Source organism: Gallinula chloropus, assembly GCF_964237585.1.
Source record: "Gallinula chloropus genome assembly, chromosome: 7".
Classification (NCBI taxonomy): Eukaryota; Metazoa; Chordata; class Aves; order Gruiformes; family Rallidae; genus Gallinula; species Gallinula chloropus.
In genome coordinates this window covers 29,422,378-29,566,556 of record NC_140092.1, presented here as the reverse complement: position 1 = coordinate 29,566,556, position 144,179 = coordinate 29,422,378, and the positions used below count along the sequence as shown (strand labels likewise).

At 45.1% G+C, this 144,179-nt stretch overlaps 2 protein-coding genes across 4 annotated transcripts in view; one reads left to right on the top strand and one right to left on the bottom strand.

The window, feature by feature from the left end:
• Positions 1 to 6,013, top strand: part of MMAA (metabolism of cobalamin associated A) — a 6,758-nt gene extending 745 nt beyond the window's left edge. Inside the window, exons 2-7 of one of the 3 annotated variants that reach the window (XM_084267067.1) lie at positions 365 to 840; positions 1,548 to 1,670; positions 2,995 to 3,165; positions 3,481 to 3,566; positions 4,156 to 4,305; positions 5,674 to 6,013. In XM_084267067.1, coding sequence (XP_084123193.1) covers positions 420 to 840; positions 1,548 to 1,670; positions 2,995 to 3,165; positions 3,481 to 3,566; positions 4,156 to 4,305; positions 5,674 to 5,961 — 1,239 coding nt within the window. In that variant the 5' untranslated portion in view covers positions 365 to 419 and the 3' untranslated portion in view covers positions 5,962 to 6,013. Of the gene's footprint in view, positions 1 to 364; positions 841 to 1,547; positions 1,671 to 2,994; positions 3,166 to 3,480; positions 3,567 to 4,155; positions 4,306 to 5,673 lie in introns of those variants that run through there. The other 2 variants (XM_084267069.1, XM_084267068.1) reach the window with 2 other exon arrangements.
• A 25,619-nt stretch (positions 6,014 to 31,632) lies between these two features.
• ZNF827 (zinc finger protein 827) lies at positions 31,633 to 142,228 on the bottom strand (the record flags this gene model as incomplete). The annotated part of the gene is made up of 14 exons (XM_084266737.1): positions 31,633 to 32,440; positions 35,502 to 35,679; positions 35,888 to 36,079; positions 39,169 to 39,335; positions 40,792 to 40,963; positions 42,825 to 42,962; positions 64,804 to 64,907; positions 69,374 to 69,431; positions 70,079 to 70,327; positions 83,760 to 83,993; positions 95,910 to 96,393; positions 110,244 to 110,416; positions 115,143 to 116,153; positions 142,186 to 142,228. 14 exons carry the CDS (start codon positions 142,226 to 142,228, stop codon positions 31,633 to 31,635), a joined length of 4,011 nt encoding a protein of 1,336 aa, XP_084122863.1.
• Between the last annotated feature and the right edge of the window lie 1,951 nt (positions 142,229 to 144,179).

Sequence of the window (144,179 nt, the reverse complement as noted above, 5' to 3'; positions counted from 1 at the left end):
CACGTGTAAGTGTCAAGAGAAATGGTCTAGAGTTGCAGTGTCTCATTTGTCCATCAAACGTCAGTCTTGCAGTTCTCAGGAGGATCAGATTGCCTTATAAATCTTGCAGGCAGGTCTTTGTCCAAGAGCAACCAATAGGACATGGTCTAGAGGTGAACTAGGCAGGGTTAGGATGTGTTTGGACTTGATCTTAAAGGTCTCTTCCAACTTAAGTGATTCTATGAAGGAACTATTTTTTGTTGTTGTTTGTTTAAAACAGTAGGTATGGATAAAATAAAAGCTGGTGATTGCCTGTGTACATAGGTTTCATCCGAGTCCTTACAAATGCTTTGAAGGAAGTAAATTTTTTTTTCTTTCTCCTTAGGGTGTCTGTAAACAGAAGTGAACTGACATCTCTGGTAGTTTAGCTTACAAGCAAGATGAAGATCCCCTCCTTGCTTCTGAGAGTCCCTCGGTGTTATTTCTCCAGAAGAACTTCCTTCATGAACTTCCACTTCCCTCCCAGAACAGATTTCCAGGGCATGGAACCTCCTGTGTCACTGCACCACCACCACACAAAATGGATATGTTCATCAAATGGTTTGAGGAGGGAGCTGAGTCAACAAGTGGCCCCTGACCAGCAAATAGAGGGACTTTCTGACAGAGAGCAGAGACTCGTAGACAGGCTTTACAGTGGACTAACCCAGGGTCACAGAGCCTGTTTAGCAGAAGCTATTACACTTGTAGAATCAACTCAGAATAGGAAGAAGAAAATAGCCCAGGTGCTCCTACAGAAGGTATTATCCTACCACAGGGAACAAGAAAAGTTAAATCAAGGAAAACCACTTGCCTTTAGAGTGGGTTAGTCCTTTTATGTCTGTCCAGTAGTTGCTTTGGTGAAATTACAGTTCTCAACTTTCATTATTGCTGTTGGGTCTTCAGCATCATGGTCTATAGTCTTGTATCATTGTGGTTTGTAACCAATGTAGATCAGTTCTGCTGTTCAGTAGAATTATGGCTTTTACTGGAAAATGCTTTTGAAAATCTCTAGAAATAATTGTTGCTTTTTGGTGGTGGTGTGTGGTTATTTTGAGATTTTTACATTTGGTGGAGGTTAACAAGCTGATCTTAGTTTGCATGCTTTGGTATTTAAGTAAATCACCTGGTATTGTTGAGTTAACAGCTCTTTAAGCTTTTGCTTTGAGAGTATGTCTTTTTGTAAATAGTAAATCTGAAAAAGACAGGTTTAGGTTGTGGCTTTTTTAAAGTTCTGAAGCATAAATCAGTATAGATTTGGAGGAGGGGAAATAAGGCTGCATAATCCCAACATTAGGATGATGTGGGTAGGGTGGGGGTGGTGAAGGGAGCGCTGCTGGTGGGGTGACCCAGGTTGTGTTGTTCAAGGCAATTACAGCTTTTTAGTTGGATATCTGGGTTGTGGCATGGCTTTCATTTGCCTTTGTTGTGGTATAGTGCTAAAGGCTGAATTGTTACCAAGCTACATGTGGTGTATTGCTTATTTCCTTAACAAAATGTTTTTGGTTTTTCTTCCTACTGTCATTATTTAGGGCTGTCTGGTCCTCCTGGTGCTGGAAAATCCACTTTCATAGAATGCTTTGGGAAAATGCTTACAGAAAGAAAATACAAAGTGTCTGTGTTGGCTGTAGACCCTTCGTCTAGCACAAGTGGTGGTGAGTGTGAATTAAAGTTTCAGTCTTTAATATCTTGTCAACTATAGGAGTATTTCTTTGGGCCAAATGGAGGAAAATTTGGGGGCCTATAAACGTAAATGACTAAAATTAAATGTTGTATTAAAGTTTCTTTTTTTTCCCTGTGTGATGTGAAATTGGAAAGTGTGTACTGGTGTCCTAATTTTGGCAGGTTCCCCCTTTCCCAGCATTTGAGAGTTGCTTTACAACTTCTTTGTCTGAAACTTTGTATACCTGCTGTTTCCTCTAGCTAGTTGTGTTTATTTCTCTGAGAATGAAGGCATAGAAGGTGATTCATTCCTGCTTAAATTTCAACAGTGAAATTGCTGATCACTGGGCAAGAAGCACATGCTAATGTAAAGCTGTTTAGAGGATGCTGTAATCCAAACACATGGATCAGGTTGTGTTTTAGAACATTCATTAGTTCTTCTCAACAGGAGTCTTTGGATTTCTGTTGACTATACTGGTTTCAAGGTTTCCTGATGCAGTATCATTGACTGCTTGTCTGACTTGCAGAATTGTAGGGAAATTACAGCTGGCCATGCTTGTTAATCTCTGACATTAATAATAGAGAACATCAATGTCAATCTTTCCCTAATGGGCAGCTACCAGGGAACATCATTCCTTTGTCCAGCTTCTGCACTGTTCTAGAACACAATGCAATATTTAACTATCTAAAAAGAGAAAAAAAGCCAATGCAAACAGAAAACTTCAGCATTGCAATGAGCTGGAGCTAAGACAGACCGTATTTTTGAATGCATACATTCAAGATGTATGAATAGAATAGCAAAATGTGGTAGGAGGATTGCAGCAGTTAAAGGAATTGAGCATCTCTCATGTTTTGGAATGTGCATCATGCATATAGATCTCACTGAATCTGATTTAAGGCTTGCATGAGTGGAAGGCAGGCAAGGATGCATGTCCGCTTTCTTAAAAACTAAACACCAAAAATCTATCATTAACAAACACCAGAATCACAAGGCAGGGATTTGGATTTGTCCCTTTGGGCAGAAACAGCAAAGATACCATTGTGTGCATAGGTCTCAAAAAGCCATTCAAGAACCGCAGAACTCTTTCTGAGCTGGAACAGGTTCTTCATGTTTGGTAGCAGGAAGGTCTGCTTACCAGGCCTTTCCAGCCCCAGGAACTTCCTAGTCCTCAGCCAAGTCTTGAACAACTTTACTGGGGTATTCTTACTTGACTGGCTTTGCCTGAAAGGTTTGTCTTTTCTCACTGGTTGGGAAGGGCAGAGGGGGAAGTTTGGCTGTCTTGTGCTTTTGGGATGATCCAAGGTTAACTGTTGAAGGTTCTCTGTTGGGCGATAAAACACGGATGACTGAGTTGTCAAGAGACATGAATGCATACATCAGGCCATCTCCAACCAGAGGGACGTTGGGAGGTGTGACCAGAACCACAAATGAAGCCATTCTGCTGTGTGAAGGAGGAGGCTACAATGTTGTTCTTGTGGAAACAGTAGGTGAGTGCTTTGGGTGTTCTTTTAGATACAACAACGGCATGATTAAATAAGGCATGTTACCAATTGCATACTTTCATCCTCGATTTTGCTTATCCTTTCATACAGAGCTACTGGTTGAAATTCCCTGCCCATTCTGTCAGTCTTTCTAGTCCTGTACATTTTGTGAAAACACTGTTTTGTAAAAACTGTCTTGTTTCATGTTGTCTTTGTTAGTGGGATTTGCTCATGGTGCAGTACCGAGGTCTGACGTAATTACTGTCACGAGTGGGACTGGAAGTTTGCAATAAATGGGGAACTCTGGATTTAATTTTTTAGGTGTGGGACAGTCAGAATTTGCTGTGGCTGATATGGTCGATATGTTCATTTTACTGCTACCACCTGCAGGTGGAGATGAATTACAGGTATTTTTCAGTTTCTTTAAGTGTTACTACTGGAAAGAGAAATCTAAGAGGCAGTATCCGTGCAGAAAGTCCGTATCAGTGGTGTTTTGTGAATTACAGTGTTTACTATTGAAGGCTTTTCAATGTCTTAGCCATTTGTGCACAGCTAGCCTGATACTCCCCTTCTCCCTCCACAATTTTAGAAGTATTAGGATGTAAAATCTTTATACTCTGACTGACTTGGGCATATTTACTAGTTATATATGATTTTTGGGAGTGGGTGTGCATTACAGGGAAACAAAAATCAATATAAATAGGTTTGCAAACTTGGTCAGGTTTTGGTTACACTTAATCTCCACACATAAAATAAGTTATCCTGTAAAATCTGATATCTGTATTTATTTTTCTTATGTCAAAGGAGGATAATAACTAGTAAAAGAGGCCATTGGTACAACACATGCATGACTAGCATGTACACGTGCACATACACACCAAAAATAGTCAGCAAGAGCCACCAGAAACTGCCAGAGCATTTTGACCTGTGTTTTGTGATCAATCTGCCTGTCACAGTCCTGGGAACTGATGATTTTTCTCTCCATGTTCCACTCAGGGTATCAAACGGGGTATAATTGAGATGGCAGATCTAGTTGCTATAAATAAAGCTGATGGTGATTTAGTTGTGCCCGCCCGGAGGATACAGGCTGAATACGTCAGCGCTATGAAGCTGCTTCGCAAACGTTCGAAGGTTTGGAGACCGAAGGTTTGTGTAACTCACTGTGGTTTGGAGGGGTCAGGGGGAGTGTTGGGTGGGGGTTTTTTTGCTGTTTGGGGTTTGTTGGTGTGTATTTGAGCTCTTTTATAAAAATTTCAGTTCTCTTACTTAGATTTAAACTGTGCTAGACAGTTGGTTGCTGCTGTTTTGCCTCTGATCTCGAGGTGTGCTGCATGAAACACTGGGCAAAGCCAGTCCTGCTCCCCATGATTTCTGTCCTGAGCACCTCAGCACTAGCATACCTATTACTGACATGAGTGGTGGTACAAACCTGTCTTGCTTTTTGTAAACTATGTGTATCTTAAGATGTCTCATAAGCTATTTCTCCTTCCTTTATAACTTAAACCTTTGCTCATCTTTGCTCTTTCACTTGTTCATGTGTTTACTGCTTTACTTTTGTTTTGTTTTGTTTTTAATTTTTCACATAGTAAGTTCTTGGGCAAGAACTCATCTTTCTTGTGTATGCAATGTCTGGATTATTTGAATTCCCATCCTCTGGGCTTTTAGATTGAGTACCAAGTTTCAATATGTATATGCAAAGTAAGCGCACACGCTCTCACTCCCTTTATTTATATACACTATATATAAGAAGGTTTGCTCTACCCTGGAATTAAAATTGACCCATTGAATTAAGTTTAAGTCAGCTGGACTGCTTGAGGTTGGCCATTATTTTGTAGGTTTTATTTCTAGATCTGGGATAAACATGATCCAAAGGAACTGGTCGAGACAAGTGACTTTAAGTTATGAAAAATGTGTCTCTGTCAGTGATGGCAGTGTCTGACCACCTAAAGAAAATAATGTGTAGAGGCTGTATCCTACACACGAGACTGGGGAAAGAGAGAGTGACCTTTTTTTTTAAAAAAAAAAACAAACCCCAAACACCCCCAACAAACCCATTCTATTTAAAAGGTTAATTTGGATGGCTGAAATATTTTTGTCAAAATGTATCCAGACAAGAAATTCAACCTTTCAGGAATTTTTTTAAGGGCAAAAGGGTGTCTACCAGAGTATATTTACCAGAATACTTAATTAATTCCACACTGAAGTGAAATGGTAACACTACCTTTTAGCTAAAAGTCTCAGTAAAAATGATTCTCACTCTCTATATAAGCAGTTGGACAGGTCCTATTTATCCCAAATACTATAATACTGTGGATCTTGGGATCTTATAGTTGGTAGAACCCCAATTTTGACTTTTTAAAGCAGCACAAAACTGCTTAGAGCTTCATGAAGTGAGAGTATTGATGTTAAATAGCCTTGTATCTTTCTTAACTTCCATGCAGTCTACCTGATGCAGTGATTGAACCCCCAAGCCTGGCAGTTACTTGGCTTTAAAAATCCTTCTGAATCCCACAGGTGATGCGCATCTCTGCCAAGACTGGAGAAGGCATCTCAGATATGTGGGATAAAATGACAGAGTATCGTGACCTCATGCTCACAAGTGGTGAGCTGATTGCCAAGCGGCGGAAGCAGCAGAAAGTGTGGATGTGGAACCTCATCCAAGAGAATATGTTGGAACATTTCCGGAGTCACTTGGCAGTCAAGGATAAGATTCCACTTCTGGAAGAAAAAGTTCTTAGTGGTGTCTTGTCTCCTGGGCTGGCAGCCGACCTGCTGCTGAAAGCATTCAAAGATGGTCTCTAAGCAGTGGATTCTACTCTGTTCTTGTTAAGTGCTGTATGTAAATGTGAACATTAAATGCAGTTTTTATACATGTGGATCCAAAGGTTTTACTACAGCAGCAATGGATAGAAAGCTCACCTGGTACTCTGCAAAAAAGTACTGTAGGATTGCAGCCTTCCAGTCCCTGAAGGGAGCACAGAAACAGGAGGGGAATCAAATTTTTAAAAGGGTAGATAATGGCAGGACAAGGGGGAATGTATTGAAGCTAAAGGAAGGAGGGTTTAAACTGGATATTAGGGGGAAGTTTTTTACAGAGAGAGTGGTGAGGGGCTGGAACGGGCTGCCCAGAGAGGTGGGGGATGCCCCATCCCTGGAGGTGTCCAGGGCCAGGTTGGATGGGGTTCTGGGCAACCTTGTGTAGACCCAGGCCTGGAGGTTGGTGTCCCTGCCTGTGGCAGGGGGGTTGGAACTCTGTGATCCTTGGGGTCCCTTCCAACCCAGACCAGTCTGTGATGCTGTATATGCAAAACTCATGACAAATCCAAGCATTCAGATATTGCTAACAGGCTGTATTGGAAAAAAATACATTTCTGAGTCTTCTATTTGCACACACCAGAGATCTGTTGGTCAGAAATGTATGCCTGTCTCAAAACGTGCCTGGTTTTGGGAGGATGGGACATAAAGGTTTGTTGTGGTGCAGAGTTTTATTCTGATTATGGGACCATCCTGGAGCAGCTGACACTGCAGCTTTCCATTCTAATAGAGCATCAGCTGTTGCCAGCATGGATTGCTTTTTCTTTCCTTGCCTTGAACATTGGACCCCCTGGCAGCACCTGACCACAATCTTAGTTTAAATGAACTGTATGCATAGAAATAGATTACAGTGGTGTTTGGTCCCTGTTTGGAAGCAAGGGTTACTTATTATACACTGAGAGAATGGAATTTTAACTGTCTCTGTTTCTAAATGTCATAAATACAAAAGCAAAATTTAGTGAAGACTTTTTTAAAATGCAGACATCAGATGGAACAAATGTCATCCGTGAAATGTAGTAATGGTTTGAGGTTTCCTGATCTGACCCAAGTTTTTTGGGTTTTTCTCCCTTCTCTTGTAGAAGACACAGCTTTTAAAGAAAGGTCCCTTGAGAACAAATCTGGAGGAAGCATTTTTGTAAACCATGATCTAGAAAGCAGAACTCAGCTGGTACCTACTAAGTACGAAGGGTAAAGTGGAAAAATGCTGATTTTTTTTTTTTAATGAACTTGATAGAAAACCAGTACAATAGCATAAGATTTTGTGGATCTACTGTTGCTTACATGAATTGACTATAAAAATCATCACTTCCAATGTGGCTTTTTTTTAAATAGTCCTGATTTTTCTAGACACACACAAAAGGTAAGGTGTCTTTAGTTTCTATTTTAGCTCAGTTTCACCTGGATGGCTTACTGAGAAGTATGTTTCACAGAGGATTTGAGTTCTGGCAACCCACATATGAAATTCTGAGACAATTTCAGGGTAGCAATGAATTAGTTTACTTGAATCTTCTTTCTTTTTACTTGAAGGGTTTTTTTTTCCCAGGGTGATTTTTTTTCTCTCTCCTCTTTTTCCTTTCTCCTCTTCCACTCATCTCATTTGTTACAGTGTGTTCCAAACTAAGTTTACTTTTTTCTGCTACACCTCTCTGCTTCAGAATTTTGATTCCTGCAACTGACTTGGCAACTATCAGAAAAGTTTTGAAACACTAAGGATTTTGTGTCCTTTGATTTTTCAGTGAGACACAAATCAGGCAGCGCAGGATCTTCCATCCTCAGTACTGGCATTTCAGTTATTTTTCCCATTGTTTGATGATGATACATGTATAATTGTCCCTATATTTTCACTCTAAAAAATATGAAGTGTGACCTGAAACTAAAAGGCAAACTGCAAGGCAAAGAAAGAATACTTTGCAATTAAAAGCAATGACCCCCATGTATATTTGCAGTCAAATATCACTGAAGGGCGCTGTGGTGGTTTGTGGGACACATGGCTGAGGCATTGCTTTGTCAAGAAATTTTACACCAATGTAGCTGTTTTCCACCACATGAATTACAAGAGTTTATTCCTATTTCTTAACCTTTGCATCCCAAGTGAGTCATTTGGGATTGCTGTAACTGGTCATATAGGTGTAGCTGAAGGAATGTTAGGGGGCTGCAGAAGCACAGCGACTTCATTAGGACAACGCTGAGTTGTGAAAAGAACGTGGCACTTGCAGTTTATTTTCTATTTTAAAAGTATTGAGTATGACAAAGTGCCCCAAACCAAAAGCAATGTCTTCTATCCCTGCAGCTTTACAAATTAACTGTAATTTGATGGTACCTAGCAGGAGAAAAGACAGCCAGGCGGAGAATGAATTAATGAGAGCAGCAGCACTTTAACCGGTGAGTTCTCAACTTTTTGATAGTCCATTTGTTTGAGGTGACAGTTTTTAAGGGGACCTCATTTGTGCTTATCTGTTAGATCAAACCCTTGATTACTGCCTTTACTGTCTCTTAGTCAGAGACTGCTGTTTTCCTTGTCTGTTATGAGCTGTCAAGCAAGTAAAATAGAACCTGTGGTGTTTAAAGACAGCAGCTTGCTGTGTTACCAGTTCTGCAGGAGGTTTGCTGGACTCAGATCTATCTGCCTGCTCAAGCCACGGACTATCATAATTTTCTTGTTTTGTTGCTTCTTTTAATTTATTGTTAATTTACTAATGAACTCTTAATGGAAGACAGTACGGAGCTTGAGCAAGTTCTATTTTCATTCAGCTGCGTTTTCTTAAAGTAGAACATTGAATGAGAATTAGATTTGCCTTCTTTCTGTGTTCATTTGTGCTTCATGCTTCAGTAGGCAGAGAAATACCCTTATACTGAGAAGGGTCTCTGGAAATGGCAGAGTAGGTAAGGGTCCCTGCTGTTTTTCAGTGATTCCCCTACCAAATTGAAAAGCTGCATTGCACAAACTATGACCTGAGCCTCACATGTGAGAACCAAATTCTTTGTTTTATAGCATGTAAACTTTTGCTATGACATGTTTTGGAGTCAGCTGCTGTTCAGCTAATTGTGAGGTTTTGTTTATGTCCTCATGGGCTGGGGAAAAGCCTTGTCTTCAGAAGGGCTGCAGAGCTTTAGCTGGTAGGCTACAATTTAATAAATGATTCAGTGTTTCCCAAGATAAGGAAGAAAGAGCATTTCCATCTTATAATTTCTAGCTCTCTGGGATTAAGTGGGGTAAAATGCTTGAAAACATTGTCATTCAAGTGAAGAGGCTTCTGAAAAAAATAGTAAACAAATCTGTTGAGTAGGATGTTGACATACTCTTAGTTGCCAGAGTTGTTAAATTGCTCTCATCATAACATTTAAAACCACAACTACTGCAGAACAGTAGGAGGATGTAATAACAGGATTAAGTTTATAGCTAGAGATATAATAAACTCTCAGACAAATTGATGTGGGAGATAAGGAACAGTTTCAGATACACCAACTATTGAGTCCTACAAAGTCTTGCAGTATGTAAGAGCGAACTTTTTCCCCAGGTCCCTATGTGGTAGAAGTTGCTGGTGTTTCACAGCTGGAAAAATGAGTGTGGTTAGTTCAAGTGATTTACCCAGGACTATGAAACAGGCTGGTTGAGTATACAGGTTGCAGTTCAGTAGTCTTTACTCCGAGCCCCATATATATTTATGGCCACATTACTTAAGGTTGGAAAAAATACTCTTAGCAAGTTCATGCTCTCAGTGTGACTTACTCCTTTCATATCTAATCTCTCTGTTTCAGTGACAGGGCCTAGTGACCCTTTTTTACCACCATTCTGTGGTAATGTCCTGCTTTAAGTTGCAGAAAGCTTTTCCTTGATACCTAATCTGCCCTCCCCTCTCATAAATGCATTACTTCCCTTCAGGCATGCTTGTTCAGTCTGTATATTCTCCTCACATACATGATTTCTTTATTCATGGAATGTGCGGTGTGTTGGCTGGCTGTTTGTGGGTCTTGAGATTTTGGGGGATGGAGATTGAGCTAAAGAACACTAATCAACTTTTTAAATTTTTCTCATAGCCTTATGCAGTCTCCTTCTTAAAGTTTTCTTTCTTAATGTGGCCAGGGTCAATTACTGACCTGCTCTGTAGTGGCGCAAATGCATTTATTTCTCCTTCACTTTCCCTTGCTCAGTGCACTCCAGGGCTCACTCTTTGGATGCATTATCTGCAGGTTAAAATGAGAAACATTTTTGCAGAGCTTAGTTCTTGCATAACTCTTGCTGCTGGATTACTCTAAAGCAGGTATCATCTGAAGAGTGGTTGAACAGAAGTTGATAAAACATGTATTTAAAGCAAAATCAGTGCATAACCCTGGAATTTATGATTTGGACAGTCCATGGTACATAGATTGACTATGGTTCCTCTTCCAAAACCTAGACTACGTGGTCATATTCCTTACTGTTTGTTTAAAAATAACCCACCCACCCTACACTAGAGCATTAACATGATTTATGGATTGAGAATAAAAATTTCAAAATGAAAAATGCATCAGCAGTTCCAGTACTTATCTTGAATGGAAGTCTGATAGACAGTCTGTTCCCTACTGCCATACCAAGGTATGGTTCAGCTGCTGAACAAACCAGGAACAGGAGAGCTGGCATCCATGGTAGTCTATGGAGAGAGCATGTTATGGAGCAGCAAGAAGAATGCTTATTTTCCCATTCTCTTATGGGAGCCTGAGAGTTACCTTAGACAATTCACTGCTATGCACAGGAACAGACACTTGTCCTCTGGAACAAGGAGGGGGGGGTTGTTGGCTATTGTGCTCTATGTGGGGAAGAGCAAGAAGTCCCTGTAGTTTGAGGAAATGATTGATCACTTGTAACAAGGCAAAAGCTTTTACTTTTCAGAATGTGTGATGATATTCCTGTATTTCTCCTTAAAATACCATGGCCAGGGGAGCTCCTGCTGTACGTTAGTTACTATGTCTTCGATTTCTCTTATGTTTAGATCTCTTTCACTAGTAGAGGGATTCAGTTCAGCTCCACACCTTTTAAAACTACTCAAATCTTCACAAAGCTCATCAGGGATTACCAATATTTTTGCTTTGTTTCTTCTATTGAAAGCAACTATTACAACCTAAAGCTTATGACCTGTTGTAACCTCAGCCTCTCAGCTTCAGTGTCTGAGCTGACCTGCAGTACGGCCGCCTGCAATGGCTGGGGATGCGCAGCCTACCTGTAATGAGAAGATACTCCTGCTGACTGCATGGCTTGTGGTGTTACAAAGCCCTGCTGTTAAAGGTTCCTCTCAGCCTTCAGTCTGTGACACAAAGATCCTGTTTGTAGTTTTCTAATTACAACCAGTGGAAGACAAGAGTAATGCTAGTTTTTATGACTTGTTGCTTAGCAGCACTGATCAACAAAAGTACAACCTTTTCTTTTCCTGTAACCTTGGTGAACCCAAGCTTGGACAGAGCTCACCAGCAGAAGACAAAGATTTCTGAAGTCGTGCAAAACTGTTGTTCAGTGTCTGTTAGCAGCACCTGTGGCAAACTGTCTCTTCTTGACCCCTTTGTTACCTTTGCCCTTTAGTCTTTTTTCTGTCTCTCGTCGAGTCTTGGAAGAAAACAGGTACCATCCTAGGCAGGTGTGGAGGATGGGAAGTTTAGAGAGAAGCCAACTGTGCTAAGATGTATCCTGCTGCATATCAGGAAAAGAAGCTGAGCTTGTTACCGAGCTGTGATGTCAGACCCTCCTCTCATGGCCAGAGAAACAGGCTTCAGCCATCAGAGTAAGGATTATTGTTATTTAGAGAGGTTTTCCAAGTGTTTTGGGAGTAGGCAAAATAATCCATAGAGGAATGGGAAATCAGGCTGCTAAGAATTTCCTGGCTTATGTCTTTTAGGAGGGGGTTCACAAACAGAACCAGAAGAAGCTTAGACTAGGAGCTTTTACTGTTATTCACACACTTGTCTTTTATCTCTAGATCTAAATAAAAACCAGCCAAGTATTTGTATAATTTTTCTGCCAAAAATGTCATGATCCTGAGGCATCAGTAAGCTTGTGGGCATTATGTGGAAAATAATGAAATAATGCTTTTTCTGTCTACTGGTTTTCTCCTTTTACCCCTCTCACCTCCACTACTGACTCTCCCCCCTCCATCCATGCTTGAAGAGTCATCACCAGCTGTTAACAGCAGAATGGGTCAACATATTAAAAGGTCAGTGTGTGTTTCACAAGCCTGTTATGCTCTGGTGTCCCTTCTCTTCTGAAGTTCAAAGAGAAACTCTGCTGTTCAGCTATCTTAGTCTCATAAAATTTGTGGAGAGGACTAGTGTTGCTGTAATCACCCAGGGGAGTTCAGATACTCATGCTAGAAAATGCAGCCACACAGGAAAACTTGTTTCTGTCCTGTGTGGCAAGTGAATGGTATCTGGCAGGGCTCAATCAGGTAACGTAAACAGCAAACTGGGATGTGAATTACACTGCAGATATTGCTGTAATTAATTCTTTTAATTACACAAATCTTAGCAAAGAAATCCTGACTGCTATCTGAGACTAAGGGGAATGACTTTCCATGCCCTTGCTTGCTGAACAGAGGAAGTTTGTTCCCCAAAACAGGATTTCTTTTCCTTTTTTTTTTTTTTTTTGTTGGCTGTGAATACAGTTTGTCTGTCCACAGTGAGCAACAGCTGATAATATTTGATACCTGCCAGGATTCCAAACAAGTAGCTGAAGTCACTTTCTTAGAAGGAGGGAACATAGGTCAAAACCAATAAGCTTTTAAGAAACAGTTTCAGTAAAAGTGAGAAACTTTGTTGTTGTTTAAGTGGTGTGCTGCAGAGTACCTGACTGGCTCTCTCTGCCTGCAGTGGCAATAGAACTGGAGTAGATTGGAAAGCTTTGCTTTGCTTTTGGCTGTCTCTTAGAACGTGGCATTCTCCTTACAAGCCAAAAAGTGTCTTGACTGTGAGAGACTTCTGTGCTGTCATTTCCACCTCTGCAGCAACCAGGCAGACGTGCCCACTGCACAGCACTAATGCAGCTAAAAGCCACCCAGATAAATCAGTTACTCTGAATTAATGACGTTCTGAGTAGGGAAGTCCCAGTTTCACATCTTGCAGGATGCACGTGGCTCTCAGTCTAGCTGCAGACACTGCTCCACACACCCACTCCCAGAGCACATAATTCCATGCTGGGCACTTGTTTGTATTCCAACTGCTACTGTTTCTCCTCTCCTTGACATCAGGAAGGGACAACCTAAGAGCAGGTGCCTAAGTGTGACTGAGTAGGGGCCCTAGAATACAGGCCACCTCAGTTTTGTCCCATTAGGTGAGTCAGTTTTCCATTTTTGGGGCAGTAAATTTCATATGAAACGAGACAGGAAATTTCAGAGGGGAAACAGGAATAATTAAAATAATCTTGTTTGGTCCACTGCCAGTTCTTTCATCTTGGAAAACATTGCTGTGGAAACATGCAGGGATGCAGTAAGTGAATCTAGTCTGGGTACCTCTCATCTGACATTTTGAACATGTTTGCCTTAGTGAGCATGTCAAGGGCAAGGACATTACTGTGGGACAGTTTGAATGGGTTTGGTTTCATAATTACTTTATTGGCTGCTGCTTGAGAGTAAGGCTGGACTAAGTGGACCATTAGGTCTGTGTGGCATTTCCTCCTGTAGATTGCATCACAAAATTATGCCCCAAAGAAAACATTTTTACCAACAAGACTTGTATAATTTACAATGAAAAAGAATTTTGCATTGAAGAACTGAAATAACAGATTTAAATATTGCACAAGCTGGATAGAATTAAGGCTACTGTTGGCTTACAGTTTCTAAGTCTAAAAAGCCATCACGTTTTCTCTCCTCCTGTGCTTAACCTAGAGTGTTTGCAGTGAAGCAGCACCTTGCTTGCATCCTGAGAAGCTGCAACGGGGAGAAACAACATGGTGACAACTACCAGAGGTAAATCATCTCCTGAAAATGATTATTCCTCAGCCAACTTCTCAGTAACTACATTTCGCAGGTGATTCTTTACGAAACGTGACAGTGATTCAGAGAGAAACCGAACTGCTCGGGAAGTTTTCTGTCGTGGGCCGGTGCTGGCAGTGGATGTGACCGGGAGCCGTCTGCAGTCCTTCCGCCTGGGTTGCAGTACTCGGAGGGAGCCCTTAGATGGTGCTGGGTAGCAGCGCTCAGCCCTTCGGTGCTGGGTTCAGCATCCCTCCGCGGGTCAAACTACGCTAAGGATGCGTTTGCTCCAGCTGAGGGTGTGCTGTAGTAAGCTGGTAGAAGGCTTCACGAGGAACTGCCTGGTTTTTTCACCCTCTGAACTTGGGCTACTGATGAAATATCAACTTCTTTCCATGAAGTTGTCAGGTAAAAGAAAATTTACTGTAAAACGTTGCAGGAAAGAGCTGTTTTAAGCAGAAGGGACCATCAAGGCCTGTGTATTCCCATCAGCATATTCCATGCAAGTGAAAGCTTGCTGCCCAGGAGAGGAAACACCCACCTTTGTTTCCTAAGGCTTGTCCCCACCACTTGCTAAGTGATGCCTATCCCTGTCCCTTGTTTTCTGTGTATCCATGGGTCCATAGCCCCAGTCTAAAATTTTGCTGTAGTTCAATTGGAAAACATGGATAAGCTGTCTCTGGGTGCTGTTAATTAAGTAAATAGGTCATTAGAGACCTATTAAATATTAAATTCAAACATGGATTTCAATAACTGCTATAATTTAATTCCTATAAAACTTGAACCATATCATGTTTAAACACCTGTGTCAAATATATTGCTGTTTATCTGTCTGTAAAACAAAGTGCTTTTAAATGATAGCTAAAGAATTTCTGAGGGCATCTGAGGACCATGGCTATGGAAGAACAGTGTTCATCCTGGGAACTTCTGCACATAAATATGGGTGTGGTGGTGTGGCTTTCAGGTAAATAAACTCCCTTTATTTCTAAAGAATTAAGAATGCAGATTTATGAGTTTGAGTTCTGCTGTCAGCTACAGAGGAATTGAAGTGGAATTTCCTCCAGCAAGATGGGTCTCAAGCCACAAAGTAAGTTTTATTTGGAAGCTGTTAGTGAGATTACCATAGAACCATAGAATATCCTGAATTGGAAGGGACCCATAAGGATCACTGAGTCCAACTCCTGGCTCCACACATTATGGAAGGGAGTTATTAGACAACTATCAAATACTGTGTCAGTACCTAGCCTTTTGCAGTAAGGCAGGAGAGAAAGGAGATGTTGAATAAAGAATTAATCTCAGCCCCTTGGAGAAGAGTTAAGTGATTGTGTTTTCCTCAGTTGGGAGTCTGGCCTTCTTCCTACAGTTTTACTGTGTGCTTGTGCATGTTCCTGTAATTCATAAATGGATCAGATTGTTTCCCCCTTTTTACCACAGTTTGAGGGGCTTAAGCCTGGGAATATTCCACCAAAGCAAAATAAATTACTGGTGTTTTCAGAATGACTTCATTTAGTTGTGGCTTTTATTTATTTATTTAGAAAGAGAGAGAGAGAGAGAAAGAGCTGGTGTTGTTACAGTCTCTGCTCTGTTTTTTTTTAATCTCTGTAACTTGGGTTATAACCCAACTGTTTTTTCTGACCTCTGTACCAGACTGCATGAGCTGAGCATCCACTGCACGTTCTGCTCGTCCCACTAATTTTCACCCTGTGGTCTCTGCATGCTGGTATTTTAGGAATATCCTTTGCCATTATGTGACTTGTTACTCCACATTCTGCTGGAGTGTAGGTGGGAACAAGTACAGAGCTTTTTGTTTCCTTGTGTGTGTGTTGAGAAACTACAGCTGAACCTGCTGACAAGTTAAATGTTACTGGGTGGTGGCTTGTAGCCTAAAGCTTGTGGCTGTAAGTTCTCACCTGTGAAAAGGGAATCCTGTTGCTCTGTGCAATATATTCTTCCAGCTGCAGCTGAATCTCTGCCCCCTGAAAATCCTTCAGCAGCTGCAGCATATTGCACTGATCTGGCACTTTGGCATCCTCAAAACTCTGCCCAGGTATTTGAACTGAGTGAAGCACTCGGCTGAGCTGAGAGGTAGGCGACTGTCCCTGCAACTTTACAGGAAAAGAAACAGCCCCTGAGAGGTTAAAACAACTTTCCCTCATCACACAGGGAGTCGATGGTGGAGCTGGAATTACAGCTCTGGAGGTTCCTGGCTCACACTTCACTATGCTGTGGAGAAAGGTCGTTTCCCAAAATAGTACAGAAGGTTCCCGTTTGTTATTGATAATGGAGCAACAAAGGGCTCTGGATGTATTAATAGGTCACTGTATAATGTCCTTAATAATATATAATTAGCAGCCTCACAAAGTTGGCTACATTGCACTTTTCTGGGGAAGTATGCCTTCCACAGTTAGTTTTGTCTGCTACATTCCTGATAGGTATTGTTATTTCAGCTCTTCTAACATGACTTCAAAGTAAGTAGGGACACACACAGAGAGGCATAAACAGCCTCCCCATTAGCAGTCACATTAAACTGCATATTCAGCTCATCTTTCTCTACAGCTCCTCTGCTGTGACCAGTGTGTTTTGATGGGCCCACGGGCAGCAGCTGGGGCACTTCCCTCTGCCAGTTTGAAGTCATTGAGCAGAAGCTCTGTCTGCCTGGGGAGACTACAGAGGTGGTACAGGACTTTGGTGGCAACATCTTCCCTGTGTTGTGTGAGACTGAGCCAGTGCTAGCATGCCTGGATAGCATAGGAGCTATCAGATCATGGGAGTCCTCAGAGGTGCCAGATTTGGTGATGGACTTTAGGCCTTCCAGGGAGGAAGGCAAAGCCCATCCTCACCTGGTGGGCAGAGGAGGTGATGCTGAATTATTGTGAAGTGGTTCTCATTGAGATTGGTTCCCAGCCATTCCTCAAATATCCCCGGGGCTGGGGTATCTGGTAGGTGTTGCTGAATCTTGCAGATTTTGTCTTTAGTTTGCCTTTTATAAAATGTTGCTGATCCTCTTTGAACTTAGTGGCTTCAGCAGTGTATTTACAGAAGCTTTCTGTTCCTTTGGTTTTGCCTCTAAATGAATAGTTTCAACTGCTAGGTTACTTAACAAATCCAACATGCTCAATAAGTATGAGGCTCGAGTTTATTTTTTTACTGAGCACCTTGATCTATGCACCTGCAATCGAATGGAGAACAAAATGGTATTTTCTCTTAGCCAAATATGAAAAATAACAGCAAACAGTGGTGGGAAGAACAACACTCACACAACAAACAGTTGCCAAATCAGTCTACCCAGCCCTGTTCTGCTTTGAGTTTGGGTGAAGTGTTTCCACACATGCAAAAAACTTGAAAACAAAATGTGTAGGGGAAAGTTAAGAAACCAGAGCATACAGAAATGGTGAGGGTGCTGTTCTCTTGTCTTTCTACCTGCAGATCTATGTATCTAAATTAACACAGCAGGAGGAGCTTTATGTTCTGCACTTGCTTTTTAATGCTGGTTGGTTGAAGCAGTTGTGTCTGTTGCTGTGGGCACTGGGAATGCCAGCTTGGCTCTTACGGTCACTGACTTGTGAACATGACCTTGCAGAGGTCAGAATGCTGGAGAGCTTGCTCTGTTTAATTCTCAGGGGTACCAGCCATAATAGTTATTGTTTTGGAAAAAACAATGTAGATGTTCCCTGCCTCTATCTGGTTTGCTGCTTGTACTGCAAACCAGTACCCCATGGTGTGGGGTTTTTTTTGGGGGGGTGGGTTGATTTGGAGTTTTGGGGTTTTGGTGTTTTTTTACTAATTAATCTATGTAACTATTTTCAAGTGTATTCATATTTTTGGAGAGGTGGTTTTATTTTTTTTAAACCCCAATTGATTTTTCACAGCTGAAGCTGGTTAAATAACCGACCAGAGATGGATGCTAGTCAGTGTCTTTGAGTGACTGAGTGATGTTTTGGTACTTGATTAGGCATAGTGCTTTCATTCTTCCTGGTGATCGAGTCAGCCAGACGTAGTCAGACAGTCCCACAGGGGAAAAACAGTGTCCTTTCAGCCAGAGAGGAAGAAAAATAATCTCTTTTGACTGATGCCAGAGGATTCATGGTAGATGCTGATCGCTACATAATTTAGGTGTTGAGCACATCTGCCTTTCCTACTGGGGAACTGTGGGGAGACCTGAGTAAAGCATCCTACACTGGAGACGTGATCTCTTTATGGAGCCTCTCCCATCACGCTCCTGGTCTCACCGTTTGGGCCCTTGTGTCAGAGAGGGATGTTTCAAGGTCCCTGTGGTTTGTGTCTTCTGGCATCAGATGGCTTAGTGCTTCCTCTTGAGATGAATCCTTTGCAAGAGCTAGCTGCCAGTCCTCAACTTTCCTCCTCCAAACCTGCCAAAACATACAGTACTTTAACACCAAGCATGACATGAACCAACCCATAGATTTTTCTGATCCAACACCAGACCTGACTTACAGCAAAGCAGTCCTGGCACTGGTGATTAGTTCAGATGTGGATAGCTGTACTTCCTCACACCTTCTTTATCTCTCCCTAAAACCCTACCAAGATAGAGCTACCACACTGCCCCTATCAAAGGTTCAATTTGAGCTGATTTGAATTTTTTTCTCTTTTTTTTTTTGTTTTTAAATCCTGGTGAAAGCTTTCTGGCACCACAAAAACACTCACATTGCCAGCTGAAATCTGCATCTGGTATAGGGCTGTTTGGGATCTGTGGGTAGCCTTACTCTTTCTAGGTAGTTGTGATGTTTTTCTGGAATTAGGGGAGTTGAGAGCTCCTTAAAACAGGACTCCTATTTATTTACAACAGATTTGAGAATTTTATGTCCTGCTAGAGAGCCTTATTTTTTCCCTGCTGCTCTATGGCTTGGTCAGGGCAAGCAGCACGCTGTATATCTGCCTGTAGATGTTTGTAATTGATGCGGTGCACTGTGGTGTAGTCAGATTTACAGCTAAGGTAAAAGGAACAACCACTTGTTACCATCTGTTTTTTCCCCTCCTCAATATGTCAAACTGCTCCCTGCTCCTTCAGAAGCATATTGGACTCCTCAGAACCTGGGAAAATGTGCTAAAGGAAAACCTGAGCAGAGTCCTAAATCAACTGCCTTGGGTCTCGTTTCCTTCTGGGTTCTGTGCTTCTGACTTGTTTTTGAGCAGGGCTTTTTCACTGCTTTATGATGGGCAAGAACTTCTGAGGACACACAATGTTTTGCAGCTGGAGGAGAGAAAGTGGGAAGATCAGGACTCCCAGATGTTGTGGAAATATCTTTTAAGAGGTCCTGGCAGCAAGGGGCATCAGACTGATGCAGCCCTCTACCAGTGGTAGAAGTGAAAAAGGAAAATGTGTTTTTCAGTTGGAGTTAGAAAAGAATCCCTCACCCAAAGTCCTGCCTCTTTCTCTTCTGAGGGACCTGGGGGTGCTGGGGGACAGCAGGGTGACCATGAGCCAGCAATGTGCCCTCATGGCCAAGGTGGCCAATGGCATCCTGGGGTGTATGAGAAGGGCTGTGGTTAGTAGGGCAAGAGAGGTCCTTCTCCCCCTCTGCTCTGCCCTGCTGGGACCACACCTGGAATATCTGGTCCAGTTCTGGGCCCCTCAGTTCAAGAAGGACACAGAACTCCTTGAAAGAGCCCAGTGCAGGGACACCAAGATGATGGAGTGGAACCCCTTCCTCATGAGGAGAGGCTGAGGGAGCTGGGCTTCTTGAGCTTGGAGGAGACTGAGGGGTGACCTTATTCATGTTATAAATATGTAAAGGGTGAGAGTCAGGAGGCTGGAGCCAGGCTCTGCTCAGGGATGGCCAGAGACAGGACAAGGGGCAGCGGGTGCAGCTGGAGCAGAGGAGGTTCCATGTGAATATAAGGAGGAACTTTCTCCCTGTGAGGGTGACAGAGGCCTGCGACAGGCTGCCCAGAGAGGCTGTGGAGTCTCCTTCTCTGGAGACATTCAAACCCTCCTGGATGTGTTCCTGTGGGATTTAGTCTGGGTGATGCTGCTCTGGCAGGGGGGTTGGACTAGATGATCTTTCGAGGTCCCTTCCAACTCCTGACATTCTGTGATCTGAGTGGCTGGTGTCACAGCAGGAAGTCTTTATTTATAGGTGTATATAAATAAAAACAGATCTTCCCCTACAAACTGTCAAATTTTATTTCCCAAAAGCTGAAGAATCTGCGGTCCATTAACTCTGCAGCTAATGAGTGAGCCGGAGTCTCCAGAAACAGCACCTTCTCTTCAGAAAGACTGGTTTGTTTTAATTTGGCTGCTGATGTGGGTTGTCTGGAGTTTCTTCCTGGGGAAGCAAAAAAGGACAAAGAAAATACTGCTTTACAAGTGTTAAAGTCACTGTAGGATTTTGTGTTTGCATTGCTTCACATTCTGAGCAGAAGAAATGCAGAACAGTAGAGGGGACATGAGATACGGTGGCAGCACAGACAAAAGAAGACGTGCAGTCAGTGGATGAGGATGCAGAATTACTCAGATAAGGTGTTCATCTTCTGACATTATTTGTGCAAGGAAGAGGGTAGATCATTGGCAGCAGGTGCCCTGAGCAGCTGCTGTGCCTGGCTGCTGGTCACCTTTCCAGGACGTGGGTTTGAAGGATGCTGTACTGTTTGATCATAAACAGGAAAAAAGAACCCTGTTTTGAACTGGCAGTGCCTCGAGGTTAACCTCCACACCTTATAAATTAAGAAAAACCAGTTGTTTTGCTTCAGGGCCAGCTTGTGAACCATGGTGGATGCACCTCCCCATTGGGCTGCATTATTATGTTTTCTGACACCTCTCATGTCCAGAATAACCTGCAGGCTCTGCTGGGGCACTGCCATATCCAGCTTGCTGGAGAGAAAGCGTTGGTTTTGGGCACAGCTCTCTGACAAAAACCTCAAACTCTTCCCTCTCTGCTCCTGGAGAGTTTTTCAGTGAACCTCAGGCATTACCACCTGAGTCTCAGGTCCTCCCTTTAATGACCCAAAGGCTGGATGGGCTCTGGAACGTGCTTGGGTGTTCATTAGTTAGAGGAACTTACTTATCATCAGGAGCACCTCAAATCATGGAATGACAGACTGTCCTGAGTTAGAAGGGACCGATAGGATCATCGAGTCCAACTCCTGGCTCCACACAGGCCCAGCCAAGTCAGAGTGTGGGACTGAGAGCATCGTCCAGGCGCTTCTTGAGCTCAGCCCAGCTCAGGACTGGGGAGCCTGTGCCAGTGCCCGACCCCCCCTCTCAGTACAGAACCTCTTCCTGACATCCAGCCTAAACCTCCCCTGTCGCAGCTTCTTGCTGTTCCCTCAGGTTCTGTTGCTGGCCAGCAAAGAGAGCAGATTGGCACCTGCCCCTTCGCTCCCCCTCAACAGGAAGCCCCAGGCCACGATGAGGTCTCCCCTCAGCCTCCTCTTCTCCAGGCTGAACAAACCAAGGGACTTCAACCTCTCCTCATAAGACTTCCTCCCCCCAGACCCTTCACCATCCCCATTTCCACAAGATAATATGGCAATGGGCAAATGGATGTTGCTGCAGACAGACTGCTGTCCTCTCTTGGGCAGTCTCTGCCCAGTGTCCCAGACTGCCTGCTGGAGTTGACGTGGGTGATACTTTCTTCCCTGCTGTTACAGAGCACTGAGCAGCTGTCTCTGGCCTTTGCTCACAGGTAGGAGGTTTCTCTGTGTTCTTCCACCTTCACCAGAGATCTTTCAAAGACCTGTGAGGAGGTGGGAGGGGATCTTACCACGAAGGTAGCTTCACTGTCTGTCCTATTTACTGCCAGGAAGGAAAGGGGAAACAAGGCTGCCATCAGGATTTAAGCTGAGTGCTTCCTTGAGATGGTGTAAGATTTCAGATTTCACTTGATTGACAATATCTTTTGTATTATTGGATGTTGCAAGTGCTTTTTCCTTTCACATTAACAGGAAAGAAGTCTTCAGAAATTCTTGAATTACTGTGCCTGTGATGAGAAATTTTGAGGGACTGAACAGTCATACTTTAGAAGCAGGATAATGGATTTGAGTTTGTTATGACACAGCAACTTACTACAAGCAGCAGACCACCCTCTGAAAGAACAGAGCAAGAGGAGATGAGGCACGTGTACTTCTGTGAGTGCTGTTGGGGTGGAATTTCTCTGGCTTTCAGTGTTTGCACAGCAAATGCAATGTCAACATGCGTACAGACAGCAGATCTCAGAGGAGCTGGAAGTAAATAGCCTTTCTTTTTGAGGTTTCTAGAAAGAGCTGCAGAGCTAAGGGATTTATTTGAGTTTTTGGCCTGTCATGAGTTGGCAGATGACTGGGGAGGAGGTAGTCCCTGGTTGTTGGCAGTGCTGAGAGCGAGCTTTGAGCCATGCAAGCTTTTGGTAGCTTGGGAACATTCACACTGAAGATTTCAGGGCCCTGGCCTCTCTTTGTCTGCCAGTGACAGGTTTTGGTCATCTGTTTTATTTCTATTTGGCCATTAAATGTAGAAGTTAGGTGTCTCAGTTCCTCTGTTAGTCTAGCCCAGGAAGCTAAAAAAGCCCCATGGGAAACTACACAGAAACCCACCCCACTCGTTACGTTTTGGCTCCCTAAAGGTGGGGGATTCTTGAAGTCTCTGCCACCAGGTAAGAGCCTGGAACTTGAGAAGCTGCTGACTGCCACTCACGTGACTTGTGCTGCCCAACAGCAAATATAAAAGTCAAGGAACTGTCTCTTGGAATGGCAGAGTCAAAAATCCTGATCAAAAATGCCCAGTTTCTAAAGAATGCTCGGGAAAGCCTCTCTGTGTAAAGGATTTTGGGAACCAGACCAAGGGCAAGCAGTCAGGGCCAGGAGCACTCATCTGCTCCACAGGAAATTCCTGCGTCTCTTAAAACTTGTCTGACAGTGAAATGTTCCACTGGAAGAAACCTCTGAGCAACCCCAGTCTCTGAGTTACTGGGTTTTTAATGCTTCTTTCTTCTGCAGTGTTAGTAGCATGCACCCTGAGAGCGGGATACTGCCTGGAACCCAGGAATGACCAGGCCTGTCTGTTACCAGACGCAGAAGACAACTGCAAGGAGGCTGAGCTCTTCATGGAGGCGGTGAGGGAGGGCCAGGGGAGGGTCTCAGCAGCGATCACAAGTGTGTGGTGGCCTCTGTTCCTGGCCAGAGCCAACCCAGTGGGCCTGTCCAGCCCAAGGGCCTGCAGTGGGCAGCCATAACATGGCTTGGGGAGAGCGAATTGGGAACTGCTTCTTGCTCTGAGTGGGGGGATTTAGTGTATCACCGAGGCAAACAAAGTACTACTTGCTCACATAGTGGGTTTACATGTAGTTGTGGAACAACACAGTGCTGGAAATACACATGGGTTTAAAGAAAAGAGCAGGTTTGATGACAACAGGTCAGTCCTGCCTCCCTGTCTTAAGTCCTTATGTCTCAGGCAGCCATGTTAGGCCTGTGTGGGACGCAATTTACCGTGGCAGCGCCGAAGGGACCTCAGTTAATTAAACAGAGCCTAGAGGAAAGTGTGAATGGATTCTTTTTTTCCTGTTAAGGAACCCATCCCCAGGGGGCTGAGCGCTGCCACACCTGTATGCACCGAGGGGCTCCCTCACTGTCGGAACGCAGAGCGGCTGCACCCAAGTTTGGAAGAGCTGTAGGTGGTAGGTACACCCACTACCTGGGTATAATAACCTTTGCAGTCCACATGGCATTGTCTTCCTGTTAAAATTGGATGTGAATTGCATTTTATTATGCAATTATTAGCTGTAACAGACTGGCCACAGCAAAGTAACTGCGTGTTTATTGCAAAATATGTTTATCCATAAAATGTGATATCCTCGTTTTGGGAAGTGATTAAGTGCATCCTTAATTACATTTTTTCCTGGCTTGTGTGACTGGAGGGGTGTTTTTCCTGGCTCTGTCTGTCAAAGAGAAATCTGTCACTGTAAGAATGAAACTTAACTGGTAAATATGTAATCTTATCACAGCGTCACCGTGTAACTGGTTCTTTCTTAGTTTTAATTGAAATGTCAACTTAAAAGATGCAGCATGTATTTTTAAACCATGTTAGTGTTATATTTAGATCTTTTCATTCAGTTCTAGGTATGCAGTCCCATTACAAATAGGTAGCTAGGTATAAAAATGCAAAGCCTCAGTGCTTGCCTGCTGAACACTGAGAGTGCCAACAGGCACCACTCTGATGACACCCACAAAATGAGCTGTTCTGGTAAACTTTAAAAGTGTCAATGGCATGAGTGACAGACACCAATGCATGCATATTGTTTCAGAATCACACTGATGGGGGGAGAACTCCTAAAACTGTTTATCTTCGTTGATATTCTCCTGCCATTTAAATATTTTTTTTCTCAATCTCAGGGGGGAAAAAGTTATTGCTAAAACAACTACTGTTTCCAATGTCATGGGATGCAGTTTTATGCTGTGTACTGGGAAGTCGAGGTAGCAGGAAAGAGTTCATCCCTGCAATGCCAGAAATACAAGACACATATAGTTATTGTAATTGATTTTGCTGGTTCTAGCAAGAAACGCTGCATTAATGTACCCACACAGCCTCAGAGAGCCCTACAAGGAACACAAATGACTTTTTGCTTTATCCTCAAGCAACATTTGCTCCCAGTACCCAGACAAACTCTGTGTGTGACGCTACGCAGAGCGAGCTGTGCAAGGCTGGCTCTTCGTTTCCAGTCAGCAGTGTCCATTGCACTGGTACTGCTGCTGTTGTGGTGATCAGGCAGAGAGGAGCTGCAAGCAGGTTTGGAGCAGGGGCTGGTGTGGTTATTTGTGGCAAAAAGAGTGAGAAGGCAGCAAGAGGACGCTGAGGAAAACACCCTTATATGAATTCATAGTTACGCGTGAGTAGGCTCTGAAGTCCTACTCAGCTATGCATGAGCAATCCCTTTGACCCTCCCAGCTGGCTGCCTCTTAACTCTGTTAAAAGTAAAGTCTTCAGTCTCATGTGTGAATGAACATTCCAGCCTTAAATAACAGAGAAAGAGTCAAGAAACTATTTGATATTATTTTTTGACCAGCCAAGAAAGTAAGGCCTATTTTTGGGTCTGGCCACATCAGGCTGTGATGTGAATGTTGGCAGGAAGGTCTAGGGGCTCAGCAATAGAGTGTTTTTCCAGGCGTTATTTAAACAGGCACCTTCCCAGAGGAGTAACAATCCAGGGTTTGATCCAAGGTTTGCACTTGCACTGAAAGCTGTCTGAGAAGCACTGGAAAAAAAAAGAGGAGGTATGTGATGGAAAGTAGAGGTTTGAGAAGCAAGGTAGAGCAGAACTGCATGCAGACACAGAGGATACTACAGGAACTCCAAGGCTTTTTCATTAACTAGAGCCTAAATTGGAAAAGCTGTTGTTTCTGTGGTATTTTTTTTGGGGTTTTGTTTCTCACAGTTGTGCCATATGTTGCCTTTTAATTGTGGCTGGGTGGGGGGAGATTTTAAAATTAAAATAAAAAAAGCAAAACCGCCTCCTGGCATGGTATGTCCTCCCACCCCTCTCCCCATCTTAAAGCAGGGAAATGTACCTCAGAGGCTCCACAGGGCTGCAGAGGAGTGCCAGAGTATCACTTTGGGGATGGGTATTTTTGGGGGGTGGGGGAGGGTGGTGTGTTGCTTTTTGTCTCTGTTTCTGATTTTGTGGTTGTTTTTTTTTTAACTCAGTGCAACATTTCCAGTTGGTGTGTCCCACTACCCCTGCAACTGCTCAGTGCCAGCTCCAAATCCAAGCAGTGGGGCCTTTAGGCGAGTCATACATGTACATACAGCCAGGGCCGGGCCAGTCAGAGACAGCTGTTGCGCACATGTGGACGCACAGCAGCTGCCTTTCTGCTGCAGTGCCTGGGCTCCCGCGGCCGGATGCTGTCCCAGCACACAGAGCAGTAATGCTGCCAACAGCTACGCAAGCAGCTCCCCAGCCAAGGTAAATTCTGCTCTTGGGTTCAGATGTGACCTGTTAACTTGGCCTAGATGTGCCAAGACACACGCCATGGCCGAGCCGCCCTGGCCAGCGCGATGCCGGCAGTGCCGCGCTCCAGCAGTGCGCGCTCCCAGTGGCTGCTCCCCGCGCCCTCCCAGCAGGATCTTTAGGCCAAGGCTTTTAAAAGCAGGCAGCAGATTCACTGGGTTGAAGATGAGTCACCCTGGGGGCTCCAGGCTGCCCAAGTCCAAGGTTTGCTGTCACTTAGGGGAACTTTTAGCTGCTTGGCTGGTAATTTCTAAAACTCGTGTACAAAAGACGATGCCTCTTCCCTTGCAGGGAGGAAATGACACACTGCTCACTGCAGCTCCACAGACACTGGAGTGGTTGGCAGACCTCCGGGTAGGAGTGATTGCACTGGTGTTTTATTAGCTCCCAGGAAATATATAGCAGGGAAGAGGCTGTGCAGGCTCCTGCGTGGTCTGCCTGAGCTCTGACCTCGGGGGCAAGAGGCGAGATTGCTTTTACAGCCAGTACTTAACCCTGCTGCCGCGACTTGTCAACAAGGAGGCCAATTAGCACCAGATAGGCTGGTGGATGATATAATGCAGATGTCTGTTTGCTAGGAGCACAACTGATATATTTTTAACCCGACATGTATTTTAAAACATGGCTCTGCATAAATGAGCCATCCCCCCGTGACAGACTCCCTCTCTACAGTCAAGTGTTGGAGGCACACGAGGGTTTAGGGTGGTTGTTTTGTTTCTTCCCAAAGCCTCTCACTTAAGCCTTGTTCCACTGGGCTCCTGATGACTATGGCAGATGCAGGACTGTAAGAAACAATCCACTTTTAAGTCATTTTTTGGGTTGGTTTGGGGTTTTTTAAAAACACCTATGGCCTATTAAGAATATACATAGCTGCAGAATGAAAACAAGGCAGCTCTGGCTGTCCTGAGAGGTTCAGTACACAAATGGAGATATTGTCTATCCCTGCATGGGTATACTGGTGTGTGTGTGTTGGGGAAAAAACAAGATATGGGGAAGTTAATTAAAACTGTGCAGGTTTTCAAGCACTTCCAGACAGCCATGTCCCTCTCCTCTGCCAGCCGAAGTCTCCTTGATTCACTCCCTGCCCCTTCTAACTGAAGGTTTGAACCTGCATCTTACTGCCGTCTCAATTAAGCGAGTGCTTGCAACAGACCTGTAACAATTTATACAGGCAGAGATCTGTCTTAAACCAATCAAGGTATAATCAGGGCTTGGTAGATCCATCTCTGAAATACCTTTACAATCATACCAGAGAATTTGCAGTATTGTCTTTTAATTGTGAGGATAACTGTTTCTGTGGAGTGCCCAAAACCCACATCGGTACCGCTTCATTTTTCTAGTACAGATGTGATCCAAGAGGAAGCCCACCTCTTCTTGAGCATGACTTACTGAGAGGAAGACCACCTACTCTTGAGCATGACTTAGTGTCCCGTTGTCAGTGTGAGCTGCCACCATTCACCTGACCAGTCACCAGCGGGAGGAGGAGCCGTGCACAGGCCACACCACGGACTCAGACAAGGTACCCATAGAGGCTCTGAAAATCACTATCCACCCCCCAGCAGAAATAACCCAGTAGAATAAGGTCAATTAGACCTTAACCATGCCCAAACTGAGGGCAAAGGGCAATCCACATGTATTTAACAATAATTTACCTGAGGATAATTTTAATCTAGTGAATACCCATATTATTTGTTTCCTTGGATAGTGTTTAAATATTCTAACTTCCCCTCAGGATGTTCAGTAACCTTTTCCTGTTCAGCAGAGCCAGCAGTATCTTGGCCTCTTGAAAATTTGTCTGTGTTCAGGGTTTCCTTCTTTAGCCTGCTCTGTGCATTTTAATGATTTCATTAATCTTGCAAGGAAAAAAAACCCAGCTTCTTCCAAAACGCCGACAAAACCTGTACATGGTATTTTTACAATTAAAAAAAGATCTATTTTCCACTTCAGCCTTTTAATGACCAATGTTCCTTTAGTCAGTGTAGCTCCTCCGTAAGGAAAGAGTGCTCCTGATTTCAGTTGAGTCACGTCCACCACACTACTGCTTAAGCATCTGATGCTCATACTGCAGGGCTGAGGGCAGGGCTGCAGGGCTCCCTCATCCTCAGGGCTGAGCAGACTCCTCAGAAGGGGCACTATCCCTCCCAGAACTGACCTGGCAGGTTGGTACGAGTACAGACCCCACACAAAGAGAAGTCCTGTAACCAACCTACAAGTATTTGTTGTATTTCTTCATTGGTACTCATAACCAGAGCCTTCCTCTTCTACTTCAACCATCAATAACACCTTACCTTTTCTCTTCACATCATGTAGAAGAATCCTTCCCCCCCCACTCCCTCTGAATCAAGCCTAAATCTATTTAAGGAGAGTGGAAGGAAAACCAAAGAGAAACAAGAATATAGCCAACCTTTTTAATTCGAGTATATTGTACTTCCAAACTGGATACACTAGAAATTGGCAATGCAACAGAAGATGCAAAGGAATATACCAGTTACTGTCAAAATGACCCTGTACAGCCTTATAATGCAAAAAGCTTTTATACAATACAAAGTTTTATTAATGTACACAAACCTTGACAGAATGATACTTGAACATAATACAACAAGTAAAAAAAAAAACCCAACATACCAAAAACCAAACCAGGAGAAAGGAAAAAAAAGTGCTGAGAACTTTAACTGAATAACTGAACGGAAAACCACGCTAGCTTTCGTTAAAGAATGCATAGTGAAAACCAGTATGAAATTACCTTTATGGTGTGTGTGGGGGGGAGGATTTATCAGAACTGTTGGTCATTAGTCGGTAGGGGAGAGAACATTCCTTTCTTTAGCCTTGAACTGCAAACCAATCACGTTAATATGCATGAGCTCTGATAAATACTGTATTTTTTTCTTCTTAAAAAAATAAAAACCTCCTAACACACTTTTCCTTACAGAGAAAACTCCTAGAACTTGCCAGAAGGAATTAATTTATCCTTTCCAAAGTGCTAAACAAATTTCCCAGGTACGTTAAACGTTACTATGTCAGACACTGGTCCAGTGGAACGCTGCCGAACACGCGGGGTTCGCGTGCTGACAGCTCGTTCTCAGAAGTTCCAGCCCTATTTAAACTGCCATTTGGTTTACATCAAGTGTCCCACCAATATTCCTACTTCGTGCTCCTAGACAGCTGTCCTTTACCTGTTGGTTTGAAAAGTAAGCTTCTGGATTTGGAAGTGTTTGCTCTTCTATGGTGGGGTGAGAGATACCCACGTGGAGTGTATTGTTACAGAACTGGTATAGTTTCTAGATGCAGACTGCATATTTCATGCTGCTGAGATACTACATTTTGTATGCTTGGAGTATTTATAGAGCATTTTCTATTTTGTCTGTACTCTGTGTGGAGGGGGGGCTGGGAGGGGGGAAGCTACCAGGAGTTGTGATGGAGTAAAGCATGGCAAACAGGGCCCTGAGTTAGGTAGGTTGTTTGCAAAGGTTTATCCAGGCTTTGGAACAGATGGCTTTTCTTTACTGCGCAGACAGACAGAACTGCCACATGCTCGCTAGAACCAAAACTGGCTGCTGGAATGTAAACAAAAGGGTGGGACTTGTCTGTCCTTTCATTCAGAATTCCAAGTGATAACCTGCTACTCTTTTGGAAATTTCCCCCTTGACACAGCTTCCAGTATGTTAACAGGAGTGCAGAGATTTGGATGTCCTCCCCAAACAGGAAGAGTTTGGTCGTGACAGTGGAGAATGTTTGGCCATCTCAGTGCAAAACAAAGGTAGGAAAATCCTGCAAATAAGCTGAACGATGCAAGTTTTGCATCCCAGAAGTATTTCTACATGAGCTTCACTCAAGAGCTAATGAGGACTGAGTTATGCTTCTAGTTGTGCATATGGCTGAGAGCCCTGCAGGCCAGAAATACCTTCCTGAACGGGGGTGTTGTTGTCGTGCTGTCACGAACAAGGGCTGGGCCCCAACAAGGGGTGGGCCCTGACTGGCCCATCCGATCCCCTTCCTGCAGTTCCTTCAGAACAGGACGAAGATGGGTGAGTGGGTGGGTGGGTAGGTTGCACATTTGATGTGACTCAGGGCACCTCCTCCAGTGGCTTGGCTAGGGGACAGAGAGGGGACAAAAAAGCTAGGGCAGACATTTCTGATACCAGGTGAAAGACAGCAAGATCCGAATCTGAAAGACACCACGGAAAACAGTCATCCAGTAAAGAAAGCATCCCTGTGAGTCACATGGCAGTTCTGAAAAGTTTCACATTTTATACTTCCAATCTTAATGCTGAACAGTTCTAATCCTGCTCTTTCTTCCTGGAGACAAAGTTGTCTAAGAAACGCAAATCAACTAACAGTCGGTTAGCTTCACTTCAGTTAAGATCACCCTTGGCGTTTTGGGATTAACAGAGGGTGTACAACCAATCCACATTTGCTTCTTCCTGCAATAAAGTGCTACATAGAACATGTCATTTTAATGACCACAAGTAGGAGCGTTAAATAAGTAGAAAGTTAGCTTCCTAAACAAACAAAGGAATCAAGTATGGAGGGGAAGAGGAACAACAGGGCAGGTAGCAACAGGAGCGGAGAATTTGCCAAGTACAATCGAAATACTGAGGGTACAGAAGAGAACTGTATGGTTCAAACAGCATCTCTGATAGCTTTATTTTTTCAAAGCAGCTACTGGTACCTTTCCCAAGAAACAGTCATCTTACCTTCAAGCCCACAGATTTTTTTTTTTTCTATTTTTTTTTTGCAAGTGAGAATCAAACTAGTGCAAGACTAAAGCACTGTGCAAAACTGCCTTTTTTTTTTAGTCTGAGTATTTATACCCAGAATTTATCCATACCCTTTTTTTTTTTTTTTTAATCCCCTTGTTGGATTTTTTTTTTCCACCATAGAATTCTAGTTTTACAAGTTGTTCCTGCAAACTAAAAGGTAACCACTGCATAATACAGTATATATATATATAATATTTATATGCCCTTTTAAAACAAAAGATGTATGCTGTGGCCCAGGTGCAGGTGCTTGTAAGAACTGGGCCTGCTGTGCAGGCACATAGGGCTGCATGCAGGGTGTACATGTGCGTGCACACACACATACCCTTTTCCTTGTCATACTCTTGTCCTGCAGTGCCAAAACCCAATTTTTAGCTTGTCAGCTCTTACCCCGAATCCTCAACCCCTGACGACTGAGTGGAAGGCATCAGACAACCAAAGGAAGCTGCAAACAGCGCCAAAGTCTTAACACCCCGCTCCACCCTGAACCGAGCGTTACTCCTTCCACAACTCTGCAGCTCGAGGGGGAGGTGGAGGGAAGGGAAAGGAAGGGAGGGGGGGCAAGCATGTGAAAAAGGGGAGAAGAATCATAATTAAATAAGCCAATACAAGGGATGTGCAAAAGCAATGTCGTAGCACGCTACAGGCAGACTCTCTTCCACACACCCGCACGCACACAAAGCCCGTGAAATAAAAATGCATCGATATGTCACCTTACAAGTGCTGATTGCCATTAAGGACACTCTCTTCTCTTTTTTTTTTCAGCGTTAACAAGACAAAATAGTTTCTTAGATAAGAGTACTGGGAACATGCCTCTGAAGGTAGAAGTATGCAGTAGGTCACCTCTTGGAGATTTAATAAAGCAGCTTTCATGTCGATGCAGTAAGTATACACACAGAGCCGTTTTCTAACCCTTACTAATGATATAGTACAAGTGTTCGTTACCTCTTCGGGCTATGTTTTGCAGCAATGTTACACCTGCTGGGTTTGTCGGGGTTATTGTGTTTTTGGTACAGAATACAACTGCCCTCAGACAGTTTCTGCCCTTTCTGTCAGTCCAAGGTAGGCAAGGAAGGAGTGTTTAGGTGAAGAGGCACCTCCTGGCGCAGTCTGAGGTCTGGGTGGATGGAATGTGAGATCGTAGTGGTTTTTGGGGAAAAACATTGTTAAAGGAATAAGGTGGGCGAACTCTGAGTTCCAGTATTTATCGAAGCACAGGGAAGCGCCGTTGATGGCCAAAGCTTTCACGGCCAAGTTTGGCTCTGCCCCGCTGCCGTGCGCAGCCGACATGGCCACTGTTTGCAGAGCCTGCGAGGCAGACATAACTGAGAGGGGTGACAGGAGGTTTCTGGAGCTGTTCACTGGTAGGAGCGGACTGGCCTCCTTGGAGGTTGAATACTGGCCCTTCTTTTCCTCTTCGGAGCAGTCCCCGTTCTGGTGCTTCTTCACGTGGCGGCTGAAGACAAAAGGATGGGTAGTCTTGAACAGGCACTCGTCGCAGCTGAAGGTCTGGCGTGGAGCATGCTTCAGTTTCTTGTGCAAGTTGAGATTGTCTTTGCGTTTGCAGCTGTAGCTGCACTGGTCACAGTGAAAAGGGCGCTCACCAGTGTGGACACGCACGTGTTCAATGAGCTTGTTGGCGGTCTTGGACAGGTAGCCACACTGGTCACACTTGTAATGGTTGCCAAGGCGGTGCTCTCGGATGTGCATCTCCAGCTCCAGCTGATTCGCTTTCACTGTCTGGCAGATCCGACACTTGTACTCCATCTTGTAGTGAGTCTTCAGGTGGCACTCCATCGCTGCGGGGCGGTTAGTGGAGTAGATGCAGAATGGGCACCTGGCAACACAGCAAGGGAAGGTGGAGAGAGAGAAAAGAGAGGTCACTCAGCTGGAAGACCTCCACTCCTGGCTTAACCCTGCCACTCAGCCCCTCTCTGGCCTAGCTGTCCCTGTAAAGCCTCTTTTGAACACTGGGTTCACCTTGACACACCTCTACTGAGAGGAGGTTTGCCCATGCAATGGCAGTAGAGCTCCCACATTCCTAGGACAACACTGACTGACTGGGATGAAGCATCCCTTTAATCTTCCGGCTTACCTTGACGGGGCAGGTTCTGCAAAGCAGGCCGGGTGGAGCAGGGTGGGTGACTGATTCACAGGTACCTTGTGTAACGACATTCCTAGTGTTTGCACGAAGTCGCTTGGGCCAGTTTGTCCATTAAGAAGTGGTTTAAAGTGAGTGTTTACAGATGAGTATGAAAGCAGCTGTTTAAGTAAAGATGGAATAAACTTGTAATACCACACGTACAGCAAGAGCTTAGGAAATTCCCTTCACGTGACCTTGAACAGTAAGCTTGCTGGGTATCCTGCTAGCAGCAGCTGAAAGCCAGGCTGATGGGATGATCTGTAGGGATTCCCGTTTCTGGGCAATGAGCTAGCTGCCCTCAAAGGGGAGGTGTGCCTGACTACAGCCGCCTCTGCCACGGCAGGACCCGTTCCTGTGTGGGAACAGGATGTGGGCTCCGCTTACTCACAGCAGCAAGTGTCCAGAGCGGGGTGGATGTGGCAAAGGGCCTCATCCCAGGTTCCTGGACCTGGAAGGGCCCAGAAGGCTGGAGGCAGCAATCCTGAAAGCTTGGAGGGAAGCCTGAGCTGAGCAAGTCTGGACACTGACAGACCCAAAACACACCCGGCTTTTGCTTCATGTAGCTGTGAGGAAGTTGGTGAGGACAACTACCTCCTGTCCTAAACAAAGCATGCTTCCTTCCACACCTAACCAGTGAGCTACAAGAGCAGCTCCAGGTAAAAAGATACACCTAAGGCTCCCAGCACAACATGCTGGATGCCCACAGCTGATCTGTTTTGCCAGTCTGCCAACTGTCTTCTAGCCTTCAAGGTCATTCCTAAGCAGAGATCCTCTCCCCCCCTCTGTTTTCCCTTGCTACGAATGGTTGCATGTGCAGGTTTAATATTGATCTACCCCTCTTAATTAAAGAGGCTCTTCAGCACAGTGAGTAATGCAGGAGGGCAAATGGGTACTAAACCATCCGGACACCTTTCCTGATGCGTGTCAAGTACTCTGATCCAGAGAGGGAGCCTGGCACTGAGGCTACTAATGTGATTAGCTCTACTGCAACAGAGGACTCGGCTGGCTACGCACACATACCTCTTCTGGGCCGGGTGCTCTCTGGATCAGAATCTCAGGTTTTGAGCTGGAGGAATCATGTTTTTTTCTCTTCCCCCACAGCAAACAGGAGACAGAAAAATACAGTTTATTAGATCTCTTCAGGCTCTTCCAGATGCCTTGAAAAAAATATAAATCAGAACTTTTTCCTAGGAGCAGCTTTCAAGGTACCTATACTGTTACTTGAGTTGGGCAGGAACAACTTACACAGCCTGAGAAGCCCATTCTGTCAGGAAGGTCTGAGTCACAGGTCATGGGTTTTCCTTGGTAAATAGAACAGATTCTGCGCAGCACAAACTCAAAGCCCATTAGAAAACTGGTCTGCACGTCCAAGACAGACACCCGCCCCATCGTTCTGGCACACCACTTGTTTCTCATTCTGGTCTTCTTCCCAGATTCAGTCATCACATCTCAAGTGACCACAGATCCCAGTTCGTGGAACTACTGAGCTGGAGACCAGTCGCTGCCTGGCAAACAGCACCAGTTTTCAGAAACTGCAGCTGCTGGTGGTAAGGCTAATGGTGGTGTGCCCCCCATGAGAGTAACCGTGGTGGGCCCCCCACAAGAGTAACCGTGGTGTGGCCCCACGAGAGTAACCGTGGTGTGGCCCCCACGAGAGTAACCGTGGTGTGCCCTCCACGAGAGTAACCGTGGTGGGCCCCCCACGAGAGTAACCGTGGTGTGGCCCCCACGAGAGTAACCGTGGTGTGCCCTCCACGAGAGTAACCGTGGTGGGCCCCCCACGAGAGTAACCGTGGTGTGCCTACTACAAGAGCCCTACAGTAACACTAACTGTGGTGTGCCCCCCACGAGAGCCCTATGGTAACACTAACCGTGGTGTGCCCCCCACGAGAGCCCTACAGGGCACTGAGAACACTGCCTTGCTTAGCGAGAGCAACGGGCGTGGGGAGGGCCGTGCGGAACCCTACCTGGGCTCAAAAGTGGTTCCAGCCTCTTTTCCTGCAGCAGCTGGAACAGAGGCCGGGGACATGCATCCTGCACAGCATCGCGCTGCCCACCCACCGAGCGCAAGCGCGTGTCCCCAGCAGTCATCTGTCCCTCAGGGGTCCAGCTTTGACGTAAGGGCATCCCTAGAAACACTGTGCCAACACCACTTCAGCCCAACCCAAAGGCCTTTCTTCTTAACACAGCATACTACTCGTTATGTGTTAATTAATACAACAGTGAGCATCCCAGGGCATGCACAGCAAAGCAGAAAGCTTCAGAAGTTCTTAATTCTTGGTGAGGACTGACTCTGCACTGGAGCCTCCAAAGGTTATGACCTTTAAGACTACCACTTCACACCTAGCTGCAGGAGCTGTACAGGGTTCAGTTCCTTTGAGCAAGGTGCAGAATGGAGCCTGTGCCTTATGTTCTCCTTTGCTCGGGGGCCTTAAGCGAACCCCTCTTAGTCTGCCAACACCTCTGTGTAGCACTGCCTCATCCTCTGTAGGACCATCACGTACTGTCTCCTATTTGGCTGGAAAAGGGACCATACCTTAGTTCCTTAAGCTCTGAGCCCAGTGGATACCACACCTGCCACTAGGTTATTGTGATGCCCTAAAGGACTGGGTTTGGGTCACCTAAATTAAAGGAAGCCCCAAATCTGGATTATCAGACATTTAACTAAACCTTTCTCATCAACTTGCTTTTGTCCTGTCCCCACAGGATTAGAGGTGCTTAACACAGGAAAAGTTTGTGTACTTGCTTTCCTTACTTGAGCCCACCGGTGGGGACAGTGTGGCATTTCTTGTGCTCCAGTAATTGTTCTGGTGTCTTCATGAACTTGTGGCACACATCACACTCGAACATCCGTGTGATCAGGTGGATTTGCAGGTGGCGCTCAAACATGTTCTTTGTTTTGCAGACAAAGTTACAGAAAACACATTCAAAGCCTGGAAAACAGGAATCACAGAATCACAGAATGGCATGGGCTGCAAGGGACCCCCAAGGATCACAGAGCTCCAACCCCCCTGCCACAGGCAGGACCACCAACCTCAGGCCTGGAGCTACACAAGGTTGCCCAGGGCCCCATCCAACCTTACACCACACCCAGAGCGACTGCACAGGGACAGCTTGGTGCTGGTTTCAGAGTGTTTTTACCTTTCTCTGACTTCTCATCGGTGTTCACCGAGGTCTGGCTACCAGGCACTACAGAAATGACCAGCAGGTTGTTGGAACCCTTGGGTTTAGGGGTTATGTCAGCATCTTCCTTGCTGTTGGCGGAGTCACTCAGCGCTGACAGCGAAGATGAAGATGGACTGTTGGATTCACTGGGTGTCTTCCTCTCTTCAGCTGAGAAGAGGAATAAAGAGTGAGAACAGCAGATTAGGTGGGATCTTGATCCTGGTTTAAATTTCAGGAAAAAAGTTAATTTAAACATGCTTATACACAAGTCTGAAATTACTGATCTGTTAGGAAATAGCCACACTTCCCTTTCATCAGCATTTCCAACACTTATCTCTCAGTTTATCCTAGAATTGAGTCTGTAATGGAAACACGCAGCTCTACCTCATTACTGGCCTGAAAATATCCCAGGAAAACACTTTGATTTGCTCAGAGTTCAAAACCAATGAAGAACTTGTCACTCAGATGTGAAACAGACCTTCTGTAGGCTTGTGGTGCAGAAACCTAAAGTGTTTACTGGTCCAAGCTGAACTTCCCCCACTTTTCCACCTCGGTGAGTCCAATGGGTAAATATGGGAGGAAGGGCAAAGAAGAGTAAGCTGCTTGTACTGAGGAGCATCCTCATAATGGCTGAGACAGCAGTGTGGGCTCAAGATTTAGCTGGGTTTATTAGGATCACAGAATGATGGGGGTTGGAAGGTTCCCCAAGGATCATGGAGTTCCAACCCCCCTGCCACAGGCAGGGACACCAACTTCTGGGCATCCACCACCTCTCTGGGCAGCCTGTTCCAGCACCTCACCACTCTCTGTGTAAAGAACTTCCCTCTAATATCTAATCTTTCCCTCCTTCAGCTTCAATCCACTCACCCTTCTCCTGCCATTGTCTACCCTTTTAAAGGATCTCTTATTGAAGATAATTAAGTAAGAAAAAAGTTATTTAACTGGACCTACAGCTGAAGCCCATCACAGTGTCCTTGTGTGTGTGATACCTGTATGAAGTTCAACCCCTAAAGCCTATCACAGACCAGGAATCAACCAGAAGTGTGAGTTACATGAGAGCTGCTGTGAGACAGGGAGGTAGGGTGGGCTAATTAGCACCTCCTGGCTAGGTCTTGGTTTAATCACAGCTGTGTTAGGAAGAGACTTCGCCAAAACTTCATCCTCTCTGTGTGCTAAAGCCCACTGCAAACACCAGTACCCACGTGCCTTAGCTTTAAAGTGAGGAGTGGCACCTTTTAAGTCTTAAGATAAAAATGCAGGAATGTGCTAATGCAAGCTGATGGCCTGAGCTGTCAATGAGGAGGATGACTGGGGTATCATGTAGAGACATGCAGGGACCTTGGGGACCACAGTAATAGAAACTGAATGAAATTTAATCCTACAGAGTACAAGGTTGTGACCTGAAGGGCCAGTAACCAGAACTTTTGCTACAAATGAGTCCCGAAGTTGGAAACAGTCAAGGAAAACAACAGAAGGATTTGAGCAGAACATGAGGGATGAATATGAGTGACCAGTATGGGGGAGTCTTCCAGGAAGGTAAGTATGATCACAGAATGTTGCTGTGTGAGCTGGTCCCTGTTGCTGCTGCTGCTTTACGCCGCTGCCACGGCTTATTTCATTCCACCACGTACAGCTGTGGTTGTGTATGTCAGGAGCAGGGTTCTGGCAACAAGAGAGGGACTGGTACAGTGAGGAGTCTTGTGTTCTGTACAGGAAAAGGCTCAGTGTATGTTCAGAGGGGAGAGGGCTGTTCTCTGTAAAGACACTAAGGGAATAAATTCTGTGGAAGAAAGGAAGAAAGGTGGGGGGAGCAAGGGGTGGGCTGCTGTTCCAGATGAAGGACAGCTCTGGCACAAGAACAATGTATGAGTATTCTGATTATCAGTAAGACACACGCTGCAAATTTTACAAAGGTCCCTAATCCGTAACACAGGAAAACCTGCCTGTCTGTGGAAGCAGTTGGTTTAAAACTCTGGTACTTGTTCAAAGGCACACACCAACACCCTTCCAAACAGGCCTCTGCTGACTTGGTAACACCATGGGAGAAGGGACCAGAGTCCAGCGACCCAGAAGACCCATTCTGTTCTTCACTCCTGGCATTTGCTGTACGTGTGAGCGTTTGGCTGAATCACCAGCTGAATGGCTTGGCTTGACAGGGAGAGGGGAGGCAAGGCAGGTTTTGTCTGTCTTTAAAGACAAGCAGCCCCTACAGGAAGATACAGTAGGGCACAGCTCAGTTTGGAGCTCCAATGCAAGCTTTTCATGTAGCTACAGTGATGTTCCACATCTGCCCTGACTTCCTGTGTATGACGTGGAGTTAGATGCAAACCCCGTGGATAGTGGGGAGCAGTGCCCAGAGCTGTGCTGGCATAAAACCCCTCAAGAGTTTGGATATCTGTAGCTACAGTTAACTGATGTATCTGTGATATTCTGCTGTCCCTTCTGCTCCATCTCTCCCTGTTTTCCCAAATTTATTCCTGGTTGGATAGGAAAAGCAATTCAGCAAGGGAGGAACTGTGCTGGATGCAATGCAGGTTCAGTATTGTCAACACAACTGTTGGTAGTTTGTGACAGCAAAATGCTTCTGCCTGGTGTTAGAAGAGAAATTAATTAAAAGGCTTCTAATTTTCTTTTTTAATTATGCCAGACTTCATTAGTTGGACGAAGCATATGGAGCTTGTTTGAACGCTGCTATTGCTCTTATCTTCAGCTATTAAACGGACAGGGCTGGGGAGAGGACACAGGACTTGTTCTGTTACTCAACATGAAGTTACATTTATGGTACCGCCGAATCACAGCCTCAGCTGAACATCAGTGTGAAATCCCAGCCTGGCAAGACAGGAGGCAAACACCCTGTGGAGCAAAGCTCGACCTTACTGCAAACTTACAGCCAGGTACGCTCAAATCAGCACCCAAAGTCACCTTATCATCGCCCAAGTCAAGCCAGGGTTCTGATGGAAGAGTAAAGCAGTCAGAAAAGCAAAGGAAGCGTGCTGACATCACCAGGGGAGGGGATCTGGGGGGGTGAGGAATAGGGAGAAGGAGGGCCAAGGAGCCCTTCATTTAGTTCACTAAGCTCGAAAATTGATCTGCGCTACCAGATTATTTGCCTGGCTGGAGTCCAATGAGCTTTGAGAGATCAGGGCTTAATTAGCAAGCATTTCAGTGAAAGCAGAGTGTTAATGGGAAGTGTGAAGGTTGCACCTAGAAAGCAAGGAAGAGAGAGATCACTACAGCTGGGAGACAGGGATCATCACCTGCGTGCTTGCTGTTGACATGAGCCTTCATGTCTGCCTCTTCCATGGTGACAAAATCGCACGCTGTGCAGCAAATGGAGAACATCCACTGCTCCTTATCCACGTGGAGGGACATGTGACTGACAAACTGGACATTCATCTCCGTCTCAAACCCACACACGTGACAGCTGCAGGCAGAAGGGAATTCCAGAGTAAGAAACATTAAAACCAAACCCCAAACCCCGAGCAGAAGCGCCAACGCCTTTCCCTGAACGTGCAAGGCAAAACTCCCTGCGTGGACTTCTCCTCTTCCTCCCTGCTGAATGTCCACAGCAGAATTCTTTTTGTCTGCTCAACTGCCATGGCACTGATGGCCATGCCAGCCTGATTAAGGGCAGGCACAATGCAACAATCCTGTACATGCTATAATGACGCTAAGTAATCATAAAGTTAATTAAAAACTACAGATTCCAGATGCTGCACATCACCTGGCCCATCCCTCTGGGCAGTAAGAGGCACTGCAGCTTTGCCAAGATGTTTAGTGCGGCCGATACACTGACAAACGGAGAGCTTGCTGCACACTCCAGGAGTTATTTGCAAGCCCTGGAATGGTTCCCATGCCAAACTGGGAATCTTGTGCATAACTGCCTGGCAGTTTCAGTGTAAGCAAGTAAAAATGGGTTCAAACGTTTCTTATGCTTGACTGGAAAACAGCAGTCATCAGCTATGCAAATAATTAGCGGGGATACAGATTTCACAGCCAGCACATAAACAGAGCGATACTGTGAGGTGATGGAAAGGACCCTCTAATTTAACTTTCTCTGCAGAGTCCTCCTCTTGCTTTGATGAGGCCATTAACATTTAAAACAAGCCAAAACCATTAAAAAAGGTGGATTCTCTAGGGCACTATATTGCTTTCCCAAGGGGACGGACTAGATAATCTAATCCAGCAGGTCTCATTTATTTCTTACTTCTATGATTTTGTAATTAAATCTGCTCTTGGCGCTTTGACTAAAAGTAAGAGTGATTTGGTAATCTGCTTGGCTGCTGGAGCGCTCATCGCGGTCTGCAGAGTGCACATCAGCGCATACTACAAGGAGAATGCCCAAATATCCACTTTATCTGGGCAATTCCTTTTAATTCTTCAGGCAAAGTCTCCTAAAGGTTTTCTTTCTTTCATCACTGAACGTGATGACCTCTGGCAAAGGGAGGAAACACGTGTGTGGATGTAACGCTTCTTATTACGCTTTGGATTTGGCTGGAAACAAAGGGAGCTGTCAGAGGCAGCACAGTGCTTTAGATCTGCTGTGACTCTGCACACAACGGGCTGTTTTCAAACTCCAAACTTAACAACAAACACTGCACAAAAAATGAAGGAGGCTTCTGAGAACCCATCTGCCCCACAAAGGTGTTTAAAAGCCACCCAACCCCAAGGTCTTTCCCGGTGGCTAGCCAAGCTGGACAGCAGGAGGCAGCCCGCCGGCTTTGGCTGCTCAGCCCCAGTCAGACACAGGCAAGACAGACGCTTTTCCGCGTAGTTCCACTGGTCAGCACCAGAAGGGTGGCCCTGGAACACGCCCTCAGCAGGGAGAGAAGCCATTCAGATGCCAGCATCAGGAGCACAGCCCTGGTCTGGGTGCTCACCTGTAGTAATAAGGGTGCTTCTTTCCATCGCTGCCCTCGGAGGTGACCGCGCTGACGATGTCCTCCGTGTCGGTACTCACCAGCTTCACCGAGTGGACGGTGAGGTGCTGGTTCAGGTTAGCGCGGCACTTAGCAGCATAGGGGCACAAGTGGCACTTGTATTTTCTCTCCTCTGTAAGAGACACAGAGACCTTTAAGCACACACTTCATCCTGACAGAAGCAGCGTGTGTGTCCCTTCGGGATTCTCCAAGCAGCCTTCGGAACGAGGAACTTTGGAAGCTCGACATTTTGGAAACTTAAAGGAGTTCACAGCAGTGGCCTGAACAAAACCTACCCTACTTTGGAGGTAGTTTAGGGATAGGTTCTTTAACTTCCTCCACCATTTGCAGTCAGATAATATAAAACTTTATAAAGTGGAAAACTGGGGCAACTGCTGCTCCAGGAGCTGCGGCAGAGCTGGCATGGAAACAGGTCAGTAACCTACAACTACTTCCTTCCCCCAGAACCTTCTATTTGGTTTTTGGGTCCAGTTATTCTTGAGTTTGCCCAAGCAACCCCTTGCAGAGAACTGATGGCTGATGAGTTTGCTTTAAACCCCGAGGCTAGGGGGAGGAAAGGGAATGCTGTATCACTAGGCCAGCCCTCAACACAAACTAACAGCCCCCCACACCAACCCACTCAAAAGAACAATTGAAGAAATTAAAACAAATTCCTTGCAAGCTTCTTAATGCTTCACAACTTCATTAAAATAAAAATGATTTCGTCTTGAATGAAGCATCTCTCTATCCTGGCAGCATGGGGGCTTTGTACAGGCCAGGCTTCATTTTGCAGGGAGCTGATTAAAATAACCCAACATTACATCAGCTTTTACAACCTTTCCCTCTGAGGAGCTGCTGCTCTAGATGTGAAATGCAATGCCACAAGTGTTAGGGGAAGGGAATTCAGAAGAGCAGCACAGGACCCAGAACACCCCACAGAGCCACAGAACAGGGCGCCTGCACCTTTTCAGCATGGCACAGCTACACGGTACAACATACACTGGACAACATTACACCAACAGTATTTTAAGAAAGCTGGCATGGGGTAAACAGCCCCCCCACCCCCCCTCAGGTTCCTCTCACAAGAACTGGATGTTGAGACCAAAGGTGAATGGCAGATATTAAATCCTCACAGTTTTCCCAGATCTAAACCACCAAGGCCAAATCTTCTGTTGTTCAGTGACATCTGAAAAGCTCATCAGGTGACTGTCCCATGGTACAAGAGGGGCCCAGAAATACTGGAGAGTGTCGAGAGGAGGGCAACAAGGGTGTTGAAGGGTCTTGGGGGGGGGAAGTCTTATGAGGAGAGGCTGAAGTCCCTGCGTTTGTTCAGCCTGGAGGAGGCTGAGGGAAGACCTCATTGCAGTCTGGGGCTTCCTGATGAGGGGGAGCAAAGGGGCAGGTGCTGATCTCCTGTCTTTGGGGATCAGTGATAGAGCCAAGGGAACAGCATGAAGCTGTGACAGGGGAGGTTTAGGCTGGGTGTCAGGAAGAGGTTCTGTACTGAGAGGGGGGTCGGGCACTGGCACAGGCTCCCCAGGGAAGTGGTCACAGCCCCGAGCTGGGCTGAGCTCAAGAAGTGTCTGGACGATGCGCTCAGTCCCATCTCTGACTTGGCTGGGCCTGTGTGGAGCCAGGAGTTGGACTTGATGGTCATTAGGGGTCATTCTGTGACAATAAAAGGCTGCAGCCTCTCCTCAGAGCTCCACTAACAGCCTTGGTTACCCAGTTGGTATCTACAACTGGTCTGCTGGAGCCTGGACAGACTCAAACTTTGCGTAAAGACAAGTTACAAGTAGGCTGTAAAGAAACCAAGTGTTCCTTAACTCCCTGAACACCACCCTGATATTCTGTCGTGTTTCTGTACGTGGCCTCAGGTGTGAGGAGCTGAGGATGGCTCACAGACCCTTCTCACCTTCTTCCCCTCCACTTAAACCGTGACCCACACGGAGCTCCTCCGCGCTGCAGGGAGCGGGCGCAGAGCGCTGCCTTACCTGTGTGCAGCGAGAGGTGCCGGGACAGAGTCTGCTGCCGACCAAACACTTTTCCACACACGTCACAGGGAAAGAGCTGGTCATTAAATTTCCAAGATGGCAATCCATTTCCCACCTCCAGCCCCAGCTTTTCTGTTTCTGTGCCAAAAAACACACAAGCAGAACGTCACCTTTGCAGAGCTCTGAAGACTGGCAGGTTTCATCCAGCAGAGCCCTGGACGTGTCATATGAAGCACAGCACCTGGGTGCACGCTGTGTCATCTGGCACACAAGTCCACATGGGAAAAGGGAACTCCCAGTGATGGGAAGGAAATAAATCTTTCCTACAGAACCTTTCAGATGCACTCAAAGCAGGACGCTTGGTCAGAGTGTTCTACACACAGACACAGTTAAACCAGGTTATGTCAAGAGAAAGTCAAGAGCGAGCAGGGCAAAGCGCTGACCTCAGGTTCTGCTTTCATGGACACACCACTCCTTTGGGTTTTTTGGTCACCCACATGTGACAGCCTGGTCTGAGACAGTGGTCTGTTCTACACTGGATTGTTATTCATGGCTGAAGGAACATTACCCAGTTTCCAAGCCTTTTCTACCAACACAGGAATTTTTGCTATGTGAGCAGCCTTGCATTGAAGAAGAGCAAAGACTGCTCAGACAAACATCAAACCAAGAGTGCACACCAGTGAGTGGGTGGCATCTGGAGTAAGCTCTACATCCAGCACCTGCTGTCCTCAGGCTTCAAAATCCCCAGTGCCTGGAGAGCCATCCATTGAAAAATGGAGACCCAGAGCGAGCCTCTGGGTTTGAGGTGAGTTTAGGTGTTTTGGGAACAGAGTCTGCCATACAAAAAAGACACTAGAGAGCATAGAATGGAGATGTGAAGGCACTCCATAAGGAGAGGGCACTCTGTAAGGAGAAGGCACTCCGTAAGGAGAAGGCACTCTGTAAGGAGGTAGAGAGAAAAGGACTGGGAATGAGGAAGAGAAAAGGTACACAGTGCTTTGAGAAGTGAAAACCATGGCTAGCTGATGGAGTCAGAACAACGCTCATACTACGTAGTTCAGTAAGAGACACAGTATCAGGAAGCCTCCTGTAAACAAATACAAGGGTGTTTATTAATAAATGGAAGGGTCCTGCTGGCTGAGGAGAAGGGACCACAGCTGTGAGAGGTGCACAAAGCTGTGAGGGTACTCAGCACCTTTCCAAATACAACAGCCAGTGGCGAGGGGGGTTGGTTTCAGATTTGCTTCTGGTAAAACACCTTCTCCTTCCCCTGGAATGAAAGATGCCATGTGCAGAGTGCCTTTCTCTAAGCCCACAGCCCTGTGGGACTGCTGCCCAGAATGAGCTCCACCAAGGCACGTGATGGAGGCAAACCATCTGGCTGGGATTTTCAGGTGACCAGAAGGAGAGGAGCTGAGGACAGGAGTACTGAAACATCTCACTGAGCTTCTATCACAGAGGCTGGCACAAAGCAGAAAAACCTTCATCCCTTGAAGCACTGAGAAATCAACCCCCTCCTTGTGCAGGCAGCCCCTCACCGACAGAGCCACCTACCGCCGCAGACAGGGCTGCCCCGTCTGAAAGACTCTCTCCTTCATAGATGGGTGTCTGGAGGCTCCATTGTCAAAGACTGTAGGTGCTAATTTAAGCAGTAATAAAAGCAATGCCTCATTTGGGGCAGCTTCCACACAGCAATCTCACCAAGTGTAAGGATGGGCATACTTGCCAGTCCCTTTTCAGCTGCTGTTATGTTCCCCTGTGACCCTGTAATGCGTACAGCAGAGGAGTTATGAGACACCTCTGAGTGCTACCAACCAGCAACACATTTTTCTCAAAAGAATTTCTAGTTAGAGAAGAACTATTTGAAATAGTGATTCTGTGGAAGACACCCCCTCCATCCCCTATGGGCCAACAGTGACCTGTAACCTCCAAGAACTTCAATAAAGACTCTTTTTGTCACTCTTCTTGAGTTCAAAACAATGGGAACATCTGACTCTGTACTAGTGCTGCAGATATTTTAGCAGAGCTCCTGGCGTCCGTAATCAAAGCAGTGCTTGAAACGAGGAATATGGTAATGATGATAAGAGAAGGTCACAAGGGTGTAGGTTGCTTCAACATGGTCACAACAAAAAAGAATTAATTGGGACACATACCAAACAAGCAGGCCCAATTAAGTAAATAAGTCTCTTCACAATTCACTTCAGCATTAGTCATCAGCCCTCTTTTATCTCTTAAGAAGAAGAAATATTATATCCTTTTCCTGTTGGTGGGTTTACAGCTTCAGTTCCGGGAAGCTCGTAGAATCACAGAGCTGTAGGGCTTGGAAGGGACCTACAGAGCTCATCAGGTCCAACCCCCTGCCAAAGCAGGGTCCCTAGGACAGGTCCAGATGGGGCTGGAATCTCTCCAGAGAAGGAGACTCCACATCCCCTGGGCAGCCTGTCCCAGGGCTCCCTCACCCTCACTGGGAAGAAGTTCTTCCCCAGATTGGTGCAGAACTCCCTGTGCTCCAACTTGAGGCCATCGCCCCCTGTCCTGTCCCCACAGACACTGAGCAGAGGCTGCCCATATCCCCCTGTGCCCCACCTTCAGCTATTGATACCCATTGATCAGATCCCCTCTCATGGGAAGCGAGAAAAACATCAGCTCTCTGACTATCTCCAGGTGGTGAAAGCCAGTCCCCTGCAAAGCCCCCATGGATTCTTCACTAGTGCAGAAGAAGGATGCTGAATTAGTATTTACTGTTTGTATTTACTGCCAAGATTCACCCCCAGAATCCTTACTACAGTGCTTCTTTCAGCTGAACCCTCTCTCTGCAGCACAGTGCTTGTTCTATTCAGCAAGCTGCCTGGTTTGTTCCCGGGAAGCCAGTGTCAGTCTCTGGTGCACCAGGAGCCTCAGCACTTCGTGGGAGATTTCTCATCTCTGAGGGAAACCACCCACCTTCCCCACTGGGCAGTTTGGTCTGTGGCCTGGAAACTGGAGCTCTGTGTCCATACAGTGGTCCAGAAATCTTCCCAGAACATACCCAAGGCAGTGACCCGAAGAATCGGGTGAGTCAACGTCCCCATTCAGTCCTTGGGCTCTGTCTCTAGTTAATGCTGGGGAATGGTGTTTTCTGTGGAGTACAAGTCCAGTGACTCTGAGACAACCAAACTGGTTTGTACACAGCAATCTCTGTTTATCCCAAGATGGTCAGCATTGTTATCCCTTAAGAATACCTTACAGCATTGTTATCCCTTAAGAATACCTTACACAGTGGCCAGGAGGAAGGGGGACTGACACCAAACAATGTTAAATAATAAATCATTGTTGTCAGAGATGTCCCACAGAAATCCACCTTTCAACACAGCATCCCTATACTAAAACAAAGGGGGAAAAAAGGACAACAAAGAGGACTTGATATAAGATTTCTGCTTTAAAGGAACACTCCAGAGCAGATTCACAAGCTTCTATGTTGGAAAAGCCTACACAACTAAATACACTGAAATTTTAAAGCAAGTAATAGATGGTGTATCTGTATGGGGTTGGGAGTTTAAAACAAAATCCTCTCAGTAGAATGGAAGGCCTCCAAGCTCTCCAGTACATGATTAAAAAGCAACAGAAAGATTAAGACTCGGTATATCACAAGAAAGTCATGAAATTATTTTAAAATAATTTTGTGTAGAAGTCTTAAGAGCTCAAATTTTATGTAAAGGTAAAGCTTAATTCTCAGTAAATTCAGTGAAATGCATCTTTATGGACACCTTTCCTGCCCTTCTGTGAATCACAGGTATCACAGGTATCATAGAATTGTTTGGATTGGAAAAGACCTTTAAGATCATCAAGTCCAGCCATTAACCCAACACTGCCAAGTCCACCACTAAACCATGTCCCCAAGGGCCACATCTACCCATCTTTTAAATGCCTCTGGGGATGGTGACTCAACTGCTTCCCTGGGCAGCCTGTTCCAGTGACTGACAAGGCTTTTGGTGAGGAAATATTTCCTAAAAATCATTTCCCTACTAACCCCAAGTCCACTTCCCAACAAGTAGCTGTGCAAAGCTCATCAGCCAAGACAGGGTTAGAACCTGCTGGGACTGTCACCATCTGAGTTTTCCCTGAGGTGAGGTGAACATCAACAGCAGAAAAACTGCTCTGTCCCTCCTTTTCCCTCTCCAAATGGGTTCATTTCTGGCAGATGAAGCCCAGCAGCTTGCAGGACTCACTATTCACCCCTTTCCTAAGCTGCTGGGCACAATCCCAAACACGTTGGTGTTTTCAGTTTTCACATTCAGTGATTGATTTTTTCCCTCTTGTGCTCAAACTGGCAGTATCAACATGGGGAGAGCAAAGCAGCCCTGGGACTGGCTCGTTCCCAGGGACTGGCTTTGGGCTCTCACAGGTGGGACTCTGACTACTTCCTTTTCCTTAGCCTATGGATTTTTCCATCACAGCTTCACAGTGGTTTATGTGACATTATGTTTTAACCCACTGTCCAGTGCCATGCCTGCCTTCATAACCAAAAAGGACAGAGCTAAGACGACAAAAAGCATGCTGAAGATGAACTCATATTTATAACCTTTGCTGGTTTAGTGTCTGCTCTCCCATCCTATAACTCAAACACCTGCTTCTCTGTTTCACCTCCACACTTCCCCAGACCTTGGCAGCAATAAAACCCACATGGGCAGGTCCTGCTGGTCACACAGAATCCTACAGATGTAAATCAAACAGCTTGACCTTTGCACTTGGAATTCCTTACAGGGGTGGAAGCGAGAGGTGCTGCTGTGTCTTCACATGGATCATTTCTCCATCCTTCTGGCCGTGTGTGTCATATTTGTACTTCAGGACATTCAGACAGTTTGACACCACACAGATGGTCAAGGTAAGAGAAAGGTAAGAGAAACCACATTAGTAATTCCAAAAATGAAGAGAGATCTCATGCTAGGAGAAGACAGAGGGAGGTGGGTAGGCTGTTTTCAGCCCATCCTGCCTGCAAGCCAAATGTGATTAAGAAAACCTGCTCAGTGTCTAGAGGATCCAGTGACAGAATTAACTACCCAGGGTGAGAGGGAGCTAAGAGGGGGAGATGGCCCAGCTGGGAACAGGCACCTCACCTTGCTCTCCAAGACTTAAGGACATTAAAGAGCCATGAGACAAGTTCTGGTTACCACCAGCCTGAAGTGGATTGCTGCCAGCCTGTCCTTGGCATCTTTGAAGTTCCCCACATTTACCCAGGAGGTAAATACACCACGTGCAGCTCCGACTGAGTGTCAGAGCAGCTTTTCCCTTCTGTAAGGTTACTGTTATTTTCTTATGCCTAGAAGACAAAGTTCAAGGAATTATTTATTCAGAAACAAGGTATTCAGGTCAGGCAATCACACAAACACTGCTTTAAATACATTTATATTCAGTCAAAGAAATTGTCTGTCTTTCTTTGGTCTGCGTTTCATGTGTGTTATTATAATGCCTTCCTGCTTTCTGCAGTGCCCCCATCGTTTAGAGATGCATTTCACTGCTTTGGAGCCTTCCACACACATGGCCAGCTATCACCTCTGTATTTAAAAACTGAGAACCCCTTTTGTGAAATACAAATTAATTAAGGCTCTGCTGCAAGCTTGCTTGCTGAAAGCCTGCAAAAGGCTTTGCAAGCTCAAAACTACACTGACCATATGAAACTGCAGACCTCCAAACACTACCTGTCTTACTCTCTCTCCCAACTTACTTCCACAAAAGCTTTATTCCTAGCACTGGAATTCTTATTTCTAGCAGGTCAGTTAAAATAAATGGCAGAATCCTTCCAGATCCTGTGGTCCCCAATTAAAGTATGTCTTATGACTTAATCTGAGGTACCTGCACTCCTGAGTGGTCCTGCACTCTTCACTTGTCACCACCAGCCCCACAGCAACCTGTCTGGTTTTATTTGAGGATGTACCTTTTACTGCAAGCAAACCCATCCACTCTTAGGCAGAGAGAAGAACTGAGACTAGCCAGAGATAAGCAACTGCTTTTTTTTTTTGGCATAAACTTTTTCTATAATCCCCACAAAAATAAAAAGAAGAAATTTGATTTAAAAACAAGCCCTGAAGCTTCAGCTGAATTCCCAAACCAGTTTGCCTGACCACTCTGTGGTGGGGTTTTTAGTGCCTTTTTGTAGCTGTTAGAATCAGTCAGTGCTGTCCCCTCTGACAGCAATTTGGGGGCATCTGTTCAGAGAACCCCAAAGCCCCATTGTGTGGGGTGGGCTGGCCAGGGCTTCACCCACCCCACCTCGCCCCAGCAGCTCAGCCCTGCGCCCCAGCCAGTGTGCTCGAAGCTGTGGGAACAGAAGAAGGGTCTATGCAGCCACGCTCTCAGTCACACCCTGCATCAGATATGAGAAGCTCTTTGGAGGGGGTTAATAATCCTCTCAGAATAAAAGATAAAACAGAATTATTGCTCAATGAAAAGAACTGTAACTCCACTTGTGATGGGGACATGTACTTCTTGTTTCATCAGTCCTGAAAAAACGGCACATTTCCCCCTCTGCTCTGCCCTGGTCAGGCCCCACCTGGAATGTTGTGTCCAGCTCTGGGCTCCCTGGGACAAAACAGCCAGGGATCTCCTGGACAGAGTCCAGAGGAGGGCTACAGGGATGATTAGGGGCCTGGAGCATCTCCCCTGCAAGGAAAGGCTGAAAGAACTGGGGCTGTTCAGCCTGGAGAGAAGAAGCCTGAGAGGGGATCTGATCAATGTTTAAAATCCTTGGTATGGAAGAAAACAGAACTCAAATGATTTTACACAAGGGTAGCATGGTGCTGAAGTTGTTCTTTCTCAAAACATCAACCAGGAAACACTGGGAATATTTCAGTGAAGAGCTTGCCTGTGCCACAGAAAGAAACATTAGTATTGTGCACGGGAGTGTTCCAGATGTGCAGTCACAGGCAACACCACTTGAAAAGGTCACTGAGACCTGATAAAGATGTCAGGGTCTGTGAAAAGAATGGAAACAAATAAAAGAGGAACATTAAAGATGCCTCCATTGAGGAAGATGGGAAAACAGTGAAATTCACTTCCCTGCTAAGGCTGAACCTCTTGCTTAGAAGGGGACAGGGTAAAAATACCCCGAGCCGAAGTCGGGGCAAAGACAAGGTAGGGATGCCCTGTCTTAAAGACACAAGGCCTCCCCACCTTCTACCTCTGCATCAAAACTAACCCTCATTTTAACCTCACTTACAGAACCAAAGACTTTTGAGTAAACAGTGAGGTTTATGAAAACCTCCCCCTGCATTACAAAGCTCTGAGATTTGCTTTTATGGCCTGTGGTGAGCTGAAAACAGCCAAGAGGAGAGAAAATCCCCAGTTCAAAACTCCAATCAGCCAACCTAAATTCTGTGGGAGGTGAGTGGAGCTGCAGGTCTTTAGGGAACACTAGAGCTGCAATAATTTTGCAGTTGTTTCTTGAAAACCATGGTGTTGAGTTGAGGGTAACTACAGCCCACTTGTATTACCCAGTGTACTGCGTTAGCATAAACAGGATTGTCTGGGTGGTAATGTCATCCCTGACACAGCACAAAAGGACAATGTAAAATTCATGGCACAGGCAAAGTAAAGCCCTGAGATGTGAATTTACTGGCCAGAAAGTGATCATGGAGGAGTCCCCAGGGCTCACTGAACAGGATCCTGGAGTTCCTCAACCATTCAGAGTTGTCCCAGCGAAGGCTGGTTTGTTTTCATGACCCTGACACAGTAACACAGCACGGTCCAAATGGAAACTCATCTGGTTTTCCCACTGAGGGAGCTGAGACCCTGCAAGAACAGGATAGGAACCACCAAACAAATCCACTCCCCCAAAACGGTTTTAAAAGTTTACCTGATCACTGCTGGCCAAGAGAACCATCAGTAGGCAAGACCTCCATCACCATAACTCTGCTTTTCTTTGTTTAGAAGTAATTGCTACTGCAAATAAATTCTGCATCTGGTGTTAGAGAAGAACCTGGTAACGTGCTCCCTGTTACCCTCTCACAACATATTCTGATGCAATCTAGAATAGCCTCCTGAACATATCTTGACAATGTCTTCAATAGGTGCCATGAAGAATGTACATAATCTGCCTCCAATCCACTCCTGGGCAGGTGGCCCTCACATTTAGCTCAACCATTTACACTGTACACATTTAGTTTGGGTGCTGCAACACTGAGTTCATCTGACCTTACAAAAGCGTAATTAGCTCCTATTATTATTTTTAAACAACAATCCCCTAATTTCCATGACACCAGCAGGTTTCCAGCCTTTTCATTTCTTCCCTACAGTTCCACTTAAGCCAGGCTTCCCAAGGAACCCTTGTGAAGACCACCAAGACATCTCTGTACTTTCAGGACCCTTGTGGCATATGGGCAGATGCTGCTTTTTCTCTGTAGGTTTCGTTCCTGTGCCCATTTCTACTTGCAACAGGAGCTTTTCTCTCCTAGAGAGAGGGTAGTAACACCTGGGGCACTTCACAGAGGCCAGTGCTCATCCTCCCCACCCAGAACTCAGATACAAATCAGGACAAACAGGCCTTTAGGCTTCTTTTAAGCTGCCTGCATCCTTCTGAGTGCAGCCAGAGCTGCTGTACTTGAGAAACTGTAAGCTGGTGACCAGAAACCTCAGTGGGGGAATGCAAAATAAAACCCCAAATGCAGACATGAGACTTCCAGAGCTGACTGAATTAACACAAATGACTCAAAACCAGATGGGTTTTCAGAACCATTTGGCCAGGTCGGCTTTTCCATGTTTCAGGAAGCTGCCAGGGAAAGGCACCATCCGCTTGCTGCTTTTACTGCAGATTCCCCAAGTGATGGACAGTGATTCTGCCATCTCCTTGAAGCCCTGCACTCACTCTTCACAGAGATGTAGTACCCCTCTCCTTGCTCCCTCTCGTTGCACACAGAGGTATGCACCTGCAAACCACCCTCTCCCCCTTCCTCTTGCACCACCCACTCGCCTGCCTTCTCCCTGGGTTGGGTCTGCACCATGACTGCCCCAAACTCAACTACAACACCCAGCAACCAGTAAGCAAAAGTTGTTCCCTGACCAAAATCAGGCTGTAGAAGGGAAAACACCCAACCCAACTTCTCCTCGGCTTTGCTTAGATTATTTTTAAACAACGATCTTCCTTTTTTCCTTTTTAATACCCAGCTGTCCCAACAGCCTGATGAATTTTGCATTTCATTTACTCTCAGGCAGACAGATATTACAGGAGACAACCTTGTACAAGATAAGATAGGTGAGGGCTGGAGAGTCCCAAGGTAACTCGAAAAGAAACGTCAGGAATGATGTGTTCCAACTCCTTTTGCAGAGCCAGAAAAGTCATTTTAAAACCTGTCTCTCTGTTTCACGTTGAGTTTGCATTTGGAAAAGCTTCATATTCAAGAGTCTGGCTCAGTGCTGGTGTTCTCCTTCACAAAAGGCTCTGATATTAAGGCAGACAAAAGAGGATATGAAACCACAGATGGGTTTGAACGCGGAGTTGAAAACACAGCGCGCCGAGTGCTTATAAACCAAAAGGCTCATCTCTCAAGTCTCTTTCAAGAAGTTATTTCATGGCCATTATAGCTTTGCTACTGAATTTATATCACAGAATTAGGGCTGGGAGGGACCCCAGGAGGCCAGCTCGTCTCTCCCTCGCCCGGAGGCACACACCACACACCAGACAGACCCATCGGTCCCGACAGGCGCTTGTCGGACTTGGTTTTGTAAAGCCCTCTGGTGACAGAGGCTCCACAGCCTCCTGTGACAGTTGTGCTGGTGCAAAACCATCCCACTGCTGGAAAGTTTTACTTGGTGTTCAACTTAAATCTCCTCTGCTGTCGGTTAAGCCACTGATACTCCTTATTCTGCTCACAGGAGCACAGGGAAGGTGCACCCTTTCCCTCATGTCTCCGTGACCTTTTCTTCTCCACACTAAATAAACCCAAAGTTCTTCAACCTTTATGCACAGCTCATGATTTCTAAACCTCTGACCGCTGCTGTCCTCCACATCATTCCTGGATTAGGGAGCCCAAAGTTGAACTCAGGGCTCCAGCTGCAGAGCAGGTTCCCAGAGGTGGTGACAGACAACATTCCCCCTGTCTCAGCCAGCCACCTGCCCTTGCTGCAACACATACCATGCTGACTTCACATACAGGCTCTGACCAAGACTAACCCAGATCCCTCCCCCTTAAGCCTTCATCCCTCCCCTTCCTGACACTCCCAATGCCCTCAGGCTGGGAATTTTCCCCTCACTGCACTGGCTACTATTTCCCAGACTGTTATTTCAATTCCTTGTGACTGAACTCTAACCCTGGCCTCTGAAGTGTTTATGCACCCTCTGTATGGTGTCAACAGGACATTTAATAAACACACTTTCTCTTCCATCACCCATGACATTAATACAAGGACTGGCTAATACCAAAGCAAGTGAGGACCCCTGCAGAACAGCACATGGTCCCTGGGGATTGACAACTACACTTAATTACAGTTGCACCTACTCTTGGCTTCCCTGCTTACTACGAGCAGGTTGTGGGAAGCAACTCCAGAAGCCTCACTTGAGGTCAACTTTCTTTAAGGACCTGGCAATAACTGCCGTTAGGCTTCTTCCCACACAAATCCCCAGGTTGGCTATAGAATCACAGAATCACAGACTGTTCTGGGTTGGAATGGAGCCCAGGGATCAGATAGCTCCAACCCCCCTGCCACAGGCAGGGACACCAACCTCCAGGCCTGGAGCTACACAAGGTTGCCCAGGGCCCCATCCAACCTGGCCTTGAACACCCCCAGGGATGGGGCATCCACCACCTCTCTGGGCAGCCTGCTATAGCTGTCCTTTCTGCAGTCAACTGCTGTTATTTTGCTGTTTTCCCTTCTTTTTTTCCCCAAACCCACATCCTAACACCTCATGGTCCTCCTTGACGACGTTGCCTTCTGCCACCTGCACCAAAACAGGCCCCGAGAACTCTCCGGGCAGCCTTGTGTTGTCCTGAATTCACCTGCCAGCAGAAGACAAGGTAGCAAAATCCTACATTCCTCATTCTGTACTTCAGATGAGTTGAGCAGATCAGAAGGCTTCAAATCTGACCTCCACTTGTGTTACATATTTATTTAAAAGCATCGCCAGTGCCTATTATTTTACTTTATAAAGTCCCACTTGCTGCTGAGTAACTATTAGACGCTCAGCAAACCTATAAAAATTGGTGATACATGCCCAAACCTGCCTTGTTTGAGAGTGAAAAAGCCAATTGCTAAGTTTCCCTTTTCCATGTGGGATGAAACAGTTACCTTTGCCCAGTTTCCTTTGGACACGACATTGGTGATGCTGGGATTTCTTACCAGCTTCCAGTTTGCTGGGTTTAATGAATGGGGTCTACGTGTGGGGTTACTCTGAATGAACCCAGAAGGTGCTTGTTGTGAGCATAATTACTTTGTTCTTCTGTCCTTTGCCATGAGGTTGATCCTGCTTTAGGAGGAACAGACACAAAGGGGAAGTCAAATAGAAATAAATATTTTTGCCTGCTGAGAAGATGGTATTGGGGAGGGGGAATGTTACCCTGGATGAAGGCAGCCCATAATAAAACAAGGATCACAAATTTTCAGATAGATGTCAAGTGCCTCTCAAGGCAGCCATTTAACATGGACCTGAATGTGTATCTTTCTGTTTGCCTATTTTAATTAACACCTTTCATCTTGAAGGTCCTGTAAATAATTGGCAAAATAATTACTGCAGTGCCTTCACGAGGAAACACAGTGAACTCTGTACTCCCAGAACAATTCATGGGAAGTCCTGCTATTTGTAGGATGTGTTGTAGAGAGAGAGGGCTTGGCCAATTCACCAGGAGTTTCATGTGCTCCTCAGAAGGATCTGATCACACTCTCCCCTTAGTCGCTGTGGGAGTGGCCAATGAACACTGATTGTTGAGAAAAACTAAAATGTGTGTAACTGTGCACATGCTGCACACCTCACAGGCTGGTGGGGGTTGGAAGGGACCTCCAGAGGTCATGGAGCCCAAGTCCCTGCTAGAGCAGGATCACCTAGAGCAGGTTGCACAGGTTAGCATCCAGATGAGTCTTGGATGTTTCCAGAGAAGGAGACTGCACAACCTCTCCACAACCTGTCCCAGGGCTCTGTCACTCTCACAGTGAAGAAGTTTTTTTCTCATTGGAGATGGAACTTCCTGTGTTCCAGTTTGTGCCCACCACCCCTTGTTCTGTCACTGGGCACCACTGAGAAGAGTCTGTCCCCTTCCTCTAGACACCCAATCTTCAGGTATTTACAAGTGTTGATGAGATCCCCTCTCTGTGTTCTCTAAGCTAAAAAAGACCCAGCTCTCTCAGCCTTTCCTTACATAGACATTCAAGTCCTCTCATCATCCTGGTAGCCCTCCCCTGGACTCTCTCCAGTAGTTCCCTGTCTTTCTTGAACTGGGGAGCCACAGAACTCCAGATGTGGCCTCACCAGGGCAGAGTAGAGGGGGAAGAGAACCTCCCTCAATTTGCTGGCCACGCTCCTTTTAATGCACCCCAGGACCCCGTTAGCCTTCTTGGCTACGAGAGCACATTTCACTTGTCCTATTTCAGCCAAAGAAAGCACCACACATGTTTGAGCAAGAGGTGATCTGCTGATGTGAAGTGTTCTGTTCTGCATAATTATCTTCTCAGTTTTAAAGGGACGTTGTTAGCCATGGAGACTGTGTGGCTGCTCAGGACAGAGTCGCTATTACCGTACCCCAGATCTGCCTCACACGTGTACTAGATGCAGACCTGTTTGGCAGCAAACCCAGAAGAAGCTGCAAAGGGAATGTAATGCTGTGATGGGTTGCAGCCACGTTGGTTGGGATACCATGAGAAGAACCAGGAATTTGGAACCCTCTGCTCAATGCCTGCAGAGCAAAGTGGTTGTCAAGGCAGCTGGGTGCATAGCGAAAGGCAGACGACCACGGGAATCTGAAGACAGGATGTGAGAGATAAGAAACATGCTGGAGCCAGAACCACTGTCACACAGTTTAGCACTGAATTATGTTGAACAAATCCTGCAAAATCTGTCTTGCTTTGGAGAACTGTGCCAAGCACAGCCCACTTCTATTGCAGCCCAACTGTCTCACCTTCCTAGAATCACTTTCCACAACTTGCCAGCTATCTGTCTCTTGCTACCAGCCTTCAGAGAGCAACCATGATGCCTGACAGTCCCTAGCCTTCTAAAGGGTGCAAAGACAAGAGGATGCCAGTCAATGTGTGCCCAAAAGACAGTTTTTTTTGTGTGAAAAATGAAAGTGAAATGCATGTTGGAGATAAGGAACTAAAACCAGTTACTCAAATCAATCTGCCACTCTGTCACAACAATTTTCCTACCATCTATGAAGCTGTCATACAGGTTGCATGTGTCAGAGGGACCTCTCCAGTATTGTTTTTCATGCATCCTCATGGATTTGGACACAAGCATACACTGTACACACATACACTAAGAGTATCTGGTTCTATCTTACCCCTGACAGGTACTGGGAGAGGAGTAAAATCCAGTGGGTGCTTCTGAGGACTGGGAGAACCAGACTCTGCAAAGCTCAGCGAGCACCTACCAGTGTGTCCTGCAGGAGGGATAACAGCAGCACAGCACCTGCCTCCAGCACTGCTTTCAACAGGCAAGCTCCACGGACACGGAGGGAGGAGGGAACCCGCGGAGCAAGCGCCTGACGGAGCGCGCCTTGCGCTCTGAGGTAAGAGCCACTCCGCACTTCCACTCTGCCAGGAAGCCAACAGGGGTCAGGCACTATCACCACCCAAAAACTCAAGGGGATAGCCAATGTCCTGGGTGGGCAGAGCTCGTAAGTCAGACTGAAAGTGAGTAAAACACTCATAAACACTAATAATGGGATGAAGCAGGGGAAAAACATCCTTTGAGTCAACTCACGTGCACGTGTGCTCCCTCTGCAGCTACCTTGGCAATAAAAACTGCTGCTCCATCACAGGGACAAGGAACCACTGCCAGGGTCTGGAAATATTGTTAGACTTTCAAAGAAGTCTGAAATCCAACAAATGTGATTAAAGGACTGGAGCATCTGTCACACAAGGAGAGCCTGAGACAGCTAGGACTGTTCAGCCCGGAGCAGCGAGGGCTTGGTGGGATCTTTCCAATCAGTATAAATACCTGATGGGGGAGTAACAAGATGAACCCAGGCTCCTCTCAGTGATGTCCAGTGGAAAGGAGGCAAAGGCACAAATTAAAAGACAACAAATTTCATTGGAATGTAAGAAAACACTTTAGGTTTGTGGTGGTGTTTTTTTTTACTGTGAGCATGGTAAACGCTGGCACAGGTTGCCCAGAGATTGCCCTGAGTCTCCATCCCTGGAGATACCCAAAACCTGACTGGACACTGCCTTGCCAGCATTTAATCTCTGATCACTTCAGCAGAAATCATCAGGACTTATGCCTTTCGCAGCCCCCTAAGGCCTAAGGCCATCTTCCAGGGTGACACAAGTGCCAGCAGCCCCCTACACAGAGGTGAAACACTCAAGGTGTCCCTTTGCTTACGCAGTGCAGTTCCAGGGGGTCTCAGGGACAATTTAAGGTGGAAGTCTGGCTGCAGGCTAACAGGGACCAAGGAGAAAAGTGTCACTGGCAACTTATGAAGGAATGGAAACTGGAGATTCTCTCTAACCTGATATTCAATTTACTGCAGTCTTGACTTTCTTAACTAGCCTAGTGATGACCCAAAATTCTGGTTGCTGCTGATGGTGCAGAAGTTTAGCTTGCTGCAGAGCAGAGGAGCCCAGAACCAAGCACGAGTACTGCCAGAGAACAGTATATTTCAATGAGCATGTCTGCACGTCGGACCAAAACAGCTCTTGCTATCTACTTTCTAGATGCTTGAAGCCACACAAAATTAAACATCAAGAAGTATATTGACTTTAAAGTGTCTTTAAGGGGACTAGGAAGGAAGACACATGCAAAATACTTCATATTAAAGAATGTGGTATCCGTGCAACATGAACAGCTTGATTATTTACCACGGTCACAGCCCAAAGTAAACAAGATTAAGTGTGGTCACAGCTACGTCCATCTCCTACAACTGCTGCAGTTTCACATGGCTGAAACACACGGCCTCACCTTCACCCTGCTCACAGCCCAACATTCCCACAAACTGCCAGGAAAAGGGAAAGGAAAAAAGAAAAGAAAAGAAAAAAAGGAGATTAGTTTGCTGCTTCCCCCAATCTGGTTGGTTTACAGTGTGGCCACACAAACGTGAGGACTGCTGGGCTGGAGAACGTGGTAAGAGGAACAGGCAGATGTTCCCCTTTAGGTGTATTAAAGTTACAGTGGAATTACTTCTTTAGGGAGAGGATGGAGGAGGAGGATGTTGTATGAACAGGAGTAACAGGAGAACCATGTATGTCTCCTGAATAGTCCTGTAGTTCCAAACATAACAGGAATCTTCCTGACACATCAATAAACATAAACACAGGGCAATACTGCTAATTACATCATTAATAAAAATACATCTGACATGACAGATGTTTTGACACTGTATTTCTAATATTCTACTGAACTAAATATCATGCTACTGATTCAGTATTGGCTTCTGGACATTTCTGAAGGGCAAGCATGGCCTATCTGTCATCTCACAAGTCAGTAAGGAGCGTGGAGACAAGATGCTGTGATGCATTTGCAAAAAGGTACTTGGGTGCAGAAGCGTTACTGGCTTTACTTCACTGAAGTAACTAACACTGGTTAGTTTAGCTCTGTCACCCAAGGCCAAAATTAAAAAAGGCAGGGCTGTTGATGGGCTGCCACTCCCCAAAACCTACACTCCCCAGTTCTCAAAGTCTGGTTTAGCCATGTCAAACTCACCACTATCAAAATTACAGGGTTTTTTTTCACAGAACACCGGATTTAGTGTATGTTTTTTAATTTAATCCTCTACAGATGAGATTATTTCAGTATTTGGCACAGTCGATGTAAATGAAGGAGAATACCAAATCCCTGGTGAATGGGAGGGAGAATAATGACTATTATTATACTACACACAGATAAATGTTGAGAAGAAACCCTCCCCAAAGCCCATGGCTCAAGACTTCACTAATATTAATGAACTGACCGGAAAAGGAACAGTGAGTATCACTCATCTGGTTTTCATGAAGACAGGTTTGATTTACAGAATGAGTCAGTGAGATAGTGGCAAACCATTAAAACACATTAAAGATTGGCTAAGGGTCAGGAACCCCAGTGTAAGATCAAGTTTTTAATTTATCTAGCGATCAGGAGTGAACTATATAGTCTGACATAAAACTAAACTCCATCCTGTCAAAAGAAGAGTCTTCTAAAACAGAAGATAAAAATGCCCTTTAAAGCAGCTGTTTGAAATGAGTATTTTAATTTCTTCTCTCTACCTTCTTCTAGGCCAAAAAAGGTCATTTTGCTGCTTTTACAGGGAAAATATGAAGTTATTGATTTGTTTTGGATATGACTTTGATATCGTGGCAATTTTTTTGTGTGTTTGATTGATCAACACTATTTTATTTTATTTCCATGTCTGAGTAAAAATGAGCTTATTTGGACAGTAATAGTGATACAGAGAAGAGTAATGCAACTACACAGAATCACAAGGTTGGAAAAGACCTTAAGATCATCGAGTTCAACTGTTCCTGTCCTGTGCTAAACCAGATCCCTGAGCACCTCATCTACCCTTTTTTGAACAAATCCAGGGATGATGACTCAACCCCCTCCCTGGGCAGCCTGTTCCACATCCTGGCAACCCTTTCAGTGAAGAACTTTTCCTTAACATCTGAGCTGACCCTGCCCTGGTGCAGCTTGAGGCCATTTCCCCTTGTCCCATCTCCTGTCCCCTGGCTGAAGAGACCATCACCCACCTCTCTACACCCTCCCTTCAGGTAGTTGTAGGTGGTGAGAAGGTCTCCCCTCAGCCTCCTCTTCTCCAGGCTGAGCTCCCTCAGCTGCTCCTCATAGGATTTGCCCTCCAGCCCCTTCCCCAGCCTGGTTGCCCTTCTCTGGACTCGCTCCAGGACCTCAATGTCCTTTTTATGGTGAGGAGCCCAGAACTGGACCCAGCACTTGAGCTGCAGCCTCACCAATGCCGAGTACAGGGGCAGAATCACGTCCCCAGACCTACTGGCCACACTTTTTCTCATACAAGCCAGGATGCTATTGGCTTTCCTGGCCACCTGGGCACACTGCTGGCTCATATTCAGTCTGCAGTCACCCAGTACCCTCAGGTCCTCTGCCTGACAGCTGTCTAGCCAGCCCCAAGCCTGTGATGCTGCATGGGGTTGCTGTGTCCCAAACTTTGCATATATAGAAATACACCTTCAAATATATTTGCATATATAGAAAATACCTTCAAAAAGAAGGGAATTAGTTCCCCAAATCTATCCAATACTTTTGAGCTACATACTGTAGGAAAGTACTTTCTTCCCTTCCTAGAATATTAATAAGTCACCACAGATTATTAGAGTTACTGTGACTTCTGCGGGGCTGCCGAGTCCCCTTCTGACAGCTCCTGGGAGAAGTTACTGTCATTTCCTTGGGTATTGGACTTAAAAGCTGCTACAAAAGAATCACTTCTCCTGTCGATCAGGATCACTTCACCTTTACTTCAGGCCAAATCCATTACTATGCTTTTACTTCACAGAATCACAGAATTGTAGGGGTTGGGAGGAACCTCAAGAGATCATCAGGTCCAACCCCCTGCCAAAGCAGCTCCCTAGGACAGGTCACACAGGGAGGTGTCCAGATGGGTCTTGAATATCTTCAGAGAAGGAGACTCCACACCCCCTGGGCAGCCTGTCCCAGGGCTCTGTCGCCCTCACTGGGAAGTTCTTCCACATACTGGTGAGGAACATCCTGTGCTCCATCTTGAGGCCATTGCCCCTTGTCCTGTCCCCACAGACCACTGAAAAGAAGCTGGCCATTTCCCCTTGTGACTGAACTTTGGACAAGTTGTACTTAAAATCCTCTTTAATAGCTTCAACAGACAGCCTCACCCTCCCACCTCCCAGCATTGCATTAATGAAAGTAACAGCATCCATAGGTGGAAACTTCAGAATATTAAAGAAATCTTGTGAAGTAGAGTAACAAGGGCAGTAACAAGGGCAACAATTCAAATTACAAGGTCACACGCCTAGAAGTAGGAACAAGAGCTTTTGTTGCAAGCTGAAATCATCAGCTGAAATTGTAAAGGAAAAGAAAACCATGTTAGTATTTGATCAGCAAATGAACAGAGAGACATCAGCATACTGTAGCTACAAAGACACTGATGAATCAGGAGAGGCATTTCCAATATACATACATGAGATTGCACGTCACTGAGGATGTCATTGGTAAGTCCTTGGGTACAACAGCATATATAGTTCTGACTACTGATATTTGCAGCAAATAATTTCCCTGAACAAGGAGAGAAAAAAGGCTATGATGTGGGCCAGGAAATGGAAACCCCATCATGCTAAAAGAGACTAAAAGACATTGCTGGTTTACTTTTCCAAAATGAAGACAGGGTGCAGGATGCAAGATGGCACATCAGATGGGGAACATCACTAAGAAGAGTCATAGATGTTGAAGGACAGCATTGGTGAAACAGCAAAAGGAGACCTTGCTGTGAATAAATTCAGGGTGAAGAGAGTGGTCCCAGCCCTTTCAAGGGGTGAGCTTCTCAAACAGCATCCTCACACCGAGAGGTTTAAGATGGATCTTGGTAACGAAGGGGATTACATAATGTTGTTACCTATTACAGAAAAGCATTCAGTGTGACACATGAGCTATCCTGCTGTCCTATGTTCCTGTCACTTTTCCCAATTCCTGCAGCTAGGGTGCCAAGAAGTCTGCAGACAGAAAGTTGGCAGGAGCCTGGGGATACAACCACGCGCACCGGCGCTCTCTTGGAAAGCGGCGCTCCGTACAGAGGGTTCCGCCAAGGCCACCCAGAGCAGCCGGCAGGGAAGGCTTCCCCGCGCCACTCCGCCTGCCTGACTCAAGCCTGGTGGCGGGGAGCCGGCAGGGACAGCGGCTCACACCCCACGCCTGCTCGTCAGGCTCTGCCAGCGGTGCTGACAGTGGCATGGAGTCACATTTTGGGATGTGGGCACTGCTCAATGGGCACTTTGGGTCATTAGCAGTTAATCTGCTTGGATTTTAGTTGATGACTTGCAGATGACCCTGGAACGAGAATTTCCTGTCATTTTCTTATGCTGTGATCTTCAACCTCTTACTATCCTGTTTTCAGGCATGAAGTAACCCAAAATAAATCCCAAGTGAAGGCACACATGCCATTTACCCACGGGACCACACAGCATTTTCTCTTACATCCTGTTGGCTTCCCATAGTTTGTTACTGCTCCTTTATGCTACTCTCTGCAGGGCTGAAGTTTCTTCACTACACAGACCATTTCTTCTGGCAAGGCAAAACTTGCAGGAAATCTACCTATGGGTATTCTGCTGTTCTTTTACATGAGTATCACATTTGTAATTGATTAAAGATTTAAATCACATTCCTAGTGCTACTGTGAAGTTGCACTTCAGGTCCAAGAATTTAGCATGAAGCTTAGAAAAACCAGCACATTTGGAACGACTGGGTTGTTCCAAAAATAAAAATGAAGAAGAAACTGGCATTTTTCATTTTCACTATACATGCTGCTATTACATATCAGAGTCTTACAATCACAGAGCAATGCATATTATAATACACAGACCTATCAAAGTGACACTTATATTCCACAACTCAGAATGTGGGGCAGCATAAACAGACAAAACCCAGCTCCGCAGAAGCCATCCTACCGCTCCAGGTTGTCCTGAGAACTAGAGACTCAACATCTTCTAAGCAGAAGGTGAAACATGTCACCAAAAACCATCTGCAGTTTTAGTGGCCTCACTTAAAATCAAGTCTTGCAGAGAATTAAAACTCTGATACATTCATCTTGGTATGATGTAAGAGTATTGCTGCTAGAGGCCATGTCCTCTGAGGTATCGAGCACTGCCGGAGGAGGCTGAGAGTTCTCGTCTTTCATCCCAGGGTATGAATATTCCATGTTATGCCAAGGTCAAAAGCCAGGATTGAAGTGCTAACCTGGTTTACATTTTAATACTTAAGAGCACCACACCTGATCTGGTTCTCCTCACCCCGAGTTACAAAGCCCCACTGCTTCCTTGCACAAGCGCGGCTGAGCCCGGCCTGAAGACCTGACGCTACCTTATGTCCTTAAGTGACAAAATTTCTTCTTCTCCCTGCTATGCATATTTACCCTTAGACAACATCAAGCTCTTAACCTCATCTGCCACTTCACAAGCTGTCAAATATCTATTCAAGCATTAAAGAAAAATGAAGGGTCTGTTAAGTTGTAAATGAAATGACAGCCTATAGCTGAAAATTACCAGTAACGTGCCCGAAACTTTATTGATTGCTAAGAAAAGGTGAATAACCCCCCCTATGGCTGGCTCTGTAATTAGTGACCTTTAGAACCTAGAAGCTATTAATTTAACAACAGAGAGCAGGGAACTAGCAGAAGAGTTCTTTTGCAACAGGCATGTATCAAGTTTTTGCATGTGCTCAGTGCCACCTCCAATAGCATTGTTACGTGCCTCTATGTTCCACTGTAGTGGGGAATATAACACAAGCTCTGTCTGGACAAAACATGCCTGTCAGCTACTTGAAAACACTGGTGGCAATGTATCCACTAATACTGAGGCTGTTAAGAACTCCATGTCCTTTCAAAAACATGTTAAGAACTCCACGTCCATTTCTAAAGCACTGTGAAGGGCAAGAAAACTGCATTGCCAGGCTCAGCCACCCTGATACACAGACTGTGAACGCTGCATCTGTACTCCCAGAGGTGGAAACAGCCAGCAACACAAGAATAGCAGACAGTAATCCCATATCACAGAATCACTAAGGTTGGAAAAGATCTCAAAGATCATCTAGTCCAACTGTCCCCCCAACACCTGTATTACTTACTAAACCATGTCCCTGAGTACCTCATCCAACCTTTCCCTGAACACCCCAAGGGACAGTGACTCCACCACCTCCCTGGGCAACCCGTTCCAATGCCCAACAACACTGAAAAGAAATCTCTCCTCATTTCTCACCTGAACCTCCCCTGGCACAACTTGCAGCCATCCCCTCTTATCCCATCAAGAGTTATCTGCGAGAAGAGGCTGAGCCCCAGCTCCCCAACATCTCCTGTCAGGTAGCTGTAGAGAGTGACAAGGTCTCCCCTGAGCCGCCTCTTCTCCAGACTGAACAGTCCCAGTTCCCTCAGCTGCTCCTCCTGTAGCACTGCCTGGCATTGTTACAACCGAAGTGCAGAACCCAACACTTTGCCATGTTGAACTTCATCCCACTGTCCTCTGCCCATTGATTCAACCTGTCCAGGTCCCTCTGGAGGGCCTTCCTACCCTCCAGCTGATTGAGACTTCCTGCCAACTTGGTGTCATCTGCAGACCTACTGAGGGTGCACTCAATTCCCTTATCCAAATCATCAATAAAGACATTAAAGAGGATGGGCCCCAGTACCAACCCCCGGGGAACACCAGTGTGACCGATCACCAGTTGGATTGAACTCCATTCACCACCGCTCCTGGGATGGGCCATCCAGCCAGTTCTTAGCTCAGCACAGAGTGTACCTGTCTAAGCCATGGGCTGTCAGCTTCCTCAGGAGAATATCATGGGAGACTGTGTCAAAGGCTTTGCTGAAGTCAGTAAAGTTCCCTTACTTACGGGAGACAGACACGCACGCACAAGCCCCACCTCCGTCAGTACCTCTGAGCTTTACCTGTTACAGACCCTGCTGCAATTCACAGAAACAGTAGTTTAAAGCCTCTTAATACAAAGTCCTTCAGCAATATTTACCTTTTTTTCTTCTTAATAATAAGCACTTACTGTGATGGAGAGGTAGCTGCCTTTCGACAAAGCAAACAGCATTTTAAAGAGCACTGGTCAGGTGGTGGAGTTTGCAGCAGGAAAAATTTAAAAACATGCATTAAGTAATGAAAGGAAAAGGTATCTGACCTGGTGCAGATGTCCTTCCATGGAGAGCAGTTTCATTAGGCAGAAGGTCTTTTGAGTTGGAAGTGAATGGTGATTGTCTAAACGTGTCTTCAGAAAAGAAAGGGCTACACAATAGAAAAAAAGACATCTTTTTGTAAACAAAACAGCATTTAATAGAAGAAGGAAGTATGATTTTCGACCCTAACATCTTAATATTGTAACAAATACCATCTTGTTAAAAGCCCTGTTTCATTCACAGAATTCACACTAAAAGATGTGCAGATCACGAGGGCAAAGTGTGAGAAGAGGCACACTTTGGTAAAGCTGCATCTCAGAGGGAAAGCTGAAGTCCTCCCAAAAGGCTTTTAACTGCATTTCAACACCACAGATTTGCTGTGTCACAATACAATATGGACCATTAAAAATACTGTGTCCAAAAATCACATTCTGTTGTCCAAAAATGTGTGGTTTGCTGTCATATCTGGAGAGAGCAATCAGAAAAGGTAGGAAATAATATTATTTAATAATCTGATTTATATAGTAATTATTTTTAAAACAAAATTTTCTGAATCTTAGGTTAAGATGCAGAATAGTTCTCTTTTTGACACAGCATTCCATGAGTGAAAGAACTCCACGAGTCTGATTTTTAAAGCAGGAAACAATTGATCTAAGCTAGTGCAATGGTTACTTCCCAAGGAATATTAACTGCAGAATGCATCAGCTGCTTGACTCCAGAAAGCATAGCATGCTTTGGTTTTAATTAACAGGCAGGAAAAAGTCAATTTTAATAGTGAATTGGCATTTCTGAAAAATATTTTGGTTTTGCTCAATTATTAAGCCCATAACAGAAACAAGGATTCCTTGGCTACTGTACAGACAGACATCAGTAAGAGGTACATAAAATATCCGAAATAGAAAAGGACTGTCTTTCTTGGAAAGCTGTTTTCTAAGGCAATGTATTCCATCTGCATGCAAGCTATGGGTTTCTTCTAAGCAAAATGAGAGTTAAATTAAATCTGGTCTCATTTTGAGAATCCTTACAGCCTGGTGTACAGTAGGTGTTTTAAAGGTGCAGGACAGGAGGCCAGCTCATTCTTGCAGCCTGTTCTCATTCAGTAACAAAATCCAAGAAGTTTCTCAGGATAAGAAATGCAGTGTAAGGTCTTAGCAAGCACTGCACAGCGGGTAGTCCAGAGCCAGAAACTACATGCCAGCAGTACAATCAGCCCTACCAGTGGGGATACCCAAGGTGTAAATCCCAATAAGGCACTCTGCATTAAGCTTTCCCTCACACAGTTCTTCTGCAGAGAGCGAACAAGGTGCTTTCCCCTGAGTCACTTGTATTCTTAGATCTCTTCTGCCTTGGAGAAGCTTGTTGGTAGTTAACTTGACCACGTAACTCTGTTGGCAATCACGCTTCTCATTCAGTTTTCTGGCCATTATTTGTCTTGTTCTTCCATATGTAGACGATTAATGGGACAGTTTGTTGGTCCTTCTACAAAAGTTTGAACATAACCCTAAACAGTGAACATCAGGTTGTGCTGAAGGGTAAAGCACGAAGCTGCCTGAAACCTGAACAGTTCAGTGTATGCAGGCAGCTGAACAATTGAGAATACTCAAGAAAACAAGTGATCAGGATAAAGCCAAACAGCTCCAGCCCACATGTGCACAACTTCACTTTTTCCAAGACTCACACTCCCACTCAGGGGTGACATAATATAAACCAGACTGATGCTGTACAAAAACATGGCATCATTTATTGCAACATTCCTCTCACTGCTTTAATAATGATTTGAAAGAAAAACACCAATAAAAAAAAGTTTTATTGCTGTTGTAACTCTTCAAAACCTTGTAACCTGCTCAGGTTTCCATGTTGGCCTGCCTGTGCCTTACATTCAGTCACCAGCACACTGCTGGCTCTAAGCAAAAGGGATGATGCAGAGCTCATCTATTTCAGGCTAGGCCATGTATCATCAGCAAGCTGCTGTTGAAGACTGCATTGTGTTGTGTCCCAAGGATTTCCCTCTCCATCAGCCGCCAGTGAATTACAGAACTGTCCTTGGATATCTCTTTTTTGCCTGCCTTCAGCTGAGTCTCTTCAGTGTTGTCCCTATTATTTTTATTTCAGCAGGTATGTCCTCCTATTCCCAGTGCAAAGCACGGAGGGAGGAGCTCCTGCTTCCCAGGAAGAAACCACAGAAATTGTTCTCAATCACTGCACAAAGTCCCTTCTGATGAAGATTAAGCTTTAGAGCATTTTTTTTGTTTCCAGTTTTATGGCCACACAGTTCTCTAGATGAAAGAAACTTGTCCTGGCATCTTACACTGGCGTGCTCACTTCAGATCATTTGCTTCTCCACTTTCTGTCTTCGTAGCACAGATGGCAGGCTCTACCATCTCACTCAGCCACTGAACTGTGAGGAATCCTTGCCAGGTTCGGCTGCTTAAGCAAAGTCATATGGAAGTACATGCTCCCAAAGCCCGGGAATACTCACAGGAGGAACAGCAACAGATAGGCAACAGTTAGAAATCTTCATGTGGAATAAGACAGCAAGAAGTGCTTGCACACCCCATCCTGCTGGGCTCTGCTGATTTAGTATTCTCACCAGTGACAAAGCTCAGTCTCTGCTCCCCAACCACTCACAGGTGGACAACACTGACCTCACCTTGGCTCTCTGCAGCTGTCAGCAAACTTCTCATAACAATTGTGACTCGAATGCCTTTCTGTCATTACTCCAGACTAGGTCAGGGAGCCAAACTGCACCACCACACGTTTTCTTAATGCCATCTGAGTGCCTCTATCCTCCATGGGCTTCTCCATCACATTTTATTCTCTGAAAAGGCGTCATAACCTTACCAGTAAAGACTTCCAGCTGTCTGTTGGGTTTTGGGTGGGGTTTATTTGGGAAGGTCTTTCAATTCAATCTGTTTGAACTCGAAGGATTTAGTAGACTGACTCACTTCCCCTTAAGTGAAGGTCTTCTGTTGATAGATAGGTAAGAAAAAGCACCCCAAAGAACTGAATCAGGCACTCAGCATTTCATACCCTGATGGGTAGCAGCCATTACAAGGGCTTCTCAGTAAAGCTCAGTGCAAGCAGGACAACTCAGAGCAAGCCAACTGTGCTACCCCCTCTTAAAAGCTGGCAGTCAGAAGAAGGGGAAGTTATCTTTGAACTGTCCTCTACCTTTCCAGTTTGAATTACCTTTGATAGATCCAAAAGTAGCCCTGGATTCTCACACCAGTCCTGCTGGTAACATCATGAGACATGGAAATCTATTTTCAACTGTTTGTCAGCACCTCCCTGCAATGCACACTGGATGGTTAACGAGTGGCTGGGACAATACGTGTGTGTATCTTCACGTGTACCTCACAGGCTTATGCTTTTTAAGGAGCCACAGGAAGGCTGTGCAGGCTGCACATCCCACAAATTCCCAAACTTGTAAATATGGGAAACAAGCATTCACAGTACCCAGAAGTTAAAAGCTCGGTTTAATTATCTTTCAACTTAGAACATCAAAAAGTCCCTAATGTCCATTTACTGAGCTGGGTGGTTTATTAAAACCAAATTATTTATATAGCACAGTTACCATGAATGAATAGGACAGGGCTAGGAATTGAAGAACAAAGTATCTTAGGGATCTTCTGCAGCTGAAATGCTTTTCAATTCCTGTCTGGACAAAGTTGTCTTGCTTAGCAGGCACTGAACACGCTGGGAACTTCTGTACAAGAGGCTGCAGAGCCACAGGTCTCACTCTGTCTTTGAAGGACTGTCTTTCTTCCTCACTTCAGTGTGCCCAGTCTCCAGCCCAGCCACACTGATTAGGGAACTTTCAGGCAGGAAATAAATGTACCTTTGCCAATTCCTGCCTCCTCCTCACCACGGGCTCCTAAGTTTTCACCAATTCTAGCTACCACCTATTTCATAAGAGCTTTGAATTCTCCCACAGGAACACCTCGCTTTGCTGCTCACATGTATGTAAGCAACTCATGGGCTTGTTCCCAGCCATGATACCATAAAGTGTGTGTTTCTTTAACACATGCTATAATTAGATGATGGTTTTAATTCCTCTATCATTTTATTTATAGTATTAATGTGACTGTAATCTTCAATGAAGGTTTCATTAGTATTGTTGCACAGCCTGACCTTTAAAAATTAATCTCTAGATGATAGAAATATGAAAGAAATACAAGTTTGACAGCAGACTGAATCAAAATCAGCTCTCCTTTCATCAGTCCATGTCTTAAAATCCAGTGTCAGCCTGTTCTTCCCTCCAGCACTGCATGTACCATGCAGTTCAAGTTTAAGTTGCTATAGAAAAAAAAATTGCAAAAAAAATTTCTTAAAATGACGTGTGAATACCTGAGCAGAGGAGAGGAGTCATTGTGGCCCAAAGGCCTTTTGTCTCATGACAAAGCAATCAAATCTACAGGTGTAATTTTTCAGATACAGGTTACATTGCTCATGGAAGATACCTTACACTTGTAATATCAGGTCACATTTGAGTTCACAAGGTGAAATGAAGCAATGCCATTCACATTCCAGCCTTGCAGGTAACACCTCACTGTACTCACCCCTCACTGTACTCACCTGGCTGTGGTTCTGATGGCATTATCTTTATTGTGGTTGTGTTCTTTGCTCACTTTTTCTGCAGAGGAACACACAAGGGGTTTTTGTGATTAGCATATATCCTATTTTCCCCTCTCAGGTTTTCTTCAGCAGAACTCTTCACATGCTTTCTGCTAAGAGCATAATCCAGGGTAATTTTGGGGGAATGGTTACAGCATGACTAGAGAACAGGCATGGCCTTATTTACACTAACACCCCACAGACCTTTTCAGCTTCACGTTTCAATGTTAGCACTCCATGCAGTACAACCACTCATTAAACACGGTGCTGGTGTCGCTGCCTTGATGGAACAGCTGAAGTTCACCTCCTTTGCCAAGAGAAACAAACCTGCAGCCCCAGAACACCGTGTGATGCTGCAGCCACTGGCTGCTACCGCTTCCAGCTTCCCCTACGCTCCGAGTTGTCACCAATTAATTAATTATCTTTCGCAAATACAGGAGCTGAACTCCGGCTTTTCCAATGCAGTTCAAACATTGTGAACCTGACCTGACTGCCAGAGTGCTCCAAAGCGTGTGCTAACTAAGGGGGACATCTGGCAAGGCTTTTGTCCTCCAAATGTGAGGGTAGGAGAGCTCCAACTCCTATTATTTTGCAGCACCTTAACGGTCACACGCAATCTCTTTTTGTTCTTTAACTCCAGCTACTGACTATTTCCACTACTTTTACCTGATAACTGGAAGAGCAGCTCAGATGCCATCTTCACTGATATATCTTGGCTGAAGAGGTTTCTTTCTGGGAGCACACGACCTTCTGGTGCCTTCTGTATGTGTTCACCGATGTCTCGCCCTAATAAAGTGCTGTAGCCAACATTTTGGCTGGGTTGGCTGGGTGACACCGAAGGCTGCGAATCGTGGATGTCAACTTCCATAGGTTCTTCCTTTATCTTCACCATCTGGGTCTCCTTGTAACTCTCAGCTGCAAACACATAGTTAAGAAAAAGATAAAGAACCACCCACAAGTATTTAATTAGGCTGCATTCTCACAGAGTACTCAAAGCAGGATTCACAATGGCAAAAGGTGTAACTTCATACCACATCACTGCAAATGGGAAGGGAAGCAAGCAGCTGAGGGCTACAGTATTCTTCCAGGGGTTACAAACAGAAGCAATCTCTTGATATAATTCTTCAAACTAGTGAGCAGAAAACAGTTGTGTATTTGTAAACATGAGTTCTATCACTTTCTATGAATACCAGGAGATCACACGCCAGTCAGTGAAGCTTTGGATTGATTTAGTCAATGAAGTTCTCCAAGGTGGGCACTGAAGACCTCTTACAAACTCTAAGTTACTGTCTATGAGCAGAAGTATCAGCACAGGGACTCAGAGGTATTAGTATGGGGACAGAGGTGGAGGAGGAAACCTCATCTGCTTCTGTTCTGCTCTCTTATGGAAAAACCCAGGTAACTATGTGAAGAGCCAGTTTGTTACATCTGCATATGCTTTCAAGGTGAGAGAGTGTTCTTGGATCCCATGCTCTCCTACGGTCTGATTCTGTGACAGGCACAGGTATTCCCTCACAGAGGGCAACATCCAAACCCCTTAACAACTACCTTCCATAAGCCCATATCCTTCCCTCCTTGCCTTCCTCTCTGGTGTCCTAGGTCTAGCAAACAAACCCATAGTCTACAATTTGTAGCTCGCTTTCCACACTTGAGGTTCCCTGGGTGTTGCTGACCTCTCTGGTCTGGCTGCAAGGCCAGCCATCATTTCTTCTTCAGAAAAGCAGTTCTCAATTCCCCAAATCAAGGCTCTGAGGTAATACAATCAGCAGACCCCAAATGACTCTGTATCTTTTGCTTCACACACTTGCTGCTGTGACAAGAGAAGTTGAAGACCTGGAGAATTTATTCCCAGTTTAGTGTCAGAGAAAGATGATGAGTTTTAAAGATTATTTTCATTCTGAGTGAATGGACACTGGTACCATGGCAGAACTGCCTGGCTAGGTGCTGCCTCTGGATGCTGACCAGACACTGCAGGAACAGGCAGCCTAAGCCAGGCAATATAAGGAAACACACTTAAATACCAGTAAGGAATCATCCAAACAACAACAACAACAAATGTACATGGGATTTACTAATGTTGCCTCAACCTGTACAGGTATTTTTGGTACTAGCCAAGACACTGCAAACCTTGAGGGAAATCTGCTTCTGTTCACTCACCATTAGCACGTGCCCCAAATTGTTGCCAGTGTAGCCCCTGCAGCTGGTGTAGAGGGAAAGTGTGAGTCTGAACTGCTCCGAATTCATGAGCCAGAGGAGGAAAAGGCAACTGTAGCACCCAGCTGGAGGCCGTGCTGGAGGGCAGGGACAGGCACACTGCAGCACACAGAGCAGGAGAAGCAGGGAGCTTAGATGTTGAGTGCATGAGGACCTGAGAGCGCAGTCTGGCCCCTGTCCAGGCTGGAGGGACGTGATCAGATCTATAACCAGCACATAACTGGTACAGGCAGGGTTTGGCCATCCTGACAGCATCAGGATTGCTTGTCACCTGTCTAATTTTACTACTTAGAAAGCTTTGATATTAAAAATAATAAATAAGTGAATACCAGCTCATAAGAAAAAGCCCAAACATAAACACAATTTTTTATTAACTTTGTGTCAGAGAGAAGAAAAGGGGGTGATGGTGGATCCACTAACTTCACTTGATCAACTAAACAGATCAGCAACAGATCACCATTTCCCCCCCTCTCTAACACACATACCATCCTGGCAGCCTCACAGATTCTATACCAAGTGTGAACATCTCAAACATCACCAGGATGTTTGTTTTCAATTACCCAACAGTACAGTGAATCTCAGAGCAACCAAAACACGGTGTGGTCATCCCTGATAGCATCCTCAAGCTAGTCAACTGGTTGATGTCACCTTGTAGCCTCTAGCAAAAGATGAACACAATCCCTTTAGCTTGAAGGCACGTGCCTTCCATCTAAAATTAAACTGATATGTGTCACTAAGTTCTTTCTCACTCCCCTGATTTCTCCCTCTCCCCACATCCCTGTTGTACTTAAGTGGGGGGAAAAAAGTGGCTTTGCTGCCTACAGCTCTTAAAAATAAATAAATAAATTGAAGCTAGGAGGTTAAAGCCACTTGGGTATGTTCCAGGAATGATTTACATGAAGTGCTTTCAATCTTTTCTTGTGACATTTCTTGACCTTTCAAAGAAACACATAAAACATTGGTAAAAATCTTTACTGTCTACAACCCACCAGATACATTTCAGATTTTGGAAATTTTCACAGTGGATTCTCAGCTGAGGACAGGTTGGAAGTACCACATAATGCCTTTTTTGTCTTGTTAAGCAGGTTTTTCTTTTTCCCCCCCCCTCCCTAATTTATTTAAAGCTTCCATTAGCTCTTCTTATAAAGCCACAGAACGTTGCATCTGTGCTGAAAAGTGTAAAAATAGCACGCTCTGCATTCAGGGTGAACACAGAGCAGCAGAGGAACGCATCAGGTAACACTGCCAATCAAGAGCTCAGGTAACCCCACAAACAAATGAGTTCTTCAGATGTCTGACAGCCCGAGTGTCCTGCACCCGGCTGCCAAATTTAGGTGCAGAGGCAAGCTGACCTTTGCTGCTCTCTGTGCTTTGAAAATATTCCTTCTATTTCTGCTCCTGCTCCGCACACAGTAACTCCCTGTCCTGCAAACGCTGCTGAATGGAACTGATACGACCCCAACGAAGGCAAGAGCCAAGCAACCCCGCTGACCTTCCCTCCCTCCCAACCAGCCGGCGCTCCCTAACTACATTTACATATTTGATCACTTCCTTTGCCCTTTACCTTCCCAGCTGCACCCTTCTGATCTGATGGAACGTCCTGGCCAAATGTGCTGTCACACCCTGGCTCCCAAAAGCGAGCGCAGGGAGAAGGCTGAGGGGTCTCTACAATGAGCTAACAGGAGCTAAGGAGAGAGGAGCAGTCAGCCTGTCCCATGAGCAGCAGTCACGGGCGTACAACCCAACTTGTGCTGGTGAGAGACCCTAACCTGGGTTACACCCCTGCCCATCTCATCACACAGGCAGCCAGGCTGTGACTTTTTGCAGACTGTTTTCCTTTCTGTGCCACGAGCAGCTCATTTGCTGCAGTAAGGCGATAGCCCTGATTCCCTTACACAGGTATCCCACAGAGCGCAGCTCTGTTTGTTTCACGTCAAGGACAGGTACACTGAAAGGTCTCTTGGTTCAAATTATTAAAACCACCCTAGAGCTTTGGCTTCTTTCCACTTGTGCATTTCTCCCAGAGTAGAAGGGCCAGGTTAAACAAACTGCAATGTATCAGAATGCAAAGTTATTGTACAAGAGGTGCTTTCTGCATGCCAGGTTTTTGTGGCAGTGCAGACCTCTAATTCCTAGCAAAAATCAGCAGGGGATAAAGACACAATTAACTTTATAGTGTCCAGACCGTGAGCTCCTAAACATGGGCTGCTATTCATTCAAAACTAACCTGGATGAGGCTCAGAACAGCAGCACAGCACTGAACATTGCTCATCTGGCAGAAGATGAACTAGAACACCTAAGACACCTTTTCTGCTGTTAATTTTTTGATATGGAAACAGCGTAACAGAATGAGAAAAAATTATTACATACATGGATGTACTATCACAAAGCCACAGAGCTGCTGTTTCTTACAGAACAGTGTGCCTTTCTGCCCTGTGCTGGCTGCTTGGGGGGGTTAACTCTGGCCTGGCCAGAACCAGTACACTTTTCATCAGCCAGTCTATAAAAGCCTCACTGAACTTCATCTTATTCACACTGGGTGAGACACTTTTCCACATCAGGTATAAGAAATGCAGTATTGGACAGGCTCGTTCCAGGAGGAAGTAATTTCTTCCACAGCTTTCAGGTTCTCTGGCATCCACAAGCACAAGGAATTGCAAAGTAGTAGCACTTGCTAAATATACCCACCCAAACGCAACAGAAACATGGACTGATACTTGTGCTACCTAAAAGCCCAGGGTACAGCATCCACCCTTGGAAGCCTGGCAGCGTCACTTCAAGACAGTGTAGCAGTAAGAGTGCCTCTTAAATTTAGTCTTGGACAATGCCTCTTCACAGCCTAGGACAGAGATTGCCCCAAACAAGGGACAGCTACAGCATCTTTGGGTAACACTCGTTCTAGTGCTTCACTAGAAATATTTCTTCATGCCCACTCTGAACCTCCTTCTACCACCTGTCACCACACAGAAAAGCTGGACTCCACTGCTTCTCTCAGCTTCCTCTGAGCAGTCACAGAGTGCAGTTAGATCTGCCTTTAGCCCCCCTCTGCCTGAGTGACCAGGTCCAGTTCCCTCAATGCTTCCTGAGCATGGGTCATGAGCATGGGTCTCCCTCCAGACCATCTACTACTTCTCAACAGCCCCTTTGAACCATGGAGCCCAAGCCTGGGGCAGTGCTGCACATACAGGCAGTAGAAAGTAGAAAGGTTAAGGAGCGTCCAGCAATCTAAGCAAGAGAGAAACAGATCTTCCTCTTAGGGAAGTCCAGTGCCTTCCTGGGGCCTGGGTTAAGGACATCACTTGGAAACCTCCTATCCTGGTACAGCCCTCAGACTGTTACTCATGACTGCTCTTCCACGTGGGTGGTGATAAAGCCACAACACATAGTCCAAGTGCAATCAAAAGAGACTTCAGGGCCTTGGGATGGTTGGGAAGGGAATCTGGAGCACAGGTAATTTTTTTCCACTATGCTTCCAGTTATGGACAGTGACACTGGGAAAAACAACAAAGGGAACCTTGTGGTTGATGTCTGCTACAGGCTGGCTGATCAAGGGGAGCCTACTGACAAAGCCTTCTTTCTCTAGATTCAAGAGGCATCACACTCACAGGCTCTTGTCCTGCTCAGAGGTTTCAACCACCTGAACATCTGCTGGAAAAGTTGCTGTAGGCATTCCAGAAGACTCCAGGAATGCACTAAGGATAACTTCTTAAGCCACATAATAGTCCTACCAGAGGGGATGGGATACTGGACATGATGGCCACCACTGCAGATGAGCTAACTGGTGATGTCAAGACTGGAAGGCAGCCTGGGCTGCAGTGATTGCATACTGGAGGTGTTTGAAGTCCTGAGGGATAAGGGACAGATGAAGAGTAAAGTCAGGACCCTGAATTTTAGGACAGGGGCTCTGAGCAGTCTGATCTAGGGGAAGATGTCCCTACCTATGGCAGGGGGGCTGGACTAGATGACCTTTAAAGGTCCCTTCCAACCCAAACCATTCTATGCAGCACTGCCCTGCTCTAGAGGGGACGCACTGAACATGCTCTTCTAATGCAGCACAGTCTTGGAGATGAAAGTGAAAATCAAGTGCACAGATTTAACAAACCCCACAAGTTGTGCAGTAAATACTGCTTTTACCAAGACAAAAGCTGTCCAATGACATTCCATTGCTGGAATCAAATGAATCTTTGTTAAGTCATTCATGCTTCTTCCCATCATTTTATTTAAAACTTCATCCTGCAACTGAAATTCTATGTTCTCCTATTTGCTGGAATGCCCACCAGCTTTACATATCAACTTTATGAATCAAGTTAGGAAAGAAGCATTTCCCACATGTCTCATAAATTGGACACATGCAGTAGTTTTCACAATCAAGCAGACAGGAGTAACTAGTGGGTCAACTTGTACCAACCGTAGAAGCTTTCAGTATGGAGAATTAGGCATTTTGTTATGATAATTGTTCTGATTTGCTCTAAATAAACATGCCCTAAACCAGCTTAAATAAAACCTCAGAGGTAGAGAACAGTTGGTGAGCCCTGAAGGTTCCACTACAGAGACACAACAAGCAACATCTGACGTTCCCCAGGGCACTGTGCTTGATGTTTTATTTTGCTAGGGATTTTTTTCAAACTGCTGTTTTATATAAGACAACATCAACGGGCCCTGAATCAATGAACAGGAGCCTACATTAAAAAAAAAAAAACCCTCATAAAATGGCTCATGTTTGTTAGAGCAGAACCTCTGAACTCCCCCAACGCAGAATTTTGTAACTACAGGCTTAGTTTTGGAGACAGGCAAGCCAACAAGAAAAAGTAGGGGAGGGGAGCAAATGAATCATAGAATCATACAATAGTGTGGGTTGGAAGGGACCCCAAGGATCACAGAATTCCACTTCCCCTGCCACAGGCAGGGACACCAACCTCCAGGCCTGGAGCTACACAAGGTTGCCCAGGGCCCCATCCAACCTGGCCTTGAACACCCCCAGGGATGGGGCATCCGCCACCTCTCTGGGCAGCCTGTTCCAGCACCTCACCACTCTCTGTAAAAAGCTTCCCCCTAATATCTAATTTAACTCTTCCCTCATTCAGCTTCAATCCATTTCCCATTGTCCTGCCAGACAAATGAAAACAATAGACTGATTTGGATTGTGATACACATCTGCTGCTCCTTCCATTTCAACAGCAGGAATATGGCTCTTACCTGGAAGAGCCTACTTGCAGAACCCAGCCAAGCCCTCCAAGATAGGTCAAGAAGAATTCAATAAAAAGCCTATGTGTGCAGTGAATTGTTATTTTACAACCCATTCCAACCTATGCAAGCCTCCCAGTTCAGGAAAATTGTGGTCTTAGCTTCTATGCAGAGAGCCCTACCTTTGCAGAGAGCCTGGCTCTGGTGCCTGTCTTGACCAGCTGACTCTCCAAAGGCAAAGGGGGCTTCAGGAGGCCCTGCTGCACATATTGAGCATCTACAATCCCCTGACACTCAATGGATGAAAAGAGGAACATCAACATGCCCACTTTAATAGCTCTGTGGGCGCTCCCACCGGGCTGAACATCGTCAAGGGAGAGTGGCCAAGTGAAAGATCAGGGGGCTGTTTAAAGCCTTCAGCCACAATTTCAAAATAAATCAAATCCACAACACCAAGAGCAGCATATTTGAACCACAGACATTATGATCTCTTATTATTCCAAATTATGTAATTTTTTAAAATTAATATGGTCTTCACTAAAAGTCAAGATTACCTTGACATGGAAAAAAGGAAGGAGATGGATTGCAGTAACTTGAAGATGTATTACAGCATCTACTGAACTAAAAGCTAAGCTCTGTTGTAAGCTAATTTTTCTCTCTGATTTCAGTTGTTTTGGGGGGGTGTGGGTTAAGATCTATAGGGAAAGAGACTTTTCAGACTTTCATACTTCCTACCCTATATTTCTCCTGCGAACAGGCAATAATTTTTTAATGTTTTCCTGCTTTTGGGTTTTGACATAACTGTTGTCATGGAACGTGGCAAAGCCCATCAACAGTTAAGAGTCCATTACAACTCGAGTTCTTTTCAGATTATGTTATTATGTGGGTGTCATAGAAAAGCTTATTAACAGGAATGAACATACCATGGCCTGCTGAGAACTCCATGAGGTATGGCATTGGCAGGAGAGTCTCAGAATCTTGGGAATAAAAATGGTTGGAACCTAACACATTTCAAAAATGGATCCAGCTATCTCAAAACTTGTACCTTTTCCTACACTGTAATTAAAGTGCAGCTTCACTCTAACCATTCCCAATCCATTTCACATTTCTCTTGGTTAAAAAACCCAAACAACAAAACACAGAACATACTGGGCTAGTAGTGGGGTCTAATCTGGTCATGTGACTTGTCATGGCGTTACATTGCTCTAGTTCCCATCAAAAGAAAGTCGTATTTTGGGCCCTACATGTCCCTGCTTACTTTTCTGTGCTTCTACAGAAGCACCTGCAGCTGCCCAGAGTTTTCCAATGAGCTATACAGAGACCAAGAAACAAAAGGATTCCCTGTATTTTCCCTCCTCTGCCCATTATCAAGGCTCTCTAAGCAGGGATGAAAACACTCCTGACAGGTCCCCTGCCATCAAGGCACAGGGCCTTTGATGAGGTCCTGACAACAGCTATCTCCAAAGGCCTACGGAGCAGCCTAGCTCCATACGAGCACCTCCCAGAAGAGCACACAAAGTTATGATAAAGTAATACATAGGAAGGTTACTTTCTCCATCCCCCACGTCACCCAAAGAATGGAGTAATGTACTACTTCACCCCAGTAACAATAAACCAAGAGACTGCCAACACAGCCAACCAGGCCTGGAAAAGATCTTGGGACTGCTAAGGACAATAGCTTACTAGCCACAGACCTGGTTTTGTCAGCAATTCACACGCCAGCCGCGCACAGAGCCCTGCGTGAGGCCAGCGTGACAGCCGCTGGGCAGCCACACGTGCAGAGCCGGCACCCCGAGCCAGCACGCCTTCCCCACTGATGCTGTTCAGGTCCTCTGTGGGGGACCAAAACCTGTCCTGCTGTGGTGACTGGACAGAATCACACAACTGTAGGGGTTGGAAGGGGCCGCCAGAGATCATCGAGTCCAACCCCCCTGGCTAAGCAGGGTCCCTAGGACAGGGCACACAGGTTGGTGTCCAGATGGGTCTTGAATCTCTCCAGAGAAGGAGACTCCACACCCCCTGGGCAGCCTGTCCCAGGGCTCCCTCACCCTCACTGGGAAGAAGTTCTTCCTCATATTGGTGCAGAACTCTCTGCTCCAACTTGAGGCCACTGCCCCTTGTCCTGTCCCCACAGACCACTGAGCAGAGGCTGCCCATGTCCCCCTGTGTCCCACACTCGAGGTATGAGTTCATTTAAAGCTCTCTCAGATCGCCCTTCACCCCGCCGTGCCCTAACGCACAGCAGCAGTGAGGTGTTCTGGCCTGCACCTCGTGCTAGAATTGTACTGTCATTCTCTCTTCTTTTTGTCCCTCTTTTTCAGTAGAAGTACTAAACCATGTGGTTTCCATCAAACATAAGATATCCCATCAAAAAAATTAACCACAAGGCATAAAATAGGAAATCAGCACAAACATCTTCAAGTAGATGAAAGCTGAATCAAAAAAGGGAAAAGAAAAAAACCCACCACCAAACCCTCACAACAACCAGTTGTGCTGAATTGTCATGTAATTAGGGTGATAATAAATGGAGTTGATCACGAATGCTTTTGGAATTAATTGTATGCAACATTTTACTCCGTGACCTTGGCACAAAAAGTAAGTGTGTGCTAACTGCATCTGCTGATAACCCCAAATTATGATGCATTGTTGGTGCTGGGGAATTGGTGTATTACCAGATGTACTGTGTGACCTGAGGACTGAAGCATTAAAAAAATCCAAAGGAACTGAATAGTGCAAGGGTCATGCATTGACTAGTGATAACAAGGATATGGGCAATACATGGGGAACTGATCCACTGGAAAGGGAAAAAAAAAAAAAGGAAAAAGAGAGGAAGAAAAGAACCTGGGTTACTACTGAAATGCAAAACAACTGCATTTCACAAATAAGATCTAGCTGAAATGAAGGCAAATGTGATTCAAACAACATTTCTAGGAAAGACAGGGACATACTAATGTCATAGTTCAAGGCACCAGGGTAAAATATTACTTATAAAATGCTAGTACCTGGAACAGATTTTATATACCTCCAGCTATGCAATCATTTCTGGACAAGAAGGAAAACCACTGTAGGCTTCTGAAAGATAATATGTGCCCAGAACATGCTAACAGCATGACTATTTCAAAGGAAAATGAGTTTTTAGACTCAAACAATAGCATGTAAATGCAAAGGTTTCTTTTAAATTTCAGTCTCCTTTCAATTTCTAAGACTGAGTTCATCAAACTGACCATGGATCGCTGGGTGCACCACGTAATTAAACATCTGGAGAAATAAATTAGCTTTTCCATGAAAAAGAACTGGTATAAATGTGGAAAACTGCTTTCAGGTGCATTTGAAAGGCATTATTTCCATTTCTTCTAAGTTTTTTATGCAATATTTAATCAGAATTGAAAATTTTGCTGGGATGACACCCTCCCAAACAGAGCTGAGAGAGATTCACCCCACTCCACTATCTCCTCAGATCTGCTTGCTTACCACTAGGTCTCAATCAAGACTTAATAATGGACAGGATTCACAGCTCACCTTTGTGCATTCTGATAAACCATGGTAGTCATTCCATGTTCTTCTGAAGATGAAGGTTCACAGGGTCACAGACTGTTAGGAGTCAAAAGGTACCTCGAAAGATCATCTAGTCCAACCCCCCTGCCAGAGCAGCATCACCCAGCCTAAATTACACAGGAACACATCCAGGAGGGTTTGAATGTCTCCAGAGAGGTTGAAAGGTTCAAAGCCTGCACTGAGGCTCCAGCTTTGCCTGTAATTCCCAGAGACCATTTCTTCCAAATGGTTACTTCATTTGCTTTTCAATGGCAGAGCAGTTGGTAGGAAGTTTTGTTTTCATTATCTGGGTGGAAATGGGTTCTGCCTAGATATGCCCAAGAGACATTATTACCCTTCTCAGCTTGAATAATCCTTTGGATAAAGTGCAATTAGGTATCAAGTGACTGAGTATCAAGTCTGTGAACTGGGTGGTAGATCTGAATCCAAGTGGAACAGGGTGGAGAAAAAAATGGTGCAAAAGGGCACCACATCCCCAGGTCAGGTCCAACTCCAAAGTCATATGCAGGGTAAGGCCTGATCTTAAAACTGGTGGGTGTGACAAGTGTCCTGACAGCTTTTTGGCTTAATGACCAGAGCTTTGTGTAGCAGAACTAAAATAGACATCTGCATGTGATTTTTGTTTTGTTTCTGTACATCTACCTCTACAACAACTAGTAAGTGTTCTGTTACTGCTCTACTACAGTAAAATATGTTTATTCTTCTAACTTGCCTTAGCTTGAGGGTAGCTCCTGAGTGGCCAGGAGCTCCAGCTCCATTGTAAGGGCTGGTGATTCACGGCCATTGTCTCTTACAGTACACACCAGCCCAAAGTAGGCTCCAGCCAGAGCTGGAACAGCCTTCCACTACACTGCCCAAGCTCAGCTGAGAGCTAGTAACACAGCACCTGTCATGGAAAGGAGATTTCCCAGTGAAGAACATATACCAGCACATCATTCATGTGAAAGGAGATGGCAAGGGCTATGCCTGAGTACCAAGAGGCTCCCAGGAGGATGGAACCATTGGCACTCTTATTGCTTGGGGGACATCAGAAGCGTGGATGTCAGCAATGCAGAAAGCAACACACTATTATGTTGGAAATCCCTTTATCAATTTGTATGCAGAGCAGGTTTTGCTAATTAGTATTACACAAAAGAAAGTGAAAGTAACAGAGCAAGGATGTAATCCATTCAGTCTTTACCAAGAATATTATATTCCACAGAAGGACCTGACTTAAACCCAATTATAAAATATATCAAACCTTAGCAGGGCACTTGACAGATTTCCCACAGACAGCAGTACATCCACACTCATTCCTTTCCTTTTTCTTTTTACCTTTTCCTTCCAGTACCAGGAAAAAGTTTGGATTTGTTTTCACTTTTTTCTGAAGAAGTGGCTTAATTGTTTAACTTCTAAATTGCCAAAACCAGAGTGCAGAATTGCTTAAAATAAGCTGGAAAGTTGGTAACGATCTCAGAGCATCCTACCAGATAAAGGAAACATTAAAAAAACCCACTAAAGAGGCTGTTGATCTTTGACACTCCTCTTACATCTGCCCTACATTAAACTGTATCTTAGTGCATTCCTCCCTTAGTTTCAGCTTTAGATGGCAGTTCAGGAGCGTGTGAGCTGAAACCCGTGTGTGTGATCACTCAGTGTAACCCCACCCACTGGCTGACTCGGGAATACCAACTGCAGCAATTCCAACGGAGGAAATCCTAGAGGAATTCCTTACCTCCTCATCTACGGATTAACCAAAACAGACCACTAGCAGCAAAAACTACTCAGTCACCAAGAGATCGTAAGAGAAACAGTAAACTAGTGTGTATCTTACTACAGCCTTTAAAAACTGGGAGTTCCCAACAACAGCGATTGAAGACTTGACCAAGATTTAACTCGTGCCTGATTTCAGTCCTATAAACAGATAATTAAAGCACAGACATTTTAATATAATAGTCTCTAATAAAACTACTTAACCACAGCCTGCTAGTGCTGAGTTCTGGAATCACAATCAAGAACCCTACTGTCTCTGAAGTCCTGGAGAGATCATTAACTTACAGAGCTCTTGCTTTATGAAAAGAGTAATATAAATTTATAGGCACCGAGAAAAAGAAAGTCACAGGTTAATATCCATGATGCTGCAGGGTTCTGTCACCAAAACACCATTCCCTAACCAGTTACAGCAGGAACAAGAACCAAGTGTTTAGTATTTGGGGCTGGGGGGGGGCGTGTCAGTTAAAAAATGGGAAACTTCTGCTCTGATCAACTGTTGTTCCTGGGAAGTACTTTTTGCACCACTAGCATGGAAGGCTTACAAATCAATGATTCAAATTCTTCTGGAAATTTCAGTGTGGAGGTATGACCAGAAGGGAATTAATTACATGTTGGAATTTATGGGGGGAATCCGAGTCAGTTAAAGCCTTTCAGGTATAAATCTCAGCTCAATTTCAACACTGACACTATCCAGTCAAGCCAAATAAACTCAGATAGATTGTCCAGCGATCTCAGAAGTTACAAAACTTGTAAGCAATTCCGTTGGCACCTCCTGCATGACTTAGCAGAATTTAAAAATGTAAGTCTTGCCCAGTTTTGGAGAAGACTTAAAAACTCACTGGTCCAGTTTAGGTGCAGAAGTACAAAAACCAGCATTCCAGACTGACTTTCATGTTTTGGTTGTAAAAATGGAAGTCTCTTAGTAGTTGAAAGCCTTTTCATCATTGACTTAACTGTTCCCAGCAGGGAGAACTCAACCCCTTCACTTTCCCTTAAAGTTAAGCCTCAATTCTGACAGTTAGACAGCATAATTAGCAGAACACACATTTTTATTTGACTCCCTCCAGCTGTAAGGGTACACATGTCTACACACATGGATACTGGCTGCTTCTGTGGCAGAAGGATGTATCTTAAAGCAGAGTAGGCAAGTTCAAGTGGTCTCCCTAACAGCAGAAAGCCGACTCAGTTTACATTATGGTTTCTAACAGTGTATCTTATAATTCTGAGTATGAGATATTGTCAGAAATAATAAAAGCCTTTAAAAGTCATCATTTATACAGCTACATCAGGTGTAGTTCAGGGCAAATATGCATTTTTATGATGTTACTGAAACAACACATATGAATAAATTGGATTATCCTGCTTTGGTACCTTTTAAAAATGACATCTAAAAGCTTTAAGGTTTCATTCTTTGGGCTTACCCCATAGTCATTAATTTGCAAACAAGAGCATAGGTAGTGAGATACCACAGTGACACACCAAATGGAGGTATTTTATGTATATAAACCAATGCAGACAGACCTCTTCAACTGTTCCTTTCCTTGCTACTAAAACTAAACATTCTCCATCAAGGTAACCCTGCTAGCACACATGAAAAAAACAACTTAAAAGGTTGAATATTATTATTAAATTATCTGTCTACCTGAGAGTTTCATGAGGAGCTCAGATGCTGCCTTGACCGACATGTCCTGCCTCATCACGTTCGTCTGCGCTTCCTGGGGCTTGAGTTTCTCCTCAGGGACATTTGGAGCTGAGGCTTCAGATTCCTGGCTGAAGACATAGCTGGACTGAGACAAGACTGCACTTGCAACTTCTTCATCCTTAGGTTCCTCTTTCACTTGAAATGTAGGAGTCAAGGGCTCTTTTTGATTTGCAGCTGTCAAGAGAAGGAAAGAAGTGAGACTTAACGAGGTATCTAATATGTAACTACAGAGCAGCTAGTAACAGGAAGAAACCATGACCTGAGAAATACTAGAGCTGGTACTGGAAGGAAAGCATGAATTTAAAGATGGTTCAAGAGGTAGACAAACTTGTGCAACTTTTGAACAAAGGGACAGTTTTGAAACTCAAAACCTGCATGAACCAGAGCTGAAGAAACCATCCTTCTCCTCTTACTCTTTTTGCTTCGACTTCCCCTAAAAGCATTCCCCTGGTCACTGGTTTGTGGGTCATCTATAGGCTTGATGGAAGGTTAAACTTCATTTTACATAAGGGTGAATTTGGCAAAGCCCATGGGTACTACATATTGAGTTCATAGAGCATGGGGAAGAGGCAAGAGGTGAAGAGTAGAAAGATAGAAAACCTAAGCAGGAAGTAAAAGGGAAAAGAGCAGCAAATTCTTAAGACCCAAAAGTTGGCATCTCTTAAGAAAAAGGAACAGGGATTTCAGTAGACAGCTCTGCACTGGAAAATGCTCTCAGAGCAGTTCCAGGTTCTACAATCAATACTAAAAAAAAAGGCAAGTTTTACAGAATTACAAGGTTTAAAATAATCCTTTCGAATACCCCATGTAAGCAGCTGCACAGCCTCAGAGACCTTGGGGCTGCTTAAAATCTACACACCAAACAATGCTGTTCTTTAGCAGTCTTTCTGATACCCCTGACAGCAGCAGATCCTTCCCACTGGGTTTGGAGAACACCAACACCAGCTCTTGAACAATCCTTCCAAATCCAAGCAATACAACTTCACAGGCAGACTTCATGACAAACAGGAGGCAAAAGAAGTTACACTGTTTTTCAGCAGCTGTGCTCATAATCCTTTATGCTGGACCATTAGGAAATACTTCCTGTGCCCCTACAAACCAGAAGACCAAACTCATCCTGGGCTGCATCACAAGGAGTGTGGCCAGCAGATTGACAGAGGGGATTCTGCCCCTCTGCTCTGCTCTGGTGAGACCTCACCTGCAGTGCTGTGTCCAGCTTTGGAGCCCTCAGCACAAGAAGGGACATGGACCTGTTGGAGTGGGGCCAGAGGAGGCCACAGAAATGATCAGAGGGCTGAAGCACTTGTCCTGTGAAGCCAGGCTGAGAGAGTTGGGCTTGTTCAGCCTGGAGAAGAGAAGGTTCTGGGAGACATTATAGCGGCCTGACAGTACCTGAAAGGTGCCTGTAGGAAAGCTGGGGAAGGACTGTTCCCAAGGGCATGGAGCACTAGGATGAGGGGTGATGGTTTAAACTAGAATAGGGGAGATTTAGGTTGGATATTAGAGAAAAGTCCTTCACTATGAGGTGGTGGATCACTGGCACAGGTTGCCCAGAGAGGTGTTGGAGGTCCCATCCCTGGAGACATTCAAGGTCAGGCTTGATGGGGCTCTGAGCGACCTGATCTAGTGAAGATGTCCCTGCTCACTGCAGTGGTTTGGACTAGAAATCCTCCAAAGGTCCCTTCCAACCTTACACATTCTATGACTCTATGATTATAACTACACTAAAGCTATGTTGACCACAAATCTACCAGCACATCAGCGATACTCTGAATAAGCTCTTCATGAGATCTGGATACTCAGTTTGTCCCTGGGTATTTACAGGACATCACCTATGAGAAATTTAAAACATGGTCAGGGGACCCACAATCCAGAGGACATCCTGAAGATGTGCAGCTGGCAGAGTTACATGAAAGGGAAAAGAATCCAAGACTACTGTTCTTACTTACACTCTTGGTGCTGCCTATTCTAGCTGCTTGCCTTTGGGCAGAAAAGAGAATTAATAAATAAGGAAAGAAGGGTGGCTTCATTTCCTTAATTAACTCACAGCACATTCCTTGAACTGACCACACTTTCCAAAAATCAAACGTTTTAATTGTAGACAAATTGCAAAAACTGAACAGTTATTTACCTCATTTTTCTTCCCCAGGAAACAAAAACTCTTAAAATCAGACAACTACTGGATCAGTTTCAACTTAATTATTTCAATTAATGATTTTTTGCTTCAATTAATGGGCCTTTTTCTCCTTCTTGAAATGTACCAAAGTGGATTCAAATGTAAGTAAAGCCTAAATAGAAGGGCAAATAAAAAAAGAGGGGGGGGGGATATTGTCCAGTCTGTCAGATTCAGACATTGAAACTAGAGGGGGGAAAAAAACCCCACATCCTAAACAAAAAAACAACCTAACTAAAATCTCTACCACTCTTGCCTCTGTCCCATCTTGGATCCACAACTGTGGGCAAGATTGCTAACACATGGGAAACAGCAACTATGATGCAGCCACTAGACATATTAGGGAGAACAATGATGAGATGTAAGTAAAAGCATTGCAAATAAGGGGAATAAAAGTTGTCTGAGACCAGGTTTTTTTTAAACAAAATAAAGATTGAGGAATGTTTTAAAAATTAGAACTAGACAAGGATTAAAAAGATGATGCTGAAGTCTATTAAAGTATATTTGAACTACAAAATTATTACTACCCAGAAGGAATAACATCTTCTTTCTACATACAAAAATAGATACACATTCATATACTTAATTTGTATTTAATTTACATTCATTCCCAACTGCAATGAGAACAGACTGAAGGATGTGTTGCCTACAGACTGAATCCAAAACCCCAGCAATTTAATTCTGAAAGACACAGTGAGTGAAGAAAAAAAAAAAAGCCCAACCAATCACCCAGCAAACACAAGCAACAGGCAGCAGCCTCTCAAGCAGGGTCGATAATTCTCCATTTGTTCCACTCCACATCCAGGGGAAAAAAAACCAAAACCAACAAAAAAACCCACCACAAAAGAGATCAAAGAAGATTCCAGACTGTTGGTTTTTATCTTCCTGGCATCTGGAATCATTTGATCTATTTGGCAAAAGTAGAGGATGAAAGTTACGCCACTTTCCTCAAACTGCCAAATGCCATGAGAAAAGCTTTGGGCATCTGTCACTAGTCTGCAGCACTCAGAGAAGCTGCTAACGGCATCGGTTCACTTACAAGGATTTCTAAATGCTCAGAATGTTTATAATTGAAATGTGGAAAAATGGGCTGATTACTTCCAAGCTAAGCTCAATGTTACAAGTCACAGTGAGCAAGGAGTTGGTCACCCTGCCATCTGTCGGAGTGAAGAACATGGGAAAAATGAATCCACGACAAAAATGCTGCCACAAAACAGGCCAGGAGAAAAAGCATCTCCGGAGTGTGGGCCGTAAGAAATCACAGAATCCCAGACTGGTCTGGGTTGGAAGGGACCCCAAGGATCACAGAGCTCCAACCCGCTGCCACAGGCAGGGCCACCAACCTCCAGGCCTGGAGCTACACAAGGTTGCCCAGGGCCCCATCCAACCTGGCCTTGGACACCCCCAGGGATGGGGCATCCACCCCCTCTCTGGGCAGCCTGTTCCAGCCCCTCACCACTCTCTTTTGTAAAAAACTTCCCCCTAATATCTAATTTAAACCTTCCCTCCTTTAGCTTCAATCCATTCCCCCTTGTCCTTCCATTATCTACCCTTTTAAAAAGCTGATTCCGCTCCTGAAATGCTGGTGAAAGCACCACAATACATCACTGCACTGTGAAATTATTTTACAAGTGATGCCTGGCTACAGAGATGGGAGAGAACACACCAGTCATGGCTGAAGACAAAGGGGAAAGCAAGGACACATCCCAAAAGGCACTGCAAATCAAACTGGTCTCCATGAGATGTTGTAGGAAAACCTCCCTTTGATTCTCCTCAGAGACCCACGGCAAGAGAACCATGGCATTACTTCTACCCATGGAAGAAAAGGTCCTACTGGAGCTAGAGCATCTGAAGGAAGGGAAGACGTCCATTCCAGGGCTAAGTTGTGAGCTGCAGCAGTTAAAAAACCAAACAAGGACCTCTGACAGATCAGTTCCACAGTATTTGTACATCCCATTTCCCCAACACTGGACATCACTGTTCTGAAGGCAGCTGTGATCAATAAAGGGTACAACTGGAGTCTTCTACTATTTTCTCTCCAGCAATTGCAATGTGCAGGTTGGTGCTGACATTCTGCATGGAAAATACAGCTTTTATTTGGTAACTTTGAAGAACTGAGTAAGGGGGTACAAACACTGCAGAAGAAGCCTCTGGTGAGCTAACTGCTTTGCAAGAAAAATCTATGCAATTGGAACCTCTTGGAGAATCTCCAGACTAAAATCCAATTTGGCTTATAAATTATTTTCCAACTTATTAAATGCAGAGGCTGTCTACACTGCAAGTGGCCCAAAAGGAGAAATACTGTTCTTCTGGCAGGAGAGTCTAGCTGGTCTCTTTTTAATGCCTTCTGCCCTGGAGTATTGATCTGTCCCACAGCACCTCACGTTACCTAAACGCCCCTGGGAGTACAAACTCAATTACATCTCATTTTTAAAGTCCCCCTACTTTGCCACGAGCCAAATAAACTAACCCACAGGGCTCCAAGCAAGAGGATGGGGACTATCAATGAAAAAGCTGCTTCCGACTCAGCATTAAATCATTTCATTTTATGAAAGCAATGGAACAGCAGAGTAGACAATCATGAGGAGTATGATGATGACAAGGCTTGTCACTCCTGGGCATCCAGAGACCATTTAAACTATGAGGTCTTCCAAAGCATCTTGCTTAAGTATGTTAAAAAGTGTGTAAGCAGAGGTTAAGAAAAGGCCAACTAACCATCCTGATCTTCTCTAAAGCTGCTTTGCATGTAAGGAGCTGTAATCAAGCAGAATGAGACACAACACTGAAGAATGACTAATCCTGCTACTGTCCCCTCAAAATTTCACAATATTCTAGTCCAAATTGAACCGAGGAATTGGGCAACTTAAGGCACTGGTGGGACCACACATCTCCCCACACCCCAAGATGTCTTTTATACAGATGTTGTGGCTTTGTGTGGCTGGGTTCTGGTGGGGAAGGGGGACTGCAGGGGTGGCTTCTGCAAGAAGCAGCCAGAAGCTCTCTGCAGGCCCCAGAGAGCAAACACCAGCCAGCTCAAGGCCGGAGTCGTTGCTGACCAAGGCCAAGGCCAAGCCCATCAGCAATGGTCACAGTGCCTCTGGGAATCACATTTAGGAGAAAAAACCTTCAGGCAGCTAAATTTGGCACCGGAGAAGGGAGTGAGAAGATGGAAGGAACTGTGCAGGCACCAAGGCCAGGGAAGGGGAAGGAGGAAGCACCCCGAGTGCCAGAGAGAAAGATGCCCTTACAGCCCGTGGAGAAACCCATGGTGGAGCGGGTTTCCCCCACAGTCCATGGAAGATGATGGGGAACTGAGACCCCACCTGAGCCCATGGGGAGAGGGAGAGAGAGGGGGTAGAGGCCCACACCAGAGCAGGTTTGCTGGGGGAGCTTGTGACTCCACGGAGGACCAGGCTGAAGCAGTCTGGGCCTGAGAGACATTCTGATTTATGACTGCACCCCATAGCAGTGACCCACACTGGGGCAGCTGGGGAAGAGCTGAAGCCCTGTGGGAAAGGACTCACAGAGAAGTCTGTGGAGGACTGTCTCCCATGGGTGGGACCCTACGGTGCAGCAGGGGAAGGGAGTAAGGAATGAATCCCACACACTGCTGCTCCCCCTGGCCAAGAAGGAAAACAACTCATGAGGAACTGACAAAGTGAAAGGAGTCAAGGAGTATTTGTTGTTTGAATCGCTTGCAGTAAGGAAATTTCTTCTCTCTACAAAGGAACAGAAACAGAGAAGGAAACACCACCAGACCAACCTTCGTATTTAAGAAAACAAAACCCAGAACAAACAATCAGAGATGATTGAACTAACAGTGTCTTCAATTCCCATTTTGGATGGATGTGACAGAAAGGCCCACGAGCGAGGACTTCTGCCCAGAGAAATGGTGTAGCCAGGGAAGCAAAGAGCCCTCAGTCCAGCTTAGTGTTATACTCCAAGTATAAGAGTCTGCATAGATATTTAAACTAAATTGTAAGCACAGAGTAGGTCCAGCATCATATTCATGTCCTCTTTTAAGTTGTATTGGGCTGAGTACCCAAAAAAGCAGTTTGTCATCCTGTATTTTAAATGACTGAATTAGATCACAGTCTGCACAGCTTTACCTTGTTAAATGCTCCATATTCCTTCAAGGTGCAAACCAAGATGGGTATGATTCTAAAGGATGTTGGGAAATTGTGGATGTAAGACTAGCACTTGCTGAAAAGAGATTATAAGGGTGGTGATGTATCAGTGGCAAAGATTAGTACAAGCTTTTCTTTGCCCAAGTTTTAATTAGCCATGCTATTGCCCTGTTTTGGTTTTATTTTAAATTAAAGGTCTATATGGAATGTATGAAAACGTGAATTTGGAAAGACACTTCAAAGAGAGAACTTGATGATATCAGGGGTATTTACAGTGACAGCAGCATTCCAGAATTCACAGTATTTTTAAATTAAGACTATGGCTCAGTAATTGCCAGCCCTGTGCACTTATGTACTCTGAAATTTTACATTCTGGCATAAACTGTGAATCTTAAATATAGACAGTATGGTCTTTTCTTTGGAACCTGCTACACAAATACATCAATTACGACGACTTAATTGGACATGCTTTTATTTTATTAAAAATAGCTGTTCAAAGAGTTTGAGCCAGTCAGTTCAGTACTGTCAATGGCAAATGCTAAAGATTTTGGAAATTACTTGTGTTACCTTTAAAGAACGCAGTAATTTCCAACAGTCAAACAGAAGAAATCATTTAAGTGATTACTTAGCTTATCTACTAATATTTTGTATGTAGCTGTCTGCTGATTTACTATTTCATTATTACATTATTGGAATCAGCTAATAAAAACATGAACACAAACTCTAAGTACTGTGGACATGAATAGTGGCAGCAGATGTATCTTAAACTGGGAGAAAAGCAGAGTTTAAGAGGGCCAGCCCCAAACCCTCAGCACATTATCTCTCCTTTCTCCTCTCTGTTTTAAAGTTTTTCCATGCAAGTAACTTGGGGAACATAAAAAGAGCTGCAGAAGCAGGGTACAAGTGCTAATATAGACTGTCACAAGATGAAGAGACACGCTTCCTAGAGTAATGCACTCGGTGAAGAGAGAAGGGTGTGGGAGAGAGGCCAGCAATGAAGTATGCTTTACAATTACTGCTTCCACACAGAATTCCTTTGAGATCAATAGTGCAAGAATCCCATTCATTTTGATGGGATTCATTTATTTTCCAACGTTATGAAAAGTAACTGCAGCACAGAACGCAGGCACCGCAGTAACTTCACCAGCGCACATCAGCCGTCGGGGCGTGGATCACTGTGAATGCTGGGGGGTTATTACAAATGGAAACAAGCCTTACAAGAGGGTGGAAGGACAGCAGTGTTTCAAGAGATGTGTTGTACAACGACTGCCATTGAAATGGGGAAAGTACACACTCTGCAAATTAAGATATGAACTCAGTTACAGAGTTCCAGTGCGGAATTCACGGGCTGGGGGAAGAAAACATTCTGGCAAAGCACTGATCCAGCAAAGTACTGGGACAACTTAAAGCATACAAGCAGTCCTACTGGTGTATGAGGGGGAAGATTTGAAGGGAAAACATGCCTATGCTTAAATAGTCTTCTCCTTGTATGTTAAGAATCATCTAATTGCAGCCTTTCAGTCCCTGAAGGGAGCAGAGAAACAGGAGGGGAATCAACTTTTTTAAAGGGCAGACAATGGCAGGACAAGGGGGATGGATTAAAGCTAAAGGAGGGAAGGATTAGATTAGATATTAGGAGGAAACTCTTTACAGAATGAGTGGTGAGGGGGTGGAACAGGATGCCCAGAGAGGTGGTGGATGCCCCATCCCTAGAGGTTGGATGGGGCCCTGGGCAACCTTGTGTAGATCCAGGCTTGGAGGTTGGTGGCCCTGCCTGTGGCAGGGGGTTTGGAACTCTGTGATCACTGGGGTCCCTTCCAACCCAGACCAGTTTGTGATTCTATGATTCCAATTGCCTTTACACAATAGCCCTTTCCAAATTTAAATACAATTTCAGAGAACCCTTTTAAATTTCTTGTGAATTTAAAAGCATCTTCTACCTTAAACTAGAATGGAATCTGGAAAAAATTCAAGATTTGTTCTTATTTTTAGATTCACATTTGGTGATCTGTGTTATGCCTTATTTCATAAAACAAATAACTAAAAAGCTTTCTGGCAAGCAAGTCTAGGTGATCCTTCTCTGGCAGGGGGGGTTGGAATAGATGATCTTTCGCGGTCCCTTCCAACCCCTAATGCTCTGTGATTCCGTGAATGGCACAGAATTAGAGCTGAAGGGATCTCCAAAGGTCACCCACACCAATATTTCTCAACATCTTTAAATCCAAAGATCCCATAAGCCTTCCTGAAAAAAAAATATCAGGGGCCATTTTTTGCAGTGTCATCACAATCCAATTCTGGCCCACGCAAAAATTAGGTCTAAATTTGAACATCTGTAAATCTTTTCTCCATTCTGTTTCTCTACAGCTTGCTGCTTGGTTTTGTTCAGCTGAAATTTCTTGCAACTGCTTCTGATGTCCCGTGGTTCACTGACTGAGATACGCAGATCTAGTTTGTTCGCCTGCCTAATATGTGGTCCACCCTATGTGACAGATAGAAAATAGACAGACAGATAAATAACTAAACTCTCCAGTGGCAGAGATGCCACAATCTCTCCAGCCAAACTTTCACAGAGGCTTAACTACCTCAAACCTTTGGAAATATTTTCTTAATTCCAAGTTCAGCCCTATAGCAATATAAACCTGTTATTTATTGTCCTAATTATGATGAATCACCAACAGATTTATTTCCTTCTCCCTGCAACAAACTTTTTAATGCATTAAAGGCCTATTAAGGACTCTGCTTACTCTTCTCCACAGGCTTCACAACCTCTCTTCCTTTTATCCATCCTCACTGGACACGTTTTCTAAACTGCCAGTCATTTCTGCTTCTCTCCTTTGAAGTTTTTCCAACTGTCCACACTCTTCATAAGCCCTCGTGCCAAAACCACGGACTTTAGGAAGACTGAGGAGGCCTGTTTCCTCCTTCTCTGAGCTGTTTCTCTCTGTACACATCCCCATACAATGGCTGCCTTTTTAGCACCAATATGACATCGTTAACCCTGGTTTCTCTCCCACAGAACTGATACCCACCTAGCTGCTCCTACACCTTTTCACTGTGACTCTTCTCTTCTGACTGTGAACAAACTACTTCCAATGTCCTGTTTTCCAACCATCCAACACCCACCTCACCTAGGCTAGAAAGGTACTGCATTGCACAATCAAAACAATACTGCCAGTCAGGATCATATACACGCTTGTTATGATTCAATTTTAAAATCCCTAATAGTTAATAAACACCGATTTTATACCATCTTTCACCCTAGATGCAACAGTTAAACTTCTGGGAAGCGTAACTCATAGGTCTGAAGGGAGACAAGCCCTCCTCTGAGTCACATCCTTGGAAAAAGAAGATGCTGAAACCGCACAGAAATTAAAACCAAGCAGCTCTGAGGTCTCTCTCAGGGAACTGGAGGCATACAAACTGACACCGACCAAGAAGAAGAGGAGCAATAAACATTGGCAAGCAAAAATAAATGTTCATTTAAACCATCAATATTAAAGAAGAATAAAAGCCAAATTCTGCAAGTCTATATATCTATCTACTGCTCCTTTCTTAGCCACAAGGCCTGTCAGAGAAGGAAATTAGATTATTTTGACATCATTTGGTCTCAACAAATCTGTGCTGGCTGTTACAATTGGCATATACAATTTGAGACGTCAAAAGATTTATATCACTGAAAAGGTAGGGCCAGTAATTGAAGTTCTGATGGGCCTAACAAGAGAGTGTCATAATAAAGAAATTACTCAAAGGAACTTGCTTCAGCACAGCAAGCAGTCAAAAAAAAAATGCAGCTAATACTTAGTCAACTTGCAAAGAGAGAATTACTTCTATTCTAAATTTATGAACACTGTACAGAGAAAAGCATGAGCTAAATGTATGTAACACAATGGAAATCTCAGGAGAAAAGGAATTCCTTTCCTTTTAACATTGCTCTTCTTGTGTAGTAAACTTGGTGACTGGCAGTGCATTTTCATCCAAATATGCACACATACAAAATTACAGATACATCTCACTCCCCCAGTGACTTTATAACATGTTGCTAGGTAACAGTGCATACAAGTCAGGTTTCAAGACCTTTAGTAAGTCACCATAAAATAACTGCATAGGCCTTTTGCATGAATAATGTACATTTGGATCCTTTTTTCTGATGCCAACAGATCAGACACTGAAAACATGACCGTGTGCCAAACTGTAAACAGCTCCCCATCAACTGCTACATGAAAAACAACACACCCAATGTTGTATGTTGTCTCAGCTTTCAAGCTTCCCCCCCCCACCCCCCATTCTGCTTTCAGCTCTCAGCCTTGCTACATGCAGCTATCAGGAGCACCACCATCAATAGGTCAGTACTGCTGCTGCGAAGAGCCACTTAGTGCACAGCAACCCAAATTCAAGGCAGACATCAGAATGCCAACGTATATGGGACAGCTGTCAGGCAGCATAAGAAGTGATTCTCATATAGAGTCCAAATTCGGTACTCAATTAGAAAAATGTAGAGGTTAAAAAAATATACAAGCAAAACCAGACTCATCCTTGTTCATTATAACAAAAAATTATCATCAACAGACATATTATTTTTAAAGGAGCTTCTTCCAACCCACACAGCAAACCACTTCTGCCAGCCCATTTCACCTCCTGCTTGTTCTCAGCTCCTTTCCACTCTTCCTCCATGAAGCCTCAGGCTTGATTTCTTGTGTTTACCCATTCTACTCACAGAATTGTGATCCCAGAGGTATAAAGGTCTGGGCAGATGAGGACAGTGAGCTTTTCCAAAACAAATGGCTGTGGTTTCACTGAGGCAATAGCATTAGGATAGAACTAATTCTTTAGTTTGCCTGAAAAAATTTGCTAAAATGTAAATTTAACATTCCATTTAAAGGAAAAAGGTGACCAGTTATTCCCTATTGAAAAGGTTATCTTATATCACCAAAAACTTGCCACAGAGGCTACCATCTCCTTGTGAAACAAGTTTCTTCAGTTACATTTTTCCTGATTTCTTTCTCTTTAAGAATTAAAGGGCAAATTTGAAAATATTTAGCATAGACCATTCCTCCAGCATGTCCACAATTCTGAAGTGTTTGGTCAAATCAATAAAAGAGCAAGTCAAATAATAGATTTACCCTAAACACTTCCTCCACTCCAGCCTCACACATGAGTTCCATTCTTACAGCAATAATCTGACAGTGAGAGAAAACACCATAAACACAACTTGCATAGATCTGGATTTCAATTAAAACAGTGAAAAGAAAAAAAATAAATCAAAGCTCTCTAGGGTGAGCTTTTTTTAAGTGTTAATAACCATGAAATGCAGTAACTTTGAGCCTTCACACACATTAACTAGTTAGATCTCAAATATTACTCTGAGAGGAAGGTGACCAGTACTTTATTGGTCCTATTGAACACATGGGTAATGGCAGAAAGTTTAAAAGCTGAGTTTTCTAACATGCTAGGTGCTTGAGACCCTCCCTGACTTCCAACCAGAACTGCAGGAATTCAGTGTGCTGGAAAACCACACCAGATGAGATTTGCCAAGGTAACTGTCAGCAAACACAGAAGTCTGGATAAAAAGTTCTCACTCCCAATCCCAGCAATTAAACAGCAAAATCCCTCTCCTCTCTCACTGCTTCCCCTCTTCCTTCCATCAGGCACCTCTCCTCAAAAGGAGTAAGCAATTTTAAGTTAATAAGTTGCAATGTTTTCCTCCCTGCAATTCCATGACTTAGCAAACCCCAGACAGTGTTTGTTAGCCCAGAAAGGAGCAGCTGGTGCTGCTGCTGGCTGCTCAATTACCTGACAGCTTCATAAGAAAATCTGATGCCATCTTGACAGAGATGTCTTGGCTGAACAGTGCTGATGCTGTATTAGCCCCAAAGTCAGAGGAGTCTTTCAGCTTTGTGTTGTTGGGGGCTCTGTCAACAGTGCTAAGAGCAAAAGGTGCAGCTGAGATGCCATTGTCATCTTTGGGCTCTTCTTTCACTAGCAAAGGTGGAATGCCTCCACTAGGTTGCCCAGCCACATCAGGTGTTTTAGATACAGATGCTGATCCCGTAAGGTCAGGTCCACCTCCTTCCCTCTGTGGTCCCGGGCAGGAGTCACTGTTTAGCTGTGGTGACCCCTTCACCTCAGTTTCTGTCATTTCCTCCTTCACTTTGGATTCTGTCCTGAGGAAATGTTGATGGCAACGCATATGGAGCTTCAGGCTGAAGTGGCGCGAGGAGGTAAAAGGGCATAGCTGGCATTGGAAGGTCTCACCCCTGTCTTGGTGCTGATGAACCTGGTTCAAGAGGTGAAAGACAAAAAAGCATGTATTAAGGAAGTTACTAGTGTTACAGAAATCTCAACTCTACACTTCTCATTGTATTAAAAAAAAAAGGAGAAGAGTTAACTAATGGGTGAACTCTTCATTCTGAGCACTTGGAAGGAGGTCCTGCACTAAGAACAGTAGGATTCTCTCACACCTCGGTCGAAGAACATGAACATCAGACTCAACTGAAAAAAGAAATCAGGAACATGTTTCTGCAGCATGGAAACAGCAAATTCTGCTTGGGATCAAACAGTCCTTATAACTGCATCCTGATGACATGTCAGTGCATTAAAAGACTTCCAAGCTATAACTAGTAGCTTTCTTGATTCAAAAACAAACACCCCCCCCACTGCATGTTCTGCTAAGCATGATCATTCTGTGCAACCTCATGAATAAAAATTGTCCAGAGGAACCCAGCAAAACATCAACCTGCACAGCAACATCCACCCTTGATTCATGTGTCAGCAGAAGCACAGCACCTGGCAATACCAAGGCACTACTGAAACAGTTTGCTGCAAATTAATCCTACCAGAAAACAAACAGCTCTCCTAAGATAAAATACAACCATAAGAGATGGTGTTTGCCATTTATTCTATTTTATCAGTCAATTAATGATCACAGTTAATCTTACTGTCCTCATATTTTGACTGCAGGCTCTTTCTCACAGAGACTGTGTGCTCCAGTGCAACTACAGTGTCTGGCATCCTCAGGCCCAGTCCTGATTGCCTGTTAAAGAGACCTCACTCCATCCATCCATCACTCCATCCATCCATCCATCCATCCATCCTAGTTTATATATTATGTGAACAGACACACTCATTAATATAAACTACATACATATAATTATACAGTTTCTTGTTTAATACAGCACTGACAGAAGGAAAAATAGAGCCCAGCATAACAGTGGCAGGTATATTGTAAAGGATTTTCCCCTATAGCTTCCCAAATGAATTTTAAATCCTGGCAGTAGCACTCTGGGCTACTCCCCACAGAAAGCCTGGCAAATACATACATTTTTTTCCTTTACTAATTGATGAACATGTGATCAGGGTAAACTGGCACCAGACTGAGCTCCACACATTCGTTTTCACTTGTGACTCGAGTTGGTTGGAAACATTTCAGTGAGACAGATTTTTTGTTGGAAAAATGGCAAATTGTTGTACGCAAAATATTTCACCTGAAACATGGAGAGGTTTGATAACTCTTGGCAAATGAGGCATCATTCCCCTACCCTACTGAGTGGCACTCTACCCCCTGCTCCTGGAGCTTGGCTCAGAAGCAGCCAGCTGTGCCAGGGATCCAAGGCTTGCTGCTGTAGCCTGGGAGTACAAAAGCCCTGAGAGCTCCAGCTGTAATCAAAGCTCAGCTCTACACCAGGGAGCCTGGAAAACCCAGCTTTAGCTAAGACTTTAGCTAAGGCTTTCAGCACTTTCCAGTCTCCTGCAGAGCTGAGAACTAGATCCCCAGAGTCCCAGTGCAGATGCTGCCTGCTCCTGAGGTAACAGTAGCATTCCCCAAACACAGCTCTCTCAAAATTCAGGTTGGAGATTCTCGTGGTTGTATATCTGGCCTGACTCATTTTCTATATAGTAAGAGTAATTCTCACATTCAGCATTCCCAGCTCACAGGACCTGCAATCAGGTCTACCAAAACATGAAGCTGGGACATGTGTGACTTCTCACTCACTGGTTCTTCAAGGGCTCCACAGATGAGGTCCTAAACAAACAGTGAGAGAGAATTTCTCTTGGCCAGACGCTTTACAGAATGACATTTTCAGTGTCATATAAACCTGACATTTACAAAATGATTCTGGAATCTTCAAATTGCATCTGACAACAAAAGAATTAGAAGACCGTTAACCTAAGACAGTCTGAAAGCCAACAACCTTGTGTAAGCGCAATAAAGTCCATATATCAACAGTTCACAAGAGAAACACCAACCAGTTTGCCTGTCTACACTACTGGAAACAGGATGGTCTGTGAGCACAGCAGTATGTAAGCACTCTTCTTCAGGAAGAGCACCAAGATGTACTAATGGTAGCAAGCACTCTCACCATGGCAACTTTATCTCTTACACCCACTGGGATTCTGTGTGCCAGGGTTCCTCTCCAGGATCCCCTTCAATCAGCATTTCTCTGCCTACGTGTTGAACCACTTCTTCCAGAGGCCCCTTTATCACAGCCATCAATATGATGCCATCTGAAGGCTGTCACTGCAGCAGCTGGGTTGCACAGAGTGTGGGAGCCCACCTTCTCGTCCCGGGCGCGCGGCATGCCACCCCTGCAAGACGCGTCGGGAACGGGTGAGAACAGGGGTGACTGATTCATCCCACTTGGATTTTTCCTCGTGCCCAAAGACAGCAGCAGCAGCCCCAGTGGATTTCTCATAAAACGAAGCAGGTTTATAACTTGCAGCCAAGGAATGACAGAATTCAAATATAAATATTTAGAGTTTTGAAAGGAATTTTCAGGTCTCCAAAGTAAAACCCGTATTGAACTGCATCAAGACACATATTTAGCTCCCGATGTCCTGGGTCCAGTCCCACCATTAAGACTCAAAAATAAATAAAAGTATTCATTTTAAAATTTGAAAACTGTTAGAAATAGAAGCTAAGAATTCATGTCCCTTGAAAGGAAAAATCACAGAATCTTAGGGGTTGGAAGGGACCTCAAGAGATCATCGGGTCCAACCCCCCTGCCAAAGCAGGCTCGCTATCTCATATTACACAGATAGGCATCCAGACGAGACTTGAATATCTCCAGAGAAGGAGACTCCACCACCTCCCTGGGCAGCCTATTCCACTGCTCCGTCACCCTCACTGTGAAAAAGTTCTTCCGCATGTTGGTGCGGAACTTCCTATGCTCCAGCTGACAGCCACTGCCCCTAGTCCTGTCCCCACAGACCACTGAAAAGGGGCTGGCCAAATCCCCCTGCGTCCCAAGTCTAAGATATTTATAAACACTAATTAGGTCTCCCCTAAGCCTTCTTTTCTCCAGGCTGAACAGACCCAGCTTACTCAGCCTTTCCTCATATGGGAGATGTTCCAGGCCCCTAATCATCTTCGTTGCCCTTCTCTGGACTCTCTCCAGGAGATCCCTGTCTTTTTTATACCATGGAGCCCAGAACTGGACACAGTACTCCAGGTGGGGCCTGACCAACGCAGAGTAGAGGGGGAGGATCACTTCCTTCGACCTGCTGGACATACTCTTCCTGATGCATCCCAGGATCCCATTGGCTCTCTTCGCCACCAGTGCGCACTGCTGGCTCATAGCCAACCTGTCATCAACCAGGACCCCCAGGTCCTTCTCCACAGAGCTCCTTTCCAGCAGGTCATCCCCCAGCCTGTACTGATACAGTCGGTTGTTCCTCCCCAGGTGCAAGACTTTACACTTGCTCTTGTTGAACCTCATCTGGTTTCTCCCAGCCCAGCTCTCCAGCCTGTCCAGGTCTTGCTGGATGGCAGCGCAGTGTTCCTGCGTGTCAGCCACTCCTCCCAGCTTTGTATCATCGGCGTACTTGCTGAGGGTGGATGCTATACCCTCATCAAGATCGTCAATGAAGATATTAAACAGGACTGGACCCAACACCGAGCCCTGGGGAACACCACTAGTCACAGGCCTCCATTCAGATTCTACTCCACTGATCACGACCCTCTGAGCCCGGTCCGACAGCCAGTTCTCGACCCACCTCACTGTCCACTCATCTAACCCTTGTTCCCTCAGCTTCTCTATCAGGATGTCGTGGGAGACAGTATCGAAAGCTTTGCTAAAGTCAAGGTAGACGACATCCACTGCTCTCCCTCCGTCCACCCAGTTGGTGATGACATCATAGAAGGCTATGAGATTGGTCGAGCACGATTTCCCCTTGGTGAATCCATGCTGACTACTCCTCATAACCTTCTTCTCTTCCAGTTGTTTGGAGATGGCATCCAAAACAAACTGTTCCATCACCTTTCCAGGGACAGAAGTGAGGCTGACTGGCCTGTAGTTGCTGGGATCCTCCTTCTTGCCTTTTTTAAAGACTGGAGTCACATTGGCTATTCTCCAATCTTCAGGCACTTAAAACTACCCCTTATTTTCTCATTCGACAGCAGTTAAAGGAACCAAGAATTGCCATTCTGTGCTATTCGGAGGGAAAAGTCAAGGCAGCAACTACCTGCTGGAAGGCAAGAAACAAGAAACCCCTTAGAGCTACACACAAAGTCATGGGGAAGATTGAGTTCACAGAATATTACAATCCAGAAAGTTGCCTTCTCCCAGCTCACACACTATAGTAATGCTACCCACACCATCAGATGTCCCCTTCCATCTCAACTAGGCTGCTGATGCAAGAACCACAGACAGGAGGAGACAGGAGAGCAGCTGACAAAGTTTCCTCCAAAGCCCCCTTTGGAGCTCAGCTATTGCCAGATTTGGATCCCTCCAAATTACACTGCAATAACCCACAGTGCACAACCTGCTCATAGGGAATGGTGCCTTCAAAATCCCATAAACCTACTCTTTGACTTCTGCCAGAGACACCTAAGGACTTCTACCTCCTGAGTTTATTTCATTTGATCATGGATATTCTCCTTGACTGGGCAAAAAGTAATGGGTTATCATCTTTGTTTGAGCCCTACAGTCTTCCCAAGCTCAAATGAGAGTTTGTGGTTCCACATTTTTTTTCAGTGTACACAATTTTCAGCAGAACTACACATTCCTCAAAGTTTTGGTCCAGTTTGAGGACTTGGCTACAAACTACCAATTTTTAAAAATTGTATTTATTTCTTTCAGTTTCTCTTGCTCCCTCCTCATTTTCATAGGACAGGAATGGTTGGATTTGATGATCTTGAAGGTCTTTTCCAACCTTGCGATTCTGTAACTCCTGTCACAAGAAAGAAGAAAAGCCACTCTTTGATTTATCTTCTTGATCAGGTGCATTATTTTGATAGTATCTCCTTTCTAGACCTGCCAGTCAGCTTCTTCCTCCAAAGGGAGCCCTTGCCATCCCACTAAGTGTTTCCATTGCCAGTTTTTAGACTTTCTTCTACTACTGACACACCTTTCTGATGCAGTGGCCAAAACTGAGTATCATATATCATACATTAAAAACAACACTGTAGTATTTTCAGTGTTATTTGTTTTATTCTACAGATATTCAAATCTGTATCTACTGTACTTTTTAACCACTGCTGTGAATGCCAAGAAAAGGGTTTTCACCAAACTGCTGACAATCATACTCAGGTGTTACATCATTATGTCAGATCAGCCAGGTGCATGACCAGACTCTTGTTTCCGTGGTGCAGCAGCTTATATCTGCACTTATGTAACTTCATTTGGCTCCTTGTTTGTCAGCCAGCTTCTTTTTATTCTATTTCAAGCTTTGCCTATTCCAGTCTCGATTCACGCCCATAAGGTTGAGTCTACAATCCTCTTTCACAGAACATTAGGAACATCAGGAGTTGGAAGGGGCCTCGAAAGATTATCTAGTCCAACCCCCTGCCAGAGCAGGATCGCTCCGACTAAATCCCACAGGAACACATCCAGGAGGGTTTGAATGTCTCCAGAGAAGGAGACTCCACAGCCTCTCTGGGCAGCCTGTCCCAGGGCTCTGTCACCCTCACAGGGAGAAAGTTCCTCCTTATATTCCCATGGAACTTCCTCTGCTCCAGCTGCACCCGCTGCCCCTTGTCCTGTCTCTGGTCATCCCTGAGCAGAGCCTGGCTCCATCCTCCTGAGTCTCACCCTTTACATATTTATAACATGAATAAGGTCACCCCTCAGTCTCCTCTTCTCCAAGCTCAAGAGGCCCAGCTCCTTCAGCCTCTCCTCCTAAGGAAGGTGTTCCATTCCCTTCATCATCTTGGTGACCCTGTGCCAGGCTCTTTCAGGGAGTTCTCTGTCCTTCTGGAACTGAGGGGCCCAGAACTGGACACAATGTTCCAGGTGTAACACAATATTCCCAGTCATTGTTTTGAGCAGATCACATTTGCTAACAACTCCACAATTCTACTCTTAGCAATGGAACACCCCTCTGTAGGCCTTTTGTCATGCTTCAAATTGCTAATCCCTCCCAGCCTTTGTTTTACTGTCTATTGGTGAATTGCTAATTTGCCATACCCATTGCTTAATTTATTTGGCAGCTTCTCAGTGAGAAGCTTTGCCAAAGACTTTTTTAATGACCAAATGAATTTCAACTCATTCTTTAAGTCCATGATTTTCCTGACATGCTCAAAACATCTTAAGCTGAACACCACATGATTCTCTTTTACAGAAACCACATGTTCCTATCACACCGCATCATTCATGTCAGGGGGTTTTCTGTTACGTGTGTTGTTGATGTTCTAACATTCCTGATATCATCAGCAGTTCCTTAAATCAGCTTTTCACACTTAAAAGCAACACCCTTGTTGATTTACCAGACAGTGTGGTGCTGGCCCACGCTGATGGACCACAGTGTAGTAGTGGGTTAGCCCTGGCCAGCAGCCGAACACCACTGCTCACCTACTCCTCCCCCCCCAGGGGGATGGGGAGGAGAGCTGGAAGGGGAAATTTGTGGGTTGGGATAAGGATGGTTAACTGGGACAGCAAATAACAACAACAGTACTTGGAACATACATAACCCATCATCCCCGGAGCAGCGGCTCCTCCTCCCCAGCCAGTCCCCTCCACATACAAGCCTGATGCCATAAGGTATGCGGTACCCCTTCGGCTAGTCTGGGTCCTGCCTGTGCCCCCTCTCAGTTTCTGGTGAAAATTACCCCTACCCCACCTGAAAACCAGGATGCAGAGTTACAAACACACATGATCCAACCTAACAGGGCACAACAGGTAGTAAGGCTGAGAGAAACTGTGACACAGACATGTCCTGCACATCTGTAGTGCTGATGTGGTAGATCTTCCCTTCCTTAAAGTTGGGGTAGGGTGCTGCACAGACTCTCCCTGAGAAGGAAGAAGCAGGGAAGGATTGGCATTCACCTTTCCTTTGTGACACTTAACAGGGGAGGTTGTTCTTATTTTTTAAATCCCCAGAATAAGAGGAAACGTTTTTTTACTGAGAACCTTCATCCCTAAGCAAAACCCTAAGGGGTGTGGGATGCTGAATCCATTCACTGCTGTACTTGTTACTGGGGTGTCAGTCTCTACTTGCTTTCTGTGACCTAATTTATCACTTTTTAATTTGCCTACTATAGTTTTTATTTTCCTCACCAATTTACAAGTGGATTAACATTTCCATGACGGAGGGGCATCTACTTCAGGAAGGACTCCTATCACCAGCTACTACAAGCCAGTCATTTAGCCAAGCCTGCCTACCCACTGATTTTTTTCAGTTTGGGTTTGTTGGGTTTTTTTTTCAAGTCTCCTTTAGAAAGATGCCTTCTTCTGCAGCTGCATTTGGATACACTTGAGAATTCTCCATTTTGCATCTCTCATGTGCCCTCTGCTTTTTCACTTCACGCTCTTGTCTGACAAGTTCCCTCCTTTTTAAAAGGCTGCACTTTCAAAAGTTTAGTGCTACAGTGCTAGTTTTGATATGATCCTTCCCCTCAGGACACATACATTATTTATATAGTATTTTCTTTTTGAAACTATTTCCTTGCTTTGCTTGAAAGCAAAGGGGGGGGGGGGGAAAGACTCTCTGCAGGGCTGGACTGGACTAGGTGTTCCAAAAATAATATTTCTTAATTTTTTTTTTCTTTAACATTTAAAGTATCAATGCATTTCCTGTCTCAGCCTTGTCTCCTATGCAAAAAGTGACAAGATTAAAAGGCAGGTATTTGAAATCACTTGTGGCACCTGTCTGAGTCTCAGGGCACGGGTTCTGCTTGTTGAAAAGCCGTGTGAGTTTGCATTCCTCCCCTCGGATGAGGGGAGGTAATGGAATCACAGGCACCTTCCCAGGCTCTGCAACGTTAGCTTCAACCAAACCAAAAACCCTCCCATGAAACACAGTCAAACTCCTTCTCCCCATATGGTGAAGATGCTTTAAAATAACCTGTCCTCCGCTTCACCAAGATGGATGAGGAGTGTTCATCCAGTTGTCTGACCCCAGCTGGGAAAGAAAGACGGAAAAGCAGATTGCCAAGGGGTAGGGAGCATCTGGCTACATTCTTCTGGGCCATCCCTTATTCCCACTATCGTCTAATTAATAGCTTCTCCCTAATCAGGAGGCTGATTATAGCCCTCTTCATATCACACAGTAATATTAATCTGAGATCTCACTACCCAGTGCCTCTCCACAAGCCACAGAAGCAGGAAGGCAGCGTGGCTGAGCTCCCCGTGCCTTGCCTGCCATTGCAGCTAACCTCCTCAGTAAGCTTCACCTTCCCTTTCCTCATCTGCTGTCATCCCATCATGCTTCTGTACCTGTGCACAATGCCAACCTCCTTCTCCACCACTAGAAGAACTGGCTCACCCATTTCTGCCTTATGTCTATATAGCAGCAACGAGGAACATTTATAGATATTATTGTTGGCCATATGCTCCTCTTCCTCATTCCCCCTTCCAAGTGCTCAGGCTAATATCCTGTTGCTTTCTTGGAACCTATCTGTATGATCTCACAGCCTATCCATCCACAAATTGCTGAGGGAGATCTGTGCATGATCCAAAGACACCAATTGGCCAAAGTCTGACTGATGCCTGTGGTATTGCTCTAAGGTAAATTTAATCCCTATTTCCCTACCAGGAAATACAGAAAAGCCAGCATACATCTTGCTGAACTACACCCTCCCTTTCCACTGCTTTCTGCAGAAGTAACAGCGGATACTCTCAAGAAGAAAGTAACATATTCCAACGAAACAGAGAAGAAATCAAGCACTACCCTTGTTGCCTGCTTGGACAAGAGACCTCAGTTACCCATGCATTTTGTCCAGCTTCATATTCAGTACTCTCAGCACCCCTGGAATCCACACCATGGTACCAGAATCAAGTCCTGTGATGCTACTCGTCGACCATTTGGCCAACAGCAAGGACACCACGAGCCAGCAGCGAGCCCAGGCAGCCAGGAGGGCCAACCACATCCTGGGGTGCATCAAGCATGGCATGGCCAGCTGGGCCAGGGAAGGGACTGTTCCGCTCTGCATTGTGCTGGTGCAGCCTCACCTCAAGTACTGGGTGCAGGTTTGGGCACCATAGTACAAGAGGGACACTAAAATATTGGAGAGTGTCCAGAGGAGGGCATTGAGGGTCTGGAGGGGAAGTCTTACTAGGAGAGGCTGAAGTCCCCTGGGTTTGTGCTGAGGGGAGACCTCATCATGGTCTGTGGCTTCCTGATGAGGGAAAGGGAAGGGGCGGGCACCGATCTCTCTTTGTTGGCCAGCAATAGAACCCGAGGGAACAGCATGAAGCTGTGCCAGGGGAGGTTTAGGCTGGATGTCAGGAAGAGGTTCTGTACTGAGAGGGGGGTCGGGCACTGGCACAGGCTCCCCAGGGAAGTGGTCACAGCCCCGAGCTGGGCTGAGCTCAAGAAGCGTCTGGACGATGCGCTCAGTCCCACGCTCTGACTTGGCTGGGCCTGTGTGGAGCCAGGAGTGGGACTCGACGGTCCTTGGGGGTCCCTCCCAGCTCAGGAGATTCTATCATTCTGTGATACCCCCAAGATTCCCAGGAATGAGGGCCAAAAATTGTTCTTAATGCAGGTACTATAATCTGTCTCCAAAAGAGACTAAAAAAAAAACTCAGTACTGTGACTACTTCAGGGTTTTTCTAAGGTGCCCCCCACTGTGGAATCTAAATGCCATATAACAGTCACAGATAACACCACGTGCCTTCAAAGGCTGATTGCTCAGCTCCCCTTGTTCATTGTGTGTCTGTGTGGAAACTTTCCCTCTGCTTCCCTTCTTGCCTTTCACTTCCTTGCCTCCAGTTGTGAGTTGGTCCTGGCCAAGTGCCGTTACTGGAAGAACGCTTCAGCAGCACATGATGGGGGTAGCAAATGGAGATCTGAGTATGCTGAGGGCTGGGATCAATCCAGGTCTCTGTTAAGAGTTTCTCTAGCAAGGGACAAGACACTAAAAATGCTGGCAATGTTGTATTCTGGGCCAATCAGCTTGACATGTTATAATTACCATAAAATTACACAGTATTTATATCATATAGTTATTATTCATTAACCTAAAGATACACACAATAAGGCAGGCCCATATGGAGACAAACACAAATTGCTCATGGAAATTAAATCTCTAAATGACCAGTTTCAATGGAAAATGCCTATAAGAACCTAGGAAAAAGAGGGGATGCTTCAGATAGGGGCTATGCTGCCTAGGAGGCAACAAAGAGAGCACTATTAGATTTTGAGAACTGCAGCTGGACAGAACACCTAAATAGGTTTTGCCCATCATTTTTATCAACAGAATATGACACATGATAACCAAAGTGAAATGTAAAGAAAATAAGCTTAGCTTGTGATAGGAGTAAAGTGGCTTATAATGAATGACCAACACCAGCCTAGTACCCTGATCTTGAGTAGTCTTTTTGGTTTTGAAAATGCCTTCACCTACAGCCACAACTGACCCATGGAAAGGGAGGGATGGAGAGGTAGAGTCAGCTCTACCTTCGTGGGCTGCTCACCAGGAAAGAGGTTAAGGCCAGTGCCCTGGATAGAGTTAATCTTCTTCCTAGCAGCTGGCATCATGCTGTTAATTTGGATTTAGGATGAAAATCATATTAATAATATGCTGATGTTTATAGCTGTGGCCAAGCAGTCAAGGACTTTTCAGCTTCTCACACAACCCAAGCCACCAAAGGGATATTCCACACCATATGATGTCAAGCTCTGTATGTAACTGGGGAAGTCAGGCATGAGGCAGTGTGGCTCAAGAACTAGCTGAGCATTGGCTAGAGGTGGTGAGCAACTGTGCTATGCATCACTTGCTTTGTATATTCTTTTATCATCATCACCATCGTTGCTACTAATAATGCTACAATTACTAGTACTATTATTATCTCCCTTACCTATTTTATTAATCTGTCTTTATCTCAACCCACAACTTCCACCCTTTCTTTTGATTCTCTGCCCCCATCCCACTGTGGTGAGGCAGGGGGAAGAAGTGAGCTAACAGCTCTCTGGGGTTGATTTAGATGCTGGCTGGATTAAACCATGACAGCTAGGTATCTCCCAAAGGATCCTAGGACAACAGAGAGACCTGAAATATCTGTCTGGCATAACCAGACCACTATGTCCTAGGTAGCTCCCAGCTGTGCTGGACCATTTCTGATGAGCATTCATTCAGTTCTGAGCATTGCTGGCTCGTGTATGTGTCAGTTATTACAACCTGACACTTACTTACATACAGATTTAAAAGCAGCACTCCTTTATGATGAGAAACTGGATGGTTTTGGGGATTTTTAATCTTGTTATCAATTCATACTTTTACCAAAGGGAATTCAAATGATTTCTGACACATGACCAACATGCCCCTACCTCCTGCTTGCCTTCTGATGTGACAGGAAATATTTTTACAAATGGCCTACTCAGTTGAGAAAAATGTATGAAACCCACTGAAATCAAGGTAAAACATTAAATTCCAGATGGGATTCTTTACACCTATACAGAGCAGTTTTACCAGCTAAGACCACTGGGTCTGTAACAACCTGCATAACTGAACCACAGTGACTGAAAAGAATTCAGATCTTCTCTCCACAGTAAGGCCAAAGGGGGCTATAATCTCTTACACTGTGTCAGGCAGCACTGGGCCTGAGTGACCTCAGTGATACCTAACTGATCATTACTTGGTAATAATTACTATATTACAAAATAATTTACACTGCATGCTACGTGTTTGTACAAGGGGTTTGCTTGAAGATGACAGTTAATGAAGGGGTTTTATGTTAGGTGGGGGGCAGAAAACAACACAAAGGCTACAGATAGCCATCAATTTGACAGCATGGAGACAGTGAAAAAGTCCTTAGTTTTCTCCACCACGCTACCTGTAGTCACTTATGGAAATCAACATGCCCAAAGGGAAGGGATAGGCCCTCAACCTGGGAACAGTAATTCCAAACCCACAAGAAAAGCAGAGAACAAGGATTTCTGCAGGGAATAATAAGCATGTCCTTTATAAAGCATGGGACAACAAGGGGTCTTTGCCAGGGAAAAGCAAGCTTTTACATGATGCATATATCTGTGCATGTGCTGTATTCACCAGGGAAAACCTTTTCTTGTCATCCTATGTGCCCTTTCTTTCTACTCAGCCACCTGAGTCCTCTAGTCAACCTGGACCAGCGAGTCCTGAAAGAAAGAGCCATGAACACCAAACCTACTTGTACCTGATAAGGATTAGCATGATACACCATGGATGCCCGGGAGCAGTGAATGGATCTGCTGTGGAAGAGCTAAGGGATGAACCTTCATACTTTAGAGGGGTGATTTCAGACCTAGCAAGGACCTGAAATACTGCAAAATCTGCTGTTGTCATCAGTGGAATCATCTCAAATCTACATTGGAATGAACAGTCACTTGGGTGTAAGTGAGGTTAGTCTCCTGTCTAGTGATCTCAGATTCTCCAGTAGAAACAGGCACCTCTGATCCTCTGCACACCAGCCCAGTACTCTGCTACACACATTTGTCTAAAACAGACAAAATGTGCACTACAGTAAAACATTTCACTGTTGTTACAGAACTCAGCTGTATCAACAAGGGAAACTTCTGTATTTCAGCTTCTCCATCCATGAGACAGATACCATTATTACTTCACCAAGCAGGTTCTGCAGCTTGCAAGACCAGACACTTTGTACACTGCAACCAGGTGGAACTTCAGCTAAGCAGACAGAGCTCCTCTACATTTTTGTACTTCTCTGTATCAACAGAGATATTCCTTCACAGGATCACAGAATGTCAGGAGTTGGAAGGGACCTCAAAAGATCATCTAGTCCAACCCCCCCTGCCAGAGCAGCATCACCCAGACTAAATCCCACAGGAACACATCCAGGAGGGTTTGAATGTCTCCAGAGGAGGAGACTCCACAGCCTCTCTGGGCAGCCTGTCCCAGGGCTCTGTCACCCTCACAGGGAGAAAGTTTCTCGCTATATTCCCATGGAACTTCCTCTGCTCCAGCTTCCACTCACTGCCCCTTATCCTATCGCTGCCATCACTGAGAAGAACCTGGCTCCATCCTCCTGACTCTCACCCTTTCCATATTTATAGACATTAATAAGATGATCCCTCAGTCTCCTCTTCTCCAAGCTGACGAGGCCCAGCTCCCTCAGCCTCTCCTCAGAAGGAAGGTGTTCCACTCCCTTCATCATCTTGGTGGCCCTGCGCTTCAAAAAGTCATCTTCAGTTTGAGCAAAAAACCCCTCAGAGTTATAAGCACACTTTAAACTTAATGGAAGCATTTGAAAACAAACCATTACAGTATAATCATTCATTTTGTTTCAGACCCTTCGCTCCAGAAATGCCTGCAGAAAAAAGTGAGACCTGCAGGCCTGTCTGTGGGAAGCAGTAAGGAGGTCCCATGCTAGTGCTGGCCAAGTCAGCATGTCCAGTCAGTGTGATGCAATGGCACACAGAGATACTAGGTGACATCCTGCTGTGTTTGGATGGTGTCACATCCCAGCTAACATCCCTGCTTCTGGTGGGTCCAGGTCCAGAACTACATCAGTCACAGACAGCTTGTGCTGAATCAAGCTGACACAACTCAATACAGTTTCCACACTGCATAAAATGGAAAGGCAAGCAAAGAAAAATGCATCATTTCTTTCTCTTTTAATTTAAATAAGGCCATTTTAAGTGTCTTTTAATTTAAAGTAGTACAGCTAGGGAAAATTTGTTCTTGCAAACACAAATGGAACAGGTTTATCTGAGTATCAGAGTGTTTTGATTGTCAGTAAACACTTGCCTTACCTTCATGTGTGATTTGAGATTGTCCTTGCGTGCACAGCGAAACGGACAGAGTGGACACTGATGACTTTTCAAACCTGTATGAATCACCATGTGCCTTTTCCAGTAACTCTTCCTCTTGATAACCAAACCACAGATCGGACACTGGAAAGGTTTTCCTCCTTCTTCTTCTGAGGCTTAGCAGAAGGGGGAAGAAAAAGAAAGGATCCTTTACAGCTACTCGTGGAATACTTTCCCCTTGTTAACATACTCAGACATCATTTTTTCAATGCTAGAATTTCATCTGCAAAGAGACACATCAGTTAAACAACAACAGGTACTGGGAGTTTCAGTTCCTCCTCCCCGCACATGCCTTCCCCTTAATCTAGTGATTCTCCCCCTAAGGAAGGTCACTGTAATTTATAGAGGCTAATGTCCCAACCATCCTTTGGCTAATCAGTAGGGGATGCTACTCTACCTCACCTGGCCCTAATGTTCCTTCCAATTTAACCGAACTAGATGGATGTCTCTCATAATCATCACTTTGCAGCTTCATTTCCTATCAAAGGCTGGTTGCAGTAGGGTACAGAAAATATGCTTAACTGTTAAAAAATGATCCATTTCCATATCTGATGGTCAGCCAGCAGGGAAGCAGGATATAAAGCACAGAACAATCCATAACTTAACTGAAAAGCATGCTGGTATTTCACATCAGATACATTTAACTCCAGAAGTGAATGACTTCAGAATCCCTGCTGTTGGGCTTGTTTAGTTACAGCTCGAGCAGATGCTGCTGCAACTTCAGCCATCAGGAGTCTTCGAGTCTTGGTTTTCCTTTTGCTCCTCTAGTTGCCAGTGTTCTGAATCTACTGCCTCACTAAATGTTTGCTCTCTGCTTTACTGCCCAATTCACCTCAGATAAGAGAGGGATTTGGTGGCATTTATCAAGCAAATACAGTTAGTCTACTGAGTGTGGAACCACTGCAAGTTTGAAGGGAAGAGAAATTCCTTGCTGCTGATTCTACACAACTAACTATCCATCCATGCCCTCACTACAATTTCCTCTGCTTATTATAAAGAAAGGCCTAATGTTACCATGGAATTGGAAACCTCTTTCCTCGCAGTGAAAGACAGACAAGACTATTTTCAAATATCCAGAGCTCAGCAACGTGCATCCTGCTATTTAGAAATTCTCTCAGAATATTTAACCTCATTATTATCAGCTATTTCCTCCTGATAAGGACACAGCAAACATCAAATGCCCTTGATGAGGAACCAAGCGATAAAAACTTCCAGAAGATTTGTCATATCCTAAAATATAATTCTTGCTATTAGGTAGGAAACAAAACCACCATCATTCAACTGATTAGGCAGTCATTATGCAAGTACAAAAAAGGACACACTGTCAAAGCATAGACTTGTGCAAGTTCAGAGATTCTCCTCGTGAACTACTCTATCACACCTAACAGGTTACCAACTTGTTCCCCTCTCTGCACCTCTAAAGAGTAAGGTGAAACTAATGCTAGAATTGTTTGTCTTTCAGTTTTTACACATCTTTGCATCTTCACAAAAAGTAGGAGAAAGTAAAACCACAGAAAAATACATTGGAAATGTTTTTTGCCTATCATTTCTTTACTTTCTACCATATTTTCTCTCCATCCTCTGGTTATCATCACAAAGGATCCAGGGGGAAAAAAAAAATGTCTAACAAGGTACTACCTGGTTTCCACTCCATTAAAAATAAATCTGCAAACAAGATGGATCAATAGTAATTTAGCACATCAGAAAATATGCAAAGAACTGAACCAAATGCACGTGACCTCACCAATAACAATGCTAAACAGGAATTATGTCAATGTTCTCCAAAGCTGAACCATGTTACCCCTCCATACTCCATAAACCCCAGCATAAGGAAGTAATGGGCTTCAGCTTTCCTTCATTTACATCAACGTCTATTTTACATCACACAGCATCAATCAGTTGGAAAGAGTGACTTCAGTGAGGAGAGAATCAGCCAGTGCTTCCCAAAGAAGCTCCAGGAAGGAAACTACAAGCATCACAGGCAAAAAGTTCCACTGAACAAGCGTTCAGTCAGGAAGAGAAAGGGTCTGACACCCATGCTCTTGCAAAAACGACACCACAACTTCAACAGAGACTCCCAGCTCCCTTTTCAATCTCATCCTAAACAGGGGAGCTGTTACAGAACTGGCAGTATGAGCAGACTGACAGGGAAGTTCATCCTCTCGGTGCCGCTTTACCTACGCGAGTAGCAATGAGAATCTCCACACCTGCCAGGCAGCTGCAGAGGTGACTGTGCTCCGATCAGCCATGGCAACATTGCTCCTAATAATGCTGAGCAAATAGCTCAACATGGGGGACAAAAGAGCAGCAGGCACGCTCCAGGTATTAACATATTCCTCTCTGAATAGCTTCCCTCTTTGCTGCTCTTTACTTGACGACGTCTAATTAATCTCACTGAGTATTGATCTCATAACCAAAGCTAGGTGTTGCTGGTGGGTAAATGAATCATGTTCGTAACAACAAAGCAGATTCACCAGTGCCTTCAACATTCAAAGCATGAGGGGAGGAGTGGAGGTGGTAAAAACCACCTCTCAAGCTATGCCTACTGGGAAGAGGTGTCCCAGGAACAAGACAACCACCCCACGTCTCAAGGAGCAACCAGACACACACAAAAAGATAGAACATTATAAAATGAAATACTTTTTTTTTTTTTGCTTTTAGTGCCATAAGGTTGTAGGTGTAAAAGGAATCAGGGACATCTATTTTCATGGCAAATATACCCACTCAGCTGCCCTACTCAGCTTTGAGAGAAGTTCTCAATCCAAGGTCACTAAACAGCAACCTCTTTTTGCAAGCTGCATTTCTCCAGAGCTGAAGGAATCAAGGAGCATCCAGATACACTAACCAACAGCCTGCTTTTTATTTTCAGTCACCTAATTATTTAGAAAGGAAAAACTTAACAGTATATCAGCAAATGGACTTGAAGAAATTCTCTTATGAACACTGAGCTATAAAGTTTGCTCAGATGCCAACTGGCATTGGCCCAGTGCGTATGAACTGCAAGGAAACACCCTTCCTCTTGGGATAGTATTCCCATGTATTACAAAAAATGAGTAGCTGTTCCTTGGTTACCAAGGACCTGAGGCAGTCATCCCCCATTGTTATCTTTAGCTCGGGTCTTCAGTGAATTGTTGCCAGGAACTTGCCACATCAGAACTAGTTTATGAAGTGCTGGTCCTACCAGCACGTGGGTACAGAAGGGTCCCCTGCTACAGGCTGCACACACAAATCCCAGTTTGTTGGTCACAGAGCCTGGGTTTTACTATGACCATTTACTTTTCCCCAGGAAACACTTAGACGTGAACAGCTTTTTCTCCAGTAGGAAATAAACTAATGACTTCAAATACATTTTAACCTTACTCCTTCTCTGTACGTTGCTGCCTTTCTTACCCAGAGGCCAGTCTTCACCAGGGCAGTGATGTTAAATTAATGCCCACAGTCACACTGGTGTAGCCAGTGTGGGTACTCCAACTGCCACACGAAAGGACCTCTCCTTGGTTTAGCTTATGTTACTCCAAAAAGACTTCATCTAAATTAATGAAAACCTTATGCCAGACCCATGCCAAGAACAGTCTGCCACTGAAGCTGCCTTGGCAAAACCCACCAGCAAAGCATTTGTAGAATGCATGTACAACAAGGAAACTGGTACAAGCTGCACACCTCATCACATCCCTCCCACTCCTCTTCCAAGGGAGGACCAAGCACTGTTGTCCATCCAGTGGCTACTACACCATGAGTTTTTACCAAGACCTGCCCAGGGTGAGATCAGAGCTTTTAATATCCCCAAGCAGAAAGGCCAGGTCAGAAAGACAGCAGTGTGATTACACGATGCCCGTGTCAGGCTCCACGTCTGTAGGCTGGCTTGCTACACCTGTACAGCCAAGCCTGCATTCCTAGGAAAACTCAGCCTGGTGAAGCTCTAATGCACTTTGTGCATCCTGTGAAGATATCTGGCATGCTCCCCCCCCCTCTGCAGCAGAACACCACTCCAGGGACAGCACTGCTGACATCTGAAGCTCGCTCTCTCTGTTCTACCAGAAATACAAATCCACAATATGAACTTTTTACAGGAAGAGATGAAAGAAACCTTATTTTTCCTTATTTTGTAGATGGATCATTTAAGTTTCCCTGCGTGGCTGGCCAGTCCTTGAAAGCTTTTGTTACCAAGACTGCTTCTTCTGATTTCCTATGTGCCTGGTTCCTTGGCTGCCAACAGCTGGAACTGGTGCAGTCAGGAGTGTAAAATGGTTCTTGTGGAGCAAATTAGAGAAATGCAGTTTGCTTTTATTTTTTTTTTTTTTTTTTTAATGACAAAGGATTGTAAAATACTGAACTGCTGCAAAAAAAATTTTAATGAAAAGTGGCAACATAATAATATACTCTGGTAAATTAGGACAGGGGAGTAAGCGATTATACAAAAGTCCATTTGTGACAGAGACAGCAGGAGGGAGAATTCTCCCTTGTCCAGTATTTCAAAAGCACTAGTTTTGTACATGCTCACTGATACCATGAGCTCCCTAACAGGGATTCTTTGATCTTCTCTGTTAAATATTTTTGTGCACTTACTCTGAACTCGGTAAGAGGAGGAAATAGCATTATATAGAGTGGAAAAAAAAAAAAGTACTGAACTGTGCACTCGTATCTTTCAAATATGGAAACATGTGTGACAGTTTGGTCTTCAAGTGGTATTTTAAAAAGCTCTTCTACTGTTTACCTAAAGTACCTATTTCTTATTCTCATAATACACAGAATCAAACCAAATCCCGACCCACTGAAGAGACGCTATGTAAGCCCCTTGCAAAACAGATACATCCTACTTAGTGGCTCAAACTGTGTCCATACCTGTACTAGTGGGTTTGGATGCTCTTCCCTTAGGGACTGGCAGTAGCAGTAATTCCAAAGACTGTGGTGGAGTTGCTTTCTCTTGCTTCATCTCTGAAAGCTGCAGGGGATCCTCAGCAACCAGTGATTTCTTCTTCTCAGCCAAGAGGGTGCCTGCAGCCCTTGCAGCAACCTCCTTGAGAAGGGCAGCTGAAGAGGTCATGGAAGCCAGAGAAAGGAAAGAACTAGCTGGAGGCGGGTGCTCCTGCCCAGGAGTCATGCTTCTTTCACTCACTTTCTTAGATAAAGCTGCTAACGTGGAGCTGGCAGACTGAGAACTAAAAGGTGAGGAAAAGGATTCGAATCTTATAGGGTCTTCAGTCCTTGAAAGAGATTTGTCCTGCAGAACGGCATTTGCTGCTGCTTTCAGTTTCAGGATAGCTGAATCAGGAGACAAACCACAGGTAGTGGTTGAGTTTGGCAACCACTTACCTTGATTCCATATAAAGTGACTACCTGCATTGTACTGGTCACTTTGTTCCTGTTTCTCAGCAAGCTTTCTGGCAAGAACACTTAGCTGCTGGGCATGATGAGCAGGAGGAGAGAAGGAGAGGTTTGAGCCAAGGTTTACAGGGGACTCGACTCTGCCATTGACTGTGACAGCAGCATCCAGCTTGAGGGAGCCAGCCTCCAGTAGCCGCCTCAGGTTGCTACTCAGTGGCTTATTTGGACCAGCAGGTTCCTCTTCACACAGAGGTGACACATCAGGAGAAAGGTGCTCTTTACTCTGTAACGTGTCTCTTAGTGCCTCATTTTCAGTGGATCCCAGCTCCGCTGTGTTGCTGCTAGGAGTTGCACTTCCCAAAGAAGTATCCGGGGAAGTGGACTGCTCTTGGATTCTGTCCTCAAGAGACAACTTAAAGTTCTCCTGGACTTCTCCATATGATGCTTCTGAAGGAGTTTCTGAAGAATTTCCAAACCAGCGTTCTTCTTCACTGAGTTCACCTTCCACCTCTTCCTGTCTGGTACCATCTGTGTACAACCGAGAACAACAGTATTACTCCCAAATCTGTGTAAAATAACTTCTCAGCATGAGGCATGCCTGGCCTCTGCATGACACACCCAAACAGTCACCCAACATCCCCCCCCTGAAGAGCACAGACTTGGCATCAGCCTGGATTGAGCGACCAAGAAAAGGTTTTTTGACACTAAGTCAGTCTCTCTGAAGACAAAATCATGCCAAACCTGTTATCTTACAGTCAGCACATCTAGAACAGCTACAATTACACCACCACAAATACACACTATATCTATTCATATATAGCAGATATTTCATTACTGGTATAGTCTGTATGTCCTGCAAAACGTTCAGAACTCCCTGGTATGAAGCAGGGATTTAACAGGCACAGAAATTACTGGCTACTCGTGTCTCTGTACAGCAAGCACAGACAGGCCTCCAAAAGCAGATCGCGTGTGTAGCTACTCAAAGTAGTTTCTTCCAGTGACAAAGCTCAGCCCAAGCCTGCAGTGACCCCTATCTAGAATGAAATAAAATTTGTACAGATAATACACAATTCATTCCTGGATAGCTGAAATGACTAATAGGTGAACGCAGGCTAAAGCTCTCAACTCTTCAACCGTTTGGGAAAGGAGTATTAGACACAAAACTGATCCATGGGGGTTTTTTTTCTTCTTACATGGACACTACTTGCTTGTCATTTGCTTGTCACCTTTCACTAATGTTGAAGTTTTAAAGACCATCTTAAACTGAACTTAGTTTTGCTGGAAAAAAAAATATAAAGGAAGAAAAAAAAGTGTTGGTCTCAACACAGTTACATTTTCTCCTCTCCAGGAACACACCGAGTCTCTCCTGAGACCTAAAGGGCAGCTTTTAAAGCACTATGACCTGGATTGCTCTTCTTCCTGACAGGTATTCAAAGTCATACCGACTTGACCAAGACTTTTTTTCCCCTGCAGATGCTGCTGGCCAACCAGAACATAGCTAAGAACAAGAGTAATGGGAGAATGAAATTCATGTTATTGCCTCTTGCCAGATACCTCTCACGTTTCTTGCTTTTAGACTCAACGTCCCAAACTACAAAAGGATCTTTGTAATCATACTACAGCAAAACTAAAGGATTTAATAGAACCCTCCACTGACATGCTAGAACTCAACCTTTATGATATTTACTGTATCTATGATCATGCATTATTCCCAGATTCCCTACTTAATTCCAGCAAATTACAAAACTTGGAGAGAACTTGAGGAATAAAAACTTTGATTTATACTATTTAAGGGGGAAAACCCCAGCCAAACATATCATGAGCACAGAAATACCAACATACACTCTCAAAGCAAAAATTAATTTTTTTAATGTTATACAGAACATGAGGAATAGTCTCTCACCACAACTTGTACTTAAAAACCTTTGGAAAAAAATTCACCTACGTTCTAAGAGCCCACAATAAAACCACTCAGTTACCTTAGATTAGTAATTCAAGCAGAAGAGGGTTAGCATCTTTCCTATTCAAAACAAACAAAGGCCAAGCAACCCTCAAAGCACTTACCTAAAATTATTTTGATATCATCCAAGTTAACATCACAGGCATGGCAAGATTAACAATACCGTAGGCATAAAGGCCAATACCATGCACATTCAAATAAAGAAGATAGATGCTGATCCAGTTGAACCAGCACTTAAGCAGGTTAAAGGAGAATTGGATGTATTCCCCTTCCACCCTGTAAACATTCAAAAGTAACTTGAGGTATCTCTGTACAGCTGGGTGCACTCAGATGAGAGTGACACCTACTCATCCCAGATGCAAGCCAGTTCTGGATTGGAAGCAAAAAAAGCATCTTACTGGGATTTTGCCTGAGCCAATACACCAAGAGCATGGCACATCTTCTGGGACACAGACTATAGTTGATGCCACTGGCTTCTGAGCCAGAGCTAGCCTGCATATGCCTGCTTACATCAGTCCATGTTCAAACAGTCCCTCCTATCCCTGCAAACCCCCCCTCTATGTCTCTCTGCTCCCCATCCATAAACAGGGAGGGAGAACTGCATTTCTACTCAGTCATCCAAAAATTACAGTTTGAGAGATAAAGTGTAAACAGTTACAAGAGGAAACAGGTTTCAATTTTAGAGAAATATCTAGCTTACTAAACCTCCAACCTTCTCTGTTCTTTGCCATGTACCTCAATTTCTTAGTTTCCCAGTCACAATCAGCCTTGAAGGTACCAGTTAATAGCACTGTTTTACAAATTTCCCCATCCTGTTCACCCTGCTTCCACTGGAAACAAATTATTCCTTCTCACCTGCACCAGTTTTTTACTCTAACCATAAAACCACTGTCCCACATGTATTTCCACTACCTCTCTCTCCTCTGATAAAGCCGACATCTCAAGGAACTCTCCCAGTAGCTGAGGAACAGGACATCAGTATTTGAAGTCAAAGGTGTAAAGATGGGGGGAAAAGAGCTACATCTGCTATAGTAGAGCTGCAATACAGCTATCTTTGACAGTAATGCAACTATATGATGCCTGGAACAACAAAAAAAATATGGTAGGAAAATCAGGATCAGGACACTCATTGCCTTGCTTTACATTCCCCTTGCTTCTATGAAGAGCAGCCATCAGCACTGACAGGGAGCAGCAGGAGTGCAGTGCTCTTCATTTAAAGGCTTGCTACCAAGCCCAGATTTCCCTTCTCTTTGTGAATCTACCTGTTAATCTTCCTGCTGCTAATCTACCTGGAACCACTGAAGCACTCTCACAGATCTCCAAGCGGTCTCCATTACAAAGGGCACTCTTCCTCTGAAGCATCTCTATTCCAAAAGCCAGTTGGAATTTTTTTTTTCCCCTAACAGTCCAGTCTCTTTCTGTACCCAGAAACCAGCCCTCTACCTGCTGACACAGTTCTCATTTTCCTCTTCTCAGTAATTCCCTCAGCTGCTGCGGTACCGAGTCCACTGTATTTTAAGGCTGTAAGGTTAATGTTGAAAAAGCCAGCATCGGGGACTTACCAGGAGCTCAGCCAAACCTCATTTGAAACAGGAGCAAATTGGTACAGAAGGGTAACAGTGAAGCTTGGCAACTTCACCTCTAAGCAAAGTTGCCATACAGGGCCTTCAGGGCAGGATTTTAATTCACGCTGACTTATGAGCCTGTAGGCTCAAACAAGCTTGAGAACTCCAGGAGAAATCAGCCCAATGCACCAACTTTCCTATGATTTCAAATCAAATAAAAACTTCTCTCAGAACTCTGAGGGTTGGTGGGACACCTAGACCAGGAGTCAACCTCTGTGTGCCTGTCAAGAAACTCCAGCTGCTTTTCAGGCCTGTGGCTGAAGATCTGTGTGACATGTTTTTCCTTTCTCCTGCAACACAGCTGAAGAGCTCCAGTGAGAAGCCTCTGAAAAGCAGGAATAGAAATGTAGTATCGTATTTAAATTTCTTCTCTCCACCATGAACATGGCATAGTTTGCTATTACAGAATTATGTATGGACATTAAACTGCTGGCATTTCATTTCTATTGCTGCCTGAAGTACTGAACATGGGTAAGAAACTACATGGAGGTGGCAAAGCAGGACAAGGTAACTTCGGAGTTAGGGACAAATTCTCACCAACTTCATTTGGAACAAGACCTGGCTAGGAATCCCACCAAGTTTTACCCAGTAACCGCTCATTTGACTGCCTTTTCCTTACATGATTAGAGAGTCAAGACTTGTCAGTGCTTCTCTTTCCTGATTTCCACAGCAGTTCTAGAAGGAGAACCATTTCCCACTGGCACTGGCAGAGTCCAGTGGGAGTGAGAGGTGTGCCACACACTTCTGGACTACCCCATCTCACAGCATCCCAGGAGCCTCACACACAAGCACGTCCCACTCCTGTCAGCGATGACAAAAGGCGACTGCTGCCAGTGATGCTGCCTGGTATCTAACAATCTCTGGCAAAGCCACCCTTGTGTGCAGCAGCACTGCTTGAAGAAGTGCCAGTTTCCCCTGCTCACCCACTCATCTGCTTGCTTTCAAACAGGGGAGAAGTTCTGTTTCCCCTTCGAGGCATCGGTTCGACAGACAGAACTTATTGATCCCAGAAGTTTGTGACTGCACTTGGTGAGCATCTGCTCTTTTACTTAGAGTGGTGATTAAAGTTTGACCCTGATATCAATAGAAATGTAAATATTAACTTGCTCCAAGTACTTACATCTGAAAACTGAAAAAGACAAACATGTTTGTTGATTTATAGACTGAACCACCCAATTCAAAGGCTGGAAACTGTAACTGCACCCACTGTAAGGTACACAGGCCATTCCTGAAAGAGGCAAGCGTGAGATGACCCAGTTCCACGCTGTGGGGCTTGGAGAAGTATGGGTGCAGCAGATGAAATCTAGAAACAGGCTGTGTCCCCAAGTTGGAAAAGTCCCCAGGTTGTGGCACTGAGCAACAGACATGGACAAGGGAAAAAATAATCAGAAGGATGCCATTTGGACCATCTGAGAAAGGGTTACAGTTAGGGAACACACCCCAAAGAGACTGAATTTTCATGCTAGGAGGGACAAAATTCCACTTTAATCATTCAGTGCAACGAGTAAATTAAAGAACTTCAGTACAGAATAAACATTGCAAATCCATATGCTACAGTAATATGAAACATATGGAAATTGTAATTATGGGATTACAGAATGAAAATTAAAACAAATATAAAAAGTAGATAGAAATCATATCATTTCAAAGAAATGCAGACAGGAAAATTGCTGATGAGATAAATTAGGTAAGATTGCCCTATCTTCAGCAGTCACACTTCAAGAAAAATCTGGGAATCTACAGGACCAGGATTTAAAGAGACAGGAGAACCAAACCTCATTTTTATTATCTTGATATTGAACTATCTTCATCTATATAAGGATTTCAGATATGATCATTCACGTTTCTGTCAATCTAAATGAAGCTACAATTGCATTTGTTGGCTATTTGGCACCCAGGACATCTTCATCATTTGCTGCCCCAACAGCTTATCTTATTCCATCTCTAAGGCCTACCACAACCCATTCTTACACTAAACCATCTCATACTAAACACTGTACCTAGGCCTACTGAAAGAGCTAGGATTAGGTGATAGGTTTACACTAGGGAACTGAGGAGCTCTGCAAAGATACCTGAAGAATTTAAAAGGATGCATTACACTTAAATGAAGCAGTAAGCCACCCATAAGGTGTTCTGAGGAAATACAGACTGACTCGGATGAGCAATCAGTTTAAGGCCAAGTAAAGAGGCAGATGCATCAAAAACAGGGAAGAGACAACAGCTGAGGAACCTAGAACCTACCCTTGTGGGACTTTTATCAAGAATAGCAGGGGGAGTGAAAGAAGAGAAGTGAACAGCGAAGACAACACGGGCAACTGTAGAGGCATCCAACTAGTGACGGGTAAAGAAGAGGTGAGACAGATGTGCTTGTGTTTGGCCTCCAGAATGGCTTCCCATTTCTACTCCCTCCTGTCTGCTTTCTTAGAACCCTCAGAGAAGGTTCAGTGACCAGGCCCCAGGGCAAAACATGCCTTTCTGGTTGTCCGTTTCGAATAGGGATGCTGTAACCCAGGCTCCATCATGACTCTGACTGTCATACCCAAGTAAGTTTTCCATCACATGGTGGCTGCATGTTCCAGAAGAGAATACAGGACCTACAATGTGTCCATCCCAGCTCTGCAACAGTCAGCCAACTTAGATCCTTTACAACCAGAATACAGAAGGATGCTCACTCCCTTCAGGCAAACCCAGTAAGTACCACTGGCACAAAGCCTGGAAATTTGCCTGAGCCTGGTTGCTAGTCACCCTGGGCACAACAGGAACAAGGAAAGCAGAAGCCATCCTGGAGAACCTCCAGCATGAAAAAGAAGAGAGAAACTTGAACTCCGAACTGCAAATGGCACATTCAGTGAGAAGAATCAGCCACACAAATGTCACAATTTAGTGCAGACCAGGCAATACAGAGGAAAAAAGGAGAAGCTAAGAGCTGAGTATAGCAGATGCCTTTAGGTAAATGATGTACACTGTGTAAGCACATCATTTTAGGAATGCTAAAAAATAATTCCAGGAGATCACTTGCTAGTATCACATCACTTGCTAATTCTCTGGGTGTCAGCTTCATACAAACCCTCACAGATTTCACCACCAGGTACAAGAGAAAGCAGCATGCCCAGCCCTAAAAATGGCAGTCATATCTGGGAAGTCTGTTCTGTTGTATCCTATATAGATTGCTCAGTCTAGCTGCCTACAAACTGCCCTTTTTGTATTCAGGTGGGATTTGTGCAATTCAAATTTAAAAAACAAAAGAGTGAGTGTCATTTCTTTGGGCTGAGCAGCCTTTGTGGGTGCTGCAGGACTACCTCAGAGCAGCTGGGCACAGCATGCAGAGACAGGCCCCACCTCTAGAAAGCACTTACAGCCACCTCTGATTAGACTATATATCCAGAGCAGCAGCTACGCTGATTTTCCCGTTGGGATGCTTGGAAGAAAATCATGATTTTAATAAAGGCACAAAGGCCTGCCTTAACTCCTTTTATTGCATCAACACCAGCAAATAAAACTTAGAAGTCACGGTTACATAAACAGTCATGTGCTCAAGTGCCCAAGTCCCCCGTTTTCCCTTCCTGATCCCTGTGACCTGTAATAGGTAAGCAGCACAAGAAAGTCACTGTTGCCTTTGAATGGAATTTCTGGCTCGCTCGCTTATCAACGGGATGATTATTCAACTCTTGACCTCATCACAAAATGTTTTAGCAGTGTTGCTGGTGCTCGAACCAAATTTCTCTACTGCAGGCTGACCTAGAGAGAGCAGCACAGCTGCAAGAAGGAACTGCCAAAAAGCCACAGCTCTTCTGTTCTGTCCTTCTCCCCTGTGTTTAAGATGTGTGAATATACTCACACAATTAGACAGGGAAAGAAGCCCTAGGTAGGGCTTTCTATTTCATCTCCACATCTTCTAAAATAATGATTTTCCTAACTGGAGGGAAGGAGGAGAGGGGGAAAGAAAGGTACAGCTTTTAAAGACAAGCTATATATCCTCCACTTTTATCCCTAACTTCAAGCGACTTTGAAAGAAAACCCCAGAATATTCACCTAGCAATGTCTCTGGTACCACTTTTTAAAGAAAGGGCTCTGAGATGAAGATGATTAGAGACAATTAATTCCCTTGCTGTCACTGCAACTCTTCATGGCGCTTTGCCCGTGTGTACAAACAACCACCAACGCGCCGCAGTCCCGTGTGCTCAGGTTTGCCAGCTCAGGTTTGCCAGCTACCAACAACCATGGAGAAGCCAAAATGCAGGTACAGCACCTCAGTTTCGTCTCAAAGGCAGAATCCAGGTGCGATGGACTCTTCTGAGGAAGAAGGGAAGCAGGATGGACTACTGAAAAAGCTTGTCCCTGCCTCTATTTCCTTCCCCTCAAATGAAAAGAATTCTGCGGTAGATGGGAAACAGAGACAACGGCCTTTTATTTGCAGCCACAAGCCCCAGAATAAATGTGTTATGTGGGTTTCATTACCTGCCAAAACCATCTAGAAATACATGGTTTCTCTTGAGGTGAGCTGTCACTGCTTGATGAAGGTTCTCAGTGCAGTTGGCTGACCACAAGATAGGACTTCAGTTGCACGAAGTCCGGTCTCCCACAAAACAAGTTCTACCAAAGGTAACTCCTAGGATGATGGATGTTTGACATCCTGCCTCCAAGAGAGATTAACTATTCTGCTGCTGTAGGCAAGAGGCTGTTGCTAGCAGCTGTGGGATTGGTGTTTGAGGAGCGCTGCTTCCACTGGGATTCTGAGTTTTAAGCACCAAATGAACAGGCAGTGCCTTAGAGTGCAGTTAGAAGACACTATTAAGCTCATGACCAACAGAAGTGGAGGTCCTGTGCCCCCTCTTACACTTGCTCTGTCGTTCGTGTGACTGCTTGGGTAAACAGTTTCAGCTCAGTAATGCAGCAGCAAACTACTCACTCTGTTCAAGAAATCAGAAGAAAACTGATGTAAAGGTGGCAGGAATGGGGAAGGAGTAAACAATCTGAGCCACCTATTTCCTCAGGTCTTTTGGGGTGCAAAGAAAATGAAATGCCAATGAAAAAAAGCCAGAAGATTCTCCCTCTCATCCTAAACCTCAACAGTTGAACTACACCTCTCAGGGCAGAGCTGGCCTGTGCAATTAGGATAGCCACAGCAGTCAGTATCATGCAGGCTGCTTTACAGTCCTTATCTGGGACATGTGCAGCTGGGTTGGCCACCACAGACTCTTCTGATAGTAATAAAAAACCCCTCTACTCTAGAATTAGTTGTCGACATCTTCCTGGGAGAAGAAAAGTCCTAAAGACCCAGTAAGGTCAAATAATCAGCAACCCTGAAACTTAGTTGGGCAGAACAGTGTAATATTTATGTATAACAAGGATACATATTCCTGTGTAGTAACATATGTATCATATGTGTCTCACTATAGTTCAGAATGACTTTGTTCTAGCTGAATTTTACCACTGCCTGAGGCTCTGTGAGCTGAAGTACACGAGGTGTGTGCATGAAACCAAACAGAACACACACGGCCTTAGAGGGGGATATTTTTGAAGACCATTTCTCAAGTGGTGTGCCACAAAAGAGCATCCTACACAAAAAGCTTTCGTCAGCGGACTTGACCAATACCTAAAACTCCTGGAGAGAAGGTTAGACAGAGACAGTTGAGTTTTACAATTGAGCTTTTCAGAAGGAACAAGTATTTCTGGAGTCAGCTTGCACTGCAAAGGCTGGCTGGTAGCCCCAAGACAGACTCATAAAGCCCATAAAGCGTCAGTATAACAATAGAAAATAATTTTCCTTACAAAACGTGCTTTATGGCACCAATGTTCTTCTTGTAACGCTTTTATAGAGACTGAGAAAAGTACCACAGCCAGCTTTACTGAAAGTTTCTTCCACAGGTCTTTGTGAACATCTCGTAATCACAGAATTGCAAGGTTGGAAAAGACCTTTAAGATCATCAAGTCCAACCATTCCTGTCCTATGCTAAACCATATCCCTAAGTATTTCTCTACCCTTGTTTTAAACACATCCAGGGATGGTGACTCAACCCCCTCCCTGGGCAGCCTGTTCCAGGCCCCAGCGACTCAGTAAAAAAATTGTTCCTAACATCTGACCTGACCCTGCCCTGGCACAGCTTGAGGCCATTTCCCCTTGTTCTATCACCTGTCACCTGACTGAAGAGACCATCTCTCCCCTCTCCACAACCTCCCTTCAGGTAGTTGTAGGCACTGGTAAGGTCAAATAATAACCCAATAGTTGAGTTTGGGCACACCTTTCATAAAGCAGGAGACAGCGATCAGACTAATTTATGCACTAATGGAACAGAGACAACCAAAAACCTGAAGCCTGTACATTATCCTATCAAAGGAATACACCCCTTTTGCATGATGAAAACCCATTTGCTATAAAACCAAACACTTTTTTAGGCAGCAACTTCTGAGCCAGATTCAAGTCCCTTATCAGGAATTTCAGGCTTCCCTTCAGCTTCCTTTCAAACCAACTATGATATCAGATTAATACTCTGATAGAGTATTATAAATCTGAGAAAAACTAAATATGCAGGAGATCAACTCTTATTCCCACAGGTCTACTTGAAATGGGAATCAGCTTTAGCAATCTTTGATGGTTCAAGTGGTCCACATGCAAGTCCACCTAGAGAGATTCCCTGTGCCTGGAGTGGCAGTGTATCATTTACATCGCTGCACACTCACCACTGTGGGCTCACTTTAGAATTTCTCATCACTTTACTGAATATAAAGTCACTTTTCCTTGTTATAAGGAAGTGCAAAAGCTCCTTAAAATTATTCCTAGTGAGCAAAAAATTCACTTTGCTTGTTCATCTGTTTTGCACTAGATGGCAACAGGCTGTTGCAGTGAGAAAACAGCAGATACCAAAAGTCAATGGGGATGGTGGCACCGCCAAAGTAAGAGAAGCTAAACATTTTTCTCAAAACTTCTATAATTCTTAGCATATAGAATCAAGACCTGTCATCTCAGCCTACTTCATAAAGGAGGGGCAATCACAAAAATCACAGAGCCATTTAAGTTGGAAAAGACCTTTTAAAGACATCAAGCCCAACCATTAAGCCAGCACTGCCAAGTCCACCGCTAAACCATGGCCCTAAGTGCCACATCTACAGGTCTTTTAATATCTCTTAGCTCAACAACTTCCCTGTTCTAATGCCTGGCAGCCCTTTCAGTGAAGAAATTTTTTCTAATACCCAATGTAAATCTCCCCTGGGACACCTTGAGGCCATTTCCCTCTTATCCTATCGCTTGGTATGTGGAAGGAGAGACCAACACCCACTACAATCTCCTTTCAGGTAGTTGTGGAGAGCAATACATTATCATCCCTCATTATTATCCCCTGAGCCTCTTCTTCTGCAGGCTAAACAACTCCAGTTCCCTCAGCCACCCTTCATAAGACTCGTGCTCCAGACCCTTCACTGACTTCATTGTCCTTCTTTGGACACACCCCAGCCCATCAACATCTGGCCTGTAGTAAGGGGCCCAAAAGTGAACACAGTACTTGAGGTGCTGCCTCACCAGTGCCAAGCACAGGGGTTCAATCACTGCCCTGGGCCTGCTGGCCATACTATTTCTGATGCAGGCCAGGATGCTGTTGGCTTTCTTGGCCACCTGAGCACACTGCTGGCTCATACTCACTGGTTGACCATGTCCTTTTCCATCAGGCAGCATCAGCCACTCTTGCCTAAGCCCACAGCGTTGCACAGAAGGTTGTTGTGACCCAAGGGCAGGACCCAGCACTGAGCCTTGTTGAATTTCATTCAGTTGGGCTTGGCCCATGGATCCAGCCTGTCCAGATCCCTCTGTTGAGCCTTCCTACCCTCAGGCAGATCGACGCTCCTGCACAACTTGGTGTTGTCTGTGAACTTAGTGAGGGGGCACTAGATCCCCTTGTCCAGATTATTGATAATGACATTGAAGAGAACTGGCCCAAATACTGACCCCTGTGGAACACCACTTGTGACCAGGAATATTTTAAGATTTCCCACCATGGGCCTTCATTAGAAATGAAACACTAAACAATTCTAGCAAACAATTTGGAAAAGCTGGCAGCAACCAGAAGATCTCTAAGTGACAGAACTTAGTTTCCACTCTAGATCAAATTATGATGGGAGATAATGACATGAGTGCCATATGGTTAATACAGGAATCCATAATATTTTAAAGCCATCTCTGAATGACAATTAAGTCCATGAATGAGATTTTATTCCTCTGGCAGGTCCTTAATGAAATCATCTTTGAAAAGTTGTTTGTGGAACACAGAACTAGTGTCTCTATTAGGAAATTCTAAGCAGAAACACAAACCTGCCTTATCTTAAACACAGTCTACCCGCAAACCAGAGGCTCAGTTACTCATTTCCAAATGACTGCTTGCTTTGTAATAGCTCAATTCTGGGTCACAGTCTTTTACTGTATATTTGAGGTAGAAGACACCAAAATAGAGAATTATTTTTTCTTCCTGATGAGATCTTAGGCTGCAATTATCCCTGACTTACAAAAGAAATCGAAGGAAGAAAACCCATGGTCAGGCTAGACAATCACTATGAGCTGAAGAAATGAAGTAACTCAGCACTCAATCTATCATCATACAGCTCTGTTTAGGTGTTATGGAAGACAAGATCCGTTCACTTGGACAATTCTGCTTGAGAAAATGGAGAAATCATGCTATGTTATCTAGAAGAAGAAAGCAGAATAAGCACCTCAGTTCTTTATCACCTTCATCCCTTAAAAGGCAACGGATTTCAAGAAAGGAGGTGGGCACATGGGAATGATCATAGAAACAACATAAACTTGACCTATGACCTGAAATAAAAGTCTCAAGAAAAAAGGAAAATGTATCCATTTTCAGAGAGGTAAGCCTCTGCTTTAAACAGCTCAAGTCAGATGAGCAGAGTTTTTTCTGCAAGCCCTACAATGTTTTTTGGAGCTATGATGATCAGTCTCCAAGACAAAGACTAAGCCTAAGACATGGTTTAGAGATCTATCTGCTGACTAGATGGCTTGACACATAAGTGATTATATTCTTCTTGGCTGTCACTGGTATCCACAAAGCTTTGGCAAACACCAGAAGAAAATTTGGGAGAAGCACCCTTAACAGTAGCACTTCTATGCAGGGAGCACCTCCCAAGAGAAGGTCTCCATGATAAAACTGAAAGAAGGCATTAAGCACCAACAGCACAGTTTCTTAGATCACTTTCTGTGAGATCTAGGTGCCAAGAGAGGCAGGAGACCTTTGCTTTCTAATCTTCGTTTAACTCGGTGACAAATAACATTGGTAGTCCCATTCTGTTTCGCATGCCTATGTCCTCTGGTTTAGAGCTACATCTACAAACTCCCTTCTCTCACTCCCTGCCTTCATCTGCTAACAATTCATCTTAATTAAGGGTGGCACCTGACCTGCCACTTCCCCAGAACTAGCTGCAGTGATAGCTGTCTCAACTCTTTACTGCCACAAAATGCATCTTCATCGCCTGAAACGCAGGGCAAGCCCCAGCACAGCCACAACCCCCACAGAAGAAGCAGGCACAAGCATCCTCAGGTTCCCTGCAATTCACAGTAGCCAAGAATGAAGCCATCTGTTTATGCTATAGATTACCCTAACACTGATTTCCCCTCACTACACATGATGCCTTTCAGTGGGGCTACCCATTTAAAACCAACGGGGTCACCACAGCAACGTGATTTCAGTCACCCTCGCAGTTGGAAAGGAAGCAGGTGAGAAGTCACAAGCGTCAGTTCTGCTGGCAAAAGGGGCTGACTGAAGTGGGGAAAGTCTTCAAACACACCACTTCGTTGCATAAAACTTGTAAGGAAAAGAAATGATTCCCATATCCTCCCATATCACACTGTGGTTTAGCATCACAGCCTGGGAACAGCCATAAGCTTCCAAAAAAGCTTTCGTGCTCCCTGAAAGACTAAACCTTACCTAAAAGCTGTAGGAAAAGGCCATAAATCACCTGTGCTCTGAGCTGTGCCGTGCAGGGCAATCCCAAACTTTCCTAGGGGACAAACCATTGACTGAAAGGCTAATTGAGGCACCAAAACCCCACTGGCTGATTACCTGTTCCTTCACCCATTCATTCCAAGGAGTTGCCCTCCTGTGCTGTACACACCATAAAGGATCACGCCCTTAAGCAATCCAGAGTAAATTTACCATAGCTACCACCATGCATCAGAAAAAATTGTCTGCTAAGGTTGATAAATCGGTCAATTACCTGCTTCCTTGGCTTTTATTCTTGTGTAAATGTTTCCATCCTTGTATCACCAGTACCTATGAGTAGACAAGCTGTACATTCCCCAAACCAACGATTTAAATTACTAGTAAATCCTTAATTACTATAAAAGATGACAAGAGCGTTATTTTAAGAAGGTTTCCAAGCACCAAAGCAATAGCTCCAGAAAATAAAGGTCCCTTGCTGTCACTATTTGAGGCCACTGTCTCTGGTTCCTCTTGCTCTGTGCACAGCCCTTAGTGGTCCCTCAGCTCACCTGAAGGCCACAGCAAGAGAACCTGCTGTCTTTCCATCCACAGCCCCTGCATGGTTGAGCACACACACAGAGTTACATGTCTCAGCTCCTCTCAAACCACCTCCCTCCCAAAGTCACACATTCCCCCCTGTCCCTATAAACCAGGAAGAAGTCATTAACATACAGAGGAAGGCAAAGATGAGCAGATATTACTGAAGCACTGCAGTTACTGACTTCATCTTCAAGGTAGAGATCTTTTAGTGCTCCTGGTGGGGATGTGAAAAGCAGTCCAATCCTTACAGGTGCCAGGAGAATATGGGAAAGCCACAGAAGGCCATTGTCCTTACCAGTGAGCTGTTTTGGGCTCAAAATGGAATATTAAATCTATGGCAAGGTAGATGTGCATGATCTCATGCAAAATACTCCATCTTTCATCAGTACCACCAAGAGATTTCCAGAAAAGAACAGAAAATACCTGACTAATGACACAGAAGCTGAAATGAACAGCACAAAGGTGTATCATCCTTCTTCCTCTACATGCAGAGGTGATTAAATACAAAGGACTGTGCAATAGATCTGGTTTCCTGTATCCCTTCAAAAAGCACAGTCAAATTTTAGAATTGAGAAGCAGAAAACTCCCACCAGGGATTGCACAGGGACAGACCAACACACACCCAGCATAGCTTCAACACTTGAGGAAAGCTCCTTAGAAGGCCTCAGCATCACTGTAAAAACATACAGCAACATCCAAAACATAGCTAATCATTTCAAGCAGCAAGTTTTGCATCTTTTTCCTCACTTACCTCTGTTCCTCTGAGACACAACTGCTCTACAGATGTACAACATCAACCACTGCTGCCTTGGCTTCCCTGAGAAACTGCCAAGTGCATCTTTCCTACAGGTTATCTAATTAGAATACTGGTTCTCTCTCAGGCTGAAACAATCTTCCTGTTGGGTCACTGGTGGCCAGGACAGCAGGCTGACTCCCTAGCTTGCACTCCTATGCACTATACAAAAACAGCAAAGAAGGAGGAATCTGTATTTCCTCGTCTCTCTCATGCACAAAGTAATCCTTGAGAGCACTTTCTGATGTAAAAAACAGAAGTTCAGGAGACACTCAGCTGGAAGAGTAATCAGAAGTCCTACAGAAGATGACAGTGTTTCTGATCAGCTTTCTCCCTGACTGCTGGCTCTCATTTCCCAAGCCAGGCCAACAATGTTGGGGGTAATACAAATGGCAACCTTCATTATTCCTCTTCTCTCCAGTGGATTAAAGAAGGGTTGTGCATTCTCTTGAACCAGTTCCAAATAACTTCTCATTCTATTAACTTCTGAAACTGCCAGTAGTCTTCAGGGAGTGATAAAGTAAGGACATCACCAAAATGAAAACTGGGTATTTCTCCACTTTCTTACCCTTCCTGACCAGCTGGTCTAGAAACCTCCCATAAATACTGACTGGCAAAGGGTTTAAAAAGAGAATGATCAGTGATAGAAGCATTTGTAACACAAGTGGTTTTGGAGAAAGAAAGGAAACTGGTCCTCATCAGACTAGTAGTGTACACAAGGATTAAAACTGGAAAAAAAGGTGTCTGTGAAGCTCTCCCAATGGGGGTGAAGAATCTCTGAAGAGAACATCCTTGTTGAGCCACAAGGAGAAACAAGAACTCAAAAAAGCTGGAGATACCATGTCCCACCAAACTTCCAAACATCCCCCCCAAATATCATACACTCCCACCAGCTCTGTCATTGCAGTCTAGAACTGGCCCCAAAATCTCTTCCAAGGAACACAGTTATAACTTACAGCACCAGCAAAATAGCAAGAGAAAAATTCCTGCTTGCCAAAGGGAGGTTTTCATCTCTTTAGCACAAAGTTAAGCCAGCTAGCTTCTAAGGAAGGAAGGAAGAACACAGCCTCTCTCTATCCCTCTGCCTCCTTAGTGCTGCAGGAGGCTGGCTGGCCGCTCTTCACATAAAGGACATGTTGGAGCTTGAAGAGCTGTGAAAGAAGCGGTTGCATTTGCCTGCCTTGATGATACGATGCAGCGTTGCACATTCTGACCTCTGCTTACTCTGACTTCTTTTTGGTCAGCTCATTATTTCCTTTTCTGAGCACGAACGAGACATCTCAACTTCCCCACAGCCCCAGTGGCATTCCTGCAAGAGCAACTCATTCCCCTCAATTCAGAAGAATCGCTCCATATTCAGCAATCAGAGGCTTCTGTGCAGGTGATGCTCAGGGCCAGGTTCTCTCCTGCGCGACACGTATTTGGCAAAGGAGGAACCCAGCGTGAACCTTTACCGTGCTCTGAGTCTCCCTTGTGTTTTCTAACCTAGAGTCAGCCTGGAGACTTGGTTTATCAACAGCAGCTGGAAATGGCTGTTAACTGGCAACTAGAACCGAGCGTGTTCCAGCTGTGGCTTCATCTCTGACCTTTCCCATCTCTGATTCACCGTCTATTCGAAGTCGCAGTGATATGAAGATGTATGAAACAACAGTATTATTTCTCTCCTAGGAACATCCCTGTGCAATGAGTATCCCCACCTGGGAAGGCCAAGGCAACTTCCATAACATTTGCATCACCCCAGCAGCACAAGGGAGATCAGATGAAGGCTGCAAAGCTGGCCCACTGCTGATGATAAACATTAAGTCCAAGTTTAAAAATAACGTTAAGTGGAACTCAGTGAAGTCATCTTAAATTATTCTAAATATTGAAGTTGGAAAGGTAGTGACAGCAAACACTGAGAACTTCCTTTCCCTTTTATTAATACAGAAAGAGAAACCCCCACACTAACAACTCGAAACACTGACTCCTCGAAAAATGCTTTTAAAATACATGGAACTATGGCTTTAGGAGACATCTGTGAAGGTGGTTACAGGGATCAATAACGGAAAAGAAACAACAAAATGAACTAGAAATCCCTCTATCAGCTTAATATCTGGTTTGCAATAAACAAAACACATGATCAAGCTGCTGTGGTGCCTTTAATTATCCCTATTGTGTTTACAACCTCTAACAAGGGGTCACAAAGTGAAGGGAGGAGCTCACAAACACCACGTATGGCAACATTCATCTGTAGCAGGTGACATCAGACCAGCATACCTGTTTTAACAAAGACTTCCTTTGGTTTTCACTAGCTTCTGTTTATTGTTGCTATATGTGGCTTCTCCTCTCTATTTTTGGTAAGTAACGTGCTCCTGACTTGCCGTTTTACTCTGCCCCATTACTCACCCAAGGTGCTTTATGCACGTTTGCTTTCCAACCGGTTCAAAAACAAAAGGGTTAGGTTTCAGATACTGAAATTACTCCTTCCTCCCAGTGTCACAGGAATCCAGTTCCCTGTAATATTCTTTTTCCCTTTCTCCCAAAGTCAGATTAAACCACGGCAAATTATATTCCGCGTTTCTAATTTGTCCCACGAGGATGATAACATGGTAACCTATCTGAGGGAAGCTTCAAGAAGTGTTTGTTTTGTCGTGCTGTGTTGGCTACCACAGACAGCTGCTTTCTCTGTCCCTGAGAGGATTGCTTGGGGTTAACAAGCAAAGCCAAATAAGAGAGGATTAGGAAGCTACTCGGTAGTGGTAGGCGAGCACACAGACGCAGACCTTTCCATGTGGAATAGGCACTCCTCGCTCCTAGGCACGCTGTTTAAGGCACTGCCTCAGCTTTCAGCCTGAAGAAAAGCCAGAGGTCACATAATTAATGTGCCAGCCCTGAATAAAAAGTGGACATTCCTCCAACCTTTCCTTATTTTAAAGAGATTTAGGATTCTGCGCCCGGCTCCTGGTACAAGAAACAAATGCTGTGGCTACCTAGGGCACAGACACAGCGTGTGGAGCAGTGTGTCCTGCCTAAAAATCCACCTAAAATCCAGATGCAGCGGAATAGATCGAAGCGAAGAGGAAGACTCACGTTCATGTCCATTCCACTGCTGAACATGAACCTTCCCCTTCGCCACTGGCACACTACCAAAGGAGGATGCCAATGGCAATGGGATTTGATTTTATTTTTTCAAAGTGCATTTCTTGGCTGGAAACTCTGTGGGCTTTACCAGCACTTTTTAGGCAGGCCAGTAAACGCCTTCAAAGACAACCGCTCCGATCCTCGTGAGAGCCGATCCATACTAACTAGCACAGCGCTGTGTAGTGGCATATGAGCCAGCCTGAGTACACCCACAAGTATTATAGCTGAATTAACCTGGGTAGACTGCTGTGATAACTGCCTCCCATACACAAGGTAGCTTATTTAGAGCTTGCTTTGCTATCTCAACGTGGCACAGCACTGTGCAGGAAGACAATATAAACAATTATGGTGAATTCCATTCAGACCTTATGGGTGATGTAAAAGTACCTCAAGGTGGGCAGAAGAGCCCCCTTTAGAGTTATTCGCTGTGTAATGAACTCCCTTTGGCAACGAGGAATTGACGAAAGGATTATGTCAGCCCTTCCCTTCCAGAACAAGGAGCAAGGTGAGAGCCTGGGGGTAGCAGAAATTAGAGCAGCTCTAGGCTGTTATGCTTACACTGGTGCTTGAGAAGGGCTCTTCACAGGAGCGAAGTGCTAGAAATACAGAGGTAGGTATGGGGAAGTCCTGCTCTGAATGCAAAGAAATGGGTCCTAGTTGCCAGGTCTAGATGTGCCATCATGGTCTGTAAGGGGAGAGGCTCTGGTTGTGCTTCAGGTAAGCAAGCTACATCACCAGCTGCTATCCAAACCCACCTGCCTATCACCATCTCTTGTTCCCTACCTACTTTTCACTAGGCACGATCACCTAGTTGTAGAAGATCTGTTCTAATTTGGGGGAATTACTTTCTTTATGAGTAACTATTTGTACTACTACAAAAGCCAAAGTGAAGTCTACAAGTATCTTGCAAAGAATATGTGTTCCTTAATAAAGCCACCCATGAGAATCACTCATCAAGCTAAATACACACTCATTAAAGCCATCAATTCTTCTAATGCCTTCTCCTGAAAGTTTGCTGCCATTTATTACTAAGAATTCACCAGAATTCTCATTTTTGCCCTAACAGGCACCAAAACATTGATTAAAAATAGGAAGCAGTCATTTTAAAAAAGTAAGCACGTGCCAAATCTTCTCCTTAACAGAAACTTCTAGTTAAAACTCACAACCATGCAGGAAAGAACTCTTTGTACCTGCACAGAAAGCCCTGCCACTGAGGAAAAACACATCCCAGCAGAGCTATAAACCCTTCTCAAGGAAGGGAATCCCTCGAGGTAGGACCATGCAGGACTCAGAGGGATGATGATGATGACAGTAGTTTGCTTCCAGTTGCTTCAAAAAATTTTATTTCAGAACATCCTCAAATAAAAGAAAATGAACAGTGCAGATGTTTGGAACCTAATTTCGCTTTTGGAAAGTGCTGATCAAACCACTCATTACAAGACCTCTACCACTCGCTAATCCTTTCATTTTGACGCAATTTATTCTAAACAGCAGCTAAATCATCAGTCTTACATAAAAATCTTCCCTCTCTTGGCCTACTGTACTAGCAGCAGTAGTCACTCTTTCCCCAGCTTCCATCCCTACTGCCTGAGTACCAAAAAGAACAAGAGAAAGGACTATTTATGCAGCCCAGATTTCTCAAAAAAAACCCCACCCATAACCCTTTCATGACTCCAAGTTAATTGAGGTTGGACTCAGTGTGAATTCTCAACCTGCAACATGGACCAGGCTGTCTTCACGTGAGGCTTAACTTGGGATTCTGCTACTCACTGTCATTACACCACTAGCAGGAATCCTTTCAGAGACAGGAAAAACTTTTAAGGAATAAAACTACTTATTTGGTAGGTTCAGACTGAGCATTCAAAATATTTGGGAGTCTAGAAGAGCCTGTAAATGCAACCGAAGGTACGTGAGGACAAGAGAAACTGTCTTTAGGAGCAATAATGCTTCCATAATGGTGACCCTAATTAAGTCTGTACAAAGAAAAAACTAGAAGGGAAGCTCTCAGGTAAGTTCATGGATACACGTGGCTGGATCCTTCCTTAATGTAGCCACAGAGCAGTGTATTTGTGCACAGCCAACGCTGAGTCTACCCTGCAGCACGCATCCTGTCATCCGAAGTAGGGGTCAACTCTGAGGTTTTTTTAATAGAGCTAAATAATAGAAAGATTAAAATTCTTGGGGAAAGGGATACCATCCAACTTTTTGAGGGTTTCTTTGGGCTTTTTCCTGCAGCTCAATGTAATTTGTAATTTTTCATACCTATATCAGCCCATGTAATTTATATTCTTCATTAAAAACTTTTTTTTTTTTAAGTAGAACAAACCCCAAAAGTTTTACTTTGGGGAACAGAAAGAAAGAGGAAGAGAATTCCCCCCACCTCCCTGAAAACTGGGTTCTGTTACATCCTGGTAGCTACTTTGTAGTCCGGATATTTTCCGTATTATTATTATTATTTTGTAAAACACGTGATATTTAAGCTTCCATACATCCTGAAGGGTTTTGTACCTGTAAACCTAAATGATACAAATCACATACCAGGAACAGCAAACTAGGCAACAAAAAAACGGTATGCTAGGAAACAGGGCAAGGTGTTATTTAGAAGATACACTCTTCAAGCGTAACTGTGGAGTAGTTTAAACAGCTGTAACAGTAAAAAGATTCCAGGCATAAGCTGTATTAGCTGCCCCTAACCATCTGAACTAATGTCTATATTATGATTTCCTTGCAACGTGAAGGAAAAAAAAGCAACAAGCCTCTACATGGTGCTTCATGACAAATCACATGCGTTGTGAAGCTTCATGTTAGAAACCCTTTTAACTTCCAAAAAGTCCTCTTTTGTAGGTCATGCTCTCATTATCTTGCTCTGGGATCTGGTCTGATTAAATTATAGGAAATTACTAATACTTCACTTTGAACATTCAGCTCCTCCTGGCTCTTCTTTTTTTCTAAACTTAATTCCTCCTACTCCTGCCTTCTTACATAGGAAAAAGACAACAATCACTCTGTTACAAAGATTAAGTCCTACTCTTTCTCCACCCATTTTAAAAGTAAAAACCCCTTCTGTCTGCACATTCTTACACCTCCCATTCCACTGCTCTACCTGCAGGTTTTCCCATAGGGCCAACTGGTTTGTGGGTTTGTTCTACAACCATTTGCACCCTTACCCCCTCTAAAATCTGATTTCTAAGAGCTTTACACTGGCTCTTTGGTAGTCCCATTTATACTCCAGTGTGCTTAATTCATATTTTGTACCATCAGACAACACTGAGACGTAGTCTATCACTGAACGGCTGTAGACATCGATCACTGAATGATTTTATACAAGTGAATTAATATATTTAATAAAAATTTTTAAAAGCAGCATACAAATGTAAAGAGGAGGAGGCTTTACATGTCAAAAAGACTCCCCATAAAGGGAGAGAGTATCCCCAAAAAGCCTGTGACAACTTTGCTGCCATGAGAGGGACAGAGTAAGAACCACGTATCCAGGTGGAGTAATGTGGATGCTACTCCATCCACCAAAAGGCTGGTGCTATTCCAGAGGTACATTATGGTACCTCCAGGACAACTATGATGATAGCAATGAAATTATTAACCTAATCATACTAAGAATAGTAATTTTCCCTTCATGGATCCTCTTGCTGTCAATGAGCTATACCGTGGTCCCCGTGGCAGTAAGAGGTTAAAAATAGTAAATATGCCATAAGTTTCCCCTCATACATGCAATATCTGCTAGTAAAAGGTAATAAACTCTATTAAAACAGAAAGATTCCTGCTCCTAGCGAACGCCTTGTGTCTTGAAGGCAACTCTCAAATGCTGCATGATAGCAAAGACTTTTCTGACACTGGGAAGTCTTTTGAAAACCCCATCCAACCCATCCTCTCCTGCTATCAGAAAGTATCAAATGAAGCAAGTTGCAGAAGTAAAAAAGGACTCTCTAAATCACTGTTAATTTACTTGTTTGACAGAGTGTTCTTTACACTCTGATGATATAATCCAGCAGTAAAAAACAATATAATGAAAAGCTTCACAGAGTTTAAGAGGGTTTTTTTTTTTTTTACTGTATCAAAACAGCTGAGCACTTCAACACACTATGTGGAATATCTAATGCTATACCTGACCACGACAGCAAGGAGAGTTATGCCCCCTCGTTATCACACATCAAGCTTTTGATATCAAAACTAATACTGCATCAATTCTGCACCTCCCTCTGTATCAAAATAAATCCATCAGCAAACACCACTGCAGCCTGATCTACATTAAATACACTCTCCAGTAAGTAGTAGTAGTCCAAACTTCTCAATGTAGCATCCAATTCTGCCTCTACAACAAATGCAAGCTTTGTATAAACACCATTGTGGTGCTCATTCACAAGCTGCACCGCTCACACACCTCTTCAGGAGCCTGGAAGGAGTATCGATTGCTCTGTTTAAGGCAAAGTAGTGGTCTAGACCTTAAACGTTCACTTGAGTGCCTCAAAACTTCCCTAAACCCTCACTCTGCAGGTTGAAATCTCACAAGCCTGATCTGTGCAGGTCAGAGGAAATGGGACTTTCAGGAATTCTCAGAAAAGAAAATATTAGTGTGAGGCAGATCGAAAAGCAAGGCAAGAAGGAGGAGAAAACCAGAGTAAAACTCTATTTATTCATAAATTTGTAAAGTTTCTGATGCTAACTGAATGGGTGAAAAAAAGAATCTAAGTGCTGAAAAGCTGAAGGACCACAAAAAAAACTTACACACACAGAGTAAGGAATGAGGAACATTCCTTTGAACATTCCAGTGAAGAGGAATTGACTTGCCTGAGTTAGCTGTATCCAAAAGTAATCGTAAGACACATGTGCACTGGGAAAATTTTTAACCTGTGGAGCCAACTCCATCATTGTAAACTGAGTCTACGCTGCCCAAGTAGTTAGTTTGGGTATGAATGAGCCATTGTCTATCCAGGAACTCCTGAAGTCCTTTCCCCATTCACCTGTATCTTACAGTAAAAAGGATGCGCTCTCTCTGTGTTTCAGAGAGGATGAGTGAAGACATTCTGCTGGCATCTGGGACTAAAGAGTTCCCAAAACCTCACTTCAGACACATGGAAACCCTGCTCTCAGTACCTGTTGATATCAGTCTTGAGGGGCCCATCCACCTGACTGAGCCCCAGGGTTCATCCTGCTTTGAGCAGGGGGTTAGGCCACAAGACCTCCAAAGGACCCTTCTGAGATAGATTATGTTGTAAACAACTCCAATGACTGGAAGCTCAACCTGAACTCTGCCCTTTTAAGCAGATGCTACCAAAGCACAGCGTTACTGCACCTAATAATAGCCTTTTTTTTCCTTCAACAAGGGAAGCACCAGTAGCCAGCTGACCCACGAAGCTGATGGACTTGTATACAAGTTGTGTAACATCAAAGTTGTATAAAGTCAGGGTCCTGGTCAGCAGCAGCTGCATGTTCCCACCTCAAGCAATGTGACAGCATTCTTCAGGCACGCTGTAGGGTAGGTAAAGGTTTAGAAGAAATTAATTAAGACTGAGAGGACCTGAGAAGGCAGCTTCCTACCTGAGTCATACTGGAGCCCATAAGACTAAGTTACATTTGCTGGGTTACTAAGTCCAGTGAATTATTCTGTGTATCAATCTCTTAGGGTTTGTTTCCCAAACAACTGCCCCAGAATCCTAAATATCAGCGAGAGGTTCAGTAAGAAGTCACCTTATTCAGGTGCAACTGAAGATGCCCCAGCAGTGACCTGCCCCACAGTGTGCCCACAACGGGGCAGAGGTGAACGTGGCATATTAACCATCTTCTTCCCAGATGCACCCGGTTCACTTTGTGTTCCTCTGCCATGGTTAATACTTCAGAATGAAATACGTGTGCTGTTCCCCCAGGGAATGTATTGCTAAAACCAGCAGGAATTGTGGAATAAAAATATATTTTACACCGAGTGCCCATTAAAGCAACACGTTGGTAAAAAAACCCAATAAATTAACTAAGTAAATCCCTATTTACAGCGTTTGCACACTGAAGGCATCCTCTGGATCTGCAGGGCTGCAGGCTACAGCAGCATCCCTGCAATTCTTCCTGAATTATCTAACACGTTATTATTGTCATCGTGGTCAAATAATGGCTTTTAGCCCAACGCGGTGTGGCTGGAAAACAAACGAAGACAAACGGACCCCACTAGAGACGCGTGGGACAGGCTGCGGGAGCGCCGGGCACATCGGGGCACAAACTCCCCCGAATCCAGCCCGAAGAACCGCCCGGGCAGAGCGGCAAAGGGAGGCCAAAGGAAAATAACCCCCCGGAACCAGCCACACACGCACAACTCCATTTGCACAATGCCGGCGATTGTTCCCCGGCCCAGAACAAGCCGCGACTTCCCCCGGCGCGGCCGGTCAGGAGGTCGGGGCCCCGGGGGGAGCCCCGGCCGCAACCCGGAGGCAGGGGCAGCCGCAACCCGGCGCCGGAGCCGAGCCCCCGCCGCCGCGCACGGGGAGCGGCACGCCCGAGCGAGCTAAAATGGAGCCCAGGTTTGATGTCAGCCCGAGAGGCAGGCGGAGGGCAGCCGCACCGGGGCGGGGGCGAGGGCAAGGTCAGCCGCCGGGCCGAGCCGAGCCGCAGCGCCCGCCCCGCCGCCTCCGCCCGCCCCGAGAGCCCCTTGTCGCCTCCCTGCTCCCGGCACGGCTTCTGCCAAACCGGGGAGGCGGCGCTCAGCCCCCTCCCCACCACCATCACCCACCCACCCTCCCTCCCTCCCCCCCGCCGCTTCTCTCCCTCGAAACGCCCCTCCACGGCCACGCAAGGCCCTGCGCGCCCGGGCTTGGCCCCTGCCCCCGCCCGCCGCGCCGGGGCCGGGGCGCTGCAGAGGCGGGCGCCGCGCTCCCGCCGCCTCCCCGTGCCAGCCGCCCCGGCCCCGCCGCTCTCCGCGGGGAATTAGCGCCGGGGCTGCCGGCTCGGCTCCTCTAGCGGGCGGACCGCGAAAGGGCTGCGCGGGGGCAAACGGCGAGAGGAGGGGAAGGGAGAACCCCCTCTCCCCCAGCAACCCACCCCCCTCCGCAAGTCAAGCCCTTGACTCCGGAGGAGAGGAAAAGGAGAGAGAAATACTCGCGAGGCTGCAAGTGCCGCCCACCCCCTCCTCCGCACCGACACCCCCAGCCCCGGCCCGTGTGCCGGTGCTGGAAGGGCGGGGGGGGAGGAGGGGAAGCGCTGCCCCAGCTCCTTCGCCCGCATAGCGGGGGAGGAAGGGGGGGGAGGAGTGGGGGGGAGGGGGCGGCGGGCCGCGCTCCGCCCGCAGCTGCGCCCCCCGGGCAGGGGCCGCCCCGGTGAACTCCCGGTGACCGAGCCCTGCTCCGGCACCGGCGGCTCAGCTCTCGCCCTGCCCCGAGCCCGGCGCGGAGGGGCCGCAGGCACGCTCGGAGCAGATGTGCCGCAGACAGACAAATGACCCCTCCATCCACCCCCCGCTCTCCTTAAACCAACCCTGGGGCCAAGCAGGGGCAGGGTATTTTTAGGTCCCTTTCCCTCCGCCTCCCTCTTCAATAGCCGCCGAGCGCCTAATGCAAGGAGGGGGGGGGGGGGGGGGTGTGCAGAGCGAGCGGGAGAAAAGTTAACTGTTTTGCAAAGAGGGGAGAAAAATAGGCAGGGAGGGGGGGGAGGGAGCGCGCAGGAGCAGGGCAGGGTGAGCTGTGTCAGGGGCTGCGTGCGTGTGTGCGGTGTGTGCGTGCGCACGGGGTGCCCGCAGGCGGGGAGGATCGGGATGCACTTTAGCCCTGTGCTCTGCTGCTCTCGTCTGGGGCAGCGCCGCCGAAGCCCGAGTCTCGCCTGGCTCGCCTGACCCTTTCATTTCACTGCGGCCAGGAGGAGCCCCGAGCCCGCCGCCGCCGCCTCTCCCTGCTCTGCAGGGACCTCGCCTGCCACGGTCTGCCTCCCCGCCGCCCCCTCCCCCGCCGCCGGCAGCGGCCCCGGCCCCCTACGGGGGTGGCCGTAGGGTCGGTGCGGGGTGCCCCCCGCCGCTGCCGCCGTCCCCCCTCCGCGGCTGCTGCCCGCCTCCCCCCCGCTCCCGGGCCGCCCAGCCCCGCCGCAACCTTTAGCCGGGGACGGACCTCTCGGCTGGTTCCGCACAAGACGCCAGCAGCCGCTTCCCCTCTCGCCGCCCTCCCCTCCGGTGCTAGCCCCCCTCCCCACCCCAATAAAGCAGACACCCCCCCCCCCCCAGCCCCAAAGAGAAACCCACACCGCCCCCCCCACCTCCCCCCCCACCCCAGCACAAATGCACAATCACGGGCGAGGGGAGGGAGAGGGAGGAAAGGGCGAGAGACGCGAAGAAAGAAGGGGGGAAAGGAGAGAGAGAGGAAAAATTAAAAGGGCACAAGGCTGTTCATCACCAACATGGCTGCCTTAGCTCAGACCTAAAAGAGGAATAACCCAGGCTGTGTCTTTGTCAGTTTCACCTCTGTAACCCTAAACTAATGCACGAAACGACGGAGGCGGCTGCAGAGGGGAAGGAGACGGGGAGAGGAGGAAGGAGAAAATGGCAAAAAGAGGGGGCACTTACGTGAAGAGAGGCGCTTGGGCTGCTCCTGCTTCCTCCTGGGCATTTTCCCCCTTTTTTCACATTCTCCTCCTTGGTTTAACGGGAGATCAAATAAGACCGGGAGGGGGGGGCACAGACAGGCACAAAGCCGGGGCCCCCGGGGGAGCTGCTAACCGGGGCAGGTTTTCCCTCTTCGCCGGGGGAAAGGGGGTCGAAGCCGGTTTTCCCGGAGCCACCGCGAAGGGCTCGCTCTCCCCCTCTCTCTTTCTTTTTCCTCTTCCCCCCCCCCACCCTCCCCCCCCCCCGCCCCCCCAACCCGGTCGTGCACCTGGCTTGTCCCCGGTCGCAGTATCCCTCAGCGGCCGGGGATGTGTTCCCGGCGGGCGAGCGGACGCCGGGCGCCGTGCCGGGGCGAGGGCTGGCGCGGCGGTTCCGAGGGCTGCGCCCCGCGCGTCTCCCGGCCCCTAACTAACACTAACGCCGGGATCAAAGGGCAGCGGCGGCGGCGGCGGCGCTCACGGCTCGCCCGCGGGCGGCAGGCAGGCAGCGAGAGGCAGACAGGGACACACACACACACCCCGGCGGGCGGGCACACGCACACACACACACACACACACATCCCCCCCACACGCACGCCCGGGCAGAGCAAAGGGGAAGGTGCCCCCGCTCCCCCGCGGCGCTCCGGGCGCGGCGCGGCGCTGCGAGCCGGAGGGGTTCAGGCGGAGGATGCGCTACACCCCCCCAGTCCCACACCGCTGCTAATTCCGTCTTCAAAAATAAAATTAAATTTAAAAAAAAAATTAAAATAAAATTTTAAAGGAGGGTTGGGGGGGGGGGATTTGTGGGTCTCGACCATTCGCACTATAAATTCCCTCATTTCTGGTGGGAAAGAAAAGCACATCCAGCCTTTTTGAAATTAAAGTCGTTAGAAAAATTGTACTAACCCCACAGAATCTCCTGGGCATGGTCAGCTATTCCTTCACAAAGCGGAGGGGCTTATGGAATTAACCTGGGGGGGGGAGGGGAGGGCAGATTAGGTACATCCCCCTCCATGCCAAAGTACAAAATAAGCAAGAAAGGAAGGTGGGCGAGTAAGCATGTGGATAAACCGTCCCATCAGCAGGTTCTGACACTTCTCTAGGTTTTAAGAAGTGGAAAGAATGAAAATCCCAACTCCTTGAGAGGTGTCTGTGTGGGGAGGGGGGAGGAAATGGAGATTAGGTCACCCCTGATGGTTGGTTTCACTGCTGGATGATGTTCCTACAGTGCAGGCAGCAAGCTGGACTTCTGAAATTTACTTTTTTTCCCCCTGCTGTAATGCAGGTGTATGAAGCTTTATCCTGAAGCAATTCCAACGTGTATTATGAAGCCAGGATAGCAGTTTTCATTAACTGATACATACTTTCATTACTTCACAAATCACACATCTTTCTTCAAAGACAAGACATGAAGGTGGGGAAGAAAAAAAAAATAGAAGAGGGATTTGGTCTCAGTAAAGCACAAAAGGGACTTGGTGAAAGAGAAGTGCTCTCTTTGTGACTCGCAGTCATTTGGATAAAAGTTCACACAGAGGTTGTTAATGATTTAAACTCGAAAACCTGTTACTACAATTGAAGTAAAATGGTTTGAAACACGGTTGTTTCATATAGCTCTCTCTTTGTGTAAGGAAACTTTGAACTCGGCAGAATACATAATCCAAATCATGAGTCAGATGTTTGAAAAATAAAGAAATGCATTATTCTGGCATCTATACCTGTTAGAGTATTATTTTTTTTTTCTTCTTGCAACAACTTGACTCATCATTTCATCCCATCATTTTTTACCCTAACTTCAAAATATTTTTTAAACAAACACAAACCAGCAGGTTTGCAACCTAAATCTTTTAAACTCTCCAACACCTCAAGTTAGAATGGTTTCAAATAATATCAGACCCATTTTAAAGCCACTATTGTCTTTTCTACAGGAAAAAAAAAACAACCAACAAACCCTAAATACAAATAAAACATTATATACAC